This window comes from Oncorhynchus tshawytscha, linkage group LG07 (genome assembly GCF_018296145.1).
Source record: "Oncorhynchus tshawytscha isolate Ot180627B linkage group LG07, Otsh_v2.0, whole genome shotgun sequence".
NCBI lineage: Eukaryota > Metazoa > Chordata > Actinopteri > Salmoniformes > Salmonidae > Oncorhynchus > Oncorhynchus tshawytscha.
In genome coordinates, this window is record NC_056435.1 from 44647088 (window position 1) to 44755319 (window position 108232).

Genomic DNA, 108232 nt, shown 5'->3' on the forward strand with positions numbered 1-108232 from the left:
ATTTTGTCCATAATAATCTCATCATGTACAGTATACTTAACCCGCATTGTATCTACAAGCTTTTGTCGACGCACATGCCAATACCAGAATGGGCACATTCGCTATATGACACATTTATTTGTGACAGTAGAGTTGAAAATGAAATGGAACCCCATTTAACTTGTATTTTTTATTTGGTACACGGTGGCCTACCAGTATAGAATGTATTAACTCCTACACCAGACTGTTAAAACGAAAGCCAACGAAAGCCAAGTCAACAAACAGATTACCGACCATTTCCATACCTTCTCCGCTATGCAATCTGGTTTCAGAGTTGGTCATGGGTGCACCTCAGCCACGCTTAAGGTCCTGAACGATATCTTAACCGCCATCGATAAGAAACAATCCTGTGCAGCCGTATTCATTGACCTGGCCAAGGCTTTCAACTCTGTCAATCACCACATCCTCATCGGCAGACTCGATAGCCTTGGTTTCTCAAATGATTGCCTCGCCTGGTTCACCAACAACTTCTCCGATAGAGTTCAGTGTGTCAAAACTGAGGGCCTGTTGTCCGGACCTCTAGCAGTCTCTATGGGGTTGCCACAGGGTTAAATTCTTGGAAAGACTCTCTTCTCTGTATACATCAATGATGTCGCTCTTGCTGCTGGTGAGTCTCTGATCCACCTCTACGCAGACGACACCATTCTGTATACTTCTGGCCCTGTACGCTCTCGTTGGCTGGCCCTCGCTTCATACTCGTCACCAAACCCACTGGCTCCAGGTCATCTACAAGACCTTGCTAGGTAAAGTCCCCCCTTATCTCAGCTCGCTGTTCACCATAGCAGCACCCACCTGTAGCACGCGCTCCAGCAGGTATACCTCTCTGGTCAACCCCAAAACCAATTCTTCCTTTGGCCGCCTCTCCTTCCAGTTCTCTGCTGCCAATGACTGGAACGAACTACAAAAATCTCTGAAACTGGAAACACTTATCTCCCTCACTAGCTTTAAGCACCAGCTGTCAGAGCAGCTCACAGATTACTGCACCTGTACATAGCCCATCTATAATTTAGCCCAAACCACTACCTCTCCCCCTACTGTATTTATTTATTTTGCTCCTTTGCACCCCATTATTTCTATCTCTACCTTGCACATTCTTCCACTGCAGATCTACCATGCCAGTGTTTTTCTTGCTACATTGTATTTACTTCGCCACCATGGCCTTTTTTGTGTGTTTTTTTGCCTTTACCACCCGTATCTCACCTCATTTGCTCACATTGTATATAGACTTATTTTTCTACTGTATTATTGACTATGTTTGTTTTACTCCATGTGTAACTCTGTTGTTGTATGTGTCGAACTGCTTTGCTTTATCTTGGCCAGGTCGCAATTATAAATGAGAACTTGTTCTCAACTTGCCTACCTGGTTAAATAAAGGTGAAATAAAAAAATATATATATTTAAAAAACCATGCCTCATTAGTGCAATAATTATTCATTAATTTATTTCTCCATATAGTAACAACACTGTAATCAAAAGGAGTCTTGCAAAATGGAAGGAATATAGAGCTTCCAGATTAACTCGCAAATGGATAGATTTACTATCAGTTTACCCTACCAAATACATTAGGGGACGACTCAAGAACTGACCTAAGATCAGTATGTAGGGTCAGTCTTACTATTCCACATTGTGCTCTTGAATTTTGTGTTCCTTGAGGAATATTTGCTTGAACTTTTTCTAACAACCAAAAGATCCAAATCAGGGACTCTATAGGCAATGTCCACACTGCCCTTTCCCACCTGGACAAAAGGAACACCTATGTGAGAATGCTATTCATTGACTACAGCTCAGCGTTCAGCCCCATAGTGCCCTCAAAGCTCATCAATAAGCTAAGGACCCTGGGACTAAACACCTCCCCCTGCAACTGGAACCGGGACTTCCTGACGGGCCGCCCCCAGGTGGTAAGGGTAGGTAACAACACATCCGCCATGCTGATCCTCAACACGAGCCCCTCAGGGGTGCGTGCTCAGCCCCCTCCTGTACTCCCTGTTCACTCATGACTGCACGGCCAGGCACGACTTCAACACCATCATTAAGTTTGCCGATGACACAACAGTGGTAGGCCTGATCACTGATCAGCCTATAGGGAGGTCAGAGACCTGGCCGTGTGGTGCCAGGACAACAACCTCTCCCTCAACGTGATCAAGACAAAGGAGATGATTATGGATTACAGGAAAAAGAGGACCGAGCACGCCCCCATTCTCATCGACGGGGCTGCAGTGGAGCAGGTTGAGAGCTTCAAGTTCCTTGGTATCCACATTACCAGAAAGTTAACATGGTCCAAGCACACCAAGACAGTCGTGAAGAGGGCACGACAAAACCTACTCTCCCTCAGGAGAAGGGTTTGGCATGGGTACTATTTCCTGAGTCTGCAATAGACATATTCACTGTCCTGTGTGCGGAAATATGCCAAGAACACATTATCTCAACATACCATTCTTTGTCTACTATAATGGGCAGAATGTTGTGCATCATTGTAAGCATAGAAATAGTATATTTTTGGTTACAAGATCACATTAGTAAATGAACTATCTCTGTCCATCTCTGATATACATGTGCCCCTCTATTACATAATCAACTGCATGTTCAAGAGCCTAAATCCATGATGTGATTAACCCAAAACAAATTAGGCAACATTGAAAGCATCTAGTGGTTAGGATTCGGGGCTGCCACAGCCGGAACATGCATTTGGGCTCCCGAGTGGCGCAGCGGTCCATGGTACTGCATCTCAGTACTAGAGGCGTTATTACAGACCCTAGTTAGATTCTAGGCTGTATCACAACTGGCTGTGATTGGGAGTCCCATAGGGCAGCGCACAATTGGCCCAGCGTTGTTAGGGGTTGGCTGGGGTATTCAGTCATTGTAAATGATATTATTTTCTTAACTGACTTGCCTATTTAAATAAAGGTTAAATAAAAATAAAACATATATCAAAAATATACACGCTAGGTTTCTTACTCCACACTAGTAGGTGGCAGTCTTGAGTCTTAGCTAGCTACATCCCCAGAAATGATCACGTCACCCAAACAACACGCCTTCTTCGAAGTTGTGGATTGTTATCACTAGCTACCTGATTGTGAGCTAATATATCGAAATCTAACAACCATGGATAAAAAGAAAAAGCAATATGCCGTGACTGCTTCATCTGTGAGTTGTTCAGAATAAATCATATTGTTACATTGTCTCTAATGTTGCTTGTCATCAGTGTGTGAACCATAGCTCGCTAGTTAGTTAACGGTAGCTAGCGAGCTAGCCTAGTCAGCGCCCTAACGTAGGAAGCTAGGCTACTTTATGCTGACATGTTAGTCAGCAGGCAAACTAACCATGTTATAGTCAAAGTACATGTAAAAAAAATAAAGCATTGTCTATTGTTGTCGAGATTCATGGATATTCAAATGGTGACACGACTTATTGGGTTAACGTTAGTTGCTATCAGTTTAACCACTAAAATGGCGACCACACTGCTATGTTACACTCTCATCTGCAGCTGGTTGATCTCAAAGCTGAACTCTATAGGAAACAAGAGCAATTCAAACATGAAAAATTGGTGCAAGATGCTGGAACTAGTACCAAAGCCCCCAAAAGCAAGGTATGTGTTGAACATTGTACAGGACAGAGACATGTAATGAACAGGATACCACACATTTTGACCAGCATATTCTGACTTTGTCTCCATAACATCCATTGTGTTCTTTTCCCTGTGTAGAAACCTAATGTATGGAGCAAACAGAATGAGGGTGTTTCAGAGCGGGCACAGAAAGATGTGGAACTGGTGGCAGAGGAAGAGAACAACCTTGACAGGGCAAAGTGAGTACAACGTGATGTACTACACACTGACAACATGTTTACTGCACCATCACTGCCTTCTATTAGTTTTTTTTTTTGCAATACAGCAAAAGTCTCTCATTGCTGCTTGTCTTCCATGTCTCTCTTTTCCCGCAGGCGCAAGCTAGAGGAGAAGGCAAAACTGTATGAGCAGATGACCAAAGGAGACTTTCTGGGTATAGTGTTATGTCGTTTGTGATACTGTACAAGAAATGCTGTCATATTCTGTATGTAAAGTTGACATGTGAAGGCCCTGCAAATGCCCTTTGTCTTTCTCACAATGGAATTACTATCCTCTTTTCCAATGTGTCAGATGAGGAGACAGAGGGACTTTTTCTGGTGGATTTCACCCAGAAGATTATTGACAAGAAGAGAGAGAATCATGCCCAACGAGAGAGTGAGAGAGAGGATAGAGAGAGCTCCTCCCCCATCCCACCCCCTGAGAACCCAGGCGAGGAATGGTAATGTATCTATAGCACATGAGGCCCCAAACTACTGTATGTCGGAGTATTGGACTGTAGATGCCATTGAGTGATCGAGGGATAGGAGTTAAAGTAGCCGTTTACTAATTTATACTCAGGGTGGATTATGTTGATGCTCTGGGACGATCTCGGAGATGCATGAAGAAAGACCTACCAGGGTTCAAGAAAATGGACAAAGACTTTCAGGGAAAAAGGTATATTTTACTCTGATCAAACCTTGAAATTAATGTAAGCTTATTTTTAGAAGAAGATGTTAGTACCAGTAGTGTTGTTCTGGTTATTAATTTTTTATATATTTTTTGCTAATGTTTTTTACGTGTTCTTGCTTTTATGTACACAGACTTGACCCGGCTGAGAAGGACCTGCTGTCAGAGGACATGCGTAGAGAGCTGCAAAGGCAGGAGTGGGAGAGGGAGGAGGAGGAGGCCATGAACAGACCTGTGGGTCCAATCCACTATGAGAACATCAGGGAGCAAGGTTAGCAAGACACCTGTTACAGAGATACATTAGTGAACTCATCAAATCAAATGCTATTTACTGTACATTTTACAGCAAACCCAGAGAAGTGTGTTCTCTGTGGATTATGGATTGACTTGTGCTCTTCTCCATTCTCTCTGATCTCTGGCCTCTTCCTTCTCCATCTCTCAACCTGCTATTTTTCAGAGGCCCGTGAGCTGGGTGTGGGCTACTTTGCATTCTCTCAGGACCAGGAGCAGCGCAGGAAACAGAGAGAGACCCTGGACATGCTCAGAGACCAGGTGAGTTGCTCTCAGCCTTCACAACCCCTGAGACTAGGACCTTACTTATATTATGTATCAGTTCATTTAAATGACTGAGTTTGAAGCAGATTGTCAATGTTTTTTTTTCTCTCCTTTTCTTTTTCATAGACAACAGACCAGCGCAGTAAGAGGGACCAGCTGAAGGAGAAGAGAAAGACTTTGCTGGATGCTCGGCTGGCCAAGGTGAGGCAGAGGAAGATGAAGAAGGCCAAACTGGACGGAACTGAGGACGACCAGGGAGATGAACACAACCAAGGTTAGAGGAACCTCCCACAACAATACTGCATCAGGGACAATGATAACTGATCACGCTATATTGAATGGCTATGACTACTGCTCTGTATACTTTGGGCTGTAGTGAATGCTATTGTAAGTGTTGTCGGTTGTATTACTTCTCTCAGAAGGGAAGGAGGACCTGATTGGGCCCCTACCCCCATCAGGTGGAGCACCTGAAGAGGCCCCTGCATTGAAGAAGGTGGTGGTGGAGATCCAGGAGAGGAGGGACACCAAGCCAGGAATACCCCACGTCAGAGAGTGGGACAGGGGCAAAGGTAAACGCTACTCCTTGTTTGGGGCTGATACGATTGGCATGGGTCTTTTATAATTAATGGTAATCATTGATGAATCACTTCCACCACACTAACTCAACACGTATAACACAACAAATTTGAGCAGAGTGATCTAGGTGTAACCGAGGCCTGTCATCTCTGGCAATTTCCTCCAGTGGGACACTGAAGACTGGTATGCTGCCTAGGGTCGGGGGTTAAGTCATTAACTAACTGTCTTTTCTTTCCAATATGACAACACATTCCTTTCCTAGTGGACTTTTTTGGCGAGTGGACAAGTCGGCGGCGGGATGAGAGGGAGTCGGAATTCGCCCCTCCCTCTGCGTACTTCAGCAATAATAAAAGACAGAGCTATGGGAAAGAGGCCAAACGTGAGAAGGACAAACCCAAAATGGCCTTCAAGTGGTCAGAGGGGCAGGGTGGAGGGTGCAAGGTGCCCCAGGCCAACCCCAAAAGTACTCCTGTATCCCAGCCTCAGCCCAGAAGTACTCCTCTACCCCAGCCAAGTACCCCTGTACCCTCACAACCTCAACCCACACCATCCCCTGCTCAGCCCCAAAACACTGTCCATCTCCAAAATACACCTGCACCTCCAGAACCTCAGTGCCCCCCCCAACCCCCACCTCAGTACCCCCCCCTCGCAACAGCCCCAACCCCAATATACACCACCACCTCCACCACCACAAACACACCCTCAGTTTGATTACCCATTTCAGCCCCAATTTGCACATCTACCCTTTCATCCCCAGTATCCCACTCCACCTCACCTCCAGTATGGAGCCCCACCTCACTACCCCCTCAATACACCCCACAGTATCCCCCCAGCCACAAACTCAGCCCCAGTGCCCCCTCAGACCCAGCCCCCCTCAGACCCAGCCCCCTCCCAGAGCCTGGATGACATGCTGTCCTTCTACAAGAATTATTCTTGATCCTCACAGACATGTCTCACACAGGTGACACACACACCTGTATTAATCTACCCTGACACACAAACAATGTCAGTGTGTTAGACTATAATGACATTACCATGATCTTTGACTTCTCAGAGGGCACCAAAGAGAAGGAACCATTTGTGTAATTTGACCTTGGATCTGTAACCTGCTTTCCATATTTATGATCTGTTATTAAAGGATAGCATTTTCATTTGACATTGTGTTTTCTGATTTGCTATATTTGGGATTCAAGGCACTTGTCTATAGCTAAAGATGGTTGTTTAATGGATCGATGCATGACTGAATCAGTCCATAGTTCATTTAGTTTAGACTGGTGATCTTGTTAATGTTTGATGATTACGTGTTTTGAGTGACCGGACAATACAGAGGCTCATCCATGAGGTAGCTGTTTTCTGGTTAGGTACGGGCATTGAGATGTCAAAGCTTGTCATTTATATTAAAGCATGTGCAATTACCTGTGCTCAAAACTCAACCTATTTGCATTTAGGTGGATTCGGAAAGTATTCAGACCCCTTGACTTTTTCCACATTTTAATACATTACAACCTTTTAAAATGGATGAGAGAACATTTGTTAAATCAATCTACACACAATACGCCATAATGACAAAGTGAAAACAGGTTTTTAGAAGTTGTAGTTTATTAATTAAAAATTAAAAACAGAAATACCTTATTTACATAAGTATTCAGACCCTTTGCTATGAGAGTTGAAATTGAGCTCCAGGTCATCCTTGAAATGTTTCTACAACTTGATTGGAGTCCAGCACAGATATGGGAAAGAGTACCAAAAGATTTCTGCAGCATTGAAAGTCCCCAAGGACACAGTGGCTACCATCATTCTTAAATGGAAGAAGTTTGGAACCACCAAGACTCTTCCTAGAGCTGGCCGCACGGCCAAACTGAGCATTCGGGAGAAGGGCCTTGGGCAGAGAGGTGACCAAGAACCTGATGGTCACTTTGACAGAGTTCCTCTGTGGAGATGGGAGAACCTTCCAGAAGGACAACCGTCTCTGCAGCACTCCACCAATCAGGCCTTTGTTGTAGAGTGGCCAGACTGAAGCCACTCCTCAGTAAAAGGCACATTACAGCCCGCTTGGAGTTTGCCAAAAGGCACCTAAAGGACTCAGACCATAAGAAAGAAGATGCTCTTGTCTGATGAAACCAAGATTGAACTCTTTGGCCTGAATGCCAACCGTCACAGGAAACCTGTCACCATCCCTACAGTGAAGCATGGTGGTGGAGGCATCATGATGTGGCAATATTTTTCAGCAGACTAGTATGGATTGAGGGAAAGATGAACGGAGCAAACTATAGAGAGATCCTTGATGAAAACCTGCTCCAGAGCGCGGCGAAGGTTCACCTTCGAATTGGACAACGACATTAAGCACACAGCCAAGACAACACAGGAGTGGCTATGGGCAAGTCTCTTAATGTCCTTGAGTGGCCCAGCCATAGTCCGGACTTGAACCTGATCGAACATCTCTGGAGAGACCTGAAAATAGCTATGAAGGGACATTCCGTATTCAACCTGACAGAGCTTGAGAGGATATGCAGAGAAGAATGGGAGAAACTCCCCAAGTACAGGTGTGCCAAGCTTGTAGCATCATACCCAAAAAGACTCTAGGCTGTCATTGCTGCCAAAGGTGCTTCAACAAAGTACTGAGTAAAGGGTCTGAATACTTATGTAAATGTATTATTTAATTATTTTCACAAATGTCTAAACTTGTTTTTACTTGGTCATTATGGGGTATTCTGTGTAGATTGATGAGGGGAAAATGTAAAAAAAAAATATATATTTTTTCCAGATTTTGTTGTCTGAATGCTTTCCTAATGCACTCTATATAATTGATCATGTTTGGGGATGGATGTAGTTTTAAGTGAGGAAGGATTCACTGACATTACTGCAGAAGGAGCCTCTAGATGGTGCTGTGTCCATTTACTTTTTGTGAGCCACCAGACCTCAGAGCAGGGGTGTGTTCAGATTGTGTAACATTGCAATGTTTTGAATGTTTTTCAATCCAGCAAAGTATACTCTGGCCTGAACTGTTCTGGTCTATTTCATGGGCTTGACAGGGAGGCATATGCGTTTGTCCCATCAAGAAGGCAGGTCATGGAAATGACTCTGATCTGGGAAAATCTTTCGCTTCTTCAAATGGAAGGGTAACTTTAATAATTCAGCTACGTTCCTGCACCCAACCCACAAAAAGTGTCAGAGCACAAGGGTAACAAAGGGTCGAAGGATGATCAAAACGTAAATCAAATCAAATCAAATCGTAGACCAATGTTCTCCAGAAGTTCCACTACGTGAAGAACTAAAGCGAGAACAATTTGAGAAAGGGTAAAAGATAAGTCACAAGGACTAGACAGGGAATTACCGGACACCTGGTCCGCAGGAATTAACACTCATAGCAAGGACGTTAAAATTCAAATCTCTCCCGCTCTCACTCGAGACCCTATCCAGGGCCCGCTTGATCAAGAAACAAGCCCACGGGCTTTGTCTATAGACTCTGATACAAAGGTTGTGAAGAAAAAGGTCAAACGCTTCGTTAAAGCCAAGCCCACTCCAAATCTGAAAAGTCGATCTGCTTCCACCTTGAACAGAATTGACACATCACGTCGTTGCGAATGACCACTCCACTTTGTGGAGAATATGTCCACTAAACACGAATCGAAACGCCCATACCTGGAAATAGTTCTGGAAGACTGCTTAACTTTTCATGCGCTAATTGATTCGGGTGCGACAATATCACTCATCTCTCAAACATTGTTTGATGATCTAAAAAGGGCTTTGAAGCCAACTAAACGTTGGTTAAAAGTGAAACGATGCGACACTACACTTCGAGGGGTCACTCAGACTACCTCGCCTCTCATATTGAGAGTCATGCTGAAACTACACTTCAAGGACGTATCGCTTGTCCACCCTGTGTATGTTACCAGCCTCAAAACTGTACCCCTGCTACTTGGAGCAGACTTGGTGGATCGGTTACTCCCATTGATGGATTGGAAAACCAACCAGGTATGGTCATAGGCTACAGTGCCTTCTCCATCGACCACACTGCCACGCTAGCTGCAACGCAGTCATTCACGAGGGGTATCTGTCGAAAGCACCCCTTAGAAAAAAGACGTTTAGAAACCTCTTGGGGCAGAATCCGATCCAAGGCGATATTACGATATCTCGACACATTCCATCAGCCAATCTGATTGACCATTCTTGTCATGATTTCGAGTCAGCTGTCTCTGTGAATGACCAACTTCCCTCCTCCTTGCAGTCGTGCAATACGGTAGTTGAGATGAGCTTCTCTTGCCCTTTCAACCTTTCATTTGCACCTCGGATGCCAACACCACATGCTGGTGGGGGGATCCCGAGACACAATGGGGGGAATAGTAGCCCAGACCCATGATGAGCCTTATCGAGGCCGGTGGGGGGGTCGAGACTACGGACAACACCGTACGAGGCCGCCAGAGCATAAATCAAATCTTGTTGTAAACTCCCCTTTGAGAACAGCGAGGAGCAGACAGGCCCCTAGACAGGGATTATATTAGAACACGTCTAAGATAGTACTGAGGTGTACCACACTGGTCGTAAAGGAAGTCCAGTGGACTTGTCCACCTCCAAAACAAATGGCAACAATAATCATTCCTTGCCATGTGTAGTAGTCACTAGAAGACAACTAGTAAAATGCTCTAATCATGTATTCCTGTAGGATAACATTTCAGAATAAATTGGTAGGACAACTGGACCCCTTGAGTACCAGTACCAATACCACAGTCAGTCCAGCAACACTCAGTAAGAGGATTAGTAACCTCACAAGTTAAATTGCTATTGATAATAGCGACATAGTGCAACACTCAGAGTGCAACATGGGAAGGGAATCTCCATTGCACTCTTCCAATGGTTACAGATGCCACAAATAAATAGAACCCTCCTTTCAGGAGAAAAGTTATTAGAAGTCATGAACCACGATCACACCACGTACGACTGGTCTAATACTTAAAGAGTACTTCCGTCATGAGGTTAGCTCCTCCGTGGGTAACATAGCTATGAAGTATACTTCTTCATACCTACCGCCACTACAATAGTGGAAGACAGTGACTGGTAGTAAAACCACTACAGACTCCCTCGACACCAATTCTGACTGACTTCCAGGCATTGACCTGAAAATGACCTGACTACGTCAGACTCATTCTGAACAAGTTGTAATCTTCCAGGATACTTGGTTTCCTTCCCTTGACATGTGCGCTTGCGTAAGCATAAATGCACATGCACAACTGAACATCCAATTAGGATTTATACTAGGATCACTTAAGGGTTCCGAGCAGAATACCAGCCTTAGTAAAGTTGAACATTTATTTTGAGGCCTTTAACTCTACAGCTAAAGTACTCACCAGTTTTCTTCCCAGAGGTCCATAGCTCATCCCTGTAGACTGCCCAAAACTAGTGCCTTACAGCTGTAGAATTATCATATAGGTATCAACTTAGGATAGTACCCTAAGCAACACCCCGCAAATTAGCAAAGCCCTAGATATGACATTAGACAATGCCATGATAGGGTCATTTTGCCAAGACCATGGACGTAGATAGAATACAGTCCAATTAGATGATTAAGGGGGCATAATTATATTTTGTTTTGTTTATGCTTTCATTCATTTTGTTTCATTTTCTTCGGCACGTAGAAAGTGATAGAGCCATAAACAACTTCCCCATACAACCATCAGTTAGTGCCACAACACCGCTCATTTGGGAGGAAAAATAATGATATATTTCATGAGTGTGTGTGCGTTGTTAACATCTGCCTAAGTTACTGCCCAGATCTTCCAGTCTGGATGACCAGACGACGGGTCCGGAAGGGCAATCCCAATCCGGACATCCGCTGCCCAGCCATGGAGCGGACTTCTTCATTTGCAAATACCCTACCCGGGTCGACCACCAGAGGGGGGACTGCAACGGCGCTCCCAATCTGGACATCCGCTGCCGAGCCATGGAGTGGACTTCTTCATTTGCAGACACCCTACCCGGGTCGACCACACCAGAGGGGGGACTGGCAACAGCGATCACCAACTGGACATCTGCTGCCCAGCCATGGAGTGGACTTCATTCGCAGAAACACTACCCAGGTCGATCACCAGATGGGGACCACAATGATGGTCCACAACCAGGACAACCCACGGTCATTTTTATGTTGGTTTGCAACATGCAGGTTAATCGCAAGATTGAACCCAACATGGGGGGACTGTCATGACGTTGGCCTGGGGGTAGGTTTATGACAGTCATGAATACCTCTTCCCCCCTTTGTCCTTTCTCTACCCTACTGATGTGAAATGTGAAAACCCCTTGGTTAACATAGAGATTCTGGGAACATTAGAAGGTGGGGGGAAATGAACTATATTCTGGTAATCTGACCAATTGAACATATGCGGTGGTACTTAATGAATATGATGTCAGTTCGGTTGTCATCTGAGACATTCTCATCAATGATAAGATGACATAAACTCTACAGTGGAAAGTCTGCACATTGTAGTTATCGGATTCACATGAAATTGTTGTTCAATTTAAATGTTTGAATATAAAATTATTGATGAAGAGATGAAATGTAATTTCAGCTTCCAAATGAGAGATTTGGGTTTTCATAAGGTTAGGGCTCTGCTCAATCAGTGGCCCGCCCCTGTGAAGGGACATGGGTTATAAAACTTTTCAAACACACCCTCCTCTCCCTTCCTATATAAAGCCTTGACGACAATATAACCTCCTGTTCCAAGTACGTGAGGTCTGCAGCCTCTGCGTTAAAAGGACTAACATGTCAACTACAGAACTAAGCCAACCTCAGCGTGAGGTTGCGTGAACCTCAGCGTGAACCTTTTCTTTTGTGTAACCAGCTGTCATATCTGTTCCGCCCGCTAGGGACGATGATTCATTCTTTGTATATGTAATTCTGTGTGATTAGTTAGGTATTTAGTAAATAAATAATTAAACCCAATTTTGTATTGCTGATTCAACTTGTTAGCCAGGGTTCGTGACAACTTTCAGATGAGACTGAATTAAGGTGACGATTAACATTGACTTCTATTGATGTAAAATATTACTAGGGCTTTAAGAGTTTATTCGGAAGATAACAGCTCTATAAATAGTATTTTGTGGTGCCCCGACTTTCTAGTTAATTACATTTACATGATTAGCTCAATCAGGTAATATTAATTACGGAGAAAGGATTGTATAGAATAGCATGTCATATCACTTAATCCGGCATAGCCAAAGACACGATAACAGGACGGGACGGGACAAGACAAACAAAACAGACATCCAACTGCTACGCCATCTTGGAATAATGACGCTGCAGAGCCATGATGTAGTAATCAACTATGCAAAGGGCTTTGGCGGTGTGTCAACGCTGTGGTGACTGTGAAACCGACTTCACACCACCCCCGCATGATGTAGCTCCGCCATTGCCTTTGAACCATCACTACTTCGAAGAGAACGTGTCTTGGCATTTGTGGATGGTTGTTCTTACCCTCCATTTAGACCACTTGCAAGCTGGTGTGGGATTGGTATGGCAGAATGACATTCCATGCAAACCGCTTAAATTTCAGCTAGGCAACAAGACCAGCTAGTTCGCAGAAGTGGCGGGCATGCTTTACACACTGCAAACGGCGATGAAACACGACTTGTCAGAACTGGTAATTTGCACCGACTCAGACTACGCCAGACTCACCTTCTTATGCCACTTACCATTTTGGAAAAAAAGCACATGACTACTTCAAGTGGCAAAGAAGTGAAAAACAAGGAGCACATTCTAGCTTGTGATGACCTCATAACCAAACACGACATACAGGTGTATTGGAAGAAAGTCAAGAGACACTCCAAATCACCTGGTAGTGACAAACTTGGCAACGACCATGCATGGTGAAATATAGTGCAATTCACGACACCCCTTGGGTGTTCGATGCACGAGACTCAATAATCACTGAGGCGGCTATGGTGTCTGCACCATAATGCATAGCCATGTAGCACCGTGGGAATCGTCTTTGCACGAACATAATGTGTTGCTAACTCATTCATTCCTGAATGGTGACCTGGTAGCAATACAACAGCAAGATGAGTCCATCACCACTTTGATGGCTTTCCTGTCTGATTCTGTCATTTACCCAGTGTCCGAACTGGCTTTGGCAGGCTCACACAACTTGCGTTCACTGTACGCAACTAAACAGCACCTCACACTTGTAGATTACCTACTGGTATATGTTTCAGAAACTGACGCCACACGATGGTGGGTGGTTCCTAAAACACAGAGGGGGTTAATGATACCTCATGCCCACGATGAGCCATGTGGAGGCCATAGGGGGGGATCAAGGCTACATGTGAAACATTGTGACAGGTGGCACACTGGCCTCACATGGAACAAGATGTGGCACAATACGTGAGGTGGTGTCTAGTTTGCTGCCATTTTCAACACTCCAAGCCACTTCCTCAGAGCACCCCTGCAACGCAAGGGTGTGTCTTACCCCTGGAGCTCAATCAAGATCGACTGGGTCGGCCCAGTTGCCAGGTCGGCCAGACGCAACAAGTATCTACTCACAGTGACTTGCGCATTCACAAAGTGGGTGGAGTGCAAGCAACGCCACCAATTACACAGCGGAAACCACTGCCTTTCTTTTGCTCAACCACGTTTTCAGTCGTTTCGGCCTGCCAGGAGAAACGGTGGACAGCAGCAGAGAAACTCCCTTTTTGACAGCTGTAATAACCGAACTGTGGCGGCTGCTGGGAGTCAAAGCTAAACTCCACATCGCATACCACCCTCAGAGCTCTGGCAAGGTAGAAAGGAGCAACCAAACAATCGTCAGAATCCTGAGGAAATATGTGGCAGCCAACCACAAAGATTGGGACCTCAAACTCCCACTGGTACTGATGGCGATCAGAGCCACAGGCAACAGGTCTACGGGAATAACACCCTCCGAGATGATGACAGGCCGGCAAATGACACTTCCACTGCATCTCCTGTACCAACTGGGAGAAGTCATCGCAGCCACCACTCATCAATACATGAAATACTTGTGAACCCACCTCCAGACTACCTTTGCGTATGCTCAAGGAAAGTTGGAAAGAGGTGCAGAAGGTGACAAGACCTATTACAACAAAAAGGCCTCACACCAGGTGTTCGAGGTCAGGGATAAGGTTGGTACTACATATACAACAAACCCGCGGGCGTTGAGACAAAGTTCCTACCCCATTGGACGGGGCCACACGAGATTGTGGTGAAACTCTCACCTGTAGCTTATCAAATCAGAATCAGCAAAGGTCAACAAAACGCCAAGTTAAAGTGGGTCCATAGGACCCTCCGCCGAGGGTGTATGTCCCCCTAGATTCAGAGAACGTGTACCGCCAACACATTCCACCTGTGGTGCACTATTTGCCCTTGGTACCACTGCTGTCAATGCAGTCAGCCACAGTCAAGATAAATGTTAGGAAGATTACTGAAGAGATGTCACTTATCCAGCAACAGCTGAAACCACAGGCACTCAGGTTGCAACATGTGGGAAAGTCTCTTCAGGACAATATTCTGGTGGTAAACACACGCTACTCTCCTGAACAAAACCCTCCTGTCTGTAGGAAAGCTAGTGGAGGTATTTTGTGTAACACGTGTCATATTTTATTGGCCCGCTAGGGACCTGTTTCATTGTACTAAGTTCTAATCAGTGGCCTAGACTGTGTGTTTGTGTATCTTATGTTATCATTTAGCTTGTTAGTAAATAAATAATCAACTGGTGTGGTACGGAATAATTTAGTGAGACTTGGGTTTGTGCAGATTCCCAAATTATGCGACGTTCAGGATGAGACTGTAGAGAAAATTAATTAGCAACTGCTGTAAAATCGATATTCTGGTATTCTTTGAGTTCATTTGGGAAACGGAATCTCAATAAAAACAACTTTTCCCATGGTGCCCCAGGTTACTGAGTTAATGATTACCTGATTAACTTAATCACGTAATTATAAACAGTTAATCATTTGTTGAGCAACAGTCGCACATGAATCAATACAACATTACGACAGGCTGTTTTTCATGGTTCGAGCTAGGCCCCTTAATTCCAGTAAACTAAGTGGCCTATGACATTCTAGAAGATTCTGTGCTTCCAACTTTGTGGCAACAGTTTGGAAAAGGACCTCTCTTATTTCAGTATGACAATGCCCATGTGTACAAAGCAAGGTCTATACAGAAATGTTCTGTCAAGATAGGTGTAGAAGAACTTGACTGGCCTGCACCTACCTCAACCACATCGAACACCTTTGGGATGAATTGGAACGCCGACTGCGAGCCAGGCCTAATCGCCCAACATCAGTGCCCAACCGCAATAATGCTCTTGTGGCTGAATAGAAGCAAGTCCTCGCAGCAATGTTCCAAAATCTAGTGGATAGCCTTCCCAGAAGAGTGGGGGCTATTATAGCAGTAAAGGGGTGAGCAACTCCATATTAATGCCCATAATTTTGGAATGAGAAGGTCGACGAGTGGGTGTCTGCATACCTTTGGCCATGTTGTGTACCACAGCTTTCAACCAATCAGCATTCAGGTCTCGAACGACCCAGTGTTTCTGACGTACAAGACTGACATCATGGCTGCCGCTGCTAAAGATTGACCTGAGGACATTGACCTCCAGCCATTACTGAAACATGTAGTTTCTAGGCTGACTCATAATCACCCTTTAACAGATGTATCACCTCTTAACGTGTTCTAGAACTCTTGATTGTGACCAACATGTCCCTGTAGTGTTGAGCCTCCAGGGCAACGGTCTTTGCCTTTTCTTTATTTGCCTTTTCTTTATTCACAACAGTTCAGTAATTTAATATTTTCCTCTGAATCTTTCTGGCTGGTTAGGAGCCGTGTCGATTATATCTTCCTAGAGCCTAGGGGAAGATCATGGTGCTCCGCATGCACCAGGCCACAGGCTCTTAAGACAGTTCAAAAGCTTCCTTTCTGATATTACACGCCAGGAACACATGGTGAGAGTGAAACCACATGTTTTCATCATGGGGTTTGGACTGTTGGGGGTTTGAACAGGGTGATATCAGTTATACCTGACACCATTCACCAATTTGCCTCCTTCTACATTTTCTGCTACTTGACTTTTCTAAGAACTAATTTGTCTTTCAGGTCTATATCTTTATGGAGGTCACAACCGCTGCACCTCTGCAGATGGACTCAGCCACAAGCCTGGGAGACACAAGGCCATCCCACTGGCCTTCATCAGTGTTGCCATTTTCTATGGCTTATGGGTATTTGATGCCTTTGGATGATAGGCCTAGTGGTTGAAAATAAACAAGTACTATTTGCTGCTAAATGCCAAAAGTATTGTATTTGCATGAGAGACCTTGTTCAAGTGGGATTACTGTCAACCATTTCACATTTGTCACAAAGGGTAATCCAGTCATCACACAAAAGAATGTCACTCGAAGTAAGTTGTTAGTTAGTTATGTACAATCGGCTCAAATGCAACATATCCCCTCAACTACTCTTAAAATGATCATATATAAGCAACAAATGTCCAGATGAACTATAGTTGATTCGTTTTATACAGTAGTGCATCTCCAGATGCTCAAAACTAACAATGCATTCAGATATACAAACTACTCTACACCTAGAAAAGGTGTCACCAGCTTCAATGGATTGAATTCAAGTTGAGTCATTTTTCAATGGAATAGCAGCTATTTAAAATTGTGTATTCGCTTTCATTTAATACATTATCAGGACTTTGAAGTTTCCACTGCTGGATAAGCAGCCATTGTGTGTGTTTCCATCAGACAAGCCTTGATGTTAGCCTTGTGTGACTTTGATCAGTTGACAGGGCTGCCTAGTTGCCCATTGATGTCTGGTTCTGCTTTATGATATACAACAAATCCCATTTAACGGGACAGTCAGTACAAGAGATGCTTTCCTTGCTGTCACTCCAGTGCCATAGAACGTTTTCGGGGGAATCCTGAACAGAACTCTCAAAGTTTGGTCATAAAGAGTCATTGTTGACCCATGTTCTAGAATGGACCAGGAACCACCTCAACATTCTATGGGCCAGGCTGAACAGAGAAACCACATGTTCCATTTCCAAAGTTGCTTTCTAATTGTTACACTAATAATCTTCTCTAAATGAAATAGATTATGAGAGTTTGCTGTGTTTAAAGCTAATCCTGAGATTACACTTGACCAATGTTGGCCTTAGCGTTTACCCGGTGACCTGAACAACAGGGGACAGACATGGACCTGAAGACATTTCAGTGCTACACGGCTGAGGCGCCGAACCTCTTGGAGCAGATAGCTCAGCTCCTCCAGGAATGTCGGGAGAAGGAGATCCTGCTTCCCAAGGGAATCCGGAACCTGTGTGCCTTGTCCTGGGAGGAACTCTCAGACATCCCTGCTGACGCCAAACCCTTCCACCAGACCAGGGTGTCTGGTAGACCCCCGCGGCCCTACCCCAACCAGGTCGCCTTACCCCCGGACACCAGGCACAGGATGTCCATTGTCACCAGTCAGATCCTGCTGCCCACTGAGTCCTCCCAGTCTGTCCGCCAGCCAACCACTCGCTTCAGCACCTTGAAGTTGAAGAAAAAGTTCCCTGTTGACCGGGACAACAACAGTGATAAACAGATATGTAAGTCACACAAAGCAAAACACTCCCAGTTACAGTATATCTCTGTGCTCAAATAATGCAAACATCATGTGGCTTCATCGAGGGAAATGGCAAAGGGGTTGTAAACTATTGGGTTGCGATTGAAATAATTTATTTATTTTGTTCAAAGTGAAGTATCCTGTTGATGAGTGGTACATTGATCTCTGTCTGTCTGCAGCGACCTGTATTCCTGTGACGTCCACTCTGAGGCTTTGCCTGGAGGAGTGTCTGTCCCATCTCTCCTTCTCCCTCACGTACAAAGGTAACACACTAATGACAGCAGGACAGGACCTAAGGCCATGCCTCTCCTTTAAAATACTGTCAGCAAACCACCCCACACCATCACCATACAGACTTCAAAACAAATTCTACAAAATGCTTAGCAGAGCCCGATGAAGACAATTTAGAGTTATGAATGCTACACTATTGTCTGGTGGGAAAACATGCATTTTCCACCCAGACTAGGCTGTAGATATGCAGTAGTGTTGCAAGTGTAACCCTCAACCTTTGTCTCTCTCTCTCTCTCTCTCTCTCTCTCTCTCTCTCTCTCTCTCTCTCTCTCTCTCTGTGTATCTGTCTCTCCATCTCCCTATAGAGGTAAACAATGCCCCCTGTACTCCACGTCTTCACAGCAGGACTCTGGAGGTGTGTTACTGGGCTGTCAACAAGCTCAGACCCATTCTGGATCAGATGTAAGTGGTATAAACCTATGGAGCAGACCTCTTCTCTCAGCACCATAGATCAACCTGTAAAACCGGATACTCCTTCTCCTTCCCCCGTCTACCCTTCTATATCTTAATAACATATATGACTTACATAGACACTTGTGTAGCTGTTGTGTTGATTTGATTATGCTCCTATAGAAAAGAGGAGAATGCCCGGCTGGATCTGAGAGGCCACACACGCCCCATGGTGGCTCAACACTACCAGGACTATAAAGTTCTCCAGCTGCCACAGCCAGTCCCAGCCCATGCAGAGGACTGCATCTTCCCCTTAATCCCCAACACCAAGTACTTGAACTACAGCATCTCCCCAAAACTGCACTACGGCCTGCCTGATGGAACCAGCTATCTCTAGTATCCTTGCCTCGCCACTTCTGCTTTCTACCGCTGTTGACTTACATGTTTTTCCACCCTCTCTATCTCTCTCTCTCCCTCCCTCTATCCTTTCCCTCTGCTCTTTTCACATACTTAATCTATTTTAGCATGGAGCCCTCCTCTCAGTGTTGTCCTGACTGTGTCTCAGCTACCCATCTGGTTCAGTAGCAGTGTGCCAGCTGCCCAGTGCCATGCCCAGAGGGGGCGTTTACACAAACATCTTCTCTGACAGTCCCTATGACATCCTGGTGGCCTCCTTCAAACCCAGTGGCCATGGTGTTGTGTACCACACAGGCAAGCACAGGTATGGTCAGATCCCCAGCTGTTTGAAACCAGAATACACAAACACAGTTGTTCTCAGTGTGGTCGGCGCACCCCTGGGGGTTCGCGATGGTGCTGCATAATAAAAAATGTAAAAAATAATATTACTAACGACAACAGATTCAACACATTTTGGCCAAGGGATCCGTGGAGTAAGTTAAGATGGTCTAATGCAATACAATGTAATATTATTAATCTACAATGGACGTTCTTACCCCGGGGCAACATGGACCTGGGAGGCTCACAGGGATATTGGTATCCACAGTACGCCACCACTTCTACATTTTTTCAACTCAATACTTCTTGTATTTAAAAAAAATGTAAATGCACTGTATTAGCTTTAAATTTGCAACAACAAAAAATCTCTCTGCCACATGACAAAATATGTAGAATTGCAGGAAATTAGCTTGGAAACGGCAACCTTTTCTCTCCGATGCCAAGCGACGGGCCTTTAAAATGGTTTTTTCCCAGGACCAGAGACTTGGTTTGTCCGGCCATGCACTGCCGAAGTCATAGTACAACTCATTGTATGCTATTTTTTATCTCAGTTAAGTAATGTTCTGATTATGAGGGGGTCCCTGATGAATTTGCTTCCACAACAGAGGTCCCAGGCATCAAAAAAGTTGAGATCCTCTGCACTACAGATGTGCAGTAATGGTAACCATGCAATCAAACTTTAGCAGTAATTTCAAGAGTAAACCGTATGAGAGTCTGTAAAAGAGTCTGTTAACTAAGGGCCGTGTGTTGCGTGATCAGGTCCAGCTGGGTTGCCTTGTTGGTGGGATCCTTGGGAGGTCAGCAGTACACAAGAGAGGGCTGTCTCACCAAGGAGTGGACCTTCAACCCCAGGTCTCAGAATGAAGTTCTGCACAAATACAAGGTGTGTGTGTACGTACGTGTGCGTGTGTGCAGCCCAAACACATCTACTATAGATTTTGTGTGTATTCATCAGGTGAATGAGAACATAACACTGACCTTCAGTAACCACTTGAACATGACCCTGATATTCAGCGTCCTGGCGGAGAATGACATCACCTTGAGTCTGAGGGAGGATGAGCCGGTAAGAACCCAGAATCTAGGATAGAGCCCCTAAACACAGTCCTACATACTGAATATGGCTTCTACATACTATAGGCACAGAGAGAGTGAGAGCAAGGAAGGGAAGGATAACAAGAGACAGCATGACTGCATTGGGCCTGCTATGATATACTAATGAACAAAACAATGTGATTGACTGATTAAATTCAGCAGGGCCGTCTCTAGTCTTTTGGGGGCCCCTAAGCGAGATTTGGTTGTGCCCCCCTTTCACCTCGTGGGCAAAGCATTTTAGTTTCCCCCCTCTTGATGGCAGAGCAATGTTGATTTTAAAGTTAGTTTCCTGCAATTCTACACATTTTGTCTTGGGGTGTAGACAGGACCTAAAATTAGCATCCGGGTCATTCCTATTATGCTGTGACTTTTGAACCTCATAACTTTCTGGGAAAAAATGTATACACGTACAGTACCAGTCAAACGTTTGGACACCTATTCATTCAAGGGTTTTTCTTTATTTGTACTATTTTCTACATTGTAGAATAATAGTGAAGACATCAAAACTATGAAATAACACATATGGAGTCATGTAGTAACCAAGAAATGGTTAAACAAATCAAAATATATATATTTTTATTTTAGATTCTTCAAAGTAGCCACCCTTTGCCTTGATGACAGCTTTGCACACTCTTGGTATTCTCTCATTCCTATAAAAAAGGTTAATGTGTAAGAGATATCTATTTGGTATTTGTTTGATGTGTTTAACTTAGTGTCAGTATGGAAGACTAGACAGCCTTCACTGTAAGCAGTTTATGATCACTATGGAAACAGCACTTTTTTCTGTCTCTTGCTGTTGTCTAATGCATCTATTTTTTGTTGTTGTTGTTTTTTTGAATTTTACTCCTTTTTCTCCCCAATTTCGTGGTATCCAATTGTTGTAGTAGCTACTATCTTGTCTCATCGCTACAACTCCCGTACGGGCTCGGGAGAGACGAAGGTTGAAAGTCATGCGTCCTCCGATACACAACCCAACCAAGCCGCACTGCTTCTTAACACAGCACCATGAAACCCAGAAGCCAGCCGCACCAATGTGTCGGAGGAAACACCGTGCACCTGGCAACCTTGGTTAGCGCGCACTGCGCCCGGCCCGCCACAGGAGTCGCTGGTGCCCGATGAGACAAGGATTTCCCTACCGGCCAAACCCTCCCTAGCCCGGACGATGCTAGGCCAATTGTGCATCGCCCCACGGACCTCCCGGTCGAGGCCGGTTACGACAGAGCCTGTGCGCGAACCCAGAGTCTCTGGTGGCACAGCTGGATAATGCATCTATTTTACTTCTCTTCTTCCCTCTATCCCCTCCTCTCACATCCCTCTCACTCTCACTTCCCCCCTTCTCTCCCTTTCCTTCCCTCAATCCCCTCCTCTTTCATCCTTCTTACTCCCCCTCTTATCCCTCCTTCCCTCCCTCTTCTCCTTTCCTCCCACTCCTCCCCATGTATAGCCTGTGAGTAGTGGATGGGAGGGGCCAGGGGCAGCAGTGTTGGAGTCAGTGGAGGTCAAGGTCTACAGGGTGGAGTTACAGGGGATCAGGAAGAGAGTGAGAGATACAGCGCTGCGCTGGCTCCAACTCTACCTGGTGGCCACAGGTATCCCATCACCCCATGGGCTATTCTCCATGATAGATGGCCCTAGAACAACCCTGTTTGTTGTGTGATGTTTATTTCTTGTTAACTACTAGTCTTCTAGCTATACTCCCTCTGTTCTTCATCCCCCAGGCCTCAGTGATGAACCACTGCTCCCAGACTACAAATCCAGACCACCTAAACGCAAAGAGGCTTGGACCGCAACTCCCAGAGTACCTCTCACCGTTGAGGAGATACCACCCACCTTTGTGCGTCCAGCCCGTCTGAGGAGGAAGGTCCCGAGGCCAGCCACCTGCAGCCTGCCCATGTCCACACCAGTCAACCTGTACAGACCTACCTTACACAGGTGACACACACACACACACACACACACACACACACACACACACACACACACACACACACACACACACACACACACACACACACACACACACACACACACACACACACACACACACACACACACACACACACACACACACACACACACTAATCTTAGTCTCTCTCTCCCACAGGGCAAAGTCCGCAGGCCTGCCATGCGTCTCCTCCCTCTCAGCTCTCTCCCCCAGTGAAACTCCTCCATGCCCTGTGGTTCTCAGACTCCTCCTCCTCCACGGCTCTCAGATACCTCCTACTCCACAGGGCTGCCACTGCTCAACCCGCCTTCCCCTCCTGTCTGACCTGGAGCTGGAGCTGTTCCTCCGGGCCCCCTGGGCCCCCCGTGGCCACATCCTGGTGATCTACGTCACTTCCTCCCTCTGCCCCCCACCCAGGGCCCGCAACGTGGAGGTCATACTGCGGAGGGTCCATCACAGGCAGGTCCATGCCTCCGCCAATCCCTGTGCCAAGGTGAGGAGCTGGGGGTGTGGAGGAGGTGTTACTTCTGTCCAAATGATACTCTTACTACCCATATATGGTGCACTGCTTTTTGATCCCAAATGGACGCAGTATTTTAGAAAGTAGTGCACAATATGGGGAATAGGGTGTCTTTAGGGACATACTGTATATAGACTATGTCTGATCATGGCTCAGACCAGAGTTGTAGATAAAATTACTTGATCAATGACGACTCAAAACCCGCCAACAAGGCCTGAAAATGACCCACATTTATTGGAGGGCAGCAAGAGAGGAGTTGCCACATTTATCCAATAGGTGTTTCCATTCATGACGTGCGCACATGCTTCTCTCCTCTCACTCACGTGACTCAGCTGCCTGCTGCAGTGCTCTCTCAACACACACACCCTTCCACCCACTCAGAAACACACATACACTGCTCCTGCCCTCCTCCTCATCACTCACTCAACAGAGAGAAATGACATGGCGTCTGTGGTGAAGTTTAGAAGTAGCCCAAAAACCTGAAACCCGCGACCATTACATTTTCACACGCAACATTGTTTTCAAAGTAGCCCAATTTGCAGCAAAACTGGGAACATGGCAACGCTGGCTCAGACATACAGTGGGAGCTGGATGATTTTGCTATTTGTTGAGTGTTAATAATTATGATGTTTATGTCTGTGGTAGAGTTCTCAGGACCCGTTCAGGTTGGTCAAATACGACACAGACACGGCCAATCATCTGACCCAGTCATCACTTCCTGTCCTGGTCCAGAGGCACGGCATTGGACCCGGAACACTTCTGGTACACGACATGGGGGCACAGGGAGGAACGGGGGGTTTGGAAGTAGTTGATTATGGTTGGGACAGCCCAGCTAGCACAGAATGTTCTGAGAACCATATGTTTCTTATAGCTTGGCGAGAGCATGGATGTCCTATGGTTATTTTGCATTCTCACGACTTTCTGGGAATGGTGCAAGATAGTTGTTTGGCTTTGGAACATTCTCAGCACTTTTAAGGAACTTGACAAAGTAATGTTATTTTCTTGATATTTCATTACTTAAACAGAATGTTTCCTAAAAATTAAAACATGGTTACATTTCATAACATTTTTGGTAATATTCTACACTTATGATTTAGCAGACGCTCTTATTCAGAGTGACTTAAAGGAGCAATTAGGGTTAAGTGCGTTGCTCAAGGATTTTTGACCTAGTCAGCTCGGAAATTTGAACCAGTGACCTTTCAGTTACTTGCCTAACGCTACCTGCCGCCCTGGAAATGCACTCCAACTGGTTTGATATTGCAAATGTTCAGAGAACGTTAAGAAACAACGTTCTTCTGTGGGAATTTCAGTGCTTCAGCATAATGTTTTCTGCAGGTTTCCTTATGGTTCTATTTAAAGTCATGTTCTCAGAACAGAATGTTCTAAGAGTGTTATTACAAAACATATTCATTCTGCTCTGTGTCAACAAAACTCTCTCTATCCTCTATCTTGTTCAAAAAAACTGAAAGCGCCAACCACCGCAAGGTGACTGGGAATATGGTCAAATACAAACAGTGTAGTCATTCCCTCCGTAAGGCAATCAAACAGGCAAAACATCAGAACAGAGACAGTGGAGTCACAATTCAACAGATCAGACACGAGACTTATGTTGCAGGGTCTACAGACAATCACGGATTACAAAGGGAAAACCAGCCAAGTCGCGGACACCGATGTCTTGCTCCCAGACAAGCAAAACCCCTTCTCCGCCCGCTTTGAGGATAACACAGTGCCACTGAGCAAGACATTTAAGCGTGTTAACCCTTGCAAGGCTGCTGGCCCAGACGGCATCCTTAGCCACGTCCTCAGAGCATGCGCCAACCAGTTGGCTGGAGTGTTTACGGGCATATTCAAACTCTCCCTATCCCAGTCTGCTGTTCCCACTTGCTTCAAGATGTCCACCATTGTTCCTGTACCCAAGAAAGCAAAGGTAACTGAACTGAATGACTATCGCCCCGTAGCACTCACTTCTGTCATCACGAAGTCCTTTGCGAGGCTAGTTAAGGATCATATCACCTCTACCTTACCTGACTTCCTAGACCCACTTTAATTTTCTTACCGCCCCAATAGATCCACAGACGATGCAATCGCTGTCGCACTGCACACTGCCCTATCCATCTGGACTAGAGGAATACCTATGTCAGAATGCTGTTCAATGGCTGTTGCTCAACCTTCAACACCATAGTACCATCCAAGCTCATCATTAAGCTCGGGGTCCTGGATCTGAACCCCACCCTGTGCAACTGGGTCCTGAACTTCCTGACGGGCCGCCAAAGGGTGGTAGGAAACAACACTTTCCCTTCGCTGATCCTCAACACAGGGGCCCCACAAGGGTGCATGCTCAGCCCCCCGCTGTACTCGCTGTTCACCCATGACTGCGTGGCCACGCACGCCTCCAACTCAATCATCAAGTTTGCAGACAACACAACAGTAGGCCTGATTGCCAGCAATGACAAGACAGCCTACAGGGAGGAGGTGAGGGCCCTCATGGACTGGTGCCAGGAAAATAACCTCTCCCTCAAAGTCAACAAAATGAAGGAGCTGATCTTTGACTTCCAGAAACATAGAGGGAGCACACCCCTATCCCCATTGACAGGACCGCAGTGGAGAAGGTGGAAAGCTTCAAGTTCCTCGGCGTACACATCACTGACAATCTGAAATGGTCCTCCCACACAGACAGTGTGGTGAAGAAGGTGCAACAGCACCTCAGGAGGCTGAAGAAATTTGTCTTGGCCCATAAGACCGTCAGAAACTTTTACAGATGTAGAATTGAGAGCATCCTGTCGGGCAGTATCACTGCACCGCCCGCAACCACAGGGCTCTTCAGAGGGTGGTATGGTCTGTCCTATGCATTACCGGGTGCTTAAGGGAACTCCTTCAAGACTGTTGGAAAAGCATTCCAGGTGAAATTGGTTGAGAGAATACCAAGAGTGTGCAAAGCTGTCATCAAGGCAAAGGGTGGCTACTTTCAAGAATCTCAAATATAAAATATATTTTGATTTGTTTAACACTTTTTTGGTTACTACATGATTCCATATGTGTTTTTTCATAGTTGCGATGTCTTCACTATTATTCTACAATGTAGAAAATAGTCAAAATAAAGAAAGACCCTTGAATGGACTCCCGAGTGGCGCAGCGGTCTAAGGCACTGCATCTCAGTGCTAGAGGCGTCACTACAGATCCTGGTTCGATTCCAGGCTGTATCACATCCGGACATTCTTGGTTGTCCCGTAGGGCGGCGCACAATTGGCCCAGCGTCGTTAGGGTTTGGCCGGGGGAGACAGTCATTGTAAATAATAATTTGTTCTTAACTGACTTGCCTAGTTAAATAAAGGTTAAATAAATTTAAAAAATTGTAGCTGTGTCTAAACTTTTTTCTGTACCTAGACATGGAATCACTGGCCACTTTAATATTGTCACCTTAATAATGTTAACATACTGCTTCACTCATCTCATATGTATATACTGCATTCTATTCTACTCTATTGTAGTCAATGCCACTCCAACATTGCTCGTCCTAATATTTATATATTTCTTAATTCCATTCCATTCTTTTACTTTTATATTTGTGTATTGTTAGATACTACTGCACTGTTGGAGCTAGGAACACAAGCATTTCGCTACACCAGCAATAATATCTGCTAAATACTGTATGTATATGTGACCAATAAAATTTGATTTAATTTGTGTGCAGGTGTGTTGGCCACACCCACTAATTAGCCACACCTGATCTTAATGAGGGTTTCCTTTCAAATGGGATTTGTTTGAATAGTGTAATGGCTTCTAGGAGTAGTGGGTGGAGGAGTCAGGCGCAGAGAGCAGGTAGTTCAGAACGTGGATCTTTATTCCAAAGACAGTGAAAACAGACATGCCAAACAAGGGCTCATAAAATACCCAGTCCAAACAAACAGAACTAAACTGTCCGGAAAAATAGAATCCATAAATAATCCAACACCATGAGCAGAAAACAAAATAACAACGTGAACTGGCAACAAATCAGTCCAGTGTGGCACAGACACAGGAAACAATCACCCACAAAATACCCAAAGAACATGGCTGCCTAAATATGGTTCCCAATCAGAGACAACGATAAGCACCTGCCTCTAATTGAGAACCAATCTAAGCAACCATAGACTTACATAAACACCTAGAAAGGATACAGCCCCATAAACATACAAAACCCCTAGACAAGATAAACACATACATCACCCATGTCACACCCTGACCTAACTAAAATAACAAGGAAAACAAAGATCACTAAGGTCAGGGTGTGACAAATAAACTAAAATGAACAGCTTATAATGACAAAAAAAAACATGGCATGCTAGCTCCATTCTGGTGGCGCAGTGGACTAATTCCATGAATAGAGAACAGAAGATCTAAGGCTTGAATCTCACCGACACTGTGACACAATAAAAAATAAATGCCTAAGCAAATTCATTTCCATGTGTTTTATCTGTGCTTGGAGTTCAAACCCATTAACCTAAGCTAGCAGTGTTATTAAAAGTATTTTTGAAACATTCCGTGAACATTTTAAGGAAGTTATTCATAAACCTCCAAATACCCCTTACATTCTGTTCAAAACATTCACTACAGAATGTTCTCAGAATGTTATTTAATAACCTTCAAATAACCTATAATTTCTGTTCTCAGAACATTAATTTTTTTAACTTCCCGGGAAAACTTTCAAGGAACCATAGTGAAACATTCTAACAACCTCCCTGCAACCTAAAAAGTAACGTTCCCAGAAAAGGTGAAAGTTCTACTTCCATTCTGAGAATGTTTAAAAAAACGTTCTGTTTTACCTGTCAGGAAAATTATGGCTTTGTTCCCAGAACCAATGGGAAAACAAAAATGTACGTTTCCACAACTTCCAAGGAACCACATGTGCTAGCTGGGAGTGTAGGAGATCACTGTCCTACAGAAGGCAGGGGTGCTACTGTATAGTTGTCTGTTAATAGTTTTAACTTCCTCTCCTTGTCTCCTTTCCTCCATTTATCACTGATCTGGCATCATTTGAAAAGTTGAGGCAATATGGTGGAAACTTACCCAGTTCTCTCATGAAGGAAAGGAGAAAAGGAAACGGAGCCCATGTTATAGTATTGAGAGACATCCTGTATGGAGGGGCGAGGCGCTTCCTGGTTTGGTGGAGGGAAGGCCCCCATGTGACCTTGACCGCCCCCCTCTTTGTTTCCTCTGGTGAGACCAGCCCAACAGACTGGGAAACAATCACTCAGATAGTCACAGCTCTTCTGTCACCATCTGTGTATGTTTGTTGTGTGTGTGTGTGTGTGTGTGTGTGTGTTTACTCCTATTTATGAAGATGCATTTGTGTGTTGCTACCAGGGCACATTTTGGAGGGAGGGAGAGAAGAAGAATCGAATATGTTTCTAAACATTAATGTGGATGCTACCGTGATTATGGATAATCCTGAATGAATCGTGAATAATGAGTGAGAAAGTTACAGAGGATCAAATATCATACCCCCAAGACATGCTAACCTCCCCTTTTATTGGTAATGGTGAGAGCTTAGCACAGCGTTTCCCAAACTCGGTCCCCGGGACCCCAAGGGAGGCCCTAACACTACGCTGATTCCAATGATCAAAGCTTGAGGATTAGTTGATTATTTTAATAAGCTGTGTAGTGCTCTGGCAATAAATAAAATGTGCAACCCTTGGGGTCCTGAGGACTAAGTTTGGTAAACGCTGAATTAGCATGTCTTGGGTGTATGATCTTTGACCCTCTGTAAATTTCTCACTCATCATTATTCACAATTCCTTCTGGATTCCTTACATTTTTTTGAGCATACAACAGCTCAGCCTACAAATTATTTTATACAGTCGTTGCTAGTTTTAGTTTATTAGACCATTTAAAAAAAAAAACAAGCACACAAAACTTGAAAAAGGTACACATGCACAAGAGTAAAATCATTGAGGATAACACACAATAAAGTCTGAGACTTATTTCAATTGTGGTCCTCTTGAAACAAGATGGCCAGGCACGATCGAACACAGTGCTCATATCTTTATCAACAGTGTCAATAATTTCAGACCCCACTATACATGCATATACACTGAGTGTATAAAACATTAAAAACACCTACTCTTTCCATGTCATAGACTGACCAGGTGAATCCAGGTTAAATCTATGATCCCTTATTGATGTTATTTTTTTGCCCTGTTGTCATTGCTTTATTTTACATGTTATTTATATGTTATTGTGCAGCTAGATAGAGACACTAAAATGACCTTCTCTGTGTCACGTTCGCCATAAGGATGAGACCAAGGTGCAGCGTGGTAGGCGTACATTACTTTTAATGAATGAACATCGAACAAAAGAAACGTGACGCTATACAACTAGTTCTGACAGGCAACTAAACATAGACAAGATCCCACGAAACACAAATGAGAAATGGCTGCCTAAATATGATCCCCAATCAGAGACAACGATAAACAGCTGTCTCTGATTGGGAACCATATCAGGCCAACATAGACATACAAAAACTATAGTATCCACCCTAGTCACACCCTGACCTAACGAAAATGTATAGAAAAACTGAGATATCTAAGGTCAGGGCGTGACACTGTGCTAGATGGCCACGAAATTAGATTTTTTTTGTATTTTGCCCTAAAGTTGAGGTTTCTAACCAAAGCCATATACAAATTTGCAATTTTATATTTATTTATACCAACCTGACACCCTTTACTGTTTTCTCTCCTTGTGTGTGCAACTGGTTACGTGTGTCCACAGATGTATGCTGGGGGAAAGTTGATTTTCGGAGGCAGTGCTCTGAATGGCTATGGCTTCAGCAAGACCAACCTCCTGAAGCAGATTGCCAAAACCCAGAGTGACTATGCCAAGGGCAACGTCCTACCTCATGATTACAAACTGGGGTGAGTCTGGCACGGAACCACATAGGACCATCACCTCGCTCACTGACTACTCAAACAGGTTGACCCAAAATCTACCTGTGGGCTAACATGATCAGTGGGGTCATCTAGACCAGAGGTTTTGTAAACTTTTCATGCTCAGGGACCCTCGTCCAGGCAAACCGGCTACCCAGGGACTCCATAGTATGTGAGCAAAGAAAATGAATCATGTCTTGTCTTATCATCAGGTGAATGATAATGTGAAGTAGAATTAAGCAACATTTTAAAATGAATATATTTGATAGTTTCATTATTTTGACCTCACAGTTCATTGGAACAGGAAGTGTAAACTCTAACAGCCTATTAACTAGAAAGGTAACTTGGTGGCGAAGAGAACATTTTGCTGTTGTAAAGCCATTTCTCTGCAATTCTACACATTTTTACATTGAACTGAGAGAACAACATTTTCATTTTGTAAGCAAATTTCCAGCAATTCTACACAGTTTGGTATTGAGCTGAGACAATTTGACAGTTTTAAAGCACATTTCCTGCAATTCAATGCATTTTGCCATGGCTAATGCTGTGCTCCTCTGCTCAAACATTATAACAAAATCATTTTCGATTCTCCCCGACTGTCTAGGTTTTATTTGATTGTTAGTTCTCAAATATGGTATTATTTAAAAATATATACACTACCGTTCAAAAGTTTGGGGTCACTTAGAAATGTCCTTGTTTTTGAAAGAAAATCACAGTTTGTGCTGTTCTGTGAAGGAAGTAATACACAGCGTATTACTAGTCTAAAGAAGTCTAAGTCTCAACTAGTCTAAAGAAGGCCCGTTTTATTGCTTTTTAATCAGCACAACAGTTTTCAGCTGTGCTAACACAATTGCAAAAGGTTTTTCTAATGATCAATTAGCCTTTTAAAATTAGAGACTTGGATTAGCTAACACAACGTGCCATTGGAACACAGGAGTGATGGTTGCTGATAATGGGCCTCATTACGCCTACTGTATGTAGATATTCCATTTTTCAAAAATCAGCCATTTTCATCTATAATGGTCACTTACAACATTAAAAATGTCCACACTGCCATTTCTGATCAATTTCATGTTATTTTAATGGACAGAAAATGTGATTTTCTTTCAAAAACAAGGACATTTCTAAGTGACCCCAAACTTTTGAACGGTAGTGTATATAGTTCAATATCTTTTCAGCATGCTTTCTGGTTTTAAAGATGTTCTCTGGTACTTTTGTGTATTTTTTGGCCAATAGTTCTGAGAGTAGAACTCACGAGTCAAAAGCGGTCCCGAAAAATGTGTGTTACTTCACAAATGTGCAGATATGTGCACCACGTCATTGCTCTCTCTCGATCTACCATGTGTGCGTCTTGCTAGCTGTCACTCAAATGCAGAGAGGCTGAAGCTCATTGGCTATTTGAATTGCTAGGGGCCAGGCCCACGTGGGGGTAAATGTAGGGAAAATGCCGCCGCACAGCTTCCAGAATGCAGTCGCTTTCAAACTAGGGATTTCATGGCTAATTGAGGTAAAACAGTAATTCTACTCATAGATTATGCATGTATGAAATACGCACATCCAGCCCAAAGCGGGAGGTTTAAACAATATTTACTAGTCACCAAAGTACCGGCCGGCGTAATAATTTTCTATACAGACAAAACCCTGTAATTGTCTCCAATGACTGTAATTTACTCCATATTAAAGGCATAGTTCAAGATTTTGGCATTGAAGCCTTTAATCTACAGTGCATTCGGAAAGTACTCAGACCTCTTGACTTTTTCCACATTTTATTATGTTACAGCCTTTTTCCCTCATCAATCTACACACAATACCCCATAATGACAAAGCAAAAACAGGTTGTAAGAAATCTGTGCAAATGTAAAAATAAATAAATCATGAGATATCATACAGTACCAGTCAAAAGTTTGGACACACTTATTCATCCCAGGGTTTTTATTTATTTTTACTATTTTCTACATTGTATAATAATAGTGAAGACATGAAAACTATTAAATAACACATATGGAATCATGTAGCAACCAAAAAAGTGTTAATTTGTGGAATTTGGAAAGGGCTCTGCCCCACCTGCCCTGAATGACGGGTCGCCACTGGAGTCCAGTGAGTGTACATTGAGCCTATGCAAAGAGAGTCCGTGCAAAAAAATAAAAATAATAACATTCAGGGGGTCAATGAAAATAGTGTGGGTGGCCATTTGATTAACTGTTCAGCACTCTTATGGCTTAGGGGGTAGAAGCTGTTAACGAGCTATTTGGTCCAAGACTTGGCGCTCCGGTACCACTTCCCGTGGGGTAGCAGAGACAACAGTCTATGACTTGGGTGGCTGGAGTATTTGACAATTTTTTGGGGCCTTCCTCTGACATCGCCTGGTATAGAGGTTCTGGATGGCAGGAAGCTCAGCCCCAGTGATGTACTGGGCCATATGCACTACCATCTTTCTGTAGCTATACCAAGCAGTGACGCAACAAGTCAGGATGCTCTCGATGGTGCAGCTGTAGAACTTTTTGAGGATCTGAGGACCCATGCCAAATCTTTTTAGCCTCCCGAGGGGGAATAGGTGTTGTCGTGAAGACTGTCTTGTTGTGTTTGGACCATAATAGGTCCTTAGTGATGTGGACACCAAGGAACCTGAAGCTCTTGAACCGCTCCACTACAGCCCTGTCAATGTGAATGGGGGCGTGCTTGGCCCTCCTTTCCCTGTAGTCCAAGATCGGCTCCTTTGTCTTGCTTATGTTGATGGAGAGGTTGTTGTCCTGGCACCACACTGCCATGCCTCTGACCTCCTCCCTATAGGCCAGGATTCCCCAACTGGCAGCTTGCGGGTGGTTTTATTTATTTATTATTCATTGTTGGACATAAAAGACTAAAAAACACCAGGAAATCAGCTCCAAGTGATTTTAATTTAAGACATTGTAACCAATTATTCCCACGCATAATAGAGAGACACAATGCGATCGTATACAAATGTAAGTAAGGTTTGAAATTATTATGTTTTAGTCAAACATTATATCTGTTTGGTCTTCTTGCGGTCAATATGCAGTCTACAAATTATTTTACTCATTTTCCAGCCCCCCGACCGTCCGCTCAAGAAAAAATTATCCTGAGGCTGAATCTAGTTGATGATCCTTGCTATAGGCTGTCTCATTGTTGTCGGTGATCAGGTCTACCACTCTCATATCGTCGCCAAACTTAATGATGGTGTTGGAGTCGTGCGTGGCCACGTAGTAATGGGTGAATAGGGAGTACAGAAGGGGGTCCCCGTGTTGAGGGTCAGTGTGGCAGATGTGGTGTTGCCTACCCTCCCCATCTGGGGGCAGCCCATCAGGAAGTCAAGAATCCAGTTGCAGAGGGAGATGTTCAGTCCCAGGGTCCTTAGCTTAGTGATGAACTTTGAGGGCATTATAGTGTTGAACACTGATCTGTAGTCAATGAACAGCATTCTCACATAGGTGTTCCTTTTGTCCAGGTGGGAAAGGGGAGTATGGAATGCAATAGAGATTGCGTCATCTGTGGATCCGTTGGAGCAAAATGCGAATTGGAGTGGGTCCAGGGTTTCTGGGATGATGGTGTTGATGTGAGCCATGACCAGCCTTTCAAAGTATTTCATGGCTACAGATGTGTGTGAGACTTATCATGTTTTTGCTCAGTCAGTGGGAGAATGGTCATGTTTTGCGATCAAATCAAATTATTACATTCACACAGGCCAATGAACATGTGTTAACTCGTTCCAGCTCTTAAAGTAAAGGCATTGACAGGTGTGTAAAATATTCTATGTCTTGGCATCAGAGAGAGAAAGAGAGTGTCTGTGTAGATGTATGAGTGTTTATATGGATTGTGCAGTGTCAGATCAATGCTGTGATGGATGAAATGAAAAATGAGAGCCTCCGCTTGGCCTGGAGAGCCAGCAGGCCTGTGGCCAATCACTTCAAGTGGACTGTAGTGTTAGTTTGTCACTTAGCTCTCCTTGATAGATCCCAAGGCTGGGAGGCCAAGTGTCCCCCTCAAACTGAGCCAGCAGGACGCTGTAAAGGGGACAGGCAAATGGAAGACAGACCCCTCAGATCCCGATCCTCCTGCTCCCACTACAAGGAGAACCGGTTCCCTGATAATCTTCAATCCAGGTAAACATGCACACACACACAAATTGTGAGACTTGTTTCAGCTGTCCAAAAGTATTTTTATGCTTGTGGAAAAAGTTTAAATTGAAGCTAGTGTATTGTAGACACACAAACACTCCTTTCCCCCTAAGGTATCTAGGGGGCACGGCCCTGGACTTTGTGGTGTCCAGCATGTCAGACAGGGTGTGCATCCTGGCCATGCAGAGCAAGAGGCTGAGCATAGCCAGACCTGCCACCACAGCCTGATGCAGTGCCACTGACACCAGAGGGATGATATTTGTTACTCCTCCCTCCTTTGTCATCTTTTCCTGACTCAGGACATTTTTCATCAGGATGGGGGGGGGTCTCAGTGACTGATCTGCACTCTTCCCACAGTAACAAGGGAATGTTAAGGGGTTTCATTTGATTCTGACATTGTTAGGAAAAATGAGACAAGTTTATTTTTGTAATAGAAAATTGATTACCTTTCAAAGTGTCAAAGTTCAAATTGTCAATACAAAATAAAGCACATTCTTCTCATTTCTTGTTTTGACATCAGTGTAACTACCCACTATGCAGGCTCGCGTGCGTGTACGTACAGTTGAAGTCGGATGTTTACATACACCTTAGCCAAATATATTTAAACTCAGTTTTTCACAATTCCTGACATTTAATCCTAATAAAAATTCCCTGTCTTAGGTCAGTTAGGATCACCACTTTATTTTAAGAATGTGAAATGTCAGAATCATAGTAGAGAGTGATTTATTTCAGCTTTTATTTATTTCATCACATTTCCAGTGGTTTAAGTTTACATACACTCAATTAGTATTTGGTAGCATTGCCTTTAAATTGTTTAACTTGGGTCAAATGTTTCGGGTAGCCTTCCACAAGCTTCCCACAATAAGTTGGGTGAATTTTGGCCCATTCCTCCTGACAGAGTTGATGTAACTGAGTCAGGTTTGTAGGCCTCCTTGCTCGCACACACTTTTTCAGTTCTGTCCACAAATTTTCGATAGGATTGAGGTCAGGACTTTGTGATGGCCACTCAACTACCTTGACTTTGTTGTCCTTAAGCCATTTTGCAACAACTTTGGAAGTATGCTTGGCTCATTAACGACATAACGATGGTCATTATGGCCAAACAGTTCTATTTCATCAGACCAGAGGACATTTCTCCAAAAAGTACGATCTTTGTCCCCATGTGCAGTTGCACTGTACTCTGGCTTTTTATGGCTGTTTTGGAGCAGTGGCTTCTTCCTTTCTGAGCGGCCTTTCAGGTTATGATGATATAGGACTCGTTTTTACTGTGGATATAGATACTTTTGTACCTGTTTCCTCCAGCATCTTCACAGGGTTCTTTGCTGTTTTTCTGGGATTGATTTGCACTTTTCGCACCAAAGTACGTTCATCTCTAGGAGACAGAACGTGTCTCCTTCCTGAGCGGTATGACGGCTGCGTGGTCCCATGGTGTTTATACTTGCGTACTGTTGTTTGTACAGATGAACGTGGTACCTTCAGGCATTTAGAACTTGCTCCCAAGGATGAACCAGACTTGTGGAGGTCTTGGCTGATTTCTTTTGATTTTCCCATGATGTCAAGCAAAGAGGCACTGAGTTTGAAGGTAGGCCTTGGAAGAGGTGAAAAAATTATTGTTGTCTATCAACAATGACAAGCCACTGGGGTCTGACAATCTGGATGGTAAATTACTGCGGATAATAGCAGACGATATTGCCACTCCTATTTGCCACATCTTCAATTTAAGCCTACTGAATGCGGGTGACTCAACACTATACACGTCAGCTACTACAGCGACTGAAATGACTGCAACACTCACCAAAGAGCTGCAGTTAGTTTCAGAGTGGGTGGCAAGGAATAAGTTAGCCCTAAATATTTATAAAACTAAAAGCATTGTATTTGGAACAAAACACTCACTAAACCCTAAACTTCAACTAAATCTTGTAATAAATAATGTGGAAATTGATGTGGAAGTTGAGATGACTAAACTGCTTGGAGTAACCCAAGATTGTAAACTGCCATGCTCAACACATGCTGATGCAGTAGTAGCTAAGATGGGGAGAAGTCTGTCTATAATAAAGTGATGCTCTGCCTTCTTAACAACACTATCGACAAGACATGTCCTACAGGTCCTAGTTTTGTCGCACCTTGACTACTGTTCAGTCGTGTGGTCAGGTGCCACAAAAAAAGACTTAGGAAAATTGCAATTGGCTCAGAACAGGGCAGCACGGCTGGCCCTTGGTTGTACACAGAGAGCTAATATTAATAATATGCATGGCTGAAAGTGGAGGAGAGATTGACTTCATCACTACTTTTATTTAAGAGAGGTATTGACATGTTGAATGCACCGAGCTGCCTGTCTAAACTACTGACACACAACTTGGACACCCATGCATACCCCACAAGACATGCCATAAGAGGTCTCTTCACAATCCCAGAACAGACTATGGGAGGCACACAGTACTACATAGAGCCACGACTACAAGGAACTCTATTCCACATCAAGTAATTGACGCAAGCAGTAAAATTAGATTTAAAATGAAAACATTGGCACAGACACATGCATACACACACACGATAACATACACACTATACATACGCATGGATTTAGTACTGTAGATATATGGTAGTGGTGGAGTAGGGGCCTGGCCTGAGGGCACGCAGTGTGTTGTGAATGTATTGTAATGTTTTAAAATTGTATAAACTGCCTTAATTTTGCTGGACCCTAGGAAGAGTAGCTGCTGCGTTGCTATTTACAACTGCGACCTGGCCAAGATAAAGTAAAGCAGTGCAACACAAGCAACAACACGGAATTAAACAAGGAATAAACAAACATACAGTCAATAACACAATATAAACAAATATATATACAGTGTGTGCAAATTAAGTAAGATTAGGGAAGTAGGGCAATAAATAGGCCGTAGTGGCGAAATAATTACAATTTGACAAATAAACACTGGAGTGATAGATGTGCACAGATTAATGTGCAAATAGAGATACTGGGGTGCAAAAGAGCAAAATAAATAATGATAACAATATGGGGATGAGGTAATTGGATGGGCTATTTACAGGTGGGCTATGTACAGGTGCAATGATTTGTAAGCTTCTCTGATGGCTGATGCTTAAAGTTAGTGAGGGAGACATGAGTCTCCAGCTTCAGTGATTTTTGTAATTCGTTCCAGTCATTGGCAGCAGAGAACTGGAAGGAGAGGCGGCCAAAGGAGGAATTGGCTTTGGGGGTGACCAGTGAAATATACCTGCTGGAGTGCGTGCTACGGGTGGGTGCTGCTATGGTGACCAGTGAGCTGAGATAAGGTGGGGCTTTACCAAGCAAACACTTATAGATGACCTGGAGCCAGTGGGTTTGGCAACGAATATGAAGCGAGGGCCAACCAACAAGAGCATACAGGTCACAGTGCTGGGTAGTATATGGGCTTTGGTGACAAAATGGATGGCGCTGTGATAGATAGACTGCATCCAATTTGCTGAGTAGAGTGTTGGAGGCTATTTTGTCAAGGATCGGTAGGATAGTCAGTTTTACGAGGGTGTGTTTGGCAGCATGAGTGAAGGATGCTTTGTTGCAAAATAGGAAGCCAATTCTAGATTTAATTTTGGAATGGAGATGCTTAATATGAGTCTGGAAGGAGAGTTTACAGTCTAACCAGACACCTAGGTATTTGTAGTTGTCAACATTTTCTCAGAACCGTCCAGAGTAGTGACGCTGGACGGGCGGGCAGTGATCGGTTGAAGAGCATGCATTTAGTTTTACTTGCATTTAAGAGCAGTTGGAGGAAATGGAAGGAGAGTTGTATGGAGTTGAAGCTCGTGTGGAGGTTAGTTAACACAGTGTCCAAAAAAGGGCCAGAATGGTATCATCTGCGGTAGATCAGAGAATCACCAGCCGCAAGAGTGACATCAATGATGTATACAAAGAAGAGAGTTGGCCCAATAATTTGTTTACTATTTTTATACCTTTATTTAACTAGGCAAGTCAGTTAAGAACAAATTCTTATTTTCAATGACAGCCTAGGAACAGTGGGTTAACTGCCTGTTCAGGGGCAGAACGACAGATTTGTACCTTGTTAGTTCGGGTGTTTGAACTTGCAACCTTCCGGTTATTAGTCCAACACTCTAACCACTAGGCTACCCTGCCGCCCCAATTTTGGTACCCCCATAGAGACTGCCAGAGGTCTGGACAACAGGCCCTCTGATTTGACACACTGAACTCTATCTGAGAAGTAGTTGGTGAACCAGGCGAGGCAGTCATTTGAGAAACCAAGGCTGCTGAGTCTGCTGATAAGAATGCGGTGATTGACAGAGTCGAAAGCCTTCGCCAGGTCGATGAATACGGCTGCACAGTATTGTCTTTTGTCGATGGCGGTTATGATATTGTTTAGGATCTTGAGCGTGGCTGAGGTGCACCCTTGACCAGCTCGGAAACCAGATTGCATAGCGGAGAGTTTCTTGCCTCTACACCTGCATTGCTTGCTGTTTGGGGTTTTAGGCTGGGATTCTGTACAGCACTTTGAGATATCAGCTGATGTAAGAAGGGCCTTATAAATACATTTGATTTGAGAATGTGCGGTGGGATTCAAAATGGTAGGTGATCTGTTAGTTAACTTGGCTTTCGAAGACCTTAGAAAGGCAGGGTAGGAAGATATAGGTCTGTAGCAGTTTGGGTCAAGAGTGTCCCCCCCTTTGAAGAGGGCGATGACCGTGGCAGCTTTCCAATCTTTGGGGATCTCAGACGATACGAAAGAGAGGTTAAAAAGGCTAGTAATAGGGGTTGCAACAATTGCGGCAGATAATTTTAGAAAGAGAGGGTCCAGATTGTCTAGCCCAGCTGATTTGTTGGGGTCCAGATTTTGCAGCTCTTTCAGAACATCAGCTATCTGGATTTGGGTGAAGGAGAAATGGGGAGGCTTGGGCAAGTTGCTGTGGGGGGTGCAGAGCTGTTGACCAGGGTAGGGGTAGCCAGTTGGAAAGCATGGCCAGCCGTAGAAAAATGCTTATTGAAATTCTCCATTATTGTAGATTTATCAACCCAATAATGACCATGTTGTTGTGAGCAGTGGCCATCTATCTCCATAAGACTGTTGCGTGTACGTGCGTGTGTACATGCGTGCGTTCCTGCACACGCATCTGTGTGTTTGTGTTGTGTGTGTGTGTGTGTGTGGGATGCTGAGAAGCGCGGTAGACAGTTATCATCCTGAAGTGATGGATGTCTAATCCAGGGGATAAGCAGAACGGCAGTAACCCAATAAGGACTATACAGCCCAGCCATTAAGTACAGCAGAGCGGCCAAACGCAGTGGACAGATGGGATTGATCCTGGCATAGTCATGTAGTGAGTTCTCTACCCCTGACAGTGTAATTAATACAAATGATTTATGTCCAACAGAGTCCACCATGGGGTTAGGACCACCGGTAGCCTATAGGCCTACAGTATTTGTTTCCCCAAGATATTCAAACTGACTTTTAAATACGTTCATTGTCTTCCATCACTGGCTTTATCACAGGATTCCATGCTCGCCTGAGAGGTAGAATGCCAGGGCAGTGTGCTATGTTGGTGAGCCTGGAGAAATTGAGATGATTGTGTTATGGGTCAGCTAGTGTGCTTCCTGGGTTAATTGAACCAGACATGCCCTATGTGCCAAGCGAAGGAGAATTCAGTACATGTTTTCCGACCCCTATACTCATTCATTATCTGCATTACTTGACCATGGATGGCACCTAACCTCGTATAAGGAAAATACTATTTCCATTTCAACTGCCTGCCATTAAATGTGTTTAATCTGTTTTGGGTTGCTTCTGTCAGTGACATTCACATTGGATTGGCAATGAAAGGGAGAGAGAGAGAGAAGAGCAGCAGGGAGTCCCAGTCCATCTTGGTTGAAGTGTTCATTATCATACTATATTGGGTTGTTTGTTTCTAGGAGACAACATTCATCTCCTCCTGAACGACACATTGAGGTGCAAGCCGCTGTAAAACTGTTCTCGGACTTCACAGTCAATACCGTATTGGGGCCTGCAGGAAGCATGTCACCACTGCCACGAAGTGGCAAATGCCAGATGGGCTGGACCACTTTTTAGGTTGGGTGGGCTGGTCAAATATTAATTTATTTTTGAAATATAAAAGTAAAACAATGAAAACGGTGACATGGTCAGCTGCCATGGGCCTGTTAAGATTATTATTATTATTTTTAGCACAATTTCTTTGTTATACTAATCTATAATGAGCCTTTGTGTGATCGATGGGCCCGGTTTTCTTATAGGCTGAGCTGAGGTCACACAAACACATTCAATGTCAAACTCGACATCAGCAAAGAGACCTGCTCCAACTCTGTCATCAGTTGGACAGCCAAGATCCTGGATCGTAAAAAAGTAGAAGAGCACTGTCGTGGAAATTTCCTGTATTTACCAAATCATGAGAGCAAACCACACACAAGTCAGAGTTATCATAAAGTCCATCTTTAATTATATGAGCTCCATCACAACCCTGTGACTCTCAGATCAATTCAATGTCTATAAATGAATTCTCTGAGAGTCCCTTACACATTGCAACTGAGATCCTTTATAGCAAAGACACACATAGCCAGACAGCATTGGCCATAATTTATCGTTCAGCTTTGTCTCCTAAACTATGTTCTTTTCTCAAACTCAGAACCATAAAACAAATCCTCATATCAACAGGCATATATCAAATCCACCCCTCCTTGACAAGATCACAGAGACACATTGACTGGCACACAGACATTGTGGAGCCAAGAGATACACGCTTGACCTCTCCCCTCTCTGCGGCCCAAGTAACTTAGTCCTGACAGAGAACAGATGACTGCAACCCGGCCACAGTATTATACAAAAATAAACATTCTGATGAGAAGTAACTTACAATCATATGATGAATATAAAACATCTTACCTATGTTACCAACTAATTCTGATTATTCCCCAACAGCACATTGTACATTGTCACCTGACTCAAAATATAGGATTTTGGCTTAAACCATGATTTGCTTTAATCCCTGCCTATAGGTCTCTGGGTAGTAGTCTCTGAGTAGTAGTCTATTGGTAGTAGCCTCTGGGTAGTAGCCTCTGGGTAGTTGTCTCTGGGTAGTAGTCTCTGGGTAGTAGTCTCTGGGTAGTAGTCTCTGGGTTGTAGTCTCTGGGTAGTAGTCTAAGGGTAGTAGTCTCTGGGTTGTAGTCTATGGGTAGTAGTCTATGGGTAGTAGTCTCTGGGTAGTAGTCTCTGGATAGTAGTCTCTGGGTTGTAGTCTCTGGGTTGTAGTCTAAGGGTAGTAGTCTCTGGGTTGTAGTCTCTGGGTAGTTGTCTGGGTAGTAGTCTCTGTTTAGTAGTCTCTGAGTAGTACTCTATGGGTTGTAGTCTCTGGGTAGTAGTCTGTGTAGTAGCCTCTGGGTAGTAGTCTGGGTAGTAGTCTCTGGGTAGTAGTCTCTAGGTAGTAGTCTCTAGGTAGTAGTCTCCAGGTAGTAGCCTCTGGGTAGTAGTCTCTGGGTAGTAGTCTCTGGGTAGTAGCCTCTGGGTAGTAGTCTCTGGGTTGTAGTCTCTGGGTAGTAGTCTCTAGGTAGTAGTCTCTGGGTAGTAGCCTCTGGGTTGTAGTCTCTAGGTAGTAGTCTCTGGGTTGTAGTCTCTGGATTGTAGTCTCTAGGTAGTAGTCTCTAGGTAGTAGTCTCTGGGTAGTAGTCTCTGGGTAGTAGTCTCCGGGTAGTAGTCTCCGGGTAGTAGTCTCCGGGTAGTAGTCTCTGGGTAGTAGTCTCTGGGTTGTAGTCTCTGGGTAGTTTATTTTTACTGTTGGATGAATACATGGCAACTAGCAGCAGTGATGTGTATTCATGGACGCCAAAGGAAGCCAGACATTCCCAAATATTTGACCAATAAATTATTGCATAATATATATTTTTTTATCTTTCATCTCTCTGTGTTTTTATAATTTTCCTTCAATTCGCAACTGGCTGAATCTCACCGGAGAAATCATCCGAGCAAGGGAGACAGAGTATGTGTAGCCCAAGTATTGGATGCTGTCTGGACCAGAAGAGTATAACATGTTGCCACCATAGCATTTGATTGATTGATGCCAAGAAGCATTTGGCCTCCCTTGATAAAAAAATATATAAAATAATTACCCCCCCCAGTATCGGAATGCCGTAATAAAGCCATGCAGGCTGGGAATAAAGAGCAGATCGACACCTGGGCTCCCGTCCATCTGCCTGAGGGGATCAACAGGAGAGAGTGCCACTGTCTGACATCTATATCACCATCACAATTTCTCCATTAGACTAAACTCATCTTTTATCTTCAGTAGCACTAAACCTACGTTAAACACAAACTCAGTCATTTGATTCATTTCATTGGTGCAAATGAACCTTCATCTATCTTTCATTATTCCTCCTAAGGGCTTTTCACCATACTGAGCCGAGCCAAGCCAAACCAAGCTGTACTGAGCTGGCCTGGTTACGCATCTACCATATTTGCTGAAACCATGATGAAAAGGACAATTGTGTGAGAAGAAAATATCCAAGCCAGCAAAGTTTGGAGAGTAATATACCTTCCATAGTAGCCTAGCAGTGTTGCTGTTGTGTTCAGAGTGCCATAAACATTCTATAACATGAAAGAGCCCAAAACCTTATAAGTAGCTATAACTTTCTTTTATCACCCTTTAAAGTTGTTGCTGCAAGGCCTAATCCCTCGTCATCTCAACACAGCTCGTGTCTACTTGTCATGGCCTCTGTGTTTGGAAACATCATGAGCTAATAGGATAAGATACAGCCAAGGTCTCTGCCCCCCAGAAACACGAATGGACAGAGAAAGAGAGAGAGCACCGCCAGTGACTCTTCTTCCTCCCTTCAGCCCCCTTCTCTTTTTTTACTTTTTATTTTACGTCGGTGTGATTTAGGATTCCATTACGAGCCTGCGTGCAGTGCCTACAACGATCAGCACTCTGCTAATCTCTTTATCCGCAGATATGCCCGGGAGACAAACAGCCTATCAAATTCCCATTTCAGCTGAACACACAAGTACACAAACACTCTTTCTGCAATTTGATACATCTCAGCAGTTTAAACACCTTAACCGCTCTCTTTTGAATAGATTTCCATCTACTTAGGGGATCAATTAAAACCATTTGTTACGATCTTGCAATCGTCCTTATTGTATCAGCCGCGAGGGCAGGATCTCATTTGTAGGCAACAAAGGGTTATGAATGAAAAATGACATACAACGCCACAGTATAGGAACTGAAGGCCCTACTCCCTTGGCTGGAGAAGACTGGTCCTCCTCACCACATGGAGGGAACAACAGAACCAGTGAGGAGAAATACAACACTAATAGGAAGTGTTTATCAAACTGTGAAAGCGTTATTTAATACATGAATCCAACAGCCCCACACTGAGTTGTATCATGCCAAATGGAGTCATCACATTATCCACAGGGACTATTTTCTCTTCTCTCTCTGATCCATCTGCTACTGGGGTGTACTGGGGAGTCACAGCTGTAGGTCTGCCATTAGCCCCACTGGATGTTGGCCCGCCTGTCTTACATATGCTGCTTTTAGGCTGCTTTACACTAACGCAGCAGGAGTGGCATTACTGTGAGCCTCCATACTGTCTGGTAGTGGCAGAACTAGCCTGTGTTTCACATGCAAACTTTATGGCACTCGGTGTGGTCATGGGGGAGAGAACCTTAAGGTCTAAACTGCCTGCTGAACCAGTCATTAGAGGATCTGCAAGCTATACTACACACGAATGGAATGAATATTACAGAAACTGCTGTGACTATTATAGTAAAGCAACTCTTACTTGCTGAGGGGAGGACGGCTCATAATAACGGCTGGAACGAAGCGAATGGAATGGCATCAAACACATGGAAACCATGGAAACCATGTGTTTAATGTATTTGATACCATTCCACCTATTCCGCTCCAGCCATTACCACGAGCCTGTCCTCCCAAATGTTTTTTTATTCTTCTCCTCTGTCCAAGGCTGATCGCCGCTGACCGTGTGTTTGTGTTTGCTGACCGTGTGTTTGTGTTTGCTGACCGTGTGTTTGTGTTTGCTGACCGTGTGTTTGTGTTTGCTGACCGTGTGTTTGTGTTTGCTGACCGTGTATTTGTGTTTTATGGTGCCATGACTGTTTAAATAAGCATGTGACAAATCGATGTGAGTGATTGGCAGGATATGTGTAGGCATGTGTACGTGCTGCGCTGTGTCGACTCACTGCACTCCTGCCTGCTCCCATGGGGCACTCTCTGAAAAGATCTGGTTCATACCCTGCATACATCTTCATTCACTCTACCTCTCCCTTCATCAGTGAGACATCATGTGGGGCATGTCCAATGTCAGCAAGGATACCCTTCAGTTTATCTGAAAACGTGGCACAAAATGATAACACTCTGAAATCCTCCCCTATGCCCGATGGTCTCCTGTAAGGTATGGTACATGGAATACAAATGATCCCAACCAGATGTATGGATGTTGGCATTGCAAAAGGAAATCATGCCTGTCCACCTCATGACTTAATTTACTTAAGACCTTGGCTTCTATGGAGCACAGGCCGTTGATAAATGTTCTCCATCTCACTTGATTTAGGACAAGTTTTTTCAGGTCACACCAGTTGAGGCCTCTCTCAGTCATTTCTGCCTGAACGTCTTTCTTCCAAGTGTTTCTGGGTAGCCCTCCTCACGAGATAGGTGTATATGAGACAGGGAGATAGGTTAGCTCCCACTATTGTAGCACTTAGCTAACAGTTCCCATAGGGGATTTAATTAGAGGTGGACCTCTGTCTCTGGCATGGAGATAATGACTGAAGAGTTACTATACAGGAGTAGACCATTGTGGTTCAGCAAACCAACAAGCCAACTTTCAAAGGCATGCATATAATGGGAAACCTCACTAACACCAGTGTTATGTCACTGACACTTTGACAGGATATCATTCCATCCCTAGAAACTTCAAATTGACTCACCGTTGGTTACACACAGGGGTCTCCCTTTATGGCCCTTTGCACACTCTTGGCATTCTTCCAATCAGCGTCACCTGGAAGGCCAAAATTCACCCATTTTATTTTTAAGCTTCCCATTTTACTTATTGTGGGAAGCTTATGGAAGGCTACCGAAAGGTTTGACCCAAGTTAAGCAATTTAAAGGTATGTATGTAAACTTCTGACCAACTGGAAATGTGATGAAATAAATTAAAGCTGAAATAAATAATTCTCTCTACTATCATTCTGACATTTCACATTCTTAAAATAAAGTGGTAATCCTAACTGACCTAAAACAGGGAATTTTTACTAAGATTACATGTCAGGATTGTGAAAAACTGAGTTTAAATATATTTGGCTAAGGTGTATGTAAACTTCCGACTTCAACTGTACGTACACGCACGCGAGCCTGCATAGTGGGTAGTTACACTGATGTCAAAACAAGAAATGAGAAGAATGTGCTTTATTTTGTATTGACAATTTGAACTTTGACACTTTGAAAGGTAATCAATTTTCTATTACAAAAATAAACTTTTTTTTTTCCTAACAATGTCAGAATCAAATTAAACCCCTTTACATTCCCTTGTCATCATAGGCAGTTACTGTGGGAAGAGTGCAGATCAGTCACTGAGACCCCCCCCCATCCTGATGAAAAATGTCCTGAGTCAGGAGAAGATGACAAAGGAGGGAGGAGTAACAAATATCATCCCTCTGGTGTCAGTGGCACTGCATCAGGCTGTGGTGGCAGGTCTGGCTATGCTCAGCCTCTTGCTCTGCATGGCCAGGATGCACACCCTGTCTGACATGCTGGACACCACAAAGTCCAGGGCCGTGCCCCCTAGAGACCTTAGGGGGAAAGGAGTGTTTGTGTGACTGTATACAGTTGTTTAACTTGGGTCAAATGTTTCGGGTAGCCTTCCACAAGCTTCCCACAATAAATTGGGTGCATTTTGGCCCATTCCTGTTGACAGAGCTGGTGTAACTGAGTCAGGTTTGTAGGCCTCCTTGCTCGCACACGCTTTTTCAGTTCTGCCCACAACTTTTCTATAGGATTGAATTCAGCGCTTTGTGATGGCCACTCCAATACCTTGACTTTGTTGTCCTTAAGCCATTTTGCCACAACTTTGGAAGTATGTTTGGGGTCATTGTCCATTTGGAAGACCCATTTGCGACCAAGATTTAACTTCCTGACTGATGTCTTGAGATGTTGCTTCAATATATCAACATCATTTTCCTACCTCATGATGCTATCTATTTTGTGATGTGCTCCAGTCCATCCTACAGCAAAGAACTCCCACAACAGGATGCTGCCACTCCTGTGCTTCGCGGTTGGGATGGTGTTCTTCGGCTTGCAAGCCTCCCCCTTTTCCCTCCAAACATAACGATGGGCATTATGGCCAAACAGTTCTATTTTCGTTTCATCAGACCAGAGGGCATTTCTCCAAAAAGTACGATCTTTGTCCCCATGTGCAGTTGCAAACCGTAGTCCGGCTTTTTTATGGCGGTTTTGGAGCACTGGATTCTTCCTTGCTGAGCGGCCGTTCAGGTTATGTCGATATAGGACTCATTTTACTGTGGATATAGATACTTTTGTACCTGTTTCCTCCAGCATCTTCACAAGGTCCTTTGTTGTTGTTCTGGGATTGATTTGCACTTTTCACACCAAATACATTAATCTCTATGAGACAGAATGCATCTCCTTCCTGAGCAGTATGATGGCTGCGTGGTCCCATCCCATGGTATTTATACTTGTGTACTATTGTTTGTACAGATGAACGTGTTAACACAGAAATTTGTGGAGTGGTTGAAAAACACGTTTTAATGACTCCAACCTAAGTGTTTGTAAACTTCCGACTTCATCTGTACTTCTCTGTTTATCACATACATTATCAAGCATTTCACACATATTATAGACCGCAACACCGCCTCAGTTGGCATTTCTGTCTTTTTGGTAGATGTTATAACCATGTATTGTTACCACTGTATCATCAAATGTATTCTCTAAGTGAGTTTCAGAGATAGTCAGAATATGAATGTCATCTGTTACAAGAAAGTTATTGACTTCATGGACCTTGTCTCTTAGGCTATGTATGTTAATATGGGCTATTTTTAGCACTTTTCTGGATCCAGGGCCTTCTATTCTCAAGCAGAACCTACACCATAGTTTCTCCTGCAAAGTGTATTTAAGCAATAATGCCTGAGGAGGTGTGGCATATGGCTTATATACCACGGCTAAGGGCTGTTCTTAAGCACAATGCAACGTGGAGTGCCTGGACACAGTCCTTAACTGTGGAATATTGTCCATATATCACAAACCCCTGAGGTGCCTTATTGCTATTATAAACTGGTTACCAACGTAATTATATCAGTAAAAATACATGTTTTGTCATAGACTTGGTATACGATCTGAGATACCATGGCTGTCAGCCAATCAGCATTCAGGGCTCAAACCACCCAGTTTATAATTGTATTTTAACCAGGGATATTTGTTGTGTGTGTATAGTTGATGATGCCGGTGACCTTAGTGACCATGGAGAGAGGCAGTAAAGTGGAGATGTTGGGCTGTAACCCAGGCAGCAGAGCACCACAGGCCCACTCACTCACTCACTCACTAACACACACCCAACACAAACATACACACACACTTTGACCTTACTTAGGTCTAGGCTCTTCATTTTTCTTTCCACACCCACGCACGCACGCACACACACACACACACACACACGCACACACACTTTGACCTTTCCTTGTCCATTGTTTATTGTTCAGGGGTTGAAATTGCATGCATACCATGCTGTTTTTTGGTTACTATTTTAGTGCATAATTTTCCCGGATGCATTTTTTTTGGCTTTCAATGATTTAAGTGCAGGAATGTTTCAAATCAGATTTTCAAATAACATTCATTAGCAATTCAAAGAATGCGCCTGAAAGATGTAGGTCTATGTTTTCACCATAACCATAATCTATGTCAAGGGGTCCACTGTGATTCAATAAAGTTTGATTCATCAAAAACTATTCAGACCTGAGGGGGTAGCGCTAAACTTCTCACCAGGAATCAGAACATTCTTTGAAAAAACGTATTTGCTGAGATATCCAGAGGGAAAGAGAGCGAGGGAATAATGTCCTGTGATCATTGTACAAAGGTCAGGAAGGTCTTACAGAAAAAAGAAAAACAACCCTGATGTGTTTTCCTCCTTAGCCATGATGTGAAATTATATTTAGCTCACCATGACACAACAAGAGGTTGTCAGCACCCCATTGCTCTCCCCTCTGTAGACCTGACAGGACACACAGCTGTGCTACACTCAGCATAGCTGCGCCAGCCAAGAGCACAATCCAAGTAGAACAAACATGTTTTCATCCAGTTTGTGTGTACGTGTGAGCATGAGCGTTTGCTTACATTGTTACATAAATATTTTCTGTCATTTTCAATACTGCGAAAGTGTGGCTGTATTTTATGATTAGCGTGAACCGACTCCAAGGCTCACACAATAGATATGAAGACAGATAAATGTGAACACGCAGGAACACACTTCAACCCCTTGACTCAATTTAATCCCCTCCCGCAAAACAGTTACTGTTGAATTACAGCTAATGTAAACCACATCAACTTCTTGTCAGATGGGTGTTAACAGAAGTAGTGATTGTGTTAACATTGTAAGTGATTGCTTGTTATTATCTTACTTTTATAACCAGCTATTTTTTGTGACACTTCACATAACTTAGAAATTCAACTGTATATATCATAGACTGAAGGACCCAATACATAACTGTATATATCATAGACTGAAGGACCCAATACATAACTGTATATATCATAGACTGAAGGACCCAATACATAACTGTATATATCATAGACTGAAGGACCCAATACATAACTGTATATATCATAGACTGAAGGACCCAATACATAACTGTGTATATCATAGACTGAAGGACCCAATACATAACTGTATATATCATAGACTGAAGGAACCAATACATAACTGTATATATCATAGACTGAAGGAACCAATACATAACTGTATATATCATAGACTGAAGGACCCAATACATAACTGTATATATCATAGACTGAAGGAACCAATACATAACTGTATATATCATAGACTGAAGGAACCAATACATAACTGTGTATATCATAGACTGAAGGAACCAATACATAACTGTGTATATCATAGACTGAAGGACCCAATACATAACTGTATATAACATAGACTGAAGGACCCAATACATAACTGTGTATATCATAGACTGAAGGACCCAATACATAACTGTATATATCATAGACTGAAGGACCCAATACATAACTGTATATATCATAGACTGAAGGACCCAATACATAACTGTATATATCATAGACTGAAGGACCCAATACATAACTGTATATATCATAGACTGAAGGACCCAATACATAACTGTATATATCATAGACTGAAGGACCCAATACATAACTGTATATATCATAGACTGAAGGACCCAATACATAACTGTGTATATCATAGACTGAAGGACCCAATACATAACTGTGTATATCATAGACTGAAGGACCCAATACATAACTGTATATAACATAGACTGAAGGACCCAATACATAACTGTATATATCATAGACTGAAGGACCCAATACATAACTGTATATATCATAGACTGAAGGACCCAATACATAACTGTATATATCATAGACTGAAGGACCCAATACATAACTGTATATATCATAGACTGAAGGACCCAATACATAACTGTATATATCATAGACTGAAGGACCCAATACATAACTGTGTATATCATAGACTGAAGGACCCAATACATAACTGTGTATATCATAGACTGAAGGAACCAATACATAACTGTGTATATCATAGACTGAAGGACCCAATACATAACTGTGTATATCATAGACTGAAGGAACCAATACATAACTGTGTATATCATAGACTGAAGGACCCAATACATAACTGTATATATCATAGACTGAAGGACCCAATACATAACTGTATATATCATAGACTGAAGGACCCAATACATAACTGTATATATCATAGACTGAAGGAACCAATACATAACTGTGTATATCATAGACTGAAGGACCCAATACATAACTGTATATAACATAGACTGAAGGACCCAATACATAACTGTATATAACATAGACTGAAGGACCCAATACATAACTGTATATAACATAGACTGAAGGACCCAATACATAACTGTATATAACATAGACTGAAGGACCCAATACATAACTGTATATAACATAGACTGAAGGACCCAATACATAACTGTGTATATCATAGACTGAAGGAACCAATACATAACTGTATATAACATAGACTGAAGGACCCAATACATAACTGCTCTGGCCATAACTATCACTCGTACAAAGCTATTGGTTCAGAAGGTGTGAAAAAATATATGTTTACAAGTTTGGAAACCATACTCTCCCTCTTTCCCTGCCCAATTTAGCTGAAAGACCTTAAAACAGTGACAGGAAAGAGTGAATCAAGAGGGAACACACACAGCACAGGGATTCTCCCACTTTATCATATACAGTGCCCTCCATTATTATTGGGACGGTGAAGCATGTTTTTCTTCTTTTGGCTCTATACGCAAAGTGTGGATTTGAAATCAAACAACGACTATGAAGTTAAACTGCAGACTGCCAGCTTTAATTTGAGGGTATTTTCAGTTTAGCACTTGTTATACATAGTCCCCCCATTTTAGAGGGTCAAAAGTATACAGACAAATTCACTTATATGAATTAAAGTAGTAAAAAGTGCAGCATTTGGTCCAATATTCATAGCAGGCAAAGACTACATCAAACTTGTGACTCTACAGATTTGTTGGAAGCGTTTGCTGTTTGTTTTGTGTTTCAAATTTCGTGCATAATAGAAAACAATTGTCAAAAATGTAATGTGTCATTTTGTAGTCACTTGTATTTTAAATAAGAATATAACATATTTGTAAACGCTTCTACATTAATATGGATGCTACCATGATTATGGATAATCCTGAAAAAATCATGAATAATGAAAGTTACAGATGCACAGATATCATACCCCCAAGACATGCTAACTTCGCACCATTAAAATAACAGGGGAAGTAAGCATTTTTTGGGGGGTATGATATTTGTTCTTCTATAACTTTCTCTGTTCACAATTTTTCATGATTCATTCAGAATAATCCATAATCATGGTAGCATCCACATTAATATAGAAGTGTTTAGAAACATATTATATAATTATTTACAATAAAAGTGACTCCAAAATGACACATTAGTTGACTATTTCAATCAGATGTGTAGTGCCAGGGCAAAACCCAAAATGTGCAACCCTTGGGGTCCCGAGGACTACGTTTGGGAAACCCTGGGTTAGCATGTCTTGGAGGTATGATCTTTGACCCCCCTTTCTCACTCATCATTATTCATGATTCCTTCTGGATTCCTTAATTTAAAAATTTACATATTCTATTCTTATTTACAATTAAGGTGACTCCAAAATGACACAAATACAGTGCATTTGTCACGTTCTGACCTTTATTTCCTTTGTTTTGTATTTATTTAGTATGGTCAGGGCGTGAGTTGGGGTGGGCAGTCTGTTTGTTTTTCTATGATTTGGGGATTTGTATGTTTCGGCCTAGTATGGTTCTCAATCAGAGGCAGGTGTCATTAGTTGTCTCTGATTGAGAATCTGTCGTTCTGCCCCTGAACAGGCAGTTAACCCACTGTTCCTAGGCCGTCATTGAAAATAAGAATTTGTTCTTAACTGACTTGCGTAGTTAAATAAAAACTTGTAGCATTGTTTGTTAGTCTGGAAGGAGAGTTTACAGTCTGACCAGTCACCTAGGTATTTGTAATTGTCCACATATTCTAAGTCAGAACCGTCCAGAGTAGTGATGCTGGACGGGTGGGCAGGTGCGGGCAGTGATCGGTTGAAGAGCATGCATTTAGTTTAACTTGCATTTAAGAGCAGTTGGAGGCCACGGAAGGAGAGTTGTATGGCATTGAAGCTCATCTGGAGGTTAGTTAACACAGTGTCCAAAGAAGGGCCAGATGTCACGGCTGTTGAAGGAAGAACTGGACCGAGGTGCAGCGTGGTGACCGTACATTTTCTTTTATGATAAAAAATGACACCAACAAAACAATAAACACTACAAAACCAAACCGTGAAGCTGCCGATAAGAATGTGGTGATTGACAGAGTCAAAAGCCTTGGCTAGGTCGATGAATACAGCTGCACAGTATTGTCTTTTATCGATGGCGGTTATGATATAATTTAGGACCTTGAGCGTGGCTGAGATGCACCCATGACCAACTCGGAAACCAGATTGCATGGCGGAGAAGGTACGATGCGATTCGAAATGGTTGGTGATCTGTTTGTTAACTTGGCTTTCGAATACCTTAGAAAGGCAAGGTAGGATAGAGAAATGAGGGAGGTTTGGGAAAGTTGCTTTTTGGAGTTTGTGCTACAGGATGCAAATTTCTGTTTGAAAAAAAAGCTAGCCTTTGCTTTCCTAACTTTCTGTGTATATTGGTTCCTAACTTCCCTGAAAAGTTGCATATCGCGCGGGCTGTTCGATGCTAATGCAGTACGCCACAGGATGTTTTTGTGCTGGTCAAGGCCAGTCAGGTCTGGAGTGAACCAAGGGCTATATCTGTTCCTGGTTCTACATTTTTTGAATGGGGCATGCTTATTTAACCTGTTAAGCTTCCCCCCTACTTTTTCGGAAATTCTGTTAAAAATCGCGCAACATTTTGGCGTCCTGCTACTCAGGCCAGGAATATAGTATATGCATATGATTAGTATGTGACATATGGTGTCCAGGGGGAAGAAGGTGGTCTATAACAAGTGGCAATGATGAGAGACTTGTTTCTGGAAAGGTTGATTTTTAGAAGTAGAAGCTTGAATTGTTTGGGCACAGACCTGGATAGTATGACAGAGCTCTGCAGGCTGTCTTTGCAGTAGATTGCAACTCTGCCCCCTTTGGCAGTTCTATCTTATCGGAAAATGTTATAGTTAGGGATGGACATTTCAGGATTTTTGGTGGCCTTCCTAAGCCAGGATTCAGACACAGCTAGGACACCCGAGTTGGCATAGTGTGCTAAAGCAGTGAGTAAAACAAACTTATGAAGGAGGCTTCTAATGTTAAAATGCATGAAACCAAGGCTTTACGGTTACAGAAGTCAACAAATGAGAGCACCTGGGGAATGCGAGTGGAGCTAGGTGCAGCAGGGCCTGGATTAACCTCTACATCACCAGAGGAACAGAGGAGGAGCAGGATAAGGGTACGGCTAAAGGCTATAAAGAACTGGTTGTCAAGTGCGTTCAGAACAGAGAGTAAAAGGAGCAGGTTTCTGGGTGCGGAAGAATAGATTCAAGGCATAATGTACAGAAAAGGGTTTGGTAGGATGTGAATACAGCAGAGGTATACCTAGGCATTGAGTGACGATGAGAGAGGTTTGCCTCTATAGACATCATTTAGACCAGGTGAAGTCACCGCAAGTGTGTGAGGTGAAACAAACGGTCTAGCTAAGGCATATTGAGCAGGGCTGGAGTCTCTACAGTGAAATAAGACAAAAATCACTAACCAAAACAGCAATGGACAAGACATATTGACATTAGGGAGAGGCAGGTATAGCCTAGTGATTATAGGTACCAGTGGGAGGCTAAGCTAGTTGGAGACGGCGATTCAGACAGCTAGCGGGCCGGGTAGAGCAGACTAGCAGAATGACCTTAGGGGGGACGTCGCAACGGAACAAATCTGTTGTTGTAGCACCCTCGGACTGTTACGACGACAGACCAGTCGTGTTGGATTGGCAGGGCTCCGTGTAGGCAGTAAAAGGGTAAGGCCAATTGGTAAAATAGGTATTGTAGCCCAAGAAATGGCCGATGGTCCTTTTCAGCTAACAGTCCGATATGCTCTAGACAGCTAGCGGGCCGCGGCTAGCAGGCTAACGGATGGGCCTTCAGGGGACGTCGTGAAGGAGGAGCCTGTTGAAACCCCTCGGGCAGATTACGTCGGTAGACGAGTCGTGGTGGAATCGGTGGGGCTCCGTGTCGGCAGTAAAAGGGGTCCAGGCCAATTTGCAAAATATGTATTGTAGCCCAAGGAGTGGCTGATGGACCTCTTCAGCTAGCCGAGAGATGGGCCTAGCATGAGGGTAATTCCAGGCTCACTGGTGCTTGCTTCGGGACAGAGACGTTAGCCAGAGGGTAGTCACTCGGATAGCAGCTAGCTAGCTGCAATGATCCAGGTGAAAGGGTTCAGCTTGCGGTAGGAAATCGGAGATGTGGAGAAAGAGCAGTCCGGTATGCTCTGGGTTGAAACGCGTTGTGCAGACTAACAGGAGTTGACCAGGCTAAGGTTAGCTGATGACTGCTAGCAGTGGCTAACTGACTATTAGCTAGTAGCTAGTTAGTTGGCTAGCTTCTGTTGGGTGTTCCGGTTCTAAAGTATAGAAAATAGCAGATACAAACCACATTGGATGAGGCGAGTTGCAGGAGAGTATGTTGAAACTGAGGTTAAAAATATACAATATATATATATATTTTTCTATATTATATATATATATATATATATATATATATATATATATATATATATATATATATATATATATATATATATATAATATAGAAAAATATATACACTGCTCAAAAAAATAAAGGGAACACTTAAACAACACAATGTAACTCCAAGTCAATCACACTTCTGTGAAATCAAACTGTCCACTTAGGAAGCAACACTGATTGACAATAAATTTCACATGCTGTTGTGCAATGGAATATACAACAGGTGGAAATTATAGGCAATTAGCAAGACACCCCCAATAAAGGAGTGGTTCTGCAGGTGATGACCACAGACCACTTCTCAGTTCCTATGCTTCCTGGCTGATGTTTTGGTCACTGTTGAATGCTGGCGGTGCTTTCACTCTAGTGGTAGCATGAGACGGAGTCTACAACCCACACAAGTGGCTCAGGTAGTGCAGCTCTTCCAGGATGGCACATCAATGCGAGCTGTGGCAAGAAGGTTTGCTGTGTCTGTCAGCATAGTGTCCAGAGCATGGAGGCGCTACCAGCAGACAGGCCAGTACATCAGGAGACGTGGAGGAGGCCGTAGGAGGGCAACAACCCAGCAGCAGGACCTCTACCTCCGCCTTTGTGCAAGGAGGAGCAGGAGGAGCACTGTCAGAGCCCTGCAAAATGACCTCCAGCAGGCCACAAATCAAAATCAAATCAAATTTATTTATATAGCCCTTTGTACATCAGCTGATATCTCAAAGTGCTGTACAGAAACCCAGCCTAAAACCCCAAACAGCAAGCAATGCAGGTGTAGAAGCACGGTGGCTAGGAAAAACTCCCTAGAAAGGCCAAAACCTAGAAAGAAACCTAGAGAGGAACCAGGCTATGTGGGGTGGCCAGTCCTCTTCTGGCTGTGCCGGGTGGAGATTATAACAGAACATGGCCAAGATGTTCAAATGTTCATAAATGACCAGCATGGTCGTATAATAATAAGGCAGAACAGTTGAAACTGGAGCAGCAGCACGGTCAGATGGACTGGGGACAGCAAGGAGTCATCATGTCAGGTAGTCCTGGGGCATGGTCCTAGGGCTCAGGTCCAGCATGGTCGAATAATAAGGCAGAACAGTTGAAACTGGAGCAGCAGCACGGCCAGGTGGACTGGGGACAGCAAGGAGTCATCATGTCAGGTAGTCCTGGGGCATGGTCCTAGGGCTCAGGTCCTCCGAGAGAGAGAAAGAAAGAGAGAAGGAGAGAATTAGAGAACGCACACTTAGATTCACACAGGACACCGAATAGGACAGGAGAAGTACTCCAGATATAACAAACTGACCCTAGCCCCGACACATAAACTACTGCAGCATAAATACTGGAGGCTGAGACAGGAGGGGTGTGCATGTGTGCATGTGTCTGCTCAAACATTCAGAAACAGACTCCATGAGGGTGGTATGAGGGCCCGACGTCCACAGGTGGGGGTTGTGCTTACAGCCCAACACCGTGCAGGCCTTTTTTATCCCCCCTGGAACACCAAGATTGGCAAAAACCTGAAAGCAGGTTCACACTGAGCACATTTGACAGACGTGACAGTCTGGAGACACCTTGGAGAACGTTCTTCTGCCTGCAACATCCTTCAGCATGACCGGTTTGGCGGTGGGTCAGTCATGGTGTGGGGTGGCATTTCTTTGGGGGGGCGCACAGCCCTCCATGTGCTCGCCAGAGGTAGCCTGACTGCTATTAGGTACCGAGATGAGATCCTCAGACCCCTTGTAAGACCATATGCTGGTGCGGTTGGCCCTGGGTTCCTCCTAATGCAAGACAATGCTAGACCTCATGTGGCTGGAGTGTGTCAGCAGTTCCTGCAAGAGGAAGGCATTGATGCTATGGACTGGCCTGGACTAGGACATCATGTCTCGCTCCATCCACCAACGCCACGTTGCACCACAGACTGTCCAGGAGTTGGCGGATGCTTTAGTCCAGGTCTGGGAGGAGATCCCTCAGGAGACCATCCGCCACCTCAGCATGCCCAGGCGTTGTAGGGAGGTCATACAGGCACGTGGAGGCCACACACACTACTGAGCCTCATTTTGACTTGTTTTAAGGACATTACATCAAAGTTGGATCAGCCTGTAGTGTGGTTTTCCACTTTAATTTTGAGTGTGACTCCAAATCCAGACATCCATGGGTTGATAAATTTGATTTCCATTGATAATTTTTGTGTGATTTTGTTGTCAGCACATTCAACTATGTAAAGAAAAAAGTATTTAATAAGAATATTTCATTCATTCAGATCTAGGATGTGTTATTTTAGTGTTCCCTTTATTTTTTTGAGTAGTGCATATACACGGGACACGACAGCCCACTTGGAGTTTGCCAAAAGGCACCTAAAGACTCAGACCATGATAAACAAGATTCTCTGGTCTGATGAAACCAAGATTGAATTTTTTGGACCTGAATGCCAAGGGTCACGGCTGGAGGAAACCTGGCACGGTGAAGCATGGTGGTGGCAGTCTCTCAGTCCCTGCCGTTGAAAACATCCCCACAGCATGATGCTGCCACCACCATGCTTCACTGATTGCTCAGTTTGGCCGGGTGGCCAGCTTTAGGAAGAGTCTTGGTGGTTCCAAATGTATTACATTTAAGAATGATGGAGGCCACTGTTTCTTGTGGATCTTCAATGTTTCCCACATTTATTGGTACAATTCCCTAGGTCTGTGTCACGACACAATCCTGTCTCGCAGCTCTACGGACGTTTTCTTTGACATCATAGCTTGGTTTTTGCTCTGACATGCACTGTCAACTGTGGGACCTTATATATAGACAGGTGTGTGCCTTTCCAAATCATATCCAATCAATTGAATTTACCACAGGTGGACTCCAATCAAGTTGTAGAAACATCTCAAGGATGATCAATGGAAGCAGGATGCACCTGAGCTCAATTTTGAGTCTCATAGCAAAGGGTCTGAATACTTATAAGTAAGGTATTTCTGTTTTTTATTTTTAATAAATTTGCAAAAATGCCTAAACTTGTTTTCCGCCGAGCACCACCCGAACAGGGAGAGGAACCACCTTCGGTGGAAGTCGTGACAACGATTCAATGTGGATCAAATTAAAGCTGACATTACTTTAACTTCTTACTCAGTGTTTGATTTCAAATCCAAAGTTTTGAAGTGTAGAGAATAAAAAATGCTTCACCTTCTCAATAATTACGGAGTGCACTGAATGCTTCATTATCAGACCATTGTGCATGGTATGATAGAGCCAAACCACAGCACCGAGAAGCATGCTTATGTGCCTCTTCGATGCATAGCCTGACAGCCAACTGTGTGAAGGCGTGATTTTGCTGGCTCTTGGTTTGACTGTGCTGTCATTGTTTTTGAATGGCTCTAAATAACACCTGTTCCTACGAGAGGGTGGTCATTGTAAAATCATCCATGAGATTGTTCTATGAGGCTGCTTCACAGAAAGTCCTTCATGCTCCTAAAGAAAACAACTGAATACCATCCATGTTTAGTCTAATGTTAAAATCCCCTGTAACACACTGTGCACAAATAAATACCATTTGGTTGGGTCAGTAATTCCCTTTAATGAATGTTACAACCAGGAGAACAAGGCATTGTAATAAAGGGAAGTTATTGACTGGGTTCATGAGCCGTCCTCCCCGTTCATTCGTTTTCTTTCTTTCTTGTGTCTTTCTTTTCTTTTTTTCCTTTCTTTTGTTCCTTCTTTTGTTCTTTCTTTATCTTAGACACACATACACTTTTCCTCACTCTCTGGTTATTAATGCTGATTTGCAAGTGGACCTAATTACTGCATGTGGTGTAGCAGCCACATGAATGGGTCCATCCATTAATCATCCTCCTCCTCCCACAACAACCTGCTCTGTAACACCACAGCTGGCTGCACACAGCACAGGTGTTAGACAACACTGGCCTCAGATCAGTTTGTGGAGCTGGCACGTTAAATAGAACACCTCACATTCCAGCCCTGAGATCATCACTGGCCTATTAACCCTCTTTCACATCCGTTCCCCTTCAGGAGGGGGCAAGGATTGCTGTGTGTGTCTGTGTGTGTGTGTTAGAGAGTGTGTGTGTGGAGGAAACCCCCTCATCTCAGAGCCCAACAGATATTTTCATGTACTCCACATCTGCAGTCATGTGTTATCAGGCGATCCATTATTCTCTCACACTACAGAGCAGGGCTGCTCTCTGAGCCCACCTCCCAACCCCTTTATTGACTCAATATGAAAACACTCTTCTTGGACAAACAAAAGGGGTCAGAGGTAATGGTACTTAATGTTTTTCAATCATCAAAAAACAATCTGTGCTGCTAGTAGGCTATACTTGGCCTGAGTTGGGGGACTGTTGAAAACAGTTGTCATGCCTATTGAAGTTAAGGTGCACACCTACACCACCCGATGTCACAGGAAGGCCATAAAGATCATCAAGGACAGCAACCACCCGAGCCACTGCCTGTTCACCCCGCTATCATCCAGAAGGCGAGGTCAGTACAGGTGCATCAAAGCTGGGACCGAGAGACTGAAAAACAGCTTCTATCTCAAGGCCATCAGACTGTTAAACAGCTACCACTAACATTGAGTGGCTGCTGCCAACACACTGACTCAACTCCAGCCACTTTAATAATGGGAATTTATGTAAAATATATCACTAGCCACTTTAAACAATGCTACCTAATATAATGTTTACATACCCTACATTATTCATCTCATATGTATACGTATATACTGTACTCTATATCATCTACTGCATCCTTATGTAATACATGTATCACTAGCCACTTTAACTATGCCACTTTGTTTACATACTCATCTCATATGTATATACTGCACTCAATACCATCTACTGTATCTTGCCTATGCCGCTCTGTACCATCACTCATTCATATATCTTTATGTACATATTCTTTATCCCCTTACACTTGTGTCTATAAGGTAGTAGTTTTGGAATTGTTAGCTAGATTACTTGTTGGTTATTACTGCATTGTCGGAACTAGAAGCACAAGCATTTCGCTACACTCGCACTAACATCTGCTAACCATGTGTATGTGACAAATACAATTTTATTTGATTTGATTTGATTTAAGGGATTAGCTTTAAATGATATGGACTGGTCATAATGCATGATGCCCCTGATTGAAAAGTACAAATAGGATAATTCTGCAGAAATACAGTTGTGGTCGAATTCAAGTATGTTTAATCAATCTGTAATATGATCAGAGTGTGGTGCCGTCTAGTTTGAGCCTGGGAGCACTAGACTGGACTGTAGATAGTTTTTTCTTTCCGAGACAGGTCTACAGTTGGATGTTTTCCTTCTGTGTCTCTTATTGTAATGCTGCCAGTGCTAGCAATGGGACTGACTTTACCTCACTCTGTATCTCTCAGGGTGTCAGGTTGTGACACATGTATTTTGCATGTTGAATTATATCTGCAGTAATCCCCAGGCTGGCTTTAATGTGCCCAGATTTTTGGACCATTCAATGTTTTAAAAGAGAGCAAGAGGAAGATGGCACCCCATGGTCCTTTCTCAGGCAGAGGCAGTTTATACAATATCCTCCCATGTGCACTGTCACAGCAAGGAGGGATGTCCTGGGGGTTGGGAACACTGTAATCCCGGCATTCTGAGTTTTCTCTTTGGTGGTCCTGAGCAGAAATCTACATGCCTTCTGTGCGGGTTTAGCCTCTCTCTGAACTGCATGTGACAGTGAGATTGCTAGGATTACCTCTGCAGCTGAACGTGTGTGTGTGTGTGTGTGTGTGTGTGTGTGTGTGTGTGTGTGTGTGTGTGTGTGTGTGTGTGTGTGTGTGTGTGTGTGTGTGTGCGTGCGTGCGTGCGTGCGTGCGTGCGTGCGTGCTCGCGCGTGGGTGTCCATGTGTCACACCCTGAGAGATACAGAATGAGGTAAAGTCAGTTCAGTACTCATGGATCATAATAGCTGCTGTGGTGTTACAGTAAGACTAACCTGACATTGCAGGCCTGAGTGGGGTCCCCACATCCGGTTTCCAGGGGGAAAGGAAGCTTGGTTGAAGATGCTGTATCCCTGAAAACCGGATGTTTCCGGTTTCTATCTACTCCGTTGAGGGTGCGTTAGGACAAGGCAGTTGAAAGATGGTACATTCATGATAAATATGCCAAATGTGGTTTATAAGTAGGCCTACTGTATAGAAATGTATACCACAATAGGAAATAGGGAGGTCTTCTAAACACAACGCTTCATTGTTGTAATGGAATATAAATTATTTTTGGTGTACATCCTGTGACGTTACATTGTCATCATTTGAGTTTTAACACTCCAAAGGGTTAAATGTGCTCATTTTGTCCATTAGTTGCTAAGGAAGTGAAGCCTCCTTGTGCAGGAAACAGGGAGAGCAATTTCCTGTTATGCAGAAATGTTTTAAGGGACTGCTGTCCTCCAATCAGACTTCAGATGAATAGGCAGGAAGCAATGTTCAAATGGCAGCAGTCTCTGGGATCCCACACATTCTGTTTTCAGCTGGATGTCTCAGAGCCTATGGTCACATAGCCTCATGTGGAAAAGAAAACCATCCATTTTCAACACACAAAACGTTCATCAGCTTGGACAACATGAAATCCATCAGTTGTTTCTATATCATGCATGTTGTCAATTCCAGTTTGTCAATGCATTTAACATAGGCTATCTGTCTGATGAGGGCCAAAAGGCAATGCATTCTGGGTCAACGAGTCTTACAATGTCCTTGGGTTACAGTAGCCTACCCATATTGGCAATTGGAATGTAAAAATAAAAGATACTCATTGTGTATGCCTTTTCATGCAATGGCCATATGCTTTTCTATTTAAATTAACTGCTCTCATTAGTAGGCTACTCAATTTAAATAATAAGTTCAACTTTTCCACCTCAATGTGTGTTGTTTTAAGGGCAAGTCAGTCCCTGACAGGGAAAAAGGCGCTTCCTCCTCAGGAAACGCCAGGGGAGCACCTCCCGCGCTCAGCTCCCAACGCCAAACCCTCGTGCATCAATTTAGTCGCGCCTCTCACCACATACAATGCGCGCTTCACCAGGCGAGGACCACAACAGCTGGAAAGTAACTTGACGAAATAAAAACGACATAAGAAAACTAAAGTTATTATTTGACCTTGCTTGTCTTTGAATAGCTTGCTTTCTGTTTCTTGGGATACGTGTTGTTGTATGGAATGTACGAGTTGTTGCTTTCTCACAAGGATTGATAAATGATAAACGGTTCGGATGTTCGCGCCGATGGTTCACGAAAATGAACACAGGTAAGATCACTTTAATTTGGACAAATGTACAAATCATATAGGTCTAGACAACGTTTTGGTCAGTTCATAATAAAACGCTGATTGTCTGATTTGTCTTGTCCCTATAAAAAAGAGTGTCCTACCCATATATAAAAATGGGAAAGGGATTGCGTGTGGAGGTAGGGAGACATACTTCCTACTAAGCATGGACCAACGCCAACGTCTGTCATTTTTTGGTGCGGCCTTGATTTCAAGTAGATTTTTGGTCGTGTCCCCCCCCAAAAAAAAATCTGGAACATTCATAGACGTCTGAGTGGTGTAACCATTTAACCCTTGTGCTTCGCTGGGAAAAAAAACATGTCCATTGTGGTATGGGTTAGATTCACCTGCACAGTTTAAACACTCAAGACAGTCAAAGAATCATGTAAAAACAGCCAAACGATATTTTGTCTTGTCAGACCTTTCTGAAAGAAGAAATATACGAACATTTGATTTCAAAAACTCTATATTTAAGAACTATTTGTTGACATTTTTGAGTGTCTGTGTCAGAGATCTGCTGCTCTCACACTGAGAAGGAGAAGCTTGGGAAAGTTCATTTTCACCCAAACATAATTATAAACGTGCAACCAGAACCAGTCAAAACAAAATACATCAAAGACGTGTTTATTTTGGACCTGTGCAAATACCTATACACATGAAAGTCCCCAGGTCAAAATTACCCACATCATGTTTGTATACAAAATCTACACATCAGTGTGTCCACATTTTGAAGTTAATTTCATGACCCTAAATGAGGAAAAGTTATTTAATTTCATGGAGATAAAGAGAGGTTAACTAGTAACTCAAAAGTGGAAATGGTTCAAATTGAACTGCAACATAATAGGAGGGTTAACAAACCAAACATTTAAATACTGTAGAAACCCAAACTGGTCTGTGCATCAATACCTGTATATAGTAAAATACGGTATACCGCCAAGCTCCAGTATTGTACAGTATAATGTATTGTACCCTACTTTACTCAACTCTACTAAACTGTACTGCACTATACTCTGCTGAATGAAAATCTACTACACTGAATTAATCTGTACTTTCCTGTACTCTACTTTACTCTACTCTATACTACTCTCTGAATAAAACTACTGTACTGTACTGTACTCTACTGTGCTCTACTGTGCTCTACTGTACTGAACTGTACTGTACTGTACACACTTGTAAAACATAGCCTAGATGTCTATGATTCGCTCAGATCTGGTCTGGTTTGGGCCAACCAAATTGTGTACTTGTTTGGGGGCGGAGCTCATTAGAATAGCACCCAACATGCTGTGCACGGGTTTGTTTCACATTTTGGTCACTTAGCAGACTTACAGTCAGTGCATTCAACTAATGTAGATAAACAACAACATATCACAGTTATAGCAAGAAAGAAATCTCATTGTAGCTGAAGTTGTCTGTTGGTTTATTCTGTAAATTGGACTACTTTAAGTATCATTGCTGCCAGATTTAAAACTTTTGAAAAAGCTAACATAAGTGCATGTGACAGATGGGAGCAATAATAAATATTCTATGTTGCAATCTTCAGTTTGGCCCACTTTCCTATATAAAATAGTTGTACAAATGATTATTGTGATATAATGCTAACTTCATTGAGAATTAATGTGCTGTTGATATTTGGCCATAATCAATAACCAAAATTCTTAAAAAGACCTATTTTCAATTTCCATAAAATATGTTATTTCAATGTCTGTAATGACATCTTTTCAACATGATTTTAACATCCGGAAAGTATGTTTTTTCAACATCCAGAAAATATCTATTTTAAACATCTTTTGGAAGTCTTCTCAACATTATTTTGCTTACTGATTTGTGCAGACTACAATAATTGGTGGAAGTTGACAAGACCTGGGATCATAATGCCACAGACTGGGATAGCCTATAGCCATTGGTGGCAAGCCTAATAGAGAGCAAATTGTTGCTTAGATATAGAATTGATCATGCAATTCCAATCATATTATTTCAACCATTGAAGTCCCAAGTGTGAAACAGTCACTAGGTCTGTAGTGTATATTTGAGACTGTGAAAAACTACAATGCAGTAGTTATCTGTGATGCAGTGTTTAGGGAAATTGCTGTTGATAGTCTAAAAATAAGCTACATGACCAAAGGTATGTGGACATCTGCTCGTCAAACATCTCATTCCAAAATCATGGACATTAATATAAAGTTGGTCCCCCCTTTACTGCTATAACAGCCTACACTTTTCTGGAAGGCATTCCACTAGATGTTTGAACATTGCTGCGGGGACTTGCTTCCATTCCACCACAAGAGCATTAGTGAGGTTGGCCACTGATGTTGGGCAATTAGGCTTGGCTCGCAGTCGGTGTTCCAATTCAACCCAAAGGTGTTCGATGGGGTTGAGGTCAGGTCTCTGTGCAGGCCAGTCAAGTTCTTCCACACAACGATCTCGACAAACCATTTCTGTATGGACCTCGCTTTGTGCACGGGGGCATTGTCATGCTAAAACAAGAAAAGGCCTTCCCCAAACTGTTGCCACAAATTTGGAAGCACAGAATTGTTTAGAATGTATGCTGTAGCATTAAGAATTCCCTTCACTGGAACTAAGGGGCCTAGCCCGAACCATGAAAAACAACCCCAGACCATTATTCCTCCTCCACCAAACTTGACAGTTGGTACTATAGATTCTGGCAGGTAGCGTTCTCCTGGCATCCGCCAAAACCAGATTTGTGCGTCGGACTGCCAGATGCTAAAGTGTGATGCATCACTCCAGAGAACACGTTTCCACTGCTCCAGAGTCCAATGGCGGCGAGCTTCACGTTGCGCATGGTGATCTTAGGCTTGTATGCGGCTGCTCGGGCCATGGAAACCCATTTCATGAAGCTCCCGACGGACAGTTCTTGTGCTGACTTTGCTTCCAGAGGCAGTTTGGAACTCGGTAGTGAGTGTTCCAACCGAGGACAGATCATTTTTATGCGCTATGTGCTTCAGTGCTCAGCGGCCCCATTCTGTGAGCTTCTGTGGCCTACCACCTCGCGGCTGAGCTGTTGTTGCTCCTAGATGTTTCCACTTCACAATAAAAGCACTTACAGTTGACCGGGGCAGCTCTAGTAGGGCAGAAATGTTACAAACTGAGTTGTTGGAAAGGTGGAATACTATGACTGTGCCACGTTGAAAGTCACTGAGCTCTTCAGTACGGGCCATTCCTACTGTCAATGTTTGTCTATGGAGTTTGCATGGCTGTGTGCACGATTTTATACACCTGTCGGCAACATTGTGGCTCAAATAGCCAAATCCCATAATTTGAAGGAGTGTCCACATACTTTTGTATATATAGTGTATATCTAGTATAATATGCATTTCTAAACACATGAGCGATGAGGATTTTATTGACTCCAGATATTCTTTTGATAATGCCATTATGGATTTATGACAAGGTTGTCAATGGTATTAGACCAATTAGTGAAAAGAATATCAGAATTGGGCTATGATGCACAGCCTATGATGCATGTCACATTGCAACTTTATGGAGAATCTGATTGGTTCTTCATGGTCCAGCTAGGGGTGCTGTTTTCCTCAAGGGATGGAGATCGTGTAGTTGATTGATCTGTTGAGGTCATGTTTGACCAGTTGTGCTGTCATGTGTTATCTTTTGTTGTTTTGTCCTTTGATACTCACACCTTCAAAAGAGCAGAAACAGTCTGAGAGGGGCTTCTCTCCAGTGAATCGCAGGAAGTGACTTGGGGGAAATCCTTTAATAAATCCTTTCGTGTTGTAACTTTTGTCCCTCTAAGAAAAGTGTCCACTTGCAATACCCTTCCCAGGTTCCCTATCTGTTTGAAGGCTATCATGGCACAAAGATAGTTAGAAATAACTTAGGCAATGCTTTTCATAATGATATGAGCTAGTATAATGAAAGTTGTTTTAAAGATAGCCTACAGCATTTAAATCTCTTCTGACGCTATATGCATTGTTCCTTGAACACCTAGTTAATCGTTTTTTTGTGCAGATCGCCAACCTCACGATTCCTCCCCTGTATGTTTTGAATATTACATTTCTGATTGAAGTCACTAATGATGATCTCATTTGTTTTGTTTTCAGATTTTAAGAAGCCTCCTCTTGCTCCTAAACCGAAGCTTGTGAGTCACCTCTCCTTCAAGCTGCCATCCCCACTCATGTCCCGGCCCTGCTCCTCAGCCAGGGGCCCCAAACCTCCCATTGCCCCCAAACCCAAAGTACCACATGACCTTGAGAGGCGTGACTCTTCCCTGTTCTCCAACAACATCCAGGAGGGGTGCGCCAACAGGGACCTGCTGCCCTCAGACGAGGAGCTGGACCAGGAGAACGAGCCAGAGGACTCTCTGAGTGGAGGGGAGGGGCTAGAGGAGGAGCCAGTGGAACCTCAGTATTATTCAGACACTCTCAGTTCAGAGGTCAATGAGAATGGGTGTGAAGAGCAGAGGGAACAGGAGGAAAAGATGATGCAGGAGGAAGAGGAGGACTGGAGGTTAACTGACAGGATTCAAACAGAGGAGGTGGATTCTTTGGAAATGCTGACGGTCAGTAATGCTGGATTCACAATTGACTCAGAGGACACGGTGGAGATGATCGATTCGTACATCAATGATGACATCGACGCTGAGGGCAGCTATGCAGGCGAGGCACTGGCCGACAAAGATGGCCTCTCAGTGTGCGACTTCTCCATAACCAGCATTGAGGAGGAGGAGTCAGCATGCTACCCCTGTGAAACTGGGCCTGGGAAAGAGGAGAGGGATGTAGAGGAGGAGAGGGAGCAGGAGGTGGAGTGCCGAAGAGAGGAAGAAAAAGAAGCAGCTAATAGCACAGCAGACGAAGTAACAGAATCTCTTTCTGAGGAACCCATAGCTCTCATCAAAGACAACAAAGATGACCTTGTTACCCAAGAGCCTTCATCCTTCAAGGAGGATGAGGAGGAAGCAGAGGAATCCTTACCTAACCCTGGTAGTCCTCACAATGTCCTACAGGAGGACGATGGAAATAATTTAATTGGTCCCTCAAATGAGAGAGTAGAAAGGTACCAACCATTTTCCATCATTGACGAAGACCCCATGACTATTCAGTACAAAATGGAAGGAGGTGAGTGCCAACTAAGTCACCATAAAGCAAATCAACTCTTTGAGACAGAGGAAGAAGCAGCTGACCCCAGCCTGGAGCCTTATTACATCTCAACTGAGGACATCGTGAACCCAGAGCAGAGCCTCACAGAGGGCAAAGTTCACGGATTGGCAGAGAGTGAGAGCACTCCGGAGGAATCTTCACTGGCCACCACAGAGACCATGGAACCCAGTGAGTATTCAGCCATAGGTGACAATGACTCGCTGTGTGATGACATGGGGAAGATTGAGTGTGTCTCCTCTGAGGACTACGTTGAGATAGATGATGATGATAATGATGACAGGGAGAACATGACAGGTTCATGTCAGAGAAGGATGCCTGGATTCCAGACGGTGGAGGCTTTCTTTAACCAGAGTAACAACCAGCCCCGTTTCAGGCTGCTGTCCATCTCTGTGCCAGCGGACACAGAGACCTCACAGGTCTTGTTGTTCTCTGACAGCCAGCTGCGCTCCCCAGATGACTCTGATGTGTTCAGGGATGAGGAGGACCTAGAGGGCCACATCATTCCCTACCTGGATGAGACAACAGACACAGAAGAGCACCTCAGTGATGAGCATGTCTACGAAGAGGCCGGCCTGGACTCAGAGGGGGAGAATTTCCTGCCTTTTGACAGGAAGTCCATTGTCACCAGGTCCCGGTCACTGTCGGGGAAAGTGCCTGGTTATGTACCTGAGACGGTCCCTGAGGAGGCGGGCTCAGAGTTCCATGTTCAGAACTACTGCGAGGTGGGATTGGACCGGAGGGGACCCGCATTGAGCAGCAGCCCCATGTTAAACTCAACCCGGGCCAAGAGCTCATCCAAACCACATCGCTTTCTCCTGTACCCCCGCTCCTTCTCCATGAAGGGACTTGACCTGCCCCTAAGTGTGTACAGGGAGGGCCAGGGTTCCCCAGGGGAGAGGAGGGAGGACAGCCTCTCTCTGCCGTGTGTCACGGGCTCTTCTGGAAGCTTCTCCCAGCGAAGCCCCCTGCCCTCCAGCGGCCTGTCCACCCCTACATCAATGGTGGACATCCCTCCTCCCTTCGAGCTGGCCTACATCACCAAGAAGCCCATCACCAAAAGTTCTCCGTCCCTGTTCATCGAGGGAGACTCCCCAGACAGGCAGAAGAAGAAGAAGTCCTCCTTCAAGCGCTTCCTGAAGTTGAAATTCAGGAGAAAGACGGAGAGCAAGCTGCTGGTGGATGTCAACGTTTCCTCCTCCAGGTCCTCCTCTGAGTCCAGCCACCACGGTCCTGCCAGGGTCCTTGATTCAGACAGGGTCAGCACAGGCAGCTCCCCGCAGCTCATGTCCTGGACAGTCAGTAAGCCCCAGCGCTCTCCAGAGTCCCCATCCACCTTTCTGTTCTATAAGGACGGGAAAAGAAAAAGGGGTTCTGTGGCTTTCCTCAACCGCAGCGTGGCCCGGGTAGAGTCCTTCGAGGATCGCACTCTTGCCCCCTTCACCCCCCTCCCCCTGACTAAACCCCGCTCCATCTCCTTCCCCAACGCTGACACATCAGACTACGAGAATATCCCCGCCCAGACTCTCAACTCCGACTATGAGAACATCCAGATCCCCTCTCGGAGGCCTGTACGACCGGGGACCTTTGCAGAGTTTTTTGATCATCCGAGTCGGGTGCTGTCTTCTGCCAATGACACCGATGGTTATGTGGATATGAGTAGCTTCCCTGGGTATGAGAGAAATGCTCAATCGTCTGAGCAGGAGCCTGAAAGGTATGGGGACATTTTTGTTTATACCTTGAGCTTCACTACTGACTTGGATTTTAAGTTGTATTGTTTGGCCTTGTGTGTTATTGGTGTGTGTATGCATGTGTGTGTGCAAAATTTTAAACTTGTAGTTCTGACTTGATTTTCCCTTAGGAAACATGTATCAACCAATGCAAACATTTCCATGAATTATAATCCACATAATAATTCACATTTATTGCTTTAGTAAACTGGCTCAAATTAAGATTCTACATCTGTAGAAGTGAATAAATCATTCAGGAACGGACATAACAATTCATTTGGGCAGTTCATAGTTTTTCTGCCTTAGATGGCTACCTAAGGGATACGGTAGGGGAGAGTGGGGTAAATTGAGCCAAATGGGTAGTTTAGGCCACCCTTGTTTGTTGGAAACCCTACACACTATGTATCATTTGACCAAATATTTTGGAAGAGGTCATCATTTCATGTAGTCTGTGAAGGAGGAAACCACATGGAAAAAGTGGTAAGCAAGTTCTGTAAAAAAAAAGAAGATTTTCACCAAGTCAAATGAATTTATTGTGTTGAGGTTTCATGATGCTTGTGTCTAATCCTAGCTCCAACTGCGCTGTTGGAGCTACAGTAGGAACAAAAGCATTTCGCTACACCCGCAATAACATCTGCTAAATATGTGTATGTGACCAAAAACATTTGATTTGATCATTTTAATATTGTTCTATACATCACTCTTTAAGCTTCAATATGAGGTCCTAAACTTAGCATGGGCTAATATGGTAAACATTCTTTGCCTTGAGGTAAGTTGAGCCAATGGTTGAGCCAATAGCAAGTTGAGAAAATTGAAGTGTTTTCTTCGCAGGCATAATATGCAAGGCTTTATCGCTGGGATATGAGGTAACAATAGGGCCTGGCCTATGTTAAAAGTGTTTGAAAAAAGTACAAAGTATTTCTTAGATGTTAAGCCTGTGTTAAAAGATGCTTAAAATTATTATAAGACCAAAAAGCGATTGTGATTGTGTTGAATTGTATTTGGGAAATCAAGATGGACATGGTTTTAAAAAGATAGTGGTAATATTTTGTTCGGTACAGAAATTTGTAGGCGGCTTAACCTACCCTGTACCGCTGCTTAACTTACCCTGTACCACTGCTTAACTTACCCTGTACCACTGCTTAACTTACCCTGTACCGCGGCTTAACTTACCCTGTACCGCGGCTTAACTTACCCTGTACCGCTGCTTAACTTACTCTGTACCGCTGCTTAACTTACCCTGTACCGCTGCTTAACTTACCCTGTACCGCTGCTTAACTTACCCTGTACCGCTGCTTAACTTACCCTGTACCGCTGCTTAACTTACCCTGTACCGCTGCTTAACTTACCATGTACCGCTGCTTAACTTACCCTGTACCGCTGCTTAACTTACCCTGTACCGCTGCTTAACTTACCCTGTACCGCTGCTTAACTTACCATGTACCGCTGCTTAACTTACCCTGTACCGCTGCTTAACTTACCCTGTACCGCTGCTTAACTTACCCTGTACCGCTGCTTAACTTACCCTGTACCGCTGCTTAACTTACCCTGTACCGCTGCTTAACTTACCCTGTACCGCTGCTTAACTTACCCTGTACCGCTGCTTAACTTACCCTGTACCGCTGCTTAACTTACCCTGTACCGCGGCTTAACTTACCCTGTACCGCTGCTTAACTTACCCTGTACCGCTGCTTAACTTACCCTGTACCGCTGCTTAACTTACCTTGTACCGCTGCTTAACTTACCCTGTACCGCTGCTTAACTTACCCTGTACCGCGGCTTAACTTACCCTGTACCGCGGCTTAACTTACCCTGTACCGCTGCTTAACTTACCCTGTACCGCTGCTTAACTTACCTTGTACCGCTGCTTAACTTACCCTGTACCGCTGCTTAACTTACCCTGTACCGCGGCTTAACTTACCCTGTACCGCTGCTTAACTTACCCTGTACCGCTGCTTAACTTACCATGTACCGCTGCTTAACTTACCCTGTACCGCGGCTTAACTTACCCTGTACCGCTGCTTAACTTACCCTGTACCGCTGCTTAACTTACCTTGTACCGCTGCTTAACTTACCCTGTACTGCGGCTTAACTTACCCCATACCCTTTATTTGGACAAGCTATGTTTTCAAAACAGTAATGTTTACCTGAATTCTGATTATTTCCAGGGATACACAACATCCTGAAATATATGTAGGTATATTTGTTAGAAAGAATACTATATTTCTTTTGACGGAGTGATGCTGAATGAAATGATCTTTTCAACTTACCCAACTCTCCCCTACCTACGAGTCCCATGGTTTGGTGGGGCTGGACAGCGGACAAGGGATTCTGTTTTGTTGGACAAGCTGAGTCCATAGTGAAGTGAACTGTGTGAAATGCAGAATATTCTCCTGTTATGGTTTTTGCGGGGATGATCTCCAGTGCTGGGCTGAGTTTACCCCCCCCCCTGCACCCCCACAGTACTGCACCCTTATTATACAGACCACCCCAGATGATTCATTGTCAGAGCATTTTGGAGTCATCCCTCTTCCCTCCAGCCAATCAGAAACAGGATTGGGAGATGCAATCTCAGTATTCTGTGTGCTCTATGATGTGTTGCCCTCAGCATAGTAGCCATGTTTATTATTCTGGAGGTGCATGGGAGGTAATCATAAGGGTGTGTTGATACACAGGACTCTGGGAATCCTCTGAATTGGTGATGCTGTTGCATGTTGTTGCATCATCAGCATCCAAATGATGTTCAGTTCACATTAAAATTATACATTGGCACTAAGACATTTGAAATGAAATTGTTTGCAAATAAAGGGTCAGAGATCCACTGCCTGTACCAACCACACGTCTTACTGTATTTTACTCTAACATTTGAACGGATATGGGTTTAGACTGCACATGTTGACTGTCTTTATTGTGCATAGCAGACTATTTGGCTGTTGAACAGTTTGTAATGGTCAGAAGGATCAGACTGTAGTTTCTGCAGGAGGTTGGTCAGCAGTGGTCAGGGGCTCTGTCTGTAGGTGTTGAGTGGATGTTGGTCAGCAGTGGTCAGGGGCTCTGTCTGTAGGTGTTGGGTGGAGGTTGGTCAGCAGTGGTCCGGGGCTCTGTCTGTAGGTGTTGGGTGGAGGTTGGTCAGCAGTGGTCCGGGCCTCTGTCTGTAGGTGTTGGGTGGAGGTTGGTCAGCAGTGGTCCGGGCCTCTGTCTGTAGGTGTTGGGTGGAGGTTGGTCAGCAGTGGTCCGGGCCTCTGTCTGTAGGTGTTGGGTGGAGGTTGGTCAGCAGTGGTCCGGGCCTCTGTCTGTAGGTGTTGGGTGGAGGTTGGTCAGCAGTGGTCCGGGCCTCTGTCTGTAGGTGTTGGGTGGAGGTTGGTCAGCAGTGGTCCGGGCCTCTGTCTGTAGGTGTTGGGTGGAGGTTGGTCAGCAGTGCTCAGGGGTTCTGTTTGTAGGCTAGGTGTTGGCTGGAGGAAGGCCTGGGTGTGGAACCTGTGAGGTCATTGTCAGGTCATCCGTGGGAGGAATCGTACTGCCTTTGAGCGCCCACTTCCCTATTTATGCAAAATGCCGGACAAGAGAGGGGGTGGAGGACTTTACAGGGCTTACAGTACATACAGTACTGTACCTCAACTGGCGTGCACCAAGTTGAGATGTAACAGTAGGGTGACCTAACACCTCCAGTAGCCTTGGTGCCAGTCTGCTTAAGCCAATATGTGGTTGTCTTGAGTTGTTTGTGGTGTTTAATGCAGAAACAGTCCAGCACCGTGTTACACCTCTTGTGATAGCATTAACAGCACAGCACTGAACATGATTTGTACCCCAGTCTTCTATACATGTATTTTCACTATTTTAGCCACTGTAGAATACTTACTATCCAATAAACCAAATCCTTCAGTATATTTAAGGTCATTGAGCGGTGTCCACTTACCCTCCCACTATCAGAAGAAGGAACAAATAGTCTCACAAAGAGCCTGGGGAAGCGGGTAAGAATAATTGTTTAACTCCTTTTGTAATTTGCCACTGTAGATTTAGCCTTCGGGTGTCCTAAAACAGCATAGCACAAATTCTGCAGAGACTGGGATGCTATTGCCTTGTGTTGCCAGAGTGCGGAAGTTGTAACATGCTGAGATTAAGAAGTGGTTTTGATGGGAAATGATTTTGAGTTTGAAAACTGAGAACTGACTTAATGGTCCGATTTGGTCCACAGCACTAGCATTAACTGGGAAGGTATTAATCTGCTATATACAGTACCAGTCAAAAGTTTGGATACACCTACTCATTCAAGAGTTTTTCTTTATTTTTACTATTTTCTACAAATAATTCAAATATATATAAATAAATACATTTTCTACCTATAAATAATAGTTAAGACATCACACTGTGAAATAACACATATGGAATTAAGTAGTAACCAAAAAAAAGTTGAACAAATCTAAATATATTTTATATTTGAGATTCTTCAAAGTAGCCACCCTTTGCCTTTATGACAGCTTTGCACACTCTTGGAATTCTCTTAACCAGCTTCACCTGGAATGATTTTCCAACAGTCTTGAATGAGTTCCCACATATGCTGAGCACTTGTTGGCTGCTTTTCCTTCACTCTGCAGTCCAACTCATCCCAAACTATCTCAACTGAGTTGAGGTTGGGTGATTGTGGAGGCCAGATCATCTGATACAGCACTTCGTCACTCTTCTTCTTGGTCAAATAGTCCTTACACAGTCTGGAGGTGTGTTGGGTCATTGTCCTGTTGAAAAACAAATGATAGTCCCACTAAGCTCAAACCAGATGGGATGGCGTATCGCTGGAGAATGCTGTGGTAGCCATGCTGGTTAAGTGTGCCTTGAATTCTAAATAAATCACTGACAGTGTCACCAGCAAAGCACCATCACACCTCCTCCTCCATGCTTCACCATGGGAACTACACATGCAGCGATCATATGTTCACCTACTCCGAGTCTTACAAAGACACAGCGGTTGGAACCAAAAATCTCGAATTTGGACTCAGACCAAAGGACAGATTTCCACCGGTCTAATGTCCATTACTCATGTTTCTTGTCCCAAGCAGGTCTCTTCTTCTTCTTGGTGTCCTTTATTAGTGGTTTCTTTGCAGAACTTTGATCACGAAGGCCTGATTCACACAGTCTCCTCTGAACAGTTGATATTGAGATGTGTCTGTTAATTTAACTCTGTGAAGCATTTATTTGGGCTGCAATTTCTGAGGCTGGTAACTCTAATGAACTTATCCTCTGCAGCAGAGGTAACTCTGGGTCTTCCTTTCCTGTGGCGGTCCTCATGAGAGCCCGTTTCATCAAAGGTCTTGAAATGTTCCGTATTGACTGACCTTCATGTCTTAAAGTAATGATGGACTGTTGTTTCTCTTTCTTATTTGAGCTATTCTTGCCATAATATGGACTTGGTCTTTTACCAAATAGGGATATCTTCTGTATACCATCCCTACCTTGTCGCAACACAACTAATTGGCTCAAACTGATTAAAGAGGAAAGAAACTCCACAAATGAACTTTTAACAAGGCACACCGATTGATTGAAAAGTATTCCAGGTGACCACCTCATGAAGCTGGTTGAGAGAATGCCAAGAGTGTGCAAAGCTGTCATCAAGGCAAAGGGTGGCTACTTTGAAGAATCTAAAGTATAAAATATATTTAGATTTGTTTAACACTTTTTTGCTTACTACATGATTCCATATGTGTTATTTCATAGATTTGATGTCTTCACTATTATTATACAATTTAGAAAATAGTAAAAATAAAGAAAAACCATTGAATGAGTAGTTGTGTCCAAACTTTTGACTGGTACTGTATATTAATATATTCTTACTGTTATAGTGGAACAACACATAATTTAATCAGCAGTTATGGTCCACATGTACTGAACAAAAATATAAACGTAACATGCAACAATTTCGAAGATTTTACTGAGTTACAGTTCACATGGGGAAATCAGTCAATTGAAATAAATTAATTGGGCATCTGTTGGTCACAGATACCTTGAAAAAATGGGCTTCACAATGGGCCTCAGGATCTCGTCACGGCATTTCTGTGCATTAAAATAGCCATTGATAAAATACAATTGTGTTCGTTGTCCATAGCTTATGCCTGCCCATAACCTTAACCCCAACGCCACTATGGGGCACACTGTTCACAACGTTGACATCAGCAAACCGCTCGCTCACACGATGCCAATCACATGGTTTTCAGTTGTGAGGACAGTTGGACGTACTGCCAAATTCTCTAAAATGACATTGGAGGCGGCTTATGGTAGAGAAATGAACATGAAATGATCTGGCAACAGTCATGGTGGACATTCCTGTAGTCAGCATGCCAATTGCACGCTCCCTCAAAACTTGAGACATCTGTGGCATTGGGTTGTGTGACAAAACTGCACATTTTATGTGGCCTTGTATCGTCCCCAGCACAAGGTGCAACTTGTGTAATGATCATTCTGTTTAATCAGCTTCTGGATTCGCCACACTCGTCAGGTGGATGGATTATGGTGGATGGAGATATGCTCACTAACAGGGATGTAAACAAATTTGTGCACAACATTTGAGAGAAATAAGCTTTCTGTGCGTATGGAACATTTCTGGGTTCTTTTATTTCAGCTCATGAAACATGGGACTAAAACTTTACATGTTGCGTTTATATTTTTGTTCAGTGTAGTAACTTCCTATCTGTGAGAAGCAAAGAATGGAACCCCATACATGTTGTTCAATTTTTTTGAGAATTGTCTAATGTACATTTCAGTGGTGTTAAACCCATTGGAGCATGCAGTGAAGCACAGCATTCACACTGTCACAGCAATAAGAAGCACCGGGGTCTGCCTCGCTGCTAACTCACGGATGTGTTGTCATTAGAGCATTAGCGCGCTCTCCCCACTGAGCCTCAATCATTACCTTATCCACCCAGGCTCCCAGCAGAAGTGCATCTGTCAGCATGTACCATCCTATCCCATGGCCTGGGTATGGCTGTGTCGCTGGAGGCACTATAGAAGGTTTATTGGTCTCTCCACACGCTGAATCTATTGTCTATCTATTGTCATAATTTCACATTCATGCTATCCATACTTCTGATGGTCCACCACATACTGTAGCTTTGCTATTATTACTGCAGTATTTTAACATGGAGGCATATAAAGTCAACTCAGACGGTTGAGTGCAATTCATTTGCGTCATATATCTCACAGATAAAGCTTTATGGAGAGAGGAGAGTAGGACTGCTCTGACTAAGAGACAAATTATGTGGAGGAAACTGAAATACACTGTGTACAAAACAGTAGGAACACCTTCCAAATATTGAGTTGCACCCCCTTTTGCCCTCAGAACAGCCTCAATTCGTAGGGGCACAGGGAGTTCCACAGGGATGCTGGCCCATGTTGACTCCAATGCTTCCCACAGTTGTGTCAAGTTGGCTGGATGTCCTCTGGGTAGTGGACCATTCTTGATGCACACAGGAAACTGTTGTGTGAAAAACCCAGCAGTGTTGCAGTTCTTGACACACTAAAACCGGTGCCCTGGCACCTACTACCATAACCCGTTAAAAGGCACTTAAATCTTTTATCTTGCTCATTCACCCTCGCAATGGCACACATGCACTATCCAGGTCTCATTTGTCTAATGTTGAAATATCCTTCTTTAAAGTGGATTTAACAGGTGACATCAATAAGGGATCATAGCTTTCACCTGGATTCACCTGGTCAGTCTATATCATGAAAAGAGCAGGTGTTCCTAATGTTTTGTGCACTCAGTGTATTGAAACAACTTTATAGACTTTGTATCTATGAAAAAGCTGCATGAAGATAAGAGTTCATGTTGTGGTCTGTAGATAAAGACATTAATGATTGAAACGGCATACATACAGTGCGTTGGAGTGGGCAGATAGAATCTTGAAACATTACTCTAACACCGTTCTCTTCCTGAACAAATGGTTTTTAATTCGTTTCTCTAAGAGCCTTTGAGTTATTATGAGCCATTCATCAACTGGCGACACCGTGGCCTATGAGAGATCACTCTGGGGTTGATTAATCCTCCTTTTCATTGATCTGACATGTTCCTCTTAATTTCCTATAAAGACGCGTTACCAGATCTCTCTGTGTTGGTTTGGAAATGGACACCAGCTGAAGACAAGCTGTGTCTCACTCTGTCTCCGGACTTCATATTAATCTGAAGAATGTTTTTTTTATTATGTTTTATAATATTTTATCTGTCTAACAATTAGAGTTTTGTCTGTTATGGATTTGATCCACTGTCCATCCGATGAATTCCAGTTTCATAATGCCTCCCTGTAAATGTCCTTTGGTTTAGCAATATCTTTGATGAGTTCACTACTGCCTCTCTCTCTCTCTCTCTCTCTCTCTCTCTCTCTCACACTCTCAGTCTCTCTCTCTCACACACTCTCAGTCTCTCTCTCCCTCCTCATCTGCCAGATTTCAGTTTACCAACAAAAAAGTTATGGTATTGCACGTTGTGTGTGTGAGAGAACTATAGAAATGATACATTTGTCACATCAATATTAGTATTATTTGTATTATTATTAATCAATACAGTAATATGACATCTTTATATAAACATTGACTCTTATCCAGAGCGACTTAGTCCATTCATCTTAAGATGGCTGGATGGGACATATCACAGTCAAATATACAGGATACAAGCATTCCATTCCAGCAAAACAATGGATATAAAATATTAAATATTAAGAACACCTTTCTAATATTGAGTTGCACCCCCCCCCCCCCTCCCTTTTACTCTCAATTCCTTGGGGCATGGACTCTACAAGGTGTCCAAAGCGTTCCACAGAGATGCTGGTCTATGTTGACTCCAATGCTTCCCACAGTTATTTCAAGTTGGCTGGATGTCCTTTGGGTGGTGGACCATTCTTTGACATTTAAAAAAAACTTGTACCCCTTTTTCTCCCCAATTTCATTATATCCAATTGGTGCTTACAGTCTTGTCCCATCGCTGCAACTCCCATACGGACTCAGGAGAGGCGAAGGTCCTCCGAAACACGACCCTGTCAAGCCGCACTGCTTCCTGACACACTGCACGCTTAACCAGGAAGCCAGCTGCACCAATGTGTCAGAGGAAACACTGTACAACTGGCGACCAAAATCAGTGTGCAGGCGCCCGGCCAGTCACAGGAGTCGCTGGAGTGCGATGGGATTAGGAAATCCCAGCCGGCCAAACCCTACCCTGCGCCACCTTATGGGTCTCCCGTACATGGCCGGCTGTTCACAGCCCGGGATCGAACCTGGATCTGTAGTGATGCCTCAAGCCTTTAGACCACTGCGCCACTCTGGAGGCCCCACATTGGAAACTGTTGAGCATGAAAAAACCCAGCAGTGTTGCAGTTCTTGAAACACAGAAACCGGTGCACCTGGCACCTACTACCATAACCCGTTAAAAGGCAGTTTGAACCCATCACCCATCTTTTGTCTTGCCATTGACCCTCTGAATGGCACACATACACAATCCATGTCTCAATTGTCTCAAGGCTTAAAAATCCTTCTCTTTTTTAACCTGTCTCCTCCCCTTCAGCTACACTGATAGAAGTGGATTTAACAAGTGACATCAATAAGGGATCATAGCTTTCACATGGATTCACCTGGTCAGTCTATGTCATTGAAAGATTAGGTGTTCATAATGTTTTGTACACTCAGTGTATAGCATTTTGCAAATAAAACACATTTCAATAAACATCTAAAATCTATTAATAAAAAATCTGAGAAGAGTAATATTTTACACACACGTGATGATACCCATAATCAATCATTTCTAGCGAAAAAACACAAATGTGTTTTGGAAATAAAGTCTCATATGTTGATACGTATGTGTGTGTTTGTTTGTTTGTCTGTGTGTGTTTGTTGACCTGTGTGTGTTTGTTGACCTGTGTGTGTTTGTTGAACTGTGTGTGTGTGAAGTGTGAACTACAGTATACTGATACTCTGATTCGGTCCTGTCCATTCAGTGCCTATACAGAAGCCTACACCGTGTGCTCCCTGGCTGTTGGTCCCCCTGGTGGGTCATCGGGTGAGGCGAGGGGAGGGACAGCTGAGGAGGAGGACCAAGGACGCACCTCTGAGGAGGAGGAGGAGGGAGGAGAAGATAACACATATGGCAGACAGGTGAGACTTCAAAATGTTTGAAACTGCTTGAGTGTTAAAAAACAAGTTAAGATATTGCTATTGTATTATGTTTGCTATTAAACAGAGATTTGTTAGTGATAATGTTGTTCTTGACAGAGCGATGGTCGATCCAGAGCCTTCTACATTGCCAAAGAGCTGGTGGACACTGAGAGATTGTGAGTATCACATTGAACAGGTATTCCCAAGCTGGGGTACGCGCAATGCCGTAGGGGCTACGCCAAATAAAAATGTGATTCTCATTTTCTGCACATTTTCAAACAGTCCATTTATATTTTCCAACTGGGCTATACATTTGGGTGAGTTTTATTTCTTTCCTGAGTAGCCTCGTTTCACTGCCAAGAATAAAATTCAACCATCTAGTGTTCAGCGAAATAACAACACAATGTCAAATACAGGTAGCCTAGTCAAATAATCACATTAACCGTTACTCTCTTGCGGGAATTCCACTAACGGTCGGTATGTAGCCAAACGTAGCTGCTGCTCATGTTGAAATCTGGACTGATGGCGCAAAAGCCATGATAGGGATACGTAGCGGAATGGTAACGCGCGTACAAGCAGTTGCTCCCGACGCCACCTGGGTACACTGCAGCATCCACTGAAAGGCTCTTGCTGCCAAGGGAATGCCTGACAGCTTGAAAGACGTTTTGGACACTGCAGTGAAAATGGTTAACTTCGTTAAAGCAAGGCCACTGAACTCTTGTGTATTTTCTGCATTATGCAATGATATGGGCAGCGACCATGTAACGCTTTAACAACATACAGAAAGAAGTGCGCTGGTTATCATTGGCAAAGTATTGACATGTTTATTTTTATTGAGAGACAAGCTTAAAGTTGTCTTTACTGACCATAATATTCACTTGTCTGACCGCTTGCATGATGATGAGTTTCTCACACGACTGGCCTATCTGGGTGATGTTTTTTCTCACCTGAATGATCTGAATCTAGGATTACAGGGACTCTCCGCAACTATATTCAATATGCGGGACAAAATTGAGGCTATGATTAAGAATTTGGAGCTCTTCTCTGTCTGCATTAACAAGGACAACACATAGGTCTTTGCATCATTGTATGATTTTTTTGTGTGCAAATGAACTCAAGCTTACGCACAATGTCAAATGTGATATATTGAAGCACCTGAGTGAGCTGGGTGCGCAATTACGCAGGTACTTTCCCGAAAGGATGACACGAACAACTGGATTCGTTATCCCTTTCATGCCCTGCCTCCAGTCCACTTACCGATATCTGAACAAGACAGCCTCATCGAAATTGCAACAAGCGGTTCTGTGAAAATTGAATTTATTCTGAAGTCACTGCCAGATTTCTGGATAGGGCTGCGCTCAGAGAATTCTGCCTTGGCAAATCACGCTGTTAAGACACTGATGCCCTTTGCCACCATGTACATATGTGAGAGTGGATTTTTGGCCCTCACTAGCATGAAAACTAAATTCAGGCACAGACTGTGTGTGGAAAATTATTTAAGACTGAGACTCTCTCCAATACAACCCAACATTGCAGAGTTATGGTCATCCTTTCAAGTATACCCTTCTCATTAACCTGTGGTGAGTTATTCACAATTTTCGATTAACAAATAAGGTTTTAGATGTAAGATGGTTAAATAAAGAGCAAAATTATTGATTATTAATATATTTTTATTTGTGCCCTGGTCCTATACGATCTCTTTATCACTTCTCACGAGCCGGGATGTGACAAAAACACACACTCATTCTTATGTTTAATAAATGTATCGTATAGTGTGTGTGTGGCAGGCTTACAATGATGGCAATAAACAACATTTGAGAGTGTGCTGACCCTGGTGCTAGAGGGGGTACAGCTGGAGGTTGAATGTTTGAAGGGGTACGGGACTATAAAAAGTTTGGGAACCACTGACATAGAACACTAATGATCACCATCACTGTAACTCTGTAACATTGTTCTGTCCCTTTCACCTTCATAACCTGGACATTGATGTATTTTTACATTTGTCTGCACATGGAAACCTGACAGTGCCTCAATTTCTCTCTCTGCAGACATGTGAAAGCCCTCAAGCTTCTCCAGGTGGTAAGTATCAAGAAGTCTTTGAACTTGACATGTCTTTATTGATGGATTTCCCCTTACTTTCATGGAGCAAAATCTGCTCCAAGAAACCTACCTGTCATCTTTTAGTGCCCCTATGAGCTGGGTAGGAGAGAGATACAGAAGATGTGGAGTAAGGGTTAGGATGGTAATCTACAGGGATATGTTTGGTACTTGGTACAACAGTATAGTAGTCGGAACACTAGCAGCCATGATTTCAAATGGCAAACAGTACTTTTTGGTCTGTGGAAAGTCAAATCGTGTGAATCAGAGACAAGATAGAATCATTGGGATGGCTTTGAATGATGTAATGGAGGGTTACCTACAGACTGGAGAACAGTGTTGTCTGCACTAGCTGTGGAAGTGTTTTTAGCAGCAGAGCAACTATCCTATTTTAGGGGAGGGTAAGTGGTTCATTGCACATTTCAAGAAGAAGGCAAGCGATTTAGAATGCAACCCTTCTGGGGTCAAAGTTCATCTCGGTGCACTTCTCTCTACATTACATCACAATGTCTGTCACCCCTCTCCTGAGAAACCAGGGTGGGGTTGGTATGGCGCTTCAAAAAGTGGGTCAGCTCAACATGGTTAATGGATTGACACAGCAATTTTAGTGTGTATTATTTCTGGGTGAAAAGAAGAGAACCTGTTGTTGTGATCAGAGATGTAATCATAAGATGTAATGAAAATTCCATCACAAAATGTGGCAATGCCCCTATTGCAGTCATTGATAGGGTACTGCGCTATTCTTCTGTATATGTAGGCAAGTAAACATACATGTACCATAGCAGGCCTACATCTTATGGCTTAGTGCTCTGGCTCTGTACATTATAGGAGCTAACTGGCTGCCTCATGCAGTCATTAGCAGTCTGTCTAAAAATAGACATCATGGCCGACAGCCAGACAGATCGACATAATGCTCAGAAATTCACATTTTTGTTGTGTGAATGGAGGACTCTTCCAGCCGTTGGGCTGGCAGCACTGATTGACTTCATAAAATTAGTGTGTGTCATATACAGTATGTTAATAACTCATATAATCAAATCATGTTCATCTCTGTGTCAGGACTTCAGGGAGGCGGTGGGGGCTGCAGTAGGGGATGAGGGGGATCCTGTGCTGGAGGAGGAGAGGCTAAGGGAGATCCTCAACAAGCTGCCTGATGTTTACACTCTGCACCGCAGAATCCTCACCGAGTTAGAGAACCGCATCCGACAGTGGTGAGACACTGCAGACTCTACACCACACACACACACACACACACACACACACACACACACACACACACACACACACACACACACACACACACACACACAGCCGACACACACAGTACTTATGACCGACAGAACACATATTAATGCAGCACAGAGGTCATTCATCAGATCAGATGGACCATGTGTCTGCTGCATACTGAGCACAGTGTCTAGTGTGCAATCCCTCATGTTTCTTCATTCCATTCTTTCTCTTCCTTCAGGGAAGAGAGCCAGAGGATTGCGGATGTCATCCTATCCAGGAAGTTGGAGTTTGTGGTCTTCACGGCCTACATTGGTCACTACGACCGCAGCATGAGTCTGCTGGACGAAAGCTGCCGGACCTCGCCCGCCTTCTCAGCCATCGTCAGCCAGTATGAGGTCAGACAGCAGGGCTGTTTAAAGTCAAGTCAGGACTGTTCATAGCAAACACACTGTTTTTGAATAAGACTAGAGAAGACACAGGAGGTTTCTCTTAGGTTTCTCTCTGTGTGCAGTCTCTGAACCCACAGTGAGCTATCTGTTAGCCAGTTTCAGCTTTCCGTGCACAATGTTAGATGAGTGAGAACGTCATGCTATGCCACCTAAAACACATCATGTGGCAGGGAGCTGCAGGCCATCATTCTGTCTCTGCTGAAGAGGGGACTTTTCTGTGGAATATCATTCTTACTTTTAATCGGGTGTATGTTGATTACATTGTTTAATTTCCAGCTCTTATTCTATACAGTATGCACCCATACACATGACAGATAATAACTAATGACTAATGACAGATAATTACCCAGTGTCTAAGAACTTAGCACAAACCCAGTTTACATCATTTACTGGTTTCATTTAAACTCAATACAATAAAAGACATATTAGCTGTATGCTTTGAGAAAATCGACCCACTTAACGACACCCACTTCACTTGGTTTTAAAAAGGACACGTATCAGAAATAGACCTGAAAGTACCAAACTAAAGATAGATAAAACCTGATATACAATATCATAGAACAAAAAATTAACTTATAAAAAACAACTAAATATGCTAAATGTAGGCATAAACTTAAAAGTTATCTGATATTGACAGTTTCAGTTTGAATTAACATATTGTAATTCACATCATCAGACTGTGACTGTTTGACAACTGGTCCAGCTGCTCTGCTCCTCTTCTTCAGTAACAATGTTATATCCACAATAACTGCTGTAACCACAATGACTGCTATAACCACGATGACTGCTATAACCACTATGACTGCTATAACCACGATGACTGCTGTAACCACGATGACTGCTGCAACCACGATGACTGCTATAACCACGATGACTGCTATAACCACGATGACTGCTGTAACCACGAGGACTGCTATATCCATGAGGACTGCTATAACCACGATGACTGCTATAACCACGATGACTGCTATAATCAAGATGACTGCTGTAACCACGATGACTGCTATATCCACGATGACTGCTATAACCACGATGACTGCTATAACCACGATGACTGCTATAACCACGATGACTGCTATAACCACGATGACTGCTATAACCACGATGACTGCTGTAACCACGATGACTGCTATAACCACGATGACTGCTGTAACCATGATGACTGCTGTAACCACGGTGACTGCTGTAACCACGATGACTGCTACAACCACGATGACTGCTATAACCACGATGACTGCTGTAACCACGATGACTGCAATAACCACAATGACTGCTATAACCACAATAACTGCTAGAACCACAATAACTGCTAGAACCACGATAACTGCTGTCACCACAATGACTGCTATATCCACGATGACTGCTATAACCACGATGACTGCTATAACCACGATGACTGCTGTAACCATGATGACTGCTGTAACCACGGTGACTGCTGTAACCACGATGACTGCTATAACCACGATGACTGCTACAACCACGATGACTGCTACAACCACGATGACTGCTATAACCACGATGACTGCTGTAACCACGATGACTGCAATAACCACAATGACTGCTATAACCACAATAACTGCTAGAACCACAATAACTGCTAGAACCACGATAACTGCTGTAACCACGATGACTGCTATATCCACGATGACTGCTATAACCACGATGACTGCTATAACCACGATGACTGCTATAACCACGATGACTGCTATAACCACGATGACTGCTATAACCACGATGACTGCTGTAACCACGATGACTGCTATAACCACGATGACTGCTGTAACCATGATGACTGCTGTAACCACGGTGACTGCTGTAACCACGATGACTGCTATAACCACGATGACTGCTACAACCACGATGACTGCTACAACCACGATGACTGCTATAACCACGATGACTGCTGTAACCACGATGACTGCAATAACCACAATGACTGCTATAACCACAATAACTGCTAGAACCACAATAACTGCTAGAACCACGATAACTGCTGTCACCACAATGACTGCTATAACCATGATGACTGCTATAACCACGATGACTGCTGTAACCACTATGACTGCTGTAACCACGATGACTGCTATAACCACGATGACTGCTATAACCACATTGACTGCTATAACCACAGTGACTGCTATAACCACAATGACTGCTGTAACCACGATGAGTGCTACAACCACAATGACTGCTATAACCACAATGACTGCTGTAACCACGATGACTGCTATAACCACAATAACTGCTATATCCACAATGACTGCTAGAACCACAATAACTGCTAGAACCACAATAACTGCTATAACCACAATAACTGCTGTCACCACGATGACTGCTATAACCACGATGACTGCTATAACCACAATGACTGCTATAACCACCGTGACTGCTATAACCACCGTGACTGCTATAACCACAATGACTGCTATAACCACAGTGACTGCTATAAACACGATGACTGCTAGAACCACAGTGACTCCTATAACCACAATGACTGCTATAACCACGATGACTGCTATAACCACGATGACTGCTAGAACCACGATGACACCTATAACCACAATGACTGCTAGAACTGCAATGACTGCTAGAACCACAATGACTGTTATAACCATGATGACCGCAATGAGCACTGACACAATACTAAAGGAGAAGTACAGGAGGTGTCTGGTCTCTGTTAAAACGTTACTGTACATGCAATACCAAACCATGTGTATGTGTGTAAAATAGTTCCTTCTGAAATTGTATTATAATGTTCTCATGGAGTTGCTATATCATAATTAGTATGTAATTATGTATTGGCACTTACCTATGCTTGTTGGTTGGGTGGTTGTTTTTGTTTGGGTGGTTGTTGTTGGTTGGGTGGTTGTTTGTTGGGTAGTGGTTGTTGTTGGTTGGGTAGTGGTTGCTATTGGTTGTGTAGTGGTGGTTGATTGGGTGGTTGTTGTTGGTTGGGTAATTGATGTTGGTTAGGTGGTTGTTGTTGGTTGGGTGGTTGTTGGTTGGGTGGTGGTTGTTGGTTAGGTGGTTGTTGTTGGTTGGGTGGTTGTTACTGGTTGGTTGTTGTTGGTTGGGTAGTGGTTGTTGTTGGTTGGATGTTTTTTGTTGATTAAGCATTTGTTGTTGGTTGGGTGGTTGTTGTTGGGTGGTTATTGTCATTGGTTGGGCATTTGTTGTTGGTTGGGTGGTAGTTTTTGGTTGGGTGGTTATTGTTGGTTGGGTGGTTGTTGTTGGTTGGGTTGGTTGTTGTTGGTTGGGTGGTTGTTGGTTGGTTGGTTGGTTGGGTGGTTGTTGTTGGTTGGTTGGTTGGGTGGTTGTTGTTGTTGTTGATTGGGTGGTTGTTGTTGGTTGGGTGGTGGTTGTTGTTGGTTGGTTGTTTTTTGTTGATTAAGTTTGTTGTTGGTTGGGTGGTTGTTGTTGGGTGGTTATTGTCATTGGTTGGGCATTTGTTGTTGGTTGGGTGGTAGTTTTTGGTTGGGTGGTTATTGTTGGTTGGGTGGTTGTTGTTGGTTGGGTGGTTGTTGTTGGTGGGTGGTTGGGTTATGTTGGTTGTTGTTGGTTGGTTGGTTGGGTTGGGTTGGTTGTTGTTGGTTGGTTGGTTGGGTGGTTGTTGTTGATTGGGTGGTTGTTGTTGGTTGGGTGGTGGTTGTTGGTTGGGTGGTTGTTGGTTGGTTGGGTGGTGATTGTTGTTGGTTGGGTAGTGGTTGTTGTTGGTTGGGTGTTGGTAGATATGGTGGTTGTTGTTTGGGTAGTGGCTGTTGTTGGTTGGGTAGTGGTTGGGTGGTTTTTGTTGATTAGGCGGTTGTTGTTGGGTGGTTGTTGTTGGTTCAGTGGTGGTTGTTGGTTGGGTGGTGGTTGTGGTTTGGGTGGTGCTTGTTGTTGGGTGATGGTTGTTGGTTGAGTGGTTGTTGTTGGTTGGGTGGGTGGTTGTTGTTGGTTATGTTGGTTGTTGTTGGTTGGTTGTTATTGGTTGGGTAGAGGTTGTTGTTAGTTGGGTAGTGGTTGTTGTTGGTTGGGTGGTTTTTGGTTGCGTAGTGCTTGTTGTTTGTTGGATGTTGTTAGATATGGTGGTTGGGTGGTTGTTGTTGGTTCGGTGGTTGTTGTTGGTTAGGTGGTTGTTGTTTGTTGGGTAGTGGTTGTTGGTTGGGTGGTTTTTGTTGATTAGGCAGTTGTTGTTGGTTGGGTGGTTGTTGTTGGTTGGGTGGTGGTTGTTGGTTAGGTGGTTGTTGTTGGTTGAGTGGTTGTTGTTGGTTGGGTGGGTGGTTGTTGTTGGTTATGTTGGTTGTTGTTGGTTGGTTGTTATTGGTTGGGTAGAGGTTGTTGTTAGTTGGGTAGTGGTTGTTGTTGGTTGGGTGGTTTTTGGTTGCGTAGTGGTTGTTGTTGGTTGGATGTTGTTAGATATGGTGGTTGGGTGGTTGTTGTTGGTTCAGTGGTTGTTGTTGGTTAGGTGGTTGTTGTTTGTTGGGTAGTGGTTGTTGGTTAGGTGGTTGTTGTTGGTGGTTAGGTGGTTGTTGTTGGTTGGGTGGTAGTTGTTGGTTAGGTGGTTATTGTTGGTTATGTTGGTTGTTGTTGGTTGGTTGTTGTTGGTTGGGTGGGTGGGTGGTGATTGTTTTTGGTTGGGTAGAGGTTGTTGTTGGTTGGGTAGTGGTTGTTGTTGGTTGGGTGGTTTTTGGTTGGGTAGGTGTTGTTGTTGGTTGGTTAGTGGTTGTTGTTTGTTGGGTGTTGTTAGATATGGTGGTTTGGTGGTTGTTGGTTGGGTAGTGGTTGTTGTTGGTTGGGTAGTGGTTGTTGTTGGTTGGTTAGTGGTTGTTGCTGGTTGGGTAGTGGTTGTTGGTTGGGTGGGTGGTGATTGTTGTTGGCTGGGTAGTGGTTTTTGGTTAGGTAGTGTCACACCCTGACCATAGTTTGCTTTGTATGTTTCTATGTTTGTTTGGTCAGGGTGTGATCTGAGTGGGCATTCTATGTTGTGTGTCTAGTTTGTCTGTTTCTGTGTTTGGCCTGATATGGTTCTCAATCAGAGGCAGGTGTTAGTCATTGTCTCTGATTGGGAACCATATTTAGGTAGCCTGTTTGGTGTTGGGTTTTGTGGGTGATTGTCCTTGTAACTGTCTAGTGTTAGTTTGCACCAGTTTAGGCTGTTTCGGTTTTCACATTACGTTTATTGTTTTTGTATTGATTCGTGTTTACTTTGTGTTTATTAAACATGAATCTCAATAGCCACGCCGCATTTTGGTCCGACTCTCTTTGCCATACAGAAAACCGTGACAGGTAGTGGTTGTTGTTGGTTGGGTAGTGTTTGTTGTTGGTTTGGTGGTGATTTTTGTTTGTTGGGTAGTGGTTTTTGGTTAGGTAGTGGTTGTTGTTGGTTTGGTGGTGATTTTTGTTTGTTGGGTAGTGGTTGTTGTTGGTTGGGTGTTGGTAGATATGGTGGTTGAATGGGTTGGTCTATAATGTGAGAGGAGATGATAAATGTTTTTTTTCCACATCAGAGACACTTATACAGAGGCACTGTTACAACAGGTATGACTGGCCACTTTCTAGAGGCAAGATATTTCAATGCCTTTCAAATGATAATCATTGCCGTGAGTGTTAATAAAGACATTTTGTTTGGTCTAGTAGGCTATACTCTATGTTACTGCCAGATCTGGGACAGAGATGTATGATAATGGCTCTGGTCAGGGAGTCAGAGACCCTGTATTTTAGTGACAATTGACATCCTTTGCAGAAGCGTTTCGTAATCATGATGTCTTGACTTTCTAATGGATTTGGTGTAAAATGTATTATTTAAAATGAAATGAAATATACATACAAATAAATGAAAAGGCTAGATCAGAATAAGGTGTCTTACCTTTAACATAAAGAGTGATGTCTCTGTATTCTCTATTTAAGCAATTAGGCCCGAGGGGGTGTGATATATGTCCAATATACCACGGCTAAGGGCAGTTCTTAAGCACAACGCAACGCGGAGTGCTTGGACCCAGCCCTTAGCTGTGGTATATTGGCCATATACCACTAACCCCTGAGGTGCCTTATTGCTATTATAAACTGTTTACCAACGGAATTAGAGCAGTAAAAAAATGTGTTTTTTCAAACCCGTGGTATATAGTCTGATGTACCACGGCTGTCAGCCAATCAGCATTCAGTGCTCAATCCACCCAGTTTATAATATTGATTATACACCTGTAATCTCCCTGATCCTTCTCAGTGAGCTCTGAGAGGAGGACAGAGGTTTCCAGGAGAGTTCTCAGTATCAAAAATCTCCACTCTGTCTCTGTAGAGATCACTCTGGGTTAATGACATCTCAGGTCTCTTTCCATCCTAGAGTTTAGTCCATGTGATGCTGTCAGGTTTAGTCTGAGGGTCAGTACAGGAGCAGGGTATGAGAACAGAATGGCCTGGTGATCTAACTACTGTCTATCCAGCTGGGTTTCAGCTTTAAATCAGCTTCTGGTTTTCACAGGCAGCTCGTTTGAGTTTCAGCCATAAGTCACAAGATCAAGAAGTGGACAGATAATGTTAATACTGTACACAGGCATATTTTGAAATCAAATGTATTACACGTATGAGATCTTATTCTGTTTTTCCTTTTGATGAAGAAAACCTTTTTCTTCAAGTCATCATCCTATAAGATTAGATGAAGTGTTGCCTCATCAGTAACATGTTGGAAATGTCTGAATGTCAATGAACACAGTTCCTATCTCATTTGCTTTGTTTGGCTTTTAGTATGGACAAAGTAAAGCTCTTCATACATACATTAAGCAAGATCCATTGAGCAAGATAACGCCATTCACAAAGCAGAACGACCGAAAGGAGTCTGTTTTATTAACCACATCAACATGTATTGTAATTGCCAGGCTTTGAATGGTTGAGGTGCTGGTCTGTAGTCCTCTTCTTCAGTAGCACCACTGTAACCACAGAGTTGAACATGATTGTAGAAACCACAGCAAAGGGGAAGTATTGAAGAGGTCGGGTTTCTGTCAAAATCATTCAGATCGTAAGCAACCATGAGCTATCCATGAGTGTGTGAGCTACCGTGCATATTAGATAAGTGCAAACATCTCTGGATATCTGCATGCCCCAGTTTATATTGCATGCATTGACGGCATTCCCTTGCAGTACATTATAAGGAGTTGATTGTAGTGTACTTCTAGTGTCTTCATTGACATCCATACTGTAGCTAAAAATGGAGCATGGTGCATTCTGGGTATAGGAGTGTATTGATCTTCAGGCTGTGTAGAATAAGAGTCCTATTGATGCTTATGCCACCTTCAGAAGTTGATACTCCAGCCTTACAGAGGATGAGTGTTGAATGAATCTGGGATGAGAGAAAGAGCCCTCCTCCCCCTCTCTCTGCCCATTCCCTCTAACGGATCTCCCATCAGAAGCTCCTGTGTGTATCATGTACAGTCACCATGATGAAGCTCCTGTGTGTATCATGTACAGTCACCATGATGAAGCTCCTGTGTGTATCATGTACAGTCACCATGATGAAGCTCCTGTGTGTATCATGTACAGTCACCATGATGAAGCTCCTGTGTGTATCATGTACAGTCACCATGATGAATCTCCTGTGTGTATCATGTACAGTCACCATGATGAAGTGTGTATCATGTACAGTCACCATGATGAATCTCCTGTACAGTGTATCATGTACAGTCACCATGATGAAGCTCCTGTGTGTATCATGTACAGTCACCATGATGAATCTCCTGTGTGTATCATGTACAGACACCATGATGAAGCTCCTGTGTGTATCATGTACAGTCACCATGATGAATCTCCTGTGTGTATCATGTACAGTCACCATGATGAATCTCCTGTGTGTATCATGTACAGTCACCATGATGAATCTCCTGTGTGTACAGACACCGTGTACAGTCACCATGATGAATCTCCTGTGTGTATCATGTACAGACACCATGATGAATCTCCTGTGTGTATCATGTACAGTCACCATGATGAATCTCCTGTGTGTATCATGTACAGACACCATGATGAATCTCCTGTGTGTATCATGTACAGACACCATGATGAATCTCCTGTGTGTATCATGTACAGACACCATGATGAATCTCCTGTGTGTATCATGTACAGTCACCATGATGAATCTCCTGTGTGTATCATGTACAGACACCATGATGAATCTCCTGTGTGTATCATGTACAGTCACCATGATGAATCTCCTGTGTGTATCATGTACAGTCACCATGATGAATCTCCTGTGTGTATCATGTACAGACACCATGATGAATCTCCTGTGTGTATCATGTACAGACACCATGATGAATCTCCTGTGTGTATCATGTACAGACACCATGATGAATCTCCTGTGTGTATCATGTACAGACACCATGATGAATCTCCTGTGTGTATCATGTACAGACACCATTATGAATCTCCTGTGTGTATCATGTACGGACACCATGATGAATCTCCTGTGTGTATCATGTACAGACACCATTATGAATCTCCTGTGTGTATCATGTACAGACACCATTATGAATCTCCTGTGTGTATCATGTACAGACACCATGATGAATCTCCTGTGTGTATCATGTACAGACACCATTATGAATCTCCTGTGTGTATCATGTACAGTCACCATGATGAATCTCCTGTGTGTATCATGTACAGACACCATGATGAATCTCCTGTGTGTATCATGTACAGTTACCATGATGAATCTCCTGTGTGTATCATGTACAGACACCATGATGAATCTCCTGTGTGTATCATGTACAGACACCATGATGAAGCTCCTGTGTGTATCATGTACAGTCACCATGATGAATCTCCTGTGTGTATCATGTACAGTTACCATGATGAATCTCCTGTGTGTATCATGTACAGACACCATGATGAAGCTCCTGTGTGTATCATGTACAGACACCATGATGAATCTCCTGTGTGTATCATGTACAGTCACCATGATAAAGCTCCTGTGTGAACTGAAACAGATGAAGTTGATATGGTTGGTGTTACTGTACAGTATGCTACAACTGTGTGTGTGTGGAAAGGGAAAGGGGGATATCTAGTCAGTTGTACAACTGAATGCATTCAACTCAAATATGTCTTCCGCATTTAACCCAGCCCCTCTGAATCAGAGAGGTGCGGAGGGCTGCCATAATCGACATCCACGTCTTGTGTGTTCTGTGTATGTGTTAGTGCTGAGCAATCAGTGCTTTTTGAGGTCAGTTTGGTTTCGGTTCATTTGTGAAAAAATTATCAAAGAATAAAACAATTCATAAAAGTACCATGATGTTAGTGACTGCCCATTACTGCTTATTACTTATTAACCATCATTTAATCACATTATGTCACGTTAATAAAATATTTCAGTTGTTATTACATTTGTTTTATTTGATGACTTTATTATTCCATCCCAAGTCATCATCTCATCTCTATAGAGCTGCTGCTTAAAGCTGTCTGACAAAATCACTATTTTAGCAGTTCTTCAAAGTAAATAAGGCATACTTTATGACTGCTGAATACCAACTATCAATCACTTAGGTCTTGTATTTTCAGGTAGAGATACATCACGAAGCAACTGCTCTGTATCCCTCTCCATCGTGCTTTATTCTGTCTCTTCTCTCCATGTCTGTCCCACAACGACTGGACAAGTAGACGCACAGTGTTTTATGGCCATGGTAGTTCATTTCCATGTTTACTGTGCTAAACAAGTCTGTACTACATCGCACAGTTCGAGCTTAATCTGATTTCTCTCTAGAGAAACTGTGCATTGAGCTCACCGAAAAAAACGTACAAAATGGAATTCAAATAATTGAACCGACGTCAGTCAATTAGTTGTTTAAAAAATGAAAAATAACTGACATTTGGTTAGTCGCTCGCCACTCGTGTGTGTGTGTGTGTTTGGTTGCATTGCTGCTGGCTAGCTCTCCTTTATCAAATCAACATATTTCTCTGCCAGGACTTGATTTGTGATCCATTCTGTTTGTGTGGGTAGTATGAAATAGGGTGTGCATGTGTTTGCGTGTGTGTGTGTGTGTACATGCTTGTGTATGTGTGTAAGAGTAAAAGTGTATGGGGATGTTTGAGCAGGGGACTGTGAATGCTGACCAGCACTCTGAGTTATTGGTCCTGGCTCGCCACATAAGTGACTTGGGATTCTGCTGAAATATCTCTTCCCACCATCTCTTTTTCTCTCTTTCTTTTCTCTGTCTCTACTTCGTCTGTCAGTGCAAAAGCTCATTTGGTCAATGTTTCTCTTAAGACATTTCGGGATGATATGGACATAGGAAATAGTTTTGTGTGATGTGTATCAGTAACATGGGTGTAGGTGAGGCCCAGTACTGAGTGTGTGTCTGTCTGTCCCAGCAGCAGAGTCCAGCAGGTGACAATGTCTCTCTGAAACACCAACTTCTGCAGGTCATCGTACGCGTGGCTCAATACCGCATGCTCCTCACCGGTAAGTGTTTGTGTGTGTGTGTGTGTGTGTGTGTGTGTGTGTGTGTGTGTGTGTGTGTGTGTGTGGGTGGGGGTGTGGGTGTGGGTGTGTGTGGGTGGGTGGGTGGGTGGGTGGGTGTGTGGGTGGGTGGGTGTGTAAAAGTATGTCATAACGTACACATTTATACATCAGACAGTCTTCAGAAGAAAATGATCTCATTATGTCTGATTGTACCGGGGTTTTATTAATGGTCATGTGTCTTTCACTTTGTTTGAGTCTTTTCTCAATTGCTGCTGCTTGTTTTCTTCCTGCTCCAGATTACCTCAACAACCTCTCCCCAGACTCCAAAGAATACGAAGACACACAAGGTACAGTGGGGCTCTGTTGTAAGCCCTAGCCATGTATAGCACCTATTTACTCTGCATTGTGTTATTCACAAGAGGGCCATGTCAGTTCTGTTTCTATGTGTTTATAAGGGATTTATTTGGCATTCTTACCTTACTAGGGAGCCATTTTGTCTGTTTTTCTGTGTATTTGTGTTGGTGTGTAAATCACTAGGTAACCATTTTGTCTCTCTTGTCTCTGTGTGATGTATGTGTAATTCATGAGTGGGTTAACCACTGTGCTATCTCTAGCCACTAGAAAAGCCACTTCCAGCCCAGATGATGTGTGTGTGTGTGTGTAGGAGGAAAATTGTAGGGATGTTATCTCTCTGTATGTGTATGGGGGACAAGGCTGGAATGAACATCTCATGAAATATGAGAATAGTCTCTGGTGAACATGTCCCTCTCTGGTTCTCTGTGTGTCTGATGTGTTTCATTTTGCGTTAACGACAACTCGTTGCTTCTGTCTTGTCACTGTCTCCTCTCTCAGCTGCTCTGGTGGTAGTCTCAGACATTGCAGATCAAGCCAATGACAGTTTGAAACATGGGGTGAGTTTCAAGATGAGTGTCTTTCAACATAGTGTGTGTTTATTGTGTGTGTGTGTGTTTGTGTTTGTTGCGTGTATGTTTGTTTTGTGTCTGCGTGTGTGAGAGTGCTTGAGAGAGTGCACACATGCAGTGTTGTTATTTGGTAGTTATTGCTCAACATGGCATGTCTCTCCCTCCTCTCTCTTTCTCACTTTCTCAGGAGAACCTGCTACGTCTTGTCAACATAGAGTACAGTGTTGGAGGCCAGAGGGATCTGCTCCAGCCTGGCAGGGTAAGCTCCGTCCTGTCTGCCTGCCTGATAACACCATTGTTTCTGCCCAGGGCCCCGGGCAATGGTACACCCTCTCCCCCCTCCAACCTCTACCTCTCCATCCCGCCCGTGTCGACCTTTATATAACCAGTCAGCTGGGAATCCCCTGGCCCTCTCTCTGTGTCTGGGTGGAGAAGAGCGGACACACACACTCTTTAAAGCCCTCTCTCCAACCCTCTTGCTTCTCATATGTGGCACACTGTCCTTAATTGCCATTTCATCTACTATATATCTGACCCTGTGTGCATGTGTGTGTTTTGTACTCAGGTGTTTGTGAAGGAGGGCACTCTGATGAAGGTCAGCAGAAAGTGCAGACAGCCACGCCACCTGTTTCTGGTAAATGTCACTTCCTGTTTGGAGGGAGGGTAGGGGACTCACTGTCACAAACCTGCAGATAACGGACAGAGCTTTTAGGCCAAAAATCTAAAATAACAATTTTCTCAAATTTGAACATGGTCACCGCGCTTGTCATTAAGACTACACAACTATGCACCATCTTGTTGCAATGTAAATGTCATCTGAAAAGGATAAGCAGCAGATCTGTTCTGTTTGCTCTATATCTATGGCCCTCCCAGACCCAGACCCTGCTATTGAGAGCAGGGTTTCCTGGCAGGATGTTTCTGAATGGCAGCTTCCTGAGCTGCTCTTTACTGACTGAACGGGGAAGGTCAGGAACGCTCCTCATACACCCACACACACACTAGACCTGCTTCTCTCTGTTTAATACACACACACATACACTAGACCTGCTTCTCTCTGTTTAATACCCCACACACACACTAGACCTGCTTCTCTCTGTTTAATACACACACACATACACTAGACCTGCTTCTCTCTGTTTAATACCCCCCACACACACTAGACCTGCTTCTCTCTGTTTAATACACACACACACACACACTAGACCTGCTTCTCTCTGTTTAATACACCCACACACACACACACTAGACCTGCTTCTCTCCGTTTAATACACACACACACACACTAGACCTGCTTCTCTCTGTTTAATACACACACACACACACACACTAGACCTGCTTCTCTCTGTTTAATACACACACACACACTAGACCTGCTTCTCTCTGTTTAATACACACACACACACACACACATACACACTATACCTGCTTCTCTCTGTTTAATACACACACACACTGTTTAATACATCCACACACACACCTGCTTCTCTCTGTTTAATACACACACTAGACACACACACACTAGACCTGCTTTCTCTCTGTTTAATACATCACACACACACTAGACCTGCTTCTCTCACACACACTAGACCTGCTTCTCTCTGTTTAATACAGTTTAATACACACACACACACACACACACTAGACCTGCTTCTCTCTGTTTAATACACACACACAAACACACACACACTGTTTAATACACACACACACGCACACACACACTAGACCTGCTTCTCTCTGTTTAATACAGTCACACACACACTAGACCTGCTTCTCTCTGTTTAATACACACACACATACACTAGACCTGCTTCTCTCCGTTTAATACACACACACACACACACTAGACCTGCTTCTCACTGTTTAATACACACACACACACACACTAGACCTGCTTCTCTCTGTTTAATACACACACACACACACACACACACACACACACACACACACACTAGACCTGCTTCTCTCTGTTTAATACACACACACACATACACACTATACCTGCTTCTCTCTGTTTAATACGCACACAAACACACACACACAAACACACTCTGTTTACACACACGCACACACACACTAGACCTGCTTCTCTCTGTTTAATGCAGTCACACACACACTAGACCTGCTTCTCTCTGTTTAATAAGCTTCTCTCTCTGTTTAATACATCCACACACACTAGACCTGCTTCTCTCTGTTTAATACACCCACACACACACACACACACACACACACACACACACTAGACCTGCTTCTCTCTGTTTAATACACACACACACACACACTAGACCTGCTTCTCTCTGTTTAATACACACACACACACTATACCTGCTTCTCTCTGTTTAATACACACACACACACACACTAGACCTGCTTCTCTCTCTTTTTAATACATCCACACACACTAGATCTGCTTCTCTCTCTGTTTAATACACCCACACATACTAGACCTGCTTCTCTCTCTGTTTAATACACCCACACACACTAGACCTGCTTCTCTCTGTTTAATACAGTCACACACACTAGACCTGCTTCTCTCTCTGTTTAATACACCCACACACACTAGACCTGCTTCTCTCTCTGTTTAATACATCCACACACACTAGACCTGCTTCTCTCTCTGTTTAATACACCCACACACACTAGACCTGCTTCTCTCTGTTTAATACACACACACACACTCTCTCTGTTTAATACACCCACACACACTAGACCTGCTTCTCTCTGTTTAATACAGTCACACACACTAGACCTGCTTCTCTCTCTGTTTAATACACCACACACACTAGACCTGCTTCACTAGACCTGCTTCTCTCTGTTTAATACACCCACACACACTAGACCTGCTTCTCTCTGTTTAATACAGTCACACACACTAGACCTGCTTCTCTCTCTGTTTAATACACCCACACACACTAGACCTGCTTCTCTCTGTTTAATACAGTCACACACACTAGACCTGCTTCTCTCTCTGTTTAATACAGTCACACACACTAAACGTGCTTCTCTCTCTGTTTAAACCTGATGTTAGTTTGTCTAATCATAATTGTATTTAGATATCTATTTTGTATGTATATCAGTAGATATTAATTTGGATGTCCTGCTATTGTTTTACCATGCCATGTTCATCTAAAATTGTTTCATTACTAATTTCTTAGATTCAACCCACCTCCCCCACCTAAAAATCATTTTAAAAGAACATACCCGTCTTTAGCACCCACACAACACAGGATATGGTAGTAGGGGTGACATGTCTGAGGAGGAGGAGGGTGAGGAGGAGGGTGTTATTTATATAGCCATAAGTCCAAACAGAGTAACGACTTCGGACAGGCCATTCTTTAGCAGCCTGGCAGTGAAAGCCCCTCCCTTTAGCAGCCTGGCAGTGAAAGCCCCTCTGTAACTATGCCAACAGAACACTCTGATTCTGCCATCTCAAAGTGAGAGAGAGGGATGTCGGCAGAAGAAGAAGAGAAAGAGCTTAACTCAAGGAATGGGTTAATATGATGGAAAATTACAGAGTTAAAGGGGACTTCCTTATTTTTTCAAATGTACAGGCCTCTCAGTGACGGTAAACAATGATCGACAATAGAGTTAACGAAAGAAAAATCTGTTATGTGAAAATGAAAAGATAATCCCAAATGCCTATTCTTGAATGACCAATGACCTTTGTTTACATCTACCCAGAATGAGTCAACTTGATGGTTTTCTAGGTCACTGTTGTCCAACTACAGGGATTTGCACTAAGACGATTCACTCAATCATATTTTGGAAATATTATCCAACCGGATAAAACGTAATTTAAAGTATTATAGGATAAACTATAGGAGCCGCTTGTAGGAAATCACGTTAACATTTAAGAATAAAACACTGCAGTCAGTCCACTCATGATCACACACAACTATAAACCATTTATTGTTTTTCTGAGATAAAATCTGTAACATCTCTCACTCTCTTCGGGAGGTGGAGTTACGGTGTGCTTAGGACCCCAGTGGAGTGATGAGTCATGCCCAGAGTTTTAACTGGTCAAGTCATGCGGTCAGAAAAACAGGGAGAAATCTTGATTTTTGACATTGAGACACATTTAACCTGTCATTCAGGCCAGGTGGGGCAGACATTTTTTGGGCTTGCCTGTTTTGCATGTTATTTTGGCATTTAAACGTGTCACGTATCAGTTTGCAAACAATGTAAAAATAGTATATATAATTGAGTTAATAAAGCCGCATACAAACATGGTCTCTTTTTTGTTTTCTTGAGTAAGGCAGCTCCAAAATGCAGGCAGCCTAGCTCAGTGCTTTCTGTGGTGGTGGGGCAAGCTAGCAGAAAATACGGAGCGTTACGACGTGATTGCCTCAGTGTTCTGTCACTCATGGGGACTTTACGTCACTGCCAAGTATAAGAGGGGACATTGAAAATTCTAGCCCTTCGGCTCCTGCCATAGAAGTGCCCATCCAAGAAGGCTCAAGGTCATTGGCGCAGTAGCTTTGATTGGACTGATCATGTCAACGACATACTTTCACAATCTTAGCTAGCAGTCATCATCATGAATCAAGTCGACAATCTACTGGCAAGTCCTTTTTAATCCTTGTCATATGAAGAGAAATATTGAAGAGGAATTATAGATAAAACGTATCGGTGCTCATCGGCCATAAACATTACACAAGTTGGAAATCGCAAATTCAACGAGTGGTTTGGAAGGAATCAGTGACAGTGGCTGTGTGGTCCCAAATCCAAGTTTAAAATGATAAACATTCGACATTGGCCATGCTGTCAATGAAGCTGTCACGCCCTGACCATTGAGAGCTGTTTATTAAGGGTGGGTTATCTAGGGAAATTATATGTCTATGTTGGCCTGGTATGGTTCCCAATCAGAGGCAGCTGTTTATTGTTGTCTCTGATTGGGGATCATATTTAGGTAGCCATTTCCCCATTGTGATTTGTGGGATCTTGACTATGTTTTTGTGTAGTACCTGTGAGCACTCCAGTCGTTACGTCTCGTTTGCTGTTTATTGTTTTTGTTGGTGAGTTTCATTTAAATAAACATGTGGAACTCTATGCACGCTGCGCCTTGGTCCGATCATTATGACGAACGTGACAGAAGCATGGTTTGTGCCGGGCTCAAAACAACTGTTAACTCGTCCTGTTCAAGTGAGCCGAGCACAACAATGTGAGTCCAAAAATGTATTGTATGCTGCTTCATAAAGGATGTAATATTCCAGTGAGATATGTATACTGTAGCTAAGAAAGTCATACTAAGTGTATGTTGTGTAGTAAGATGTTAGTAGCCCATGTGCATCACCCTAATAATTTGGTATATTAACCCCTCTTAATTTCGCCTACTGTTCTGACTGTTCTACTGTAGCCTATAACCTGTTTTAGAGAAATGTAATCATCGACTATTGTAAGAGCTTTCATTGTCTGCTTAAATGCCCCTTTATTTATCCTACGGTTCTGACTTGGTGTACAGGGAGAATACTGTAAGAACTGCCCATTTTCTTAATTCTGTTGCTGTACATTTCAGAAGTGTTGAACAAATAGTTATATTGATTACGTCTGTCCTAGCTCGCTAATTGTCTTAATCAAAATACAGATTGACTCTTATCCGCTTGCCTTAGGCCATAGTTTGTACATCTCAGTTGTCAGTAGAAACCACATTTTAAGCAAGTCAGCCATATCAGCTATGGTTTTTTAAAAGGCAGTAAATGAGGCTGAATGAACTGTTTCGCTGCCAGACAAGGCTCCGCTGATTGACAGGTGTAGCAGTGGTAAGGATTCACTCCATGGTGCTGAAAAGAAAGCTTTATGTAGGCCCTAACAGGTGGTAGGCACCGTTTGTCACCTTTATATTGCAATTAATGTATTGTTTAGTGTTGTGTAGTGGCTTTGCTGGCATGCATTCCACTTTTATTTGTTTTTTGCCACACCAAGGTTTCTATGCTAAAACCGCCACTGCATTTAACTGTAAAATCTGATGAAATGATGATAAGTAAAACAGCCCACCTCCTCGTTGAGGAGCAGATGGTTTCCTCTTAGTTTAGGGCACCACCATGTGGTTATTTAACGTGCAGGAATAATGTACAATGTATTTTTAATCAAATCAATTGTTATTTGTCACATGCGCTGAATACAACAGGTGTAGACCTTACAGTGAAATGCTTACTTACAGGCCCTTTCCCAATGATGCAGAATTAAACGAGACAAAATGAAAACACAAGAATTAAGCTATATACAAGGAGTACCAAAACCATATCAATTGGCAGGGACATGTGGTAATAGAGGTAGATACAGTATGTACATGAAGGCAGAGGTAAAGTGACTAGGCATCAAGATATATAATACTTAGTAGCATGCTATTTGGATTGGAGAGTACTGACAATAATAAGTAAGTTCTCCATGCACTTGTCCTATCCAACAGCTGAATCAGTGAAATGTTTGTAGACAGTATTATCTTGTTCATTGCCTCTGAGGATACAAAATGAAAGTATGTGTGATTCTGAGGTTTGTTAGTGAATTCTGAGTGTGTTTGTGTGTTAACAGATGAATGATGTGCTGCTGTACACCTACCCTCAGCAGGACGGGAAATACAGACTGAAGAATAGCCTCCCACTGACTGGGATGAAGGTCAGAGTTCATTTCTCTCTCCCGTTTCTCTCTCTCTCCCGTTTCTCTCTCTCTCACAGTTTTTTTCCATCACCATTTACCAAATTTCTCTCTCCTTTTTGTCTATATCACTCACCCCTCACTTCTCCCTCTCCCTCCCTCTCTCCCTTGTTCTCTCTATAATTTTGTCTTTGTCTCTGTTACTCCCTCTCACTTTTATATCTCTCCTTCTTTTCCTCTCTCTCTTTCCTCATCCTCTCTTTCTCTCTATACCCTTCTCAAACCTATCTGTCCTCTCGCTCACTGATTCCTGATGGGTCTGTGTAATGTGTTGTTGATGTTCCAGGTCAGTAAACCCATCATAGAGAATGTACAGAATGCTCTGAGTATCGAGGGAGCAGACATCTCCATCACCTTGGCAGCCAGGTGGGTCACACTAACACACACTCACACCTTGGGTGGCATGGTCGGTATAATGATTGTAGTTCACACTTCCCACGGTCACCAAATGCACTGTTTAAACAGTGAATTAAGTATAGTAAAGCTTCTCGTGACAGACCTTTTGGATCTTTTATAAGTAGTGTCCGTGCTGCTTTCCTGACCATCTGTCTAGACCACTCTGGGCCATTTATAGCCCTCATAGTAGTGTAGTCAAACACATCACTGGTATATGAGAAGTATGGTGAGAGGGCTTAATGACCTGTGCTCTGTGTGTCCCTGTGCAGCTCCTGTAGTGAGAGAGAGGACTGGTTCCACACTCTGAGTCGGACAGTGTCTGACCACGCCAGAGGACCTGCGCCATTCAGCAGCTGCTCTGGAGAGGTGAGGAGGACTTTGACTGGGAGACAGAGCATACAGAAAAGTGACGCTAGCAATAGCATAACAATGCTCCCCACTCAATGACAATAGCAAACCAATACTCATATATTTACTGAGGTTATATTAACATTGCAGAGGGAGTATTTTCTCTTTTAAGTTGAGTATGAGTCACTGAGTATGACTGTGAAGTCTAGTATGGTAGTCGTAGCTCTAACCATATTGTCCTGTCTCTCTTCCAGGCCAGAGAGCGTCTGTGTCTGTCCCTGGGGGAGAAGGCTCCTACTCTGGTGCCTGTATCCCATGTGATGATGTGTATGAACTGCACCTCAGACTTCAGCCTCACACTGCGCAGACATCACTGCCACGCCTGCGGGAGGGTGAGTCTCTCGCAGACAATGCATGGCTACGTCACATGGGAGAAGTTTAGCACGGTATGATGTGGCTGGAGTGTGTTTTCCACAGTCAGGCCTGACCTGTGTGTGTTGGGTGTTGTGACGTGGTCCTGCTCTACTCAGATTGTGTGTCGGAGCTGCTCCAGGAACCGAACCCCTCTGAAGTACCTGGAGGACCGCATGGCCAACGTGTGTGACCACTGTTACAGCGAGCTCCAGAAGAGAGGTGCATAACTCCTCCTCCTTTCCTGTACTATACTGTACTGTACTATACTATACTGTATTATACTATACTGTATTGTACTGTACTATACTATACGGTATTGTACTATACTGTATTGTACTATACTGTAGTGTACTGTACTGTACTGTACTATACTATACTGTATTGTACTATACTGTATTGTACTGTACTATACTGTATTGTACTGTACTATACTATACTGTATTGTACTGTACTATACTATACTGTATTGTACTGTACTATACTATACTGTATTGTACTATACTGTATTGCACTATACTGTACTGTACTATACTGTATTGTACTATACTATACTGTATTGTACTATACTATACTATATTGTATTGTACTGTACTATACTGTATTGCACTGTACTATACTGTATTGTACTGTACTATACTGTATTGTACTGTATTGTACTGTACTATACTGTATTGTACTGTACTATACTGTATTGTACTGTACTATACTGTATTGTACTATACTATACTGTATTATACTGTACATGCCGCTCTTGACTACTGGAGCATATTGAATGTGTGTGAGTCCAGGTGTTAAGGTCAGGGCTTCTCTGTCTCCATAGGAGTAAATGTGTCTGGGGTGAGTGGTACTGACAGTCCTCGTTCTAATCGCCGCTCCATCCGCCCGCTCTCTGCCGTCTTCCAGAACTTTCACCCTCCCAGCCTGTGGAGACGCAAGGGTACCGCCTCTCTGACCCAGGTAATCTCACACGCACGCACACACACACACACACACAAACCACTAATATTCTACCAAATGAATGCTAAAAGCTATTGTCCACGCACTAAACTTATATTTTAATGTAAACATACATTTTCCTCAAAGTGTCTCTTAGACAGGGTTTTTTCCAGCTGGATCTTCAATTCAAGCACCTTGGTTGTACTGAGGTAGTAGCAGCATATGCTCCCTTTGTCCTGTTATGTATGTAAGTAATCTCTCTGTGTGTTCCTGTGTTGTCTCTAGGTGAGTGTGTCAGAGGAGGGCTCTATGAGCGGGACTCTGCAGCGCAGTAAGAGGAGCAAGAGGAACTGGAAGAGGCTGTGGTTCCTCCTCAAAGACAAGGTGCTTTACACCTACCAGGCCTGCGAGGTGAGGGGGAACACACACTCCCCTTAAACCTGAACCCTCACACACACCTCTACCCAAACCACTTATCCCTCCCTGTAACTCTGTAATGTACACATACCCGACTCAGATGGAGAAAGAGCAGAGTTTCTCTAGTAAAGCTAATTCACCCTCTCTACTTTTTTAGTCAGCAAAACCTCCACAAACTGCATCCTTAAAACGATGCAGGTTAATGATCACTGTGTATTTCTCTCTCTCTCCCTATCTTTCTCTCTGTCTCTCTCTTCCTCCTTCTCTCTGTCTCTCTCTCTCTGTCTCTCTCTTCCTCCTTCTCTCTATCTCTCTCGCTCTCTGTCTCCAGGAGAAGGTGGCGTCTGAGAGTTTGCCTCTGTTGGGCTTCACAGTGAAGCTGCCTGACAGGCCAGGTGGAGCGGAGACTACCAACGTCTTTGAGCTGTACCACAAGAAGACCCTGTACTACACCTTTAAGGCCGAGGACAACCACACTGCTAAGAGGTGAGCCCTGCACTGCACCAAAAATATATCACCACATGATCTGACCAAAACTCACTCTGGGCCATAGTTATAGTCTTTAGCCTTATACGTGGTGAGGTAAAACTCCTGGCCCCACTTACAGGCCTCATTAAGTCATGTCATAGGCATGAATCACATTGGCAACAGTATCAATCAGATTGTAATTACAATGTATTATAATTACAGTCAGCACTTTTCTTTCTACCCAGATGGGTGAACGCCATGGAGGAAGCCACAGTTTTATAGCAGTGGCCATCTTGGGTGGGTTGTTGAGTCTGTATCTTTGGATGTGCATCACTCACCTTCCAGACTTACCCTGGGGACCTCACTGCCACTCTCCTGCTACACATAGCAGTGCCTCAGAATGCCTGAATGTAAAACAAAAAGGGAAGAGTAAGTGGGAGGAATATGTTAATTTTGCCTTTAGTCAGCTGTGACGGCTGTGTCTTACTGTGTGTGGACCGAGAGAGGAGAGAAGGAAACATGGTGTTCTTAAAGGAGGGGACACGCTCGCCTACTTTGTCACCCTCCAATGTCCCCGTCCCACTGCTACGGAAGGTGTGACACCTAGAGCCAAGTGAGGAGCTGGCACGGATATGTTCCGTTCTGGAAAATTCCACCCCCCCCACACACACACACACACACACACACTTTTCATGGAATTAACTACTCTGGATTACTTATAAAAATGGAAGGAAAATGACATGCAAAAGCAATGCTGGATTTATTAAAGCAAAGAAGAATATGTTGGTTGATATCAAGCTATCACTACATTGACATGTTTTTGACACTAAGAGCCCTGACAAGGGGTTACATTTGAGGGTAAAGGAGACAAGACAGAAAAAGAACATTTGCAGTAAATGTGTTTAAACTGCATGTCCTACTAATGTGTAACCTACATCCAGAGCTTATGAAAATGATGAATCTGTTATTAATACATGTTGACCACATGCCAACGTGACTGTAGTCTTAATGTGATGTCAGAAGAATGAGAGTGGATCTCCAGGTATTATTACACCATCCACCAAGGTCTGAGGTCGTAGGGTCATTCACCCCTCCCGGGTCGACCCAGTATGTGCTTCCATGTTCACAGTGCAATACAGCCTTTGTAAACCAACATGGCGGTACTTTAAAAGATCTCCCTCTATTTACTGAATGGACGCCCTATTTCTATCCTTTTATCAGAACACGTTCCTGCACTGGACTTAGCCAGCTTCACGTGCCTGACATTTTGAAGCACAGGTTCTGCTCAAAGTGTGACTATTGTCTTGTATTGTTTTACATTTAATGTGTTTCTTAGCTACATATTTTCGCCATGTACTGTATTTTCTGAAATGGCCTTACATACAACAATTAGTTCATGTAAATACATATGTAGAGATTTTGATAGGCAAAAATGATTTTGCTTTTTTTGCACTCATAAAAGAAGAATGGAACTGAAAGAGCAATGTAGTGAAGTGCACTCCTCTAAATGTTATTGTTTGATCATGTGTCTTGGTCAGCCTGTGCCAAACTCACTAAGCCCAGTTTCTGGAGTTCGTTCTCTGTGTTAGCAAACCATGGATATATCAATTATATCAGATCAATTACAAAAAAGAGGCTTGTCCTCAATGTTAAGTTGCATAATATGTCAAATTCCTATTTGTACCAAGCCTCAGCTCCGCCTTATAATGGGAGTGGTTTCCCTGATGTGAAACACTGCTATCAGCCATAATCACTGTAGTGGACTTTGAAATGGATGAGTTATTTATTTCAAACTGTTGGGGTTTCTCAAACAAGTAAAGTGGATTTTCTTTGTGTGTATCAGTTTGTATGACTTCTTCTCACTACCCTGTGATATTCCTATATTGGTCACTAGATGGCATATACACTGAACAAAAATATAAACACAACATGCAACCATTTCAAATATTTTACTGAGTTACATTTCATAGAAGGAAATCAGTCAATTGAAATAAATGAATTAGGCCCAAGTTTAAAGATTTCCCATGACTGGGCAGGGGAAGAGCCATGGGTCGGCCTGGGAGGGCATAGGCCCACCCAGTTGGGATCCAGGCCCACCCACTGGGGAGCCATGCCCAGCCAATCAGAATGAGTTTTCTCTCACAAAAGGGCTTTATTACAGACAGAAATAATCCTTTCATCAGCTGTGCGGGTGGCTGGTCTCAGACGATCCCGCAGGTGAAGAAGCCTGATGTGGAGGTCCTAGACTGGTGTGGTTACACGTGGTCTGCGGTAGTGAGGCCAGTTGGACGTACTGCCAAATTCTCTAAAACGACGTTGCATGCGGCATATGGTAGAGAAATTAACATTAAATTATCTGACAACTCTGGTGGACATTCCTGCAGTCAGCATGCCAATTCCAACTGTGGCATTGTGTTGTGTGACAAAACTGCATATTTAGTGGCCTTTTATTGTCCCCGGCACAAGATGCACCTCTGAAATTATAATGCTGTTTAATCAGCTTCTTGATATGCCACACCTATCAAGTGGATGAATCACCTTAGCAAAGGAGAAATGCAGGGATGTAAACAAATTTGTGCACACAATCTAAGAGAAATAAGCTTTTTGTGCGTATGGAACATTTCTGGGATATTTTTTTTCAGCTCATGAAACACTTTACATGTTGCGTTTATATTTTTGTTCAGTGTAGAATCAGGGGACATTCAGGCTGACTGACATCTGTCATGCCTGTATCATGAGGGTAGAGGAGAGTACTGTATATAGTTACAGTACATGGACATCAGTGCTCTGCTATCCAAATGTAGCCGATGTGAAATGGCTAGCTAGTTATGGGTGGTGCGCGCTAGTGGCGTTTCAATCGGTGACGTCACTTGCTCTGAGACCTTGAAGTAGTGGTTCCCCTTGCCCTGCAAGGGCCGCAGCTTTTGTGGAGTGATGGGTAACGATGCTTCAAGGGTGACTGTTGACGTGTGCAGCGTCTCTGGTTCGCGCCCATGTCGGGGCGAGGGGACGGAAGTAAAGTCTATACTGTTACACAAACATGCAAAAATCAACAAGCACAGCACATCAAATCAAATCAAAGTTTATTTGTCACATGCGCCGAATACAACAGGTGTAGACCTTACAGTGAAATGCTAACTTACAGGCTCTAACCAATAGTGCGGGGGAAAAAAAGGTATGTGTGTGTGTGTGTGTAGGTAAGTAAAGAAATAAAACGGTAAAAAGACATTTGAAAATAAGAGTAGCAAGGCTATATACAGACACCTGTTAGTCTGGCTTATTGAGGTAGTATGTACATGTGGGTATGGTTAAAGTGACTATGCATACAGTGGGGCAAAAAAGTATTTAGTCAGCCACCAATTGTGCAAGTTCTCCCACTTAAAAAGATGAGAGAGGCCTGTAATTTTCATCATAGGTACACTTCAACTATGACAGACAAAATGAGAAAAAAAATCCAGAAAATCACATTGTAGAATTTTTTATGAATTTATTTGCAAATTATGGCGGAAAATAAGTATTTGGTCACCTACAAACAAGCAAGATTTCTGGCTCTCACAGACCTGTAACTTCTTCTTTAAGAGGCTCCTCTGTCCTCCACTCGTTACCTGTATTAATGGCACCTGTTTGAACTTCTTATCAGTATAAAGACACCTGTCCACAACCTCAAACAGTCACACTCCAAACTCCACTATGGCCAAGACCAAAGAGCTGTCAAAGGACACCAGAAACAAAATTGTAGACCTGCACCAGGCTGGGAAGACTGAATCTGCAATAGGTAAGCAGCTTGGTTTGAAGAAATCAACTGTAGGAGCAATTATTAGGAAATGGAAGACATACAAGACCACTGATAATCTCCCTCGATCTGGGGCTCCGTGCAAGATCTCACCCCGTGGGGTCAAAATGATCACAAGAACGGTGAGCAAAAATCCCAGAACCACACGGGGGGACCTAGTGAATGACCTGCAGAGAGCTGGGACCAAAGTAACAAAGCCTACCATCAGTAACACACTACGCCGCCAGGGACTCAAATCCTGCAGTGCCAGACATGTCCCCCTGCTTAAGCCAGTACATGTCCAGGCCCGTCTAAAGTTTGCTAGAGAGCATTTGGATGATCCAGAAGAAGATTGGGAGAATGTCATATGGTCAGATGAAACCAAAATATAACTTTTTGGTAAAAACTCAACTCGTCGTGTTTGGAGGACAAAGAATGCTGAGTTGCATCCAAAGAACACCATACCTACTGTGAAGCGTGGGGGTGGAAACATCATGCTTTGGGCCTGTTTTTCTGCAAAGGGACCAGGACGACTGATCTGTGTAAAGGAAAGAATGAATGGGGCCATGTATCGTGAGATTTTGAGTGAAAACCTCCTTCCATCAGCAAGGGCATTGAAGATGAAACGTGGCTGGGTCTTTCAGCATGACAAT

The 108232-nt window shown here is 43.5% G+C and overlaps 2 protein-coding genes across 3 annotated transcripts; both read left to right on the top strand.

Annotated features, from left to right (window-relative positions):
• Nucleotides 1-3036: 3036 nt before the first annotated feature.
• Nucleotides 3037-6836, top strand: LOC112254616 (coiled-coil domain-containing protein 174). The gene is made up of 11 exons (XM_024427333.2): nt 3037-3183; nt 3524-3625; nt 3743-3843; nt 3979-4037; nt 4175-4322; nt 4442-4537; nt 4684-4820; nt 5007-5101; nt 5231-5378; nt 5524-5673; nt 5943-6836. Exons 1-11 carry the CDS (start codon nt 3142-3144, stop codon nt 6389-6391), a joined length of 1527 nt encoding a protein of 508 aa, XP_024283101.2. The 5' UTR covers nt 3037-3141; the 3' UTR covers nt 6392-6836.
• Nucleotides 6837-61795: 54959 nt separating this feature from the next.
• Nucleotides 61796-105646, top strand: LOC112254617 (FYVE, RhoGEF and PH domain-containing protein 5). Of its 2 annotated transcripts, none has more exons than XM_024427334.2 (21): nt 61796-62050; nt 66142-68908; nt 78896-79052; nt 79170-79228; nt 81101-81131; nt 82209-82360; nt 82618-82774; nt 93167-93254; nt 93551-93601; nt 94107-94165; nt 94365-94436; nt 94743-94811; nt 100706-100789; nt 101115-101194; nt 101494-101590; nt 101827-101964; nt 102103-102205; nt 102807-102943; nt 103208-103333; nt 103671-103825; nt 104053-105646. In XM_024427334.2, the coding sequence occupies exons 1-21, from the start codon at nt 62041-62043 to the stop codon at nt 104087-104089; spliced, it is 4629 nt and encodes a 1542-aa protein (XP_024283102.2). In that variant the 5' UTR covers nt 61796-62040; the 3' UTR covers nt 104090-105646. The 2 variants fall into 2 exon arrangements, with proteins under 2 accessions (XP_024283102.2, XP_024283103.2); XM_024427335.2 differs by having other exon boundaries at nt 103208-103306.
• Nucleotides 105647-108232: the final 2586 nt, after the last annotated feature.

Excerpts from the sequence above, each read along its gene's own strand:
- LOC112254617 (XM_024427334.2), top strand. Across the intron at positions 101,591-101,826 it reads TCAGCAGCTGCTCTGGAGAG|GCCAGAGAGCGTCTGTGTCT; the intron begins GTGAGGAGGACT and ends TCTCTCTTCCAG. Across the intron at positions 103,334-103,670 it reads ACACCTACCAGGCCTGCGAG|GAGAAGGTGGCGTCTGAGAG; the intron begins GTGAGGGGGAAC and ends CTCTGTCTCCAG.
- LOC112254616 (XM_024427333.2), top strand. The coding sequence starts at position 3,142 with ATGGATAAAAAGAAAAAGCAATATGCCGTGACTGCTTCATCT. Across the intron at positions 4,538-4,683 it reads AAAGACTTTCAGGGAAAAAG|ACTTGACCCGGCTGAGAAGG; the intron begins GTATATTTTACT and ends TTATGTACACAG. Across the intron at positions 5,674-5,942 it reads AGAGTGGGACAGGGGCAAAG|TGGACTTTTTTGGCGAGTGG; the intron begins GTAAACGCTACT and ends TTCCTTTCCTAG.